Source organism: Oncorhynchus kisutch, linkage group LG10, assembly GCF_002021735.2.
Source record: "Oncorhynchus kisutch isolate 150728-3 linkage group LG10, Okis_V2, whole genome shotgun sequence".
NCBI classification, from domain to species: Eukaryota; Metazoa; Chordata; class Actinopteri; order Salmoniformes; family Salmonidae; genus Oncorhynchus; species Oncorhynchus kisutch.
This window is the reverse complement of record NC_034183.2, coordinates 13,467,427-13,599,510: the sequence shown is the minus strand read 5'-3', so window position 1 is coordinate 13,599,510 and position 132,084 is coordinate 13,467,427. Positions and strand designations below refer to the sequence as shown.

The 132,084-nt window shown below is 43.2% G+C and overlaps 2 protein-coding genes across 14 annotated transcripts; both read right to left on the bottom strand.

The window, feature by feature from the left end:
• Nucleotides 1–16,677: 16,677 nt before the first annotated feature.
• LOC109898570 (prosaposin receptor GPR37) lies at nucleotides 16,678–26,174 on the bottom strand. Of its 5 annotated transcripts, XM_031833155.1 has the most exons (3): nucleotides 26,024–26,174; nucleotides 25,809–25,863; nucleotides 16,678–18,753 (listed from the first exon to the last, which is right to left on the bottom strand). In XM_031833155.1, exon 3 carries the CDS (start codon nucleotides 18,673–18,675, stop codon nucleotides 17,920–17,922), a length of 756 nt encoding a protein of 251 aa, XP_031689015.1. In that variant the 5' UTR covers nucleotides 18,676–18,753; nucleotides 25,809–25,863; nucleotides 26,024–26,174; the 3' UTR covers nucleotides 16,678–17,919. The 5 variants fall into 5 exon arrangements, with proteins under 5 accessions (XP_031689015.1, XP_020349177.2, XP_031689013.1 ...); XM_020493588.2 differs by lacking the exon at nucleotides 25,809–25,863 and having other exon boundaries at nucleotides 26,024–26,168; XM_031833153.1 differs by lacking the exons at nucleotides 25,809–25,863; nucleotides 26,024–26,174 and adding an exon at nucleotides 23,671–25,112.
• A 13,617-nt stretch (nucleotides 26,175–39,791) lies between these two features.
• Nucleotides 39,792–89,853, bottom strand: pot1 (protection of telomeres 1 homolog). 9 transcript variants are annotated; one of them, XM_020492326.2, is made up of 21 exons: nucleotides 89,731–89,853; nucleotides 74,682–74,877; nucleotides 68,676–68,809; nucleotides 68,241–68,313; nucleotides 67,091–67,191; nucleotides 65,047–65,154; nucleotides 64,871–64,939; nucleotides 64,374–64,500; nucleotides 58,885–59,015; nucleotides 56,862–57,155; nucleotides 55,896–56,051; nucleotides 44,662–44,846; nucleotides 44,505–44,584; nucleotides 44,337–44,363; nucleotides 43,359–43,515; nucleotides 42,704–42,909; nucleotides 42,301–42,436; nucleotides 42,101–42,183; nucleotides 41,005–41,099; nucleotides 40,748–40,853; nucleotides 39,792–40,181 (listed from the first exon to the last, which is right to left on the bottom strand). In XM_020492326.2, exons 3-21 carry the CDS (start codon nucleotides 68,793–68,795, stop codon nucleotides 40,036–40,038), a joined length of 2,400 nt encoding a protein of 799 aa, XP_020347915.1. In that variant the 5' UTR covers nucleotides 68,796–68,809; nucleotides 74,682–74,877; nucleotides 89,731–89,853; the 3' UTR covers nucleotides 39,792–40,035. The 9 variants fall into 9 exon arrangements, with proteins under 9 accessions (XP_020347915.1, XP_020347919.1, XP_020347916.1 ...); XM_020492330.2 differs by having other exon boundaries at nucleotides 67,091–67,188; XM_020492327.2 differs by lacking the exon at nucleotides 89,731–89,853 and adding an exon at nucleotides 75,626–75,840.
• Between the last annotated feature and the right edge of the window lie 42,231 nt (nucleotides 89,854–132,084).

The following is a 132,084-nucleotide window of genomic DNA, read 5'->3' as shown; positions in this document are numbered from 1 at the left end:
CTGCTGCCGGAGTCTCCCGCCTGTCCGGCGCTGCTGCCGGAGTCTCCCGCCTGTCCGGCGCTGCTGCCGGAGTCTGAGGCGCCAGAGCCCCTCAGCCCAGAGGCGCCAGAGCCCCTCAGCCCAGAGGCGCCAGAGCCCCCGCCCCTCTGTCCCGAGCTTCCGCCCCTCTGTCCCGAGCTTCCGCCCCTCTGTCCCGAGCTTCCGCCCCTCTGTCCCGAGCTTCCGCCCCTCTGTCCCGAGCTGCCCCGAGCTGCCGCCCCTCTGTGTGGGGAGCCATTTGATTAGCTGTTCAGGAGTCTTACGGCTTGGGGGTAGAAGCTGTTCAAAAGTCTTTTGGACCTAGACTTGACGCTCCAGTACCGCTTGCCGTGCGGTAGCAGAGAGAACAGTCTATGACTAGGGTGGCTGGAGTCTTTGACAATTTTAAGGGCCTTCCTCTGACACCGTCTGGTATAGAGGTCCTGGATGGCAGGAAGCTTGGCTCCAGTGATGTACTGGGCTGTCGCACTACCCTCTGTAGTGCCTTGTGGTCGGATGCCGAGCAGTTGCCATACAAAGGCAATCATGCAACCAGATGCTCTCAACGGTGCAGCTGTAGAACTTTTTGAGTATCTGAGGACCCATGACAAATCTTTCCAGTCTCCTGAAGGGGAATAAGCTTTGTTGTGCCCTCTTCATGACTGTCTTGGTGTGTTTGGACCATGATAGTTTGTTGATGTGGACACCAAGGAACATCAAGCGCTGAACCTACTCCACTACAGCCCCGTCGATGAGAATGGAGACGTGCTCGGTCCTTCTTTTCCTGTAGTCCACAATCATCTCCTTTGTCTTGATCATGTTGAGGGAGAGGTTGTTGTCCTGGCAACAAACGGACATTTCTCTGACCTCCTCCCTATAGGCTGTCTCATCATTGTTGGTGATCAGTCTACCACTGTTGTGTCATCGGAAAACTTAATGATGGTGTTGGAGTCGTGCCTGGCCATGCAGTCATGAGTGAACAGGGAGTACAGGAGGTGACTGAGCATGCACCCCCATGTTGAGGATCAGCGTGACGGAAATGTTGTTCCCTACCCTTATCACCTGGGGGCGGCCCGTCAGGAAGTCCAGGATCTAGTTGCAGAGGCAGGTGTTTAGTCCCAGGGTCCTTAGCTTAGTGATGAGCGTTGAGGGCACTATGCTGTTGAACACTGAGCTGTAGTCAACGAATAGCATTCTCACATAGGTGTTCCTTTTGTCCAGGTGGGAAAGGGCAGTGTGGAGTACAATAGAGATTGCATCATCTGTGGATCTGTTGGGGTGGTATGTAAGTTGGAGTGAGTCTAGGGTTTCTGGGATAATGGTGTTGATGTGAGCCATGACCAGCCTTTTAAAGCACTTCATGGCTACAGACGTGAGTGCTACGGATCGGTAGTAATTTAGGCAGGTTACCTTAGTGTTCATCAGTGACTGATGAGGTGTACTCCTCAATGCCATCAGAAGAATACCAAAACATATTCCAGTCTGTGTTAGCAAAACAGTCCTGTTGCTTAGCATCTGTTTCATCTGACCACTTTTTTATTGACCGAGTCACTGGTGCTTCCTGCTTTAGTTTTTGCTTCCTGCTTTAGTTTTTGCTTCCTGCTTTAGTTTTTGCTTGTAAGCTGGAATCAGGAGGATAGAATTGTGGTCAGATTTGCCAAATGGAGGGCGAGGGAGAGCTTTGTACGTGTTTGTTTCCCTCTGGTTGCACATTTAACATGCTGGTAAAAATGAGGTAAAACGGATTTAAGTTTCCATGCATTAAAGTCCTCAGCCACTAGGAGCGCTGCCTCTGGATGATCGTTTTCCTTTTTGCTTATGGTTGTATACAGCTCATTGATTGTAGTCTTAGTGCCAGCATCGGTTTGTGGTGGTAAATAGACAGCTACGAAGAATATAGATGAAATCTCTCTCGATAAATAGTGTCGTCTACAGCTTATCATGAAATACTCTACCTCAGGTGAGCAAAACCTCGAAACGTCCTTAGATTTAGTGCACCATCTGTTGTTTTAATTTCACCATCTGTTGTACATGTCTTACTGTTGTTCTATCCTGCCGAAAAAGCGTAAAACCCACCAGCTGTATGTTATTAATGTCATCTTTCAGCCATGACTCTGTGAAACATAAGATAATACAGTTTTTAATATCCCGTTTGGTAGAATATACATTCTCATAGTTCGTATATTTTATTATCCAATGATTGTATGTTGGCTAATAGGACTGACGGTAAAGGCAGATTAACCACTCGCCGTCGGATCCTTACAAGTCACCCAGACCTACGTCCCCGATATCTCTGTCTCTTTCTCCTGCGAATGATGGGGATGAGGGCCTTGTCGGGTGTCTAGAGAAAATCCTTTGCGTCCGATTCGTTAAAGAAAGAATATTATTTCAGTACGGGTGAGTAATCGCTGTCCTGATATCTAGAAACTCTTTTCGGTCATAAGAGACGGTGGCAGAAACATTATGTACAAAATAAGTTACAAATAACGTGAAAAAACACACACAATAGCACAATTGATTAGGGGGCCGTAAAACGACAGCCATCTCCTCCGGTGCCATTATCATTACACCTGTCTATATAAGGTCCCACAGTTGACAGTACATGTCAGAGCAAAAACCAAGCCAAGAAGTCAAAGGAATTGTCCATAGACCTCAAGGAGGTGACCAAGAAGCGGATGTACATTCTGACAGAGCTCCAGACTACCTCTGTGGAGATGGGAGAACCTTCCAGAAGGACAACAATCTCTACAGCACTTCAAATTAATTGTCCATAGAGCACAGATCTGGGAAGGGTACCAAAACATTTCTGCAGCATTCAAGGTCCCCAAGAACACAGTGGCCTCCATCATTCTTAAATGGAAGATGTTTGGAATCACCGAGACTCTTCCTAGAGCTAGCCGCCCGGCCAAACTGAGCAATCGGGGGAGAAGGGCCTTGGTCAGGGAGGTGACCAAGAACCCGATGGTCACGCTGACAGAGTTCCAGAGTACCTCTGTAGAGATGGGAGAACCTTACAGAAGGACAACCATCTCTACAGCACTACAGCACTTTACGCTAGAGTGGCCAGACGGAAGCCACGCCTCAGTAAAAGGCACATGATAGCCCTCTTGGAGTTTGCCAAAAGCCACCTAAAGGACTCAGACCATGAGAAACAAGATTATCTGGTCTGATGAAACGAAGATTGAACTCTTTGACCTGAATGCTAAGCGTCCCATCAGGAGGAAACTTGGCGCCATCCATACGGTGAAGCATGGTGGTGGCAGCATCATGCTGTGGGGATGTTTTACAGTGGCAGGGACTGGGAGACTAGTCAGGATCGAGTGAAAGATGAATGGAGCAAAGTATAGAGAGATCCTTGATGAAAACTTGATCCAGACTGGGGCATAGCTTCACCTTCCAACAGGACAATGACCCTAAGCACACAGCCAAGACAACGCAGCAGTGGCTTCGGGACAAGTCTCTGAATGTCCTTGAGTGGCCCAGCCAGAGCCCGGATCGAACATATCTGGAGAGACCTGAAAACAGCCGTTCAGCAACGCTCCCCATCCAAACTGACAGAGCTTGAGAGGATCTGCAGAGAAAAAATGGTGTGCTAAGCTTGTAGCGTCATACCCAAAAAGACTTGAGGCTGTAATCGCTGCCAAAGGTACTTCAACAAAGTACTGAGTAAAGGGTCTGAATATTTATGTAAATGTGAATACAAATGTTGTCAATATGGGGTATTGTGTGTAGATTGATGAGGGAAAAAAACAATTTAATCCATTTTAGAATAAAACTGTAATGTATCAGAATGTGGAAAAAGTCAAGGGGTTTGAACACTTTTTACGAATGCACTGTATGTAAAGAGATCTCAGTGGATTAGTGCAAGCAGTTGGATTCCCAGTTTATACCCTGACATTACCAAATGTACAATGAGGACATATTGCTTTGAGGACTTTTATTGGTGAGTTGTGAGCCCTGTTCCTTAGAAACAAAGTTGACTGGTGATTGACTGGTAGATTGTGAGCATTGCACCTGTGGCATGGCATTGTGTTGAATTGATTGTGAGCCAGAATGTTCTATAGAACACCAGTAAATGATCACACACAGAGACGTGTGCTGTGTGCAGATACTTGTCTCCTTTAAAAATAGCTTCCTTGGCCTCTCTATTCTCCCAACAATAGAATGTGCATTTGAGTATAGCAATATTTCCTCTAGCCTCTTGGATCCTTCCTTAAGTTATGTTAGTCATCTTGTTACTTCTCATCTCCCCCCAGGAACAGTCTCAGTCTGGACACATGCAGCTTTAAAAAGAGGCGCTAGCCTCCATGAGACAAAGAGCCTCTGTGGCTCATACTGTCGTATTCCAGCATCAGTACACCATTTTGATGCACTAGAATGTAGAATAATGGTCTGTGCTATATAACTGTGTTATGTTGGCATATCTTTCCTTCTTCTCAGTATACTGTCATCCATCCTCAGAATAAAATAGATCCTTTACTGAATTCTATAGTATGTCTTTTGGGTGTGTTTTCCGACTTAAAGCCCCTGATTGAGGGTGCAAGTTCAGTCCATTTTGAGCCCATTTATCATTAATATTCCCTCTGTATCACAGATTACTGTGAAAGGACGTTATTTCCTGTTGACTTTGAGGCATATAAAGGGTGTATGTAATTCCACAGCCCACATTGGGTTCAACAGTGCAATGACTTTCAGCAGTCTTCACTTTACAGGCCTCTGTTGGTCTGTCAAGGCAATGGACAAGTTCCCTGGTGATATGAGGAGCTCAAGACCATCCATTCCTCACTGTCTTCCAAATACAATGTTGGGAGGGTGGAGGTGGAGGTGGAGGTGGAGGATGGGGCTTTTGCTGCACCTTGGGCCCAATGGAGCGTAGGCCTACAGAGTTGTTAACTTTGACGCGGACGAAGTGGGCTCACGAGTGGCACAGCGGTCTAAGGCAGTGCTAGAGGGATCACAACAGACCAAGGTTCGATTCCATGCTGTATTTCAAACAGCCGGGATTCGGAGTCCCATAGGGTGGCAGAAAACTGGTCCGGGTTAGGCCGTCATTGTAAAAAAAAAATCTTAACTGACTTGGTTATGATTTTAAACACCCAATACAGAGATGCATAGGGAACAGCTAAGGCTACTAACATCATCATTATTCTCCCAAAATACGCAAAACCTCAAGAGGCTTTGTACAGAAAGTACATAAAATAGCATCAGTGATGGAGAAGTCATATGAGGACAGATATGTCTTTCATTTTAGTCTGAATTTATCCTCAGAGAACTAATGTGACGTTACTATGGTAATGCTAAGACTGTGCACTGTGTTTGTTTTACACAAAATATGTTTGAACTTTTGAAGTCTCATTTTGTGGCAGCTACTGATTTAACTTGCCTGGGGATAAATGGGTAGGTTCCTAACATGAATATTTGACTAAATCACAAATTAGGAGTAAAGAAAATAACACTTGAATAAAGCCCTCGAAGATGACAATTTCTTTATAAATCATGCATACATTTAGTAACACTACATTTTAAGGGCTATACTGAAATCAAGTGCATGGGTCTGCCAGTGTGGAGTTACTCGAGAACTGAAACATCAAACACACTACCCTCAAGATTCTCCATTCTCTCATTTAGAGATGGTATAAATAGATGGGTGGGTTGTTAAACAACAATTTTGGGGCAAAACAACTGTCAAAGCATTATTTACTACATGTAAACTATATTTAGTCTTCAAGTGTTTATTGAAAACATAAATACATTTGCACAATAAGCACTTGTGTTCTATCAAATACATCGTTACAGTTGTTGGTTAGCTATTTATCAAATCTTGCCATATTAGCATAGACGTGACATAAGTCAAAACACCTCAAAACAAAACATATCAAGAACAAGACACAACTAGCTGAAACAAGCCACCTATGATTACCCACATGGCAGCTTCTTGTCATGGTTCTTAGCTATATGATTGTTCAGAATCATAACACTACACAGCCTTCTGCCTCAACGATGCGTGCACATACATTTTTGTGATGTTGATGTAAAACAGAATAATTAGGAGCTGTCATGCATGAGACAAACTTGGCTTGGAGCTTTGGGAATGCTAGCTCGTTAGCAAGGAGGAGGGAAGGGCACTTGCATGATCATGTCATTCATTATCTAACAAAATGTAGACCAGCCACAGGAGAATAAGTAATGTCTGCCTCTCAAAAGCTGTTTTCTATTTCTCCCTTTCTCTGATACCTGTCCCTCAGAGCTGAGTATTCTTCCTCCCTTTGCTAAGTGTATTTGGAATGTATTCTGACTTTTTCCACGTTGTTACATTACAGCCTTTGTCTAAAATGGATTAAATAGTTTTTCCCCTCATCAATCTACACACAATACGCCATAATGACAAAGCAAAAACAGTTAACATGTACATATGTGTGATCTCCCATCTCCACAGAGGTACTCTGGAACTATGTCAGAGTGACCATCGGGTTCTTGGTCACCTCCCTGACCAAGGCCCTTCTCCCCTGATTGCTTAGTTTGGCCAGGCTGCTAGCTCTAGGAAGAGTCTTGGTGGTTCCAAACTTCTTCCATTTAAGAATGATGGAGGCCACTGTGTTCTTGGGGACCTTGAATGCTGCAGAAATGTTTTGGTACCCTTCCCAGATCAGTGCCTCGACACAATCCTGTCTTGGTGCTCTACGGACAATTCATTCGACCTCATGGTGTAACGGTCATCGTTGCATGAAGAAGTGGACCAAAGCACAGCGTGGTAAGTGTTCATGATTTATTAATATAACTGAACACTGAATAACAAAACAACAAAGAGAACGAACGAAACCAAAACAGTTCTGTCTGGTGCAGACACAAAAACAGAAAACAACTACCCACAAAACAGAGTTGGGAAAAGGCTACCTAAGTATGGTCCTCAATCAGAGACAACGATAGACAGCTGCCTCTGATTGAGAACCACACCCGGACAAACACACAGAACTAGAAAACATAGAACACAAAACATAGAATGCCCACCCCAACTCATGCCCTGACCAAACATAAATAGAGACATAGAAAGGATCTCTAAAGTCAGGGCGTGACAGAACCTCCCCCCCCCCCCCCCCCCCCCCCCCAAAGGTGCAGACTCCGGCCGCAAAACCTAAACCTATAGGGGAGGGTCTGTGTGGGCATCTATCCGCGGTGGCGGCTCTGGTGCGGGCCCCGGACTGGGGACCCTCGCAGCGGGCCCTGGACAGGAGGGCGACTCTGGCAGCTCCGGAGAGGACGGCGACTCTGGTAGCTCCGGACAGGGGGGGCGACTCTGGCAGCTTCGGACAGGAGGGCGAATCTGGCAGCTCCGGACAGGAGGGCGACTCTGGCAGCTCCGGACAGGGGGGCGACTCTGGCAGCTCCGGACAGGGAGCAGGCACAGGACTCACCAGGCTGGGGAGACGTGCCTTTCCAAATCATGTCTAATCAATTTAATTTACCACAGGTGGACTCCAATCAAGTTGTAGAAACATCTCAAGGATGATCAATGGAAGCAGGATGCACCTGAGCTCAACTTTAAATCTCAGAGTAAAGGGTCTGAATACTTATGTAAGTAAGGTATTATTTTGTATTTATTTCTTGGAAACATTTATAAAAAACTGTTTTTTCGCCTTGTCATTATGTGGTATTGTCAGTAGATTGATGAGGAAAATGTATTTTTAGAATAAGGCTGCAATGTAACAATATGTGGACAAAATGTGAGTCTGAATACCTACGAACTGTATCTAGGCCTACCCTCCACATTTCTAGGATCAGCCTACCCTCCCACAGATCTAGAATCCGTCTACCCTCTCACAGATCTAGGTTCAGCCTACCCCTCTCACAGATCTATTATCAGCCTACCTTCCCACAGATGTAGGATCTGCCTACCCTCCCACTGATCTATAATCAGTCTAACCTCTAACATATCTATGATCAGCTTACCCTCCACAGATCTAGGATCAGTCTACACTCCCACAGATCTAGGATCAGCCTTCCCTTCCCACAGATCTAGGATCAGCCTAACCCTCCCACAATCCTAACCATAACCAGATATGGGGTGGGTCTAGGTGCAACATTAGCTTACTCCTGACAGGACAAGACATATATGGTCAATTGTCCTCCTTCTTCCAATTGTGTTGGCATGTTTGCTACTTGAAGGATCAGAGGGTGACCTAACAGCATGCCCACTCACTCAGGGTGTGTCTCCCATGGCTGCTCCTTAGTGAGTTACAGACCATCAGTGCCTGCCTTGGCCATTAACCCACACGCCATAAACAACCCCACACAAAGCACCGATTGTTCCCCCTCGATCCGAGTCACACAGTGACGCAAACCCTCTTCTTTGTCTTCCTGTAAAGTCAGCAAAACATATATTTTTGAATGAAAGAAAGTCAGTGTGGGTTTAGTTTTCAAAATGCTTACTTTATCAAATGTGAATGAAAACAATAGGAAGTGCTGGCTCTTGAAATAGATTCACACTTTTCAGTTTGTGTTCTGTCATACAGATGGTTATCCCAAAAACACTGTCACCAATGTACTGTAATACATTTATTTCAAATTTAAATGTTTCAGTTCTTTCACAGATATCAACTGCTATTACATGGCATATGTTACATGAAGAGCTTCCCTTGGTGATCATGTAGTGTTTGTGTCCTGTCAGAGCGTTGTGACAGTTGGTGCAGGGTGAAACCACCATTAAGAGATGGCCTCGATGCCATAGCTGTCCTCTCTCTATTTCTCTCTCTCACACACACACAAATGCTTATACAGAGTGACACAATGCAGAGTTTGTTATGGCCTCTGGTCAGTGCTGTGTTACCCTTCACCAGCCATTGGTAACTGTCCAGAGGGAGGAAAAGGGTGAGGGAAGGAGAGTAAGGGAGGAGAGGAGGAGAATGGAAGAGGAGAGGAGAAGGGAGGAGAAGGAGAGGAAGGGAGGGAGAACAGAGGAGAGGAGAAGGGAGGAGGAGAGGATGGGAGGAGAACAGAGGAGAGGAGAAGTAGAGGAAGGGAGTAGAATGGAAGGGATGAGAAGGGAGGATAGGGAGAGGAAGGGAGGAGGAGAGGAGAAGGAAGGAAAGGAGAAGGGTGGAGAAGGGAGGAGAGGAAGAGAGGAGAAGGAAGGAAAAGGAGAAGGGAGGAGAAGGGAGGGGAACAGATGGGAGGAGAAGGATAGGAGAAGGGAATGAGAAGGGAGAAGGAGGATAAGGAAGGAGAAGGGAGGAGAAGGAGAGGAGAAGGGAGAAGAAGAGAAGTAGAGGAGAAGGAGAGGAAGGGAGGAAAGGAGAAGGGAGGAGAATGGAGGAGAACAGATGGGAGGAGAAGGAGAGGAGAAGGAAAGGAGAAGGGAGAAGAAGGAGAGGAAGGGAAGAGAAGGGAGGAGAAGGAGAGGAGAAGGGAGAAGAAGAGAAGTGGAGGAGAAGGAGAGGAAGGGAGGAAAAGGGAGGAGAAGGAGAGGAAGGGAAGAGAAGGGAGGAGGAGAAGGAAGGAGAAGGGAGAAGAAGGAGAGGAAGGGAAGAGAAGGGAGGAGGAGAAGGAGAGGAGAAGGTAGAAGAAGAGAAGTAGAGGAGAAGGAGAGGAAGGGAGGAAAAGGGAGGAGTGGAGAATCTGAAGCATGATTTAATTACGTTGTAACTTTTCATCATGAAAACAAGGCCAAAGGCTGCAGAGGCCAAATAAGGTCGGTGTAGTTTAAGTTTTCCTTACATTGGCCTGTGCAAGACGTTGTTTTCACCTCTACTAGTGGAACTCATATTACTGTGTTCCATGGCCCCTTGGACCCCTGGGGACAAAGTTTTGAAAAGAGCCCCATTCATTGTCACACTGCTCCGGTGAACTGACATGTTAAGAAGGTGTCCTACTGCTATGCGTTGCACACTAGAGCTTTATTCCCTCCCAACCTTTTTACGTTGGATTCTCCACAGTAAACAGCTAACCGAACCACCCACTCCTGACTCCTGCCTCAGCCGAAGCTAGAAAAACATTCCCAAGGATTCTGTTTGCACTAGTGCTGTACCGTTTGGTTTACGTCAGTGCCCGAGTGATGTTGAGCCAGATTGTGTCTCATGTCACCAGAGTTCCGCTCCAAGCACATTCACTCTTTGTGACTCCAACATTAAATGGACGACTGCATTGCTTTATTTATAAGGCTATGTTGTTTCTTTACAGACGTTCGGTGCTAGGGATCACACCTGGGGCCAGTTGGGCATATGCCTGGTCGTAACTCGACGCCTGATAGAATTCATTTGAATGTTTTGCTTGATAGCCACAGTCAAAGCACTTCAATTGCTGCAGTAAATGGTGTGTAATTGCTGGAAAAAGTACAGTGTGCTATGCAGATTTATGGGCTTACTTGCTGGTTATATTCACTTCCTCTTCCTCGGTTTGGTACACCAAACAGGTTAACAGAGGAATACCATTGGCCAGCACTGGCGGAATTCACAAAACTTCCCTGGATCTCTTAAGAAGGGGCACCATCTCTTTGCACATATACTTGAAAGGTTCAAACCATTCTTGTCAGGATTTATGGTTTGTGTGCGAAAACCATCCTGTTCATGGCTTTTGTTTTACTGAATTCAAGATACGAGCCACTATTCTTTCTTGTTGATTAAAATCATCCTTCTTAAAACTAATATGGAGAAATCATAATATTTGAAGTAATTTTCCAGCAGGGCTATTAGAGGGTATGGGTGAAGCAGATCATTAGTGCTTTGATAATGACTTCTTAGTACTAATAAACTCAGCAAAAAAAGAAACGTCCTCTCATTGTCAACTGCATTTATTTTAAGCAAACTTAACATGTGTAAATATTTGTATGAATATAACAAGATTCAACAACTGAGACATAAACTGAACAAGTTCCACAAACATGTGACTAACAGAAATTGAATAATGTGTCCCTGAACAAAGGGGCGGGGGGGTCCAAAATCAAAAGTATCAGTCAGTATCTGGTGTGGCCACCAGCTGCATTAAATACTGCAGTGAATCTCCTCTTCATGGACTGCACCAGATTTTCCAGTTCTTGCTGTGAGATGTTACCCCACTCTTCCACCAAAGACATTTCTGGGGGGAATGGCCCCAGCCCTCACCCTCCGATCCAACAGGTCCCAGACGTGCTCAATGGGATTGAGATCCGGCTCTTTGCTGGCCATGGCAGAACACTGACATTCCTGTCTTGCAGGAAATCATGCACAGAACGAGCAGTATGGCTGGTGGCATTGTCATGCTGGAGGGTCATGTCAGGATGAGCCTGCAGGAAGGGTACCACATGAGGGAGGAGGATGTCTTCCCTGTAACGCACAGCGTTGAGATTGCCTGCAATGACAACAAGCTCAGTCCGAGACCCTCCACCTCCAAATCGATCCCGCTCCAAAGTACAGGCTTCGGTGTAACGATCATTGCTTCGACAATAAATGTGAATCCGAAAAAAACTTGACTCGTCAGTGAAGAGCCCTTTTTCTGTTCCAGCGACGGTGGGTTTGTGCCCATAGGCGTTGTTGCCGGTGATGTCTGGTGAGGACCTGACTTACAACAGGGCTACAAAGCCCTCAGTCCAGCCTCTCTCAGCCTATTGCGGTCAGTCTGAGCACTGATGGAGGGATTGTGCGTTTCTGGTGTAAATCTGGAAGTTGTTGTTGCCATCCTGTATCTGTCCTGCAGGGGTGATGTTTGGATGCACCGATCCTGTGCAGGTGTTGGTACACGTGGTCTGCCACTGCGAGGACGATCCGCTGTCCGTCCTGTCTCCCTGTAGCGCTGTCTTAGGCGTCGCACGGTACAGACACGGTACAGACACGGTACAGGCATTTTATTGCCTTGGCCACATCTGCAGTCCTCATTCCTCCTTGCAGCATGCCTAAGGCACATTCACGCACATTCACGCAGTAGAGTAGTAGAAAGGCCTCTTTAGTGTCCTAAGTTTTCATAACTGTGACCTTAATTGCCGTTAGTGTAAGCTGTTAGTGTCTTAACGACCGTTCCACAGGTGCATGTTTGTTAATTGTTTATGGTTCATTGAACAAGCATGGGAAACAGTGTTTAAACCCTTTACAATGAAGATCAGTGAAGTTATTTGAATTTTTACGTATTATCTTTGAAAGACAGGGTCTTGAAAAAGGGACGTTTTTTTTTTTGTTGCTGAGTTTATATGCTAAACCCTGCTATGATTACAAATCAGTCAGGAATAACGATGCTGATGAGAGTGAATGGGACATAATGAGAGCCTACAAAATGGTGGAGATCTGAAGAGATCTGAAGTTCCTACTGAACACCAGTTATTGCCATGAATAACCCTTTTGTCAAAAAAGCTTTTTGTCAAGAGAAAAAAATCATTTGGCAGCTCATAGCTATGTCATTGTAGCCTCTCATCCCAGTAGAGGAGGTGAAGGGGGGACCACTTATTGTACCCCTAATAGCAGGCAGGCAGTCCTTTCAGCGCATTCAGTATGGGAGGGAAGGGGTAATTCTCAGTGCGAAAAACACTAATTTATGCACTCAAGCGTTCAATCACAGGCAGTGACCTAGATATTAGGATACAATGCAACAGAGGGTTGAGACAATAAAGCCCTTATCCTCCCAGGATGGCTGTCCATCCGCTCCATCAGATGGATCCCATATACAACAAGGCTGAGCTGAGCCGACAGCCCTGTCTGCACCCCACTCACAGGGCATTGCCCACGGGAGGGAGTCACGACATGGCAGCCATACTGTGCGCTGTGGATTCCTCCAAAAGCCATTGGGATGTGCATGCAAATCAACCCGGTCTCTCATTGACTAGGTACTATATGTACAAGTGCATCAAAACATTGTGCCTATTTTTACATATAGTACATATGCCAATGTATAGCAGAGGAACTGCTTATCCCTTCTGAGACCAAGGAGTTCAGTGCCAGAATCTCTGCGGGGGTGAGTTTCCCAGAAGTTTTGCAGCACTAACGTCTTTACGAGTTTTACACTTGTAAAACTGTGGCGCTTTAATATTAAAGATCCATTGATACTGGGAAACTTGCCTGTGTGTTTATATAGCAATTTGGTGTTTCATAGAAACCAGGGAAATTATGTTTGGCATGTTTTGGCTGTCACGTAGCATTGTTTGGTCTGTATTTTAGATGGTGTTAGGCTCACCAGAGTTCATTTGAGGAAATCTGTCTTTTCCGAGGGGCCTTTCTTTCTTACAAACGGGCTCCCGAGTGGTGCAGTAGTCTAAAGGCACTGCATTTCAGTGCTAGAGGCGTCACTACAGGCTAAGTTTGATCCCGGGCTGTATCACAACCAGCCGTGATTGGGAGTCCCATAGGGCAGTACACAATTGGTCCAGCATCGTTCGGGTTAGGGTTTGGCAGGGATCGGCCGTCATTGTAAAATGAGAATTTGTTCTAAACTGACTTGCCTAGCTAAATAAATAAATAAATATAAATGAGAGACTGGGTTGTGCAAACACACGAATAGATTTTTGAGGAACATCCAACTGATCATGCGGACAGAGTGGTAGTGATATACTAACCCATAGTAAATGTTTTGTGTCCACGTATACCACATAGGGGAATTTGACAGAAACGTAGGGACAGACCTGGTTATTGTGGATTCATATTGTAGCATTAGTCTGGATGAGCGTGTTGACATGGCAACCATAAACTGTGATGGCTAACATTACGGACAACGTTGCCCTGTACCAGATATAGAACATTCTATGTACATATGAGAGTACCATCATTCATAACACAGACGAATGCAACATACACCTCACGTATCAAACCCAAACTATATCATGTGGATCCCCCCATGCTGCCCTGAAGTGCCAAGTCATTTCAGAAACAAGAGTTTACAAGCATTAAATATTCATAAGGCACACGCCTTACAACAGAATAGATGTTTGCTTGTACAGTATAATTATTAATCCACAGATGTGTGGGTTGGGACACATCTGAAAATAATTTGACTGGGCAGACTTCATGAAAATACATGACAGTTTCGAACAATACCAAAGGGGCTTTTCAACAATGAAATACCACATTGTTTCAGAGTGCAGTGAGTAGCGCACCCAAACATGATGTTATGTGAGAATGTGTTTTGAACCAATGGCAGACACTTTAATCGATGGATGCTGTATTTCTGCATGCTTACTGTATAGTTACCTGATAGATCCAGCCGTGAGACGGGAGACTTGCTTTAGACTCTGCTTTCGATATCCACACTCACTGTTTTCTAATTTCACACCTTAGTTTGCATGTGGCATAACTCCCAGAGGTGGCTTTGGTTACCATGGCACCCTGGCTCCTTGTCAATCATGAAGGATACTGGGCTTGTACAGAATGCCCTGCCCATCCCACGTAACCCTGAAAGGAGTTAGTCTAAGGTCACTGAGCAACTTGTTTAGCGGCAATACATCAATGTATTATCAAGCTATTGTTTCCAAAGGAATAGAGGTACCTTTAATTGCAACTAGGAAGCAGGGATGTCCAACCGACTCACAGGTTTTCATGGAAAGGAATTACTGTGATATACTGGACTTTTGGCATATTGTAAATCTTTCGTGGTTTTGATCATCATTATGAAAAGTGAAGCAGGATTTTTTTTTAGGGACGATGAGGTAACTGTCACTCTAGCGGCCGACCGACAGATGCCCATCAATCACATCCAGCTGCTTTGTTAAGTTATAATAAATGCCTGTGGATTTAAATGAATGATTCCATTACATGGGCACATAACATAAAGAATGGTTGTTTTCGTCTGTAGACTACACTGAAAAACCCTGTACATACTGTACATAACTGTTGAATACCATACAAACAGTGACTATGGTCAGTATGATTGTTAATGAATGAAATGAGGAGCATGCGGGTTCAGGAAAACGGACATCTTTGTTGTTCTGCGGAGGTCCTGACTGGCAGCTTCTGTGGCACAACAATTTTTTCATACAACAGAGAGCTTGAACCTCACAGTGAGTTGCAGATTGACCAAGACACTTTCAGGCATGTTATTTTGGATAGTTAATAGAGATGAGCGCTAATATTCTCAGTTCCCATTACAAAAATGCCATTGTCATTGAACAGGGTATACATACTGTAGATAGAATTGTGCATGTTTAATGTCACCACAAGCTCAGCTAAAGTAAGAACTTAAGAAACACATTCCTTAACAACATCAATGCACTGCCTCAACAAAAGGACCTCACTCTTATGACTGGATGAGCAAGGGAGGCTGAAATCATTTTTAGGGAACATTTTCTTCATCTCTTTAATCAGATTGAGCTTTTCTGATAGCTGGACTCTGGAGACATGCCATTCCATTAAGAACAGCAGTTCAATCGACAGGTCACCTGCCGTAGCCATTGGATTTGCATAGCGGTCGAGGTTCAAAAATACGAATTTTCCCGGTTTCCAAATAAATACACGATTCCAGTCTTTTTGTCAAAATAGGTTTAGCCAAACGTTGAACAACGATGTCTCATTTCTGGTAATATGTTGGCCTGTAAAATGTGTTGTTGTTCAATGGCCCTCAGCTACAGCATTATCCTAACAGTCAGAGTGAACTCTATGGAGCCTTTTACTTCCTGTGAAAAGAAAAAAAGTATAGTCACTATGCATAATCCCATCAGGAACAGAGGGAGTGATTGAAAATGAAAGACGGGCTCAGAAGCACTGTGGGAGGACAGTGTTGTGAGGAGAATAAGCCGTTGTGTTCCATAACAAGACCGGATCTGACAGCCAAATGATTTGGGGACATCATGGGTCTATATACGGCAGATGAAAGTCGTACACCATTTTGTTGCACTGTGTATGGACGTGATGGCAGCCATGTTGTTTTGCTACTGTAGTATTGCAGGCAGGCAATATCTTCACAATATATTACAAATCAGGACCAGGAAGCCATAAAACAGCATCACTCTGTTAAACAGAGACAATGCAATTTTGCCTAAAATATGATTGTGTCCATCTATGCCGTTCCTATCAGCGCAGATGTTACTTGATCGCAAACATGTTGTAAGCTTGACATTCAAGTCAAGCATGTTCCAGAAATGTTCTAAGGACACCATTTTCAATAGAAACGTTCTTAGACTGTCTAGAAAACTGGACGACTATACAGAACATTGAAGGAAGGCTGAACTGAACCAACCAGAAACATGGTTAGCAATTAGCAAGGCTCACGTCTGAAATGAACTCCTGAGAGCCAACAACCGACCATCTCCATGGAAATGCATGATTCGCACCATACCCTAGTTAAGTCCAATTCTATGAACCCTTCTTCTCTACCCACCCTACCATCTGATCTAACTCCCTGCCACTCGGCCGACCATGACGTCATGGAGACAGCTGAGAAGCAGATTCCTGAGGTTGCCGTGGCGACGGGTAGTGAAACAAGGGTTATTGTGTACTCTGGGGAGTGGGTAGTGATGTCACAATGGCCAGATGAGAAACTCTCCCTCTGAGAGCTAACTGGCCATTCTCAGGAAACCACACTCCTCTTCTCCATCTGGAGAATATTATCACATATGTTTAGTTCCCAAGACAAAATGATGAGGTAGATTTATTATCCATAGTTAACATTTTTGGAAGAAGGTATGTTAGTCCCTGAATAGTAAGTGGATTGTTTATTCCATATATGAAGATAGACATTGAGGGTCAAAGAGACATTGAGGGTCAAAGAAACATTCAATCAAATTCTGTGTTCTTTTTTTATTAAAGTGAGCAACAACAAAAAAGACCACTCCAGTAACTTTACTGACTGACTGAAGTGTATCGTACAGTTTTCTGCTATCAAATACAGAGTGCATAATATACTTACATAGCAAGGGAGCTAGGCATAACTTTGACCTGATTCACAAGAATCACCATTATAAGCTAAACACAATACAGTAGTACGATCAGCCATTTTCAATATATTACTTTCCATTTGACACAGACACTCTGTGGAAGCAGAAAAAGAACATTATGACCCACCCCCAAAAATAATATAATAATTAAAAAGAGAAAACACTGGTGAGTTTATAATGAATTTGCTATAAATTGAACTATACATATGTATTCCTTTCCGTATGGTTTCTGTAAACAAGTGGTCACCAACCTTTGAGTGAAGATCACTTTGAGTCAAAATGGAAGCTGAGATCTACTGCTCAGATTTTTTTTTGAAAACATAACCAATTACAGTTCTGTAACAATGAGGTTTGTGCAGTAGGCTATAGGCCCAATACATTATCAATGCTTGAATTTCCCTGCCAATGTTTTTCTTCTCAGACCATTTGGAAATTCTATTTAAAAAACGTTATTCAAAATGGGAAGACTTTGCCTTCCTGGCGCTAGGGCTTCTGAATCAAGTGCATCTACATCTTACAACCTAAAAGAAATCAGAAATAAAGTGCAACTACCGCCAACAGCGCAAAACAAATAACAAAATAGGAACGCAAGGCTTTATTGTTGTTTTTTTTACAGAAATGTTTGGTGATTGACTAGGAATGCCTTGGAGATCAACCACGGTTGGTGACCACTGCTGTAAACAAAGCGTAGACAGACAGTATAGTACGTATACAGAACTCTGCCCTCAAGTAGACCAAGACACTTATGTCCACCAGAGTTTACGTCAATTTAATTCAAAGTCAAGTGGACATGGATTTAAAATGGGATGTGCCCTTTATCCGCATTATCAATTCAATTCCTATATTGACAGGAATAAAAAATGAACTGATCATAACTCTTAAGGGCCGGTCTCCCAGACTCAGATTAAGCCTATTCTGATTTACAAGCACCCTCACTGGAGATTGTCCATTGAGCATGCCTTTTATTCCAGGAGTAACCTTAACCTGGGTGTGGGGAAACCGGTCCAATTGGTTTAAAGTCCGACCTCTTGAACTCTTCACATGGCAGTTGTAACTTTCTGAAGGAGGTCATGACCATTGACCTCTCAGCAGTGGGTCCCCACAGTGGTGTAGGAGGAGGATGCCTCCCTGTGGATGGTGCTGAATGGTGACAGCTCCAGGTCGGTGGTGGTGCACTCGTGCTCGTTCTCCTCGCTGGTGGTGGCGGTGGTGGAAGACCTGGGAGGGCCGCACTCGTTACAGCAGCAGCAGCAGCAGTCCAGGAAGGCCCGGCTGAAGGGCTGGTACAGGCAGAACAGCAGGACGGGTGTCACCGCTGACTTACAGAACAGCAGCAGCTGGCTGACCAGGTGGAGAATGTCCAGGGTCCGTCTGGGCACACCCGCTGCCATGTAGACAGTGACGATGTTGCAGATGTTCTCAGGGATGATGCAGAAGCCGTAGAGGATGGCCAACGCCACAACCGTGCAGTTCATCTGGTTCTCCAGCTGGAGCTGCTTCTTGTTTCCACGCACACAGGCCCGCTCGGCCTGCTGGATTTTACGGGCAGTCACCAGAGAGCTGCCGATGGTGAACAGCGTTGGCAGGCAGAAGTAGCAGCCAAAATACCACCAGAGGCGGGCTCCGTCGTAGGTCAGGCCCAGCACATAGAGCGTGTCGGGGAGGTCGGTGGAGATACGAACCACACAGCGCTGGCAGGGCGTCACGTCCGGAGGCTCACCATCTTCAGTGACCAGCTGGTGGATCAGGAGCTCTGGCAGGGCCAATAGGAGAGCCCCGATCCAGATAACGGCCAGCTTGGCGGCCGTGGAGGCGCAGTTTTCAATCATCTCGTAATACATCTGGGCGTTGGTGGCGGCGCGAAGGCGGTCAATGCACAAAGCACACAGGGTGAAGGTCGTGACCCCGAGGGAAGAGACCTGGAAGGACAAAGAAAAGAGAGGAGGAAGTCAGACACTACTGTATGCAGTTGATGTGTTATTACTGCACATTAACATTAAAAATGAAGCACTTTGACAGAACTTTGATGGAAACAAGTATAGACTGTATCCAGGCCCTAGGCTTAACACACAATAGAGGAGACTAATCCTAATTGCAATGCACCTTGGAAAGTCTGGATGATATACCAAGGCCCCAGAGTCATCTTGTTCTCTGAAAAGACCGAATGAATGTGTCCACTGTACACTATGCGTGTTCAAAACACAGTTTAGAACAATTTTCATGTGACAATGGTACATACAGCACAGTACACTGGATGTCAACAGGTTTAGAGCGGGACAGCTCTGTTACTTACTGCACACGAGTTCCCAATTTCCATACTGAGATGCTTGAAAGTAGCCATGAGTAATGATTTATGTGTGATACTTTAAAGAATGGGAAGACTACATTTGGGCGCCAAAAAGGGGAACTTTAGACTTTCTAATAATATCAAATTCTAATATTGATGACTGTATAACATAATAAGGTGCACAGTATACCGTGTGCAAGGGAGCCCATGACACAGAGAGAGCGAGAGAGATTGTGGAAAGAGTTTGATTTATATGCTAGGTCTTGTGACTCCCTCAGGGGGTTCTATTTATTGGGATTCGTTGATATGAACAGGTTTAAAATGAACTTGTCTGTGCCTGGAGGGGGGTATGAGGAAACATGTTTATCACAACAATGTGTGGACACCACCAAATATGCTTGCTATGTGTCATGACACACAAGGAATGCTTTGTCTCTAGTATCTTTCCCTCTATATGCTCGGTCAGCTTAAGTTGGAAATGTACTGCTGAGTAATAGTACATACATAGCCAGTAATTTCATCACAGCTTTGATCAAATCTGTTAAAACACACCACCACTCCAGAGGCCCCAGCTAAAATTGGCCACAAAACAGTTGCATTCATGAGTTTTACTGACAAATGTCAATTAAAAAAACAAGGTCAGCCAAAGCAAAAACCTGATATTTAAAAAAAAAAATGTATATGAATGTTGTACAGAAATGGTTTGTTTAGTGGGAAATTAATATCCAACTAGTCGGTGAAAACTGTGTGGAGTTTGTGACAGCAACTATGTGAGCTTATTACAGTATTATAGACACTATGTCCTGGGATTGCCTATGATTTTTGTAGAAGTCCCCTTACCTTGTAGCAGACCCCTTACATTCCTACGACTTATCTAGCTTGTGAGAAATCAAGAGAAGAGAGAGGGCGTGAGAGAGAGAAAAGAGGGAGGGAGCGATAGAATATATGAAGGGAGAGAGAGAGAAGAGCAAGGGATAGATGGAGAGAGAAGATAGGGAGAGATGGAGAGAAGATAGGGAGAGATGGAGAGAGAAGAGTGAGGGAGAGATGAAGAGAGAGGGAGAGATGAAGAGAGAGGGAGAGATGGATAGCGGAGAGATGGATAGCGAGAGAAAAGAGAGAGGGGGAGATAGAGAGGGAGAGAGAGAGAGTATTGTCAAGACAAAGCGCTCTCAGCAAATACCATCATCGTCAACGTGACAGCTATCCTCTAGAGCTGTGTCAACAGTGGCGGGCAGGCCTTGTCTAACTAACCTCTCACCTTGGTGTCCATAATGACAAAATGTCATGTGACAGAGCACTTAGTTGCCACAGGAGCCATTAGAATTAATTGCCCCACTGTTTGTGTAGTTATGCTCCATTAATTGCTTGATTAGCGAGTCGCTTAGCATAACGAGGATGCGTCTGCCGCTATCCATTTAATGTTCTTACCACAGAGGCTGGCTACTCAAAGAGACTCAAAGTGCTATGTTTGGGACTGTGGTTTTAAAATGGCCTACAGGTCATGTTGGCATAGAATGGGACTTACAAACACAATGACAATCACTGCCACTAAGCAGCTTACAGACTAGCGCTGGCAGTTTATACAGCATCACTCATACAGATTGTTTGGGTCGTTTTGAGGTTGTTTATTTGTCTTGGGGTCATTGTGCAGGCTTATACACTGAGTGTACAAACATTAAGAACAACCTCCTAATACCCCCCCCCCCCCCTTTTGCCCTCAGAACAGCCTCAATTCGTTGGGGCATGGACTCTACAAGGTGTCGAAAGCGTTCCGCAGGGATGCTGGCCAATGTTGACTCAAATGCTTCCAAACTTGTGTCAAGTTGGCTGGATGTCCTTCGGTGGTGGACCATTCTTGATAGACACAGGAAACCCAGCAACGTTGCAGTTCTTGACACAAACCAGCGCGCCTGGCACCTACTACCATACCTTGCCTATTCACCCTCTGATTGGCACACATACACAATCCATGCCTCAATTGTCTCAAGGCTTAGAAATCCTTCTTTAAACTGTCTCCTCCCCTTCATCTACACTGATTGAAGTGGATTTAACAAGTTACATTAATAAGGGTTCATAGCTTTCACCTGGTCAGTCTATGAAAGGGAAAGAGCAGGTGTTCATAATGTTTTGTACACTCAGTCTATGTGCCCGGACAGATGAACTGTGCCACCTGGAGAAGGCTTTTTATCTAGATCATTTCCTCTTCCAAAAGGAGTGTACTTCCTTCTTAATGAACAGAATTTTATTTCTTCCGGGTAAATACTTCACACATTTCCCATGAAAGGCACTCAGGACCAACAGTATGAAAGTGAACCACAGCAAAACTATGTCATCTATCTTACATTAAGTACTTTTCCACAACAGAGAGAACAGACAGACTGCTAAAAGCAGGAGCTGAACCAAAGAGGTCTGTAAAAGAGTGGAGGATTTGGACTCCATAAAGCACCGAGACAGGTACACCCAGCCCTAGGATGTTGGACTTGTGGAGATCTGAAAAGATGGGATAGGTGTAAGCAATAGTAAAAACTGCACATAGACTATCAGAGGACAAGGTGGGTCTGTCAACGTGTTGATTATACTTAATCCAATCAATTCAGATCTTTGTTCCTTTCCATTGACACTACTTTCACCAAGAAGGCTCAGTTGTTGAGCAGCATAGGTTTTACACTGTGACCTCAGACTGTATAAGGTGTTCCAAGTTCTTGGGCTGCATAACATCTAGGTTAGTGTTATCCGGATTCCTTGGGACGTCCCTACCCTTACCTGGTCCCTACCTTGACATTGGGACATCACAAGGATCTCGGTTAGACTTTTCCATATCATCTAGATTATTGGGTGTTGTCCCTAGCTGCACCTGGGTCTGCTGGGTTTCCTTTTAGACAGTATGTGATATAACCAGCTAATCTGTAGTTTTTTTTATGAGGCTCAGTTCTATGATGTGTGGTGTGTCAGATTACACCAACACACCAATCACCATTTACTGCATTCACACAGCAAGCGGAACAGAGCTCAGCCTTCTCCAACTCCGTTCAGGAGAGATAGTGGGTTTGCAGGCTTTTGTTCCAGTCCAGCGCTAATACACCTGATTCAGCTCATTTTGGTCTAGGTTAACGACCATGATTGGTTGATTATTTGAAACAGGTGCGTTAGTGGTTGGCTGAAACAAAAACTCAGTTTCTCTCTAGGACCTGTGTTGACGATGCCTGGAAACTGGGTACAAACTGATCACTGTCTGAATAGACCCCAGGGGCAATAATATATTTTCTTTACATAATTTGGTCGTGCAACATTCAAATCACATACAGTATATGACATTCAGTATGTAGTACAAGTGTGTTAATACAAACCCTTCAGTTGACAATACTATGGCTACAAAATAGACTTTACTGTAAGGTTAGCGTTCTGTAACTCTGGAAAACATGTTATTTTAAAGGACTATCTTTTACAATAGATGGCTGACAGAAGAGCTGCCTTACAGCTGAAACAGACAGGTAAGTTGATGCAATAACAGCTGTGGGTCTGATGTAATGATTGAGGCCTAGTGAGTTTCAGACTAATGCCTTATTAGGGAACTTAGGACTGTAACCGTATCCCTAACATAGCACAGATCGCCTATGGGCTTTTACCTCTGTAGCTAGAATAGTGACACCTCACCTAAAAGTTTGGAACAACAGGTTGAGGTGACATTCGGGAGAAAAAAAATCTTGACCTAGTATAGGATCCTCCAAATACTGCAAACACTTGAAGCACAGAACATTGTACGGTGTAAGGATGGACACAAAGTGAGCATCAAAAGTATTGGGACGGGACACATTTTTGTTGTTGTTGATGAGTGAGAAAGGTAGACACACAAATATCATACCCCCACAAAAATGCTAACCTCCCCTGTTATTGTAATAGTGAGAGGTTAGCATCGCTTGAGGGTATGATATTTGTGCGTCTAACTTTCTCATTCATCATTATTCATTCAGGACTATCCATAATCATGGTAGCATCCACATTCATGTAGAAGTGTTTAGAAACATATTATATTCGTATTTATAATAAATGTGACTCCATTCATATCGATTGGAAACAAACTAATCTGAAACACAACCAAAACAAACAGCCAATGCGTCCAATAAATGTGTAGTCACAAGCTTGATGTAGTCATTGTGTGGTAGGAATATGGGACCAAATGCATTTTCCTACTTTAAAATACATGATTTAATTTGTCACAATACTTTTGGTCCCCTAAAATTGGAGGACTAGGTACAAAAAGTGCTGTAATTTTTAAACGGTTCACCCGATATGGATGAAAATACCCTCAAATTAAAGCTGACAGTCTGAACTTCATAGTCATTGTATCATTTCAAATCCGAAGTGCTGGAGTACAGAGCAAAAACAACAACAAAAAATGGTCACTGCCCCAACAATTTTTTTAGCTCACAATATGTGACAGATTTCACAAGGAAGAGATGGTTATGACAGCAGACGTTGAACACCAACTTCATCACCCAATCATAACATTCAATCAAGTAACACAATAGCTAGTGGACATTATTACCTCAATATAGGGGATGATTTTACAGGAGAACTCCCCCAACAGCCAATTCTTGGTCAGTTCATGGAAGATCACCAGGGGCAGGCAAAAAAAGATGACAACAAAATCCCATAGGGCGAGATTGGCTAGAAGAGAATTTGAAATACTTCTCATGTAGTAGTTGTGGCACACAATGCACATGATTGCTATATTCCCAATTAATCCAACAGTGAAAATGATGACCGAAATGATCATGATGGCATATGCACCATATGATTCTGCTGTTACGGGGTAAAATGGGTTTTTCACATCTTTTCTCCTAGTTTGAGGATTGAGAGGAATGAGTGGGGTATAGTCCTGGAGGTCTGGCAAAGTGAACTGTTCATAATCAGTGGCATGAAATGGCATGTCTGTTGACTGGTTCTGGGCCATAGGTTTAGGCAGAGGTTCCCACGTGGCCAGCGGTGTGTCCAAAGACTCATCTGACAGCAAGGTTGGCTCGTTTATTAAGTTCCCTTTTTTACTGCCATCCTTCGCATTTCTTCTCCGACGGTTTACACTTGCTCTTTTGTGTATGCAGATCCGGTTGTGCTCGCCACGGTGGTGTCCTCCTCGCGTATGTCTCGTGGAGGGCTTTAAATGAATGTATACACCATCTCGTGTTTCCATGGCTGCATGTTTCTCCGTGTCCAACTTTTCTTCCATCAGCCTTTTTGACTCGCCTTCCTCGGGTAACCAAATGGGTTCTGTTCCATTTGACGAATTGCTTTTGCGCATTGTTATTTCATTCATACCCCTTTTCGTATTGAATGAAGTCACATTTATGTTATCCATCCATGTCCTAACCACATCCCAGGAGGATGAACTTGGAGTACGCACCCTTTTATTGTCAATTTCGTTGATAACTCTGCCATACGCCGAGTGCAATCTCTGACTATCACTATTGGTTTTGTGTAGATTCCCGATAGTGACGGCGGTTTCATAATGTCTAGGAATCATATTTGTCTTCTCCCCGTGTATTTGCGAGAACACATTCTCGCTCCAAAGTGAGAAACACAGTAATCTTAAGAGTAGTACCAGCATTGTTTATTCTAAAACAGGCAACAATAGTATATTGTATTCCAAATATATTTATCCATGGATGATTACCACATCGGAGAGACGACAGAAAAAGCCAAACCTTCATTCCATAGTTGTCAACACCACTTCGAATTAAATAAAGTGCACTTGGCAATTGACAGGTGCGTCTCCGAAATGCGACAAAGTAAAGTTCAACAACGGTTGTTTTCTCACCATGTGAAGTAGGGTATGTTTGAATTTCGTCTGTGCCTCTGAATATATAACAGATTGTAAAAAGGTTAAATGGACACAAGATCGCATTTCCTATTCAAAAGCATTTGCTTCTATGTCCGAAAAGCGCCCTGGACGGTTATTACTGGTACCCACGATCCGGGCGCCCAGAGTCTGAGAGCGTATTGTTGGGAATGTGCCAAGCTCGGTCTGGAGCTGCACACGTGAGCATCACGGAGAGAAGAGACGGGCTCCCCTGGCGGCTAAACCGGATCTGTTCAACTAAATCAGCCAGCACTCAACCACGTCAGACAATGTTTCTCCTTGAAATATTGAAGTAGCCTACAAAATGTCTCTTGTTTTGCTGGAGTTTTATCTCTGTTGAGAACCTAGAGGGCATTTTTTGTGCAACTTTCCAACAACATGATTCACTGCAACTAGACGTTTCTGTTCAGCGTGGTGGCATGTTGTATAAGGACTACTGTACACATCAATGGATATGGCCTGGACTGCAGGACCACAACGTGTGAGGCGCTCGGGTTCATGGACGCAAGCACTCATTGTCTTTTTGTGAAAAACTTTTGGGGCCCATGCTTTCAGCAATTCCAAACACACCAGCATACTAGTCTATAGGCTATTGATTAATTTACCATTTTACCGCCACATTCAGTGGACAGGAGTTAAAGTAACTGTCCAGGGTTTCCAGATTTCTATGAAATATTACCTAGAATGAATTACAATATGAGTGAAATAGTTTCCTTCTAAAAAAAAAACCCCAGTAATTAAGTATGTTCATCTTTTGTGTTGGAATGGTTTGGGGGTACCCCAATAACAGAATGGTGTGGCCATATGCAGTTGATAAAAATATTTACGCTAGTAATCCGCTGATTGGCCAGATCATCCTCCTCGGGAGTATGACATCATACCCTGTGAGAAAATAGCAAGCATTAGTTGTGGCTGCTTTGGATGATGTATTGAAGTCTATCTTCTTGCCCTTCGTGTAGTCTATGCCAAATAATGTTTGTACCATGTATCGTGCTGCGACCATGTTGTTTTGCTACCATGGTGTGTTGTCATGTGTTGCTACCTTGCTCAGTTGTTGTCTTAGGTCTCTCTTTATGTAGTGTTGTGTGGGTTGTAGACTCCGTCTCATGCTACCACTAGAGTGAAAGCACCGCCAGCATTCAAAAGTGACCAAAACATCAGCCAGGAAGCATAGGAACTGAGAAGTGGTCTGTGGTCCCCACCTGCAGAACCACTCCTTTATTGGGGGTGTCTTGCTAATTGCCTATAATTTCCACCTGTTGTCTATTCCATTTGCACAACAGCATGTGAAATGTATTGTCAATCAGTGTTGCTTCCTAAGTGGACAGTTTGATTTCACAGAAGTGTGATTGACTTGGAGTTACATTGTGTTGTTTAAGTGTTCTCTTTATTTTTTTGAGCAGTATATATATATATATATATACTTTGAAAAAATCCCAACCCTCTGTCCCCGCAGGAGGCATTTTGTATTTTGGGAGGCCCTCATTGTAAATAAGAATTCGTTCTTAACGTAAGTGGCCTAATTAAATAAAAGTTAAATAAAGTAAAACAAAAAAAGTCTGTTTGAGATACAAGTGAGGTGGGGTTTTTGATGTGTTTTTTTCCCTTTAATTTATGCTTTGGCCACAAACACAAGTATAGGATAAATCAACAAAATTATGTGGGAATGAGTTAACCTCTTGAAAATAGGGGACACTATTTTTATGTTTGGAAAAATAACGTTCCCAAAGTAAACGGCCTATTTCTCAGGACCAGATGCTAGAATATGCATATAATTGACAGCTTAGGATAGAAAACACTCTAAAGTTTCCAAAACTGTCAAAATATTGTCTGTGAGTATAACAGAACTGATAATGCAGGTGAAACCCTGAGGAATATCCAATCAGGAAGAGCCTCTTATTTTGAAACCGTTGTGTTCCTATGCATATTCCTTTTTCTACGTATTCCCTAAGGTGTCTACAGCATTTTGACATAGTTCCACACCTTTATGTTGAAGAATGAGCGTAAACGACTACATTGCATAAGTGGCCAGCTGAGGGCTCTGAGTGATTCTTGCGTAAAAGACAGAGGTAGTAATTTTTCCTCTCGCTCCTACTGAAAAGACAATTGTCCCGGTTGATATATTATCTAATAAATATTTGAAAAACACCTTGAGGATTGATTATAAAAAATGTTTGCCATGTTTCTGTCGATATTATGGACATAATTAGGAATCTTTTTTGCCGTTGTCGTGACCGCTATTTCCGGTGGATTTCTCAACATAATGTGACCAACAAAAGGAGGTATTTGGGGTATAAAAATAATCTTTATGGAACAAAAGGAACATTTGCTGTCTAACTGGGAGTCTCGTCAGTGAAAACATCCGAAGATCATCAGAGGTAAACGGTTAATTTGATTACTTTTCTGAATTTCGTGACCAAGCTTCCTGCTAGCTGGACATAATGCTATGCTAGGCTATCGATAAACTTACACAAACGCTTGTCTTTCTTTGGCTGTAAAGCATCATTTCAAAATCTGAGACGACATGGTGATTAACAATAGGCTATATTTCACTTGTGATTTTATGAATATGAATATTTTCTAGTAATTTTTTTTGACCGTTGCGCTATGTTAGTGTAGTTGATGACAATTCTCCCGGATCCGGGATGGGTAGTTCAGGATATTAACGTTTGTAAATGAGATTTCACCTCCCGAGTGGAGCAGTGGTCTAAGGCACTGCATCGCAGTGCCACTAGAGGTCCTGCTTTGAGTCCAGGCTCTGTCGCAGATAAACAATTGACTCCAATTTAGGTTTGAGCAGTCCTGGATAAATGCAATTGGAGTGTGTGGTAATAGCTACATAAAGTAAAGTAGCATAAAGTTTAATTTTACAGGGACAGTGCACATTCATCAACATTACTGTAAAAGTGCCAGTTTAAGCCAACTACAGAACGATTGCCTTGGGATAAGGGTTGTTAATAACCAATTGAAGCATGTTTGGTGAATTTTTATATCTCACTCGGATGTTAACCTGGACTAATGGGCGTTAGGCAACACTCATTGGTGTTATTTGCTCTAATGACATCATTGATAATTGACTAATTAGTTATTCCTCTACGGTATCAGTGTAGAGTTAACGATATGCAAATGTGATTAGCATGACGTTGTAAGTAACAAAAAAAAATCCCAGGACATAGACATGTCTTATATGGGCAGAAAGCTTAAATTCTTGTTAATCGAGCTGCACTGTCCAATTTACAGTAGCTATTACAGTGAAACAATACCATGCTATTGTTTGAGAGTGCACAACAACAAAAAATTCTCACGGCAACTGGTTTGATACTCTGAAGGTAAATAATGTACTTACATTCAGTAATCTTGCTCTGATTTGTCATCCTGAGGGTCCCAGAGATACAATGTAGCATAGTTGTGTTTGATAAAATATATTGTTATATTAAAATGTAGGAACTGGGTTCTACAGTTTGTTTGAACAGCTGCTGTGTCTGCTACTCACCTTTGTACAGAACGACCACTATGCCACCAGCACAAGATTCTTTCCACCGTAGCTGCTTCCTGACACCATGCAGCAGTGTATTCCACTATATAAATTTGCTTCAATGTGAATATCCATTTCAGGGACATTGAAAACCCCTTTTGAAGCTTTGGCTGTGAGAAAGGTATGCCGGGGGGGGGGGGGGGGGGGGTTCTGTTGCGCTCTGCTCACAAAAAGGGATGAAGTTAGAGAGCAGGTGTTGATGTGGGTGGATTTCCCCAAGCAAACACTGGTTCCTCACAGCATGGATGATGCATACGGTACAAAACCAGGATTCAGGAAATCAGACTAAAGCTGACATCAAAAAGTCCCTTGCCAACCACATTACAGCACACATCAACATCACTCCAGGTACGAGTCTTATTCATCTTGTTAATCATTTTGATCAGTGTGCCCTCGACTTAGGAGCCATTGCGCTATACACTGAGTACACAAAACATTAAGAACACCTGCTCTTTCCAATACATAGACGGGCCAGGTGAAAGCTATGATTCCTCTATTGACGTCCCTTGTTAAATCCACTTCAGTCAGCGTAGAAGAAACTGAGGAGACAGGTTAAAGAAGGAGTTTTAAGCCTTAAGACAATTGAGACATGGATTGTGTATGTATGCTATTCAGACAGTGAATGGGCAAGACAAAAAATGAAAGTTCCTTTGAATGGGGTATGGTAGTAGGTGCCAGGCACACCGGTTTGAGCTGCTGGGTTTTTCACGCTCAACAGTTTCCTGTGTGTTTCAAGAATGGTCCACCAACAAAATAACTTCCAGCCAACTTGACACAACTGTGGGAAGCATTTGAGTCAACATTGGCCAGAATCCCTGCGGAACGCTTTCGGCACCTTGTAGAGTCCATGCCCCAACGAAGTGAGACTGTTCTGAGGGCAAAAGGTGGGGTGGGAAACTCAATATCTCAATATTAGCAAGGTGTTCCTAATGTTTGATATATTCTGTGCATATTACCTGCTGTCGGCAGTGCCCGCCTGATTAAGTCCTGTATAGCAAATCAAACTCTCACAATTACATAAATCAAAAGAATGCATCCGGTAATTAGGTTTTTGGCTGTTTCAACCAATGTTTTATCTGTTTATTACAGATGCAGTGTTTCCCCTCTATTCATTTAGCAGCGGGCATTTTATTTTATTTTTAAATGGTAAAACGTTTTCAGTGTAAACTTAAAATCAGATATAAAGTACAGTATGTACACAAGATAATGGAGCTATATATGAATTTTAACCAGATCTTTGAGAATCTAAAATTCCCATTGATTTTGTTATGTTTGAGTCACTCAGAAAGCATTAGAACACAAAATAGCGATGGCATAATGTGTAGAACTGCAGGACACAAGGTTGAAAACAGTCAAATGTTCTCTCCACCCTGATAAAATGTGTAGAATTGCAGTGAAAAAGCTTGAAAAGGAACTGCCCAGTGAAAATCCAACTTGCAATAGTTCATGTTCTGTTAACTCATACGTAAATAATGTTGTTGACCCTGTGCTATATTTGTATTTGTGGCCAAAGCAGAAGTTGGAGAATTTTGTTACCAAAATTCCAAGAACAACAAGCCTGGCCACTAACATTAGCCTAATAATCAAACATGATCAAGTAATAGATTAGAAACCAAAACCTGCATGCACCCCACAGGGGCTCCATAGCGTTCATAACACATTCCACTGATACACCACCCGATGGAGCCCTAGAGCTACATGGACAATAGAACGTCACTACTAGTTCCCAGTGAACTATATCCATTTCAGCCACATTACCTCGGGCCATGAAGCCCATCATAAAACAATCGGTCACCCACAGATGAACTCCATTGAGAGTGATAGGAATGTGCTTTTAGAACCCATCAGGTGCCAGTGAAATTCAAAGATAATTAAGAACTATCAGTAGGCATTGAACACAGAAATAGTCATTCTATGGTTTTGACATGACATCATTCCACCCTGAGGCGGCCCCGGGTTGAAAGTGCCTACTGTAATGATATCCAATTAAAAACGTAATATATATTATTTTGTTGCAATTAAGCAGATGCAAACCTTCAAATCTGTCCCTATAAAGGCTACAGAAGAAATAGTGTGATATGATGTAGAGCAGTGGTTCCAAACTTTTTACAGTCCCGTACCCCTTCAAACATTCAACCTCCAGCTGTACCCCCTCTAGCACCAGGGTCAGCACACTATCAAATGTTTTTTTTTGGCGTCATTGTAATCATCCTGCCACACACACACTTTACGATACATTTATTAAACAGAAGAATGAGTGTGAGTTTGTCACAACCCGGCTCGTGGGAATTGACAAAGAGCTCTTATAGGAGGACCAAGGCACAAATAATAATCATTCATTGTGCTCTTTATTTAGCCATCTTACATATAAAACCTTATTTGTTCCTATAAAATTCGGGAATAACTCACCACAGCTTAATGAGAATGGTGTGCTAGAAACGATGCACATAACTCTGCAATGTTGGGTTGTATTGGAGTCTCAATCTAAAATCATTTTCCACACAGTCTGTGCCTGTATTTCTTTTTTCTTTGTGCTAGTGAGGGCCGAGAATCCACTCTCACATAGGTATGTGGTTGCAAAGGGAATCTGTGTCTTAACAGCTTGCCAAGGCAGAGATTAACGTACTATGGTGCGAAAAGTGCAAGTCAATCCCAGAACAACAGCAAAGGACCATGTGAAGATGCTGGAGGAAACAGGTACAAAAGTATCTATATCCACAGTAAAACGAGTCCTGTATTTATTTATTTTTCTTTCACCTTTATTTAACCAGGTAGGCTGGTTGAGAACAAGTTCTCATTTACAACTGCAACCTGGCCAAGATAAAGCAAAGCAATTTGACACATACAACAACACAGACATGGAATAAACAAAACATAGTCAATAATACAGTAGAACAAAAGAAAACAAAACGTTTTTATACAGTGAGTGCAAATGAGGTAAGATAAGGGAGTTAAGGCAATAAATAGGCCATGGTGGCGAAGTAATTACAATATAGCAATTAACACTGGAATGTTCATGATTCATGGAATTTCCATGATTCAAATTAATCCATGCTTTTGTTACTTCTAGGTTCGACTACTGCAATGCTTTACTTTCTGGCTACCCGGATAAAGCACTAAATAAACTTCAGTTAGAGCTAAATACGGCTGCTAGAATCCTGATTAGAACCAAAATATTTGATCATATTACTCCAGTGCTAGCCTCCCTACACTGGCTTCCTGTTAAGGCAAGGGCTGATTTCAAGGTTTTACTACTAACCTACAAAGCATTACATGGGCTTGCTCCTACCTATCTCTCTGATTTGGTCCTGCCGTACATACCTACACGTACGCTACGGTCACAAAACGCAGGCCTCCTAATTGTCCCTAGAATTTCTAAGCAAACAGTTGGCGGCAGGGCTTTCTCCTATAGAGCTCCATTTTTATGGAATGGTCTGCCTACCCATGTGAGAGACGCAGACTCGGTCTCAACCTTTAAGTCTTTACTGAAGACTCATATGATTGAGTGTAGTCTGGCCCAGGAGTGTGAAGGTGAACGGAAAGGCTCTGGAGCAACGAACCGCCCTTGCCGTCTCTGCCTGGCCGGTTCCCTTCTCTCCACTGGGATTCTCTGCCTCTAACCCTATTACAGGGGCTGAGTCACTGGCTTACTGGTGCACTTTCATCCTGTCAAATCAAAATCAAATCAAATCAAATTTTATTTGTCACATACACATGGTTAGCAGATGTTAATGCGAGTGTAGCGAAATGCTTGTGCTTCTAGTTCCGACAATGCAGTAATAACGAACAAGTAATCTAACTAACAATTCCAAAAAACTACTGTCTTATACACAGTGTAAGGGGATAAAGAATATGTACATAAGGATATATGAATGAGTAATGGTACAGAGCAGCATAGGCAAGATACAGTAGATGATATCGAGTACAGTATATACATATGAGATGAGTATGTAAACCAAGTGGCATAGTTAAAGTGGCTAGTGATACATGTATTACATAAGGATGCAGTCGATGATAGAGTACAGTATCTACGTATGCATATGAGATGAATAATGTAGGGTAAGTAACATTATATAAGGTAGCATTGTTTAAAGTGGCTAGTGATATATTTACATCATTTCCCATCAATTCCCATTATTAAAGTGGCTGGAGTAGAGTCAGTGTCATTGACAGTGTGTTGGCAGTAGCCACTCAATGTTAGTGGTGGCTGTTTAACAGTCTGATGGCCTTGAGATAGAAGCTGTTTTTCAGTCTCTCGGTCCCAGCTTTGATGCACCTGTACTGACCTCGCCTTCTGGATGACAGCGGGGTGAACAGGCAGTGGCTCGGGTGGTTGATGTCCTTGATGATCTTTATGGCCTTCCTGTAGCATCGGGTGGTGTAGGTGTCCTGGAGGGCAGGTAGTTTGCCCCCGGTGATGCGTTGTGCAGACCTCACTACCCTCTGGAGAGCCTTACGGTTGAGGGCGGTGCAGTTGCCATACCAGGCGATGATACAGCCCGCCAGGATGCTCTCGATTGTGCATCTGTAGAAGTTTGTGAGTGCTTTTGGTGACAAGCCGAATTTCTTCAGCCTCCTGAGGTTGAAGAGGCGCTGCTGCGCCTTCCTCACGATGCTGTCTGTGTGAGTGGACCAATTCAGTTTGTCTGTGATGTGTATGCCGAGGAACTTAAAACTTGCTACCCTCTCCACTACTGTTCCATCGATGTGGATGGGGGGGTGTTCCCTCTGCTGTTTCCTGAAGTCCACAATCATCTCCTTAGTTTTGTTGACGTTGAGTGTGAGGTTATTTTCCTGACACCACACTTCGAGGGCCCTCACCTCCTCCCTGTAGGCCGTCTCGTCGTTGTTGGTAATCAAGCCTACCACTGTTGTGTCGTCCGCAAACTTGATGATTGAGTTGGAGGCGTGCGTGGCCACGCAGTCGTGGGTGAACAGGGAGTACAGGAGAGGGCTCAGAACGCACCCTTGTGGGGCCCCAGTGTTGAGGATCAGCGGGGAGGAGATGTTGTTGCCTACCCTCACCACCTGGGGGCGGCCCGTCAGGAAGTCCAGTACCCAGTTGCACAGGGCGGGGTCGAGACCCAGGGTCTCGAGCTTGATGACGAGCTTGGAGGGTACTATGGTGTTGAATGCCGAGCTGTAGTCGATGAACAGCATTCTCACATAGGTATTCCTCTTGTCCAGATGGGTTAGGGCAGTGTGCAGTGTGGTTGAGATTGCATCGTCTGTGGACCTATTTGGGCGGTAAGCAATTTGGAGTGGGTCTAGGGTGTCAGGTAGGGTGGAGGTGATATGGTCCTTGACTAGTCTCTCAAAGCACTTCATGATGACGGATGTGAGTGCTACGGGGCGGTAGTCGTTTAGCTCAGTTACCTTGGCTTTCTTGGGAACAGGAACAATGGTGGCCCTCTTGAAGCATGTGGGAACAGCAGACTGGTATAGGGATTGATTGAATATGTCCGTAAACACACCGGCCAGCTGGTCTGCGCATGCTCTGAGGGCGCGGCTGGGGATGCCGTCTGGGCCTGCAGCCTTGCGAGGGTTAACACGTTTAAATGTCTTACTCACTTCGGCTGCAGTGAAGGAGAGTCCGCATGTTTTAGTTGCGGGCAGTGTCAGTGGCACTGTATTGTCCTCAAAGCGGGCAAAAAAGTTATTTAGTCTGCCTGGGAGCAAGACATCCTGGTCCGTGACTGGGCTGGGTTTCTTCCTGTAGTCCGTGATTGACTGTAGACCTTGGACAGACCTCAGCGTGGGAGTTTCTTGTTTTAGTTTCTGTCTGTAGGCAGGGATCAACAAAATGGAGTCGTGGTCCGCTTTTCCGAAAGGGGGGCGGGGCAGGGCCTTATATGCGTCGCGGAAGTTAGAGTAACAATGATCCAGGGTCTTTCCACCCCTGGTTGCGCAATCGATATGCTGATAAAATTTAGGGAGTCTTGTTTTCAGATTAGCCTTGTTAAAATCCCCAGCTACAATGAATGCAGCCTCCGGATAAATCGTTTCCAGTTTGCAGAGAGTTAAATAAAGTTCGTTCAGAGCCATCGATGTGTCTGCTTGGGGGGGGATATATACGGCTGTGATTATAATCGAAGAGAATTCTCTTGGTAGATAATGCGGTCTACATTTGATTGTGAGGAATTCTAAATCAGGTGAACAGAAGGATTTGAGTTCCTGTATGTTTCTTTCATCACACCATGTCACGTTAGTCATAAGGCATACGCCCCCGCCCCTCTTCTTACCAGAAAGATGTTTGTTTCTGTCGGCGCGATGCGTGGAGAAACCCGCTGGCTGCACCGCTTCAGATAGCGTCTCTCCAGTTAGCCATGTTTCCGTGAAGCAGAGAACGTTACAGTCTCTGATGTCCCTCTGGAATGCTACCCTTGCTCGGATTTCATCAACCTTGTTGTCAAGAGACTGGACATTGGCAAGAAGAATGCTAGGGAGTGGTGCACGGTGTGCCCGTCTCCGGAGTCTGACCAGAAGGCCGCTTCGTTTCCCTCTTTTTCTGAGTCGTTTTTTTGGGTCGCTGCATGTAATCCACTCCGTTGCACTGGTTGTAAGGCAGAACACAGGATCCGCATCGCGAAAAACATATTCTTGGTCGTACTGATGGTGAGTTGACGCTGATCTTATATTCAGTAGTTCTTCTCGGCTGTATGTAATGAAACCTAAGATGACCTGGGGTACTAGTGTAAGAAATAACACGTAAAAAAACAAAAAACTGCATAGTTTCCTAGGAACGCGACCATGCTGGTCATTTATGAACATTTGAACATCTTGGCCATGTTATGTTATAATCTATACCCGGCACAGCCAGAAGAGGACCGGCCACCCCTCATCATTTGAGAAACCAAGGCTGTTGAGTCTGCCGATAAGAATGTGGGGATTGACAGAGTCGAAAGCCTTGGCCAGGTCGATGAATACGGCTGCACAGTAATGTCTCTTATCGATGGCGGTTATGTCATTTAGGACCTTGAGTGTGGCTGAGGTGCACCCATGACCAGCTCTGAAACCAGATTGCATAGCGGAGAAGGTACGGTGGGATTCGAAATGGTCGGTAATCTGTTTGTTAACTTTCGAAGACCTTAGAAAGACAGGGTAGGATAGATATAGGTCTGTAGCAGTTTGGGTCTAGAGTGTCACCCCCTTTGAAGAGGGGTGTGACCGCAGCAGCTTTCCAATCTTTGGGAATCTCAGACGATATGAAAGAGGTTGAACAGGCTAGTAATAGGAGTTGCAACAATTTCGGCAGATAATTTTAGAAAGATAGGGTCCAGATTGTCTAGCCCAGCTGAATTGTAGGGGTCCAGATTTTGCAGCTCTTTCAGAACACCAGTTATCTGGATTTGGGTAAAGGAGAAATTGTGGGGGCTTTGGCGGGTTGCTGTGGAGGGTGCCGGGCAGTTGACCGGGGTAGGGGTTGCCAGGTGGAAAGCATGGCCAGCCGTAGAGAAATGCTTATTGAAATTCTCAATTATAGTGGATTTATCGGTGGTGACAATGTTTCCTAGCCTCAGAGCAGTGGGCAGCTGGGAGGAGGTGCTTTTATTCTCCATGGACTTTACAGTGTCCCAGAACCTTTTGAGTTAGTACTATAGGATGCAAATTTCTATTTGAAAAAGCTAGCCTTAACTTTCCAAACTGCCTGTGTATATTTGTTCCTAACTTCCCTGAAAAGTTGCATATCATGGGGGCTATTCGATGCTAATGCAGAACGCCACAGGATGTTTTTGTGCTGGTCAAGGGCAGACAGGTCTGGAGTGAACCAAGGACTATATCTATTCCTCATTTATTTTTATTTTTTATAGGGCATGCTTATTTAAGATGGTGAGGAAGGCATTTTTAAAGAATAGGCATCATCTAATGACGGGATGAGGTCAATGTCATTCCAGGATACCACGGCCAGGTCAATTAGAAAGGCCTGCTCACATAAGTGTTTTAAGGAGCGTTTGACAGTGATGAGTGGAGGCTGTTTGACCGCTGACCCATTACGGATGCAGGCAATGAGGCAGTGATCGCTGAAATCTTGATTGAAAACAGCAGAGGTGTATTTGGAGGGTGAGTTAGTTAGGATGACATCTATGAGGGTGCCCGTGTTTACGGATTTGGAGTTGTACCTGGTAGGTTAATTGATCATTTGTGTGAGATTAAGGGCATCAAGCTGGGATGGTAGGATGGCCGGGGTGTTAAGCATGTCCCAGTTTAGGTCACAGTGAGTAAACAAACTTAGGGAGTAGGCTTCTAATGTTAACATGTATGAAACCAAGGCTTTTACGGATACAGAAGTCAACAAATGAGAGCACCTGGGGAGTGGGAGTGGAGTTAGGCATTGCAGGACCTGGACTAACCTCCACATCACCAGAGGAACAGAGGAGAAGTAGGATAAGAGTACGGCTAAATGCTATATGAGCTGGCCGTCTAGCACGTTCGGAACAGAGAGTAAAAGGAGCAGGTTTCTGGGCACGATAGCATAGAGTACAGACAAGGGTAAGGTAGGATGTGAGTACATTGGAGGTAAACCTAGGTATTGAGTAATGATGGGGCGGCAGGGTAGCCTAGTGGTTAGAGCGTTGGACTAGTAACCGGAAGGTTGCAAGCTGACAAGGTACAAATCTGTCGTTCTGCCCCTGAACAGGCAGTTACCCCACTGTTCCTAGGCCGTCATTGAAAATAAGAATTTGTTCTTAACGGACTTGCCTAATTAAAGGTTACAAAAAATAATAATAATAAAAAATGATGAGAGAGATATAGTCTCTAGAGACGTTTAAACCAGGTCATCGCATATGTAGAAGGTGGAACAACATGGTTGGTTAAGGCATATTGAGCAGGGCTAGAGGCTCTACAGTGAAATAAGACAGTAATCACTAACCAGGACAGTAATGGACGAGGCATATTGATATTAGAGAGAGGCATGCATAGCCAAGTGAACATACGGGTCCAGTGAGTGGTTGTGCTGACTGGGAATACGGCGATTCAGACAGTTAGCAGGCCAATGCTAACACGCTAACAGTTAGTAGGCCAGGGCTAAACAAGCTAGCAGTTAGCAGACCGGGTTAGCAAGCAAAGCAGTTAGCAGACCGGGGCAGGCAAGCAAGCAGTTAGCAGGGGCTAGCAAGTTAACCTTTGGGGGACATCGCGATGGGGTTAAGTCTGTTTTTGCCTCTTCGTGCGGTGACGCCGATAGACCAGTCATGGAATTAGTAGGGTTCCAAGTAGCTCTAGGTAGCCGGCCTAGCAGGTTCGCAGAATGGGCCTTAAGCGGGCGTCGAGCCTTAGGGGCCTGTTGGAATCCTCGGGCTGATTATGTCGGTATTCCAGTCGTAGAGGATCGGCGGGGTTCCGTGCCCCGTACCGGCAGTAGAAGGGGTCTGGATATTGTAGCCCAGGAGTGAGCCGGGAGATGGTTCTAGCATGGGCTAGCCCCAGGCTAGTTGGTGTTAGCTCCGGGATGGAAACGTTAGCCAGGAGTAGTCAACCCTGGTTGAGGTATTCCAGTTCTGAGGTAAATAGAAATACTTTAGGGGAAAAAAAACATAAATCCACACCACATTGGGTGAGGCGTGTTGCAGGAGAGGATTTTGAAGTTGAGATTTAGGAAAAATATAAAAAAGAATGCGAAGAAAAAGATATATACACATGGGACGAGGCAAGACAAAGACGTCTGACTGCTACGCCATCTTGGATTCTGAAAGGCCGCTCAGCAAGGAAGAAGTCACTGCTCCAAAACTGCCATAAAAAAGCCAGACTACGGTTTGCAACTGCACATGGGGACAAAGGTCGTACTTTTTGGAGAAATGTCCTCTGGTCTGATGAAACAAAAATAGAACTGTTTGGCCATAATGACCATTGTTATGTTTGGAGGAAAAAGGGGGATGCTTGCAAGCCGAAAAACACCATCCCAACCGAGAATCACGGGGGTGGCAGCATGATGTTGTGGGGGTGCTTTACTGCAGGAGGGTCTGGTGCACTTATAAAATAGATGGACTCATGAGGAAGGAAAATAATGTGGATGTATTGAAGCAACAGCTCAATACATTAGTCAGGAAGTTAAAGCTTGGTCGCAAATGGGTCTTCCAAAAATGGACAATGGCCCCAAGCATACTTCCAAAGTTGTGGCAAAATGGCTTAAGAAAAACAAAGTCAAGATATTGGAGTGGCCACCACAAAGCCCTGTCCTCAATCCAAAATAAAATTTGTGGGCAGAACTGAAAAATCGTGTGCGTGCAAGGAGGCCTTACAAACCTGACTCAGTTACACCAGCTCTGTCAGGAGGAATGGGCCAAAATTCACCCAGCTTATTGTGGGAAGCTTGTGGAAGGCTACCCAAAACGTTTGACCCAAGTTAAACAATTTAAAGGCAATGCTAACAAATACTAATTGAGTGTATGTAAACTTCTGACCCAATGAGAATGTGATGAATGAAATAAAAGCTGAAATAAATCATTCTCTCTACTATTATTCTGACATTCTTAAAATATAGTGGTGATCTTAACTAACCTAAAACAGAATTTTTACTAGGATTAAATGTCAGGAATTGTGAAACTGAGATTAAATGTACTTAGCTAAGGTGTATGTAAACTTCCGACTTCAACTGTAAGTGAACCCCAAATCAATGTAATTCTCATCATATTTGCGCCTCTTCGATGGTCCAACGTCCCAGTCGGTTTTTCGGTGCTTTCCCGGGTAAGCGGGCAGTAGCTCTTCAGCTGTATCAGATTCACAACTGTCAGTGTCCATGCTAGCTGGGCTAGCAACAAATGTAGAATTACTGATGCTAGCATTGGATGTGCTCGTGGAAGCAGAACAACTTGTGCCATCGACAGGTGTAGGTGTAGTACTGCTGGTAGTAGCAGTACTACCAGTAGAGGTGGTATGTGTCTCTATGGACGCAGGCCTTACTTTTTTTTAACCATTTATCAATTTTCGAGCAAACGGAATGAGAAGCAGCTACGTTAGTCACCAAAATGTATAGCCCCGTTGGCAAATGTAAATGGACTGTTTGAAAATGTGAATCACATTTTTATTTGGCGCAGCCCCGACTGTATTGCGTGTACCCCCAGTTGGGGAATAGCTGATGTAGAGTATTCAACTCTTACCCTATGAGGCCCGGAGCCTGCTGGTTTTCTGTTCTACCAGATAATGAATTGCACACACACCTGGTCTCAGGTCTAAACCAGTCCCTGATTAGAGGGGAACTCTAATGCAGTGGAATTGAGTTTGAGGGATGTAGACAATGAAAATGCCATGGTTAAATTCAAATTGACAATACAAATAATTTTCACATAATTTATTTCTAAGAAGGGGAAAACAGAGTTTACACATACTCTCAATAAAGTATAAAACATAAAATGTTGGTACAAAGGAGGAAATATGACAAAGGAAATGGTCAGAGACACTCAAAGCCAGATACATTTCAGCCAATATAATTTGTTTTATTAATTTGGATATACACAACTGTATACCAATATTCACAAATAACTATTTGGCATATACATTATATTTTGGTTGGTTGAGTGCTATGTGTCTCTAGGCGAGGCGTGAGGGTGTGTATGTGGGTTAGTGCCTCTGGTACCAGTGTGGCAGATCTGGTAGCAGGCCCGTCTCTGGCCGTTCTCCTCCACTGTGTAGGCACTGAGACACAGGTCCATCCAGGGCCTCTCCGCTGGGCACAGGAAGGGAAAGGGCACAGACAGACATGAATACACCACACAAAACATAAATACACCACACAAACATGCACGCACACACACCAAATTGACATCCTTAAATACATATTTTTGCCTAGTCTGCTCAGGAGGACATGTGAAAACTAATTGCTGTCCAGTTACTTGCTCAATTGCTGCAGTGCATTCACGCTCTGAGGGGCCATCTGCCTGGAAGCTCATCCAGCCTCATTGCTCACTAATGGGAAACCTCTACGCGCTGTTTGTCAATGCTTCATTAGAGCCCACTGTTGATGTGGGGTTAAAATCTCTGCCCTTGAAATATTGACAAAAACATTCTGACTTCACAGGTCTATTTATGTGATAGTGATACATCCGTGGACAATGCTGGAAGTACTGCCCAATAAGTCACTGTAGCTCAGTTGGTAGAGCATGGCGCTTTCAATGCCAGGGTAGTGGGTTCAATTCCCAGACTACCCATATGTAAAAAGTATGCATGCATGACTAAGTCGGTTCGATAAAAGCATCTACTAAATGGTATATTATTATTATAATATATGATTACCCGTACTACTCCCTGGTGGGCAGAGTCTGTCCATGGTTTCCTGGACCCGGTCTTGTGCCTCCTGGTCAGCTGCTGCGTCCTCAGCTGACACGTGGAAGAAGGATTCCTGCCATAGGGTTAATGGCGTTACCAGTTAGACAACAAGAATACAACACACATAGAGCCCAAATACCCATGCAGACCTATGGGCACCAAGTTGAAAAATATTTCAATGTGTTGTTTCTGTCTTGTCTCTTCATATGGATGCCCTCACGTACTGCATCTCTCCAGAGCAGGGCCTCCAGGAAGCCGGTGCCATCCTGCAGCTCAAGCTTCATCAGTAGGCCATACTGCAGCAGCTGCACCCCGAGAGCTGGGCGAGGGAAGAGAGCCGAGAGGAGAGCCATAACATTAAAACCACATGATTTAAGAGAGACCTGAGCAGAGGCAGGAGCGGACGCTAGGCGTAACTTTACAACCTAAGGAGGGAAGCCATAACATAAAACTGAGGATTGGTGGAGTAAAGAAACACAGCAGATGTAACATTAAAAGTGCCGGTGGAGAGGAGACATAAGATCAAAACAACTGAGGGTTCAGGAAAGGGGGAGGGGCCGAGTAACAAGAGGGAGATAGAAGACAATACAGTCCAACTAGAAGAGGCTGGTGGGAGGAGCTATAGGAGAACTCACTGTAAAGACGAATGGAATAAATGGAATGGTATCAAACACAACAAACATACGGAAACCATGTTTGACTCCGTTCTATCCATTCCATTCCAGGAATTACAATGAGCCCTTCCTCCTAGAGCTCCTCCCACCAGCCTCCCCTAGCTGAGGGCATGGTGCAGAGAGAATATCAAGAATAGCCAGTACATTTAAAAGAAAAGAGTGGGATGAAGGTAGTCCTAACATGATCAAAACGAATGCTGTGACCATAGCATTAACAAACCGAGACGTCACAGACACAACAGAGCAGTGAAATGGAAAACCCAGCCGAGCCAGAATATCTACGAAAGCTGAAGAGGCAGTTACATAAAAAATCGTCAAGAACATAAACCCAGGTCACAAAGGTCACCGTGAGAGACCTGTCTCTGTGTATTGTAGCTCATGTTCCGCAAAGACCAGGTCACAGGTGTTCAAGTGACTCAAGTCCTTAAACTTTTACTTTTATTGCATGGAAAATAATGGTCTAACTGGTCTAATAAAATCTTCCTACCACTGCAAAATGTTTTGCTGAGGTTTTGCCTGTGAACACGACCCAGGTAAGAGGTTAATGTGATCAAGAGGTGAATAGGGAGAAATGACGATGGGGTCAGGTCCACACTAAATCGCCACCGCCTAAAAGGTGTACACAGTGAGAAAGAGATCACCATACCGTCTGCCACACTTTTCTCATCCCAAACCTCTACTCCTTCTCCCAATGATTCTCCCACTTTTAGTTGGGAGCACTGTTTGCATCTGAAAAAGAAAGGCATAAAAACCCACATCACATTTTAGTGTATTTAAGTACACTGATGGACAAAATGTGGCCTGTGTCAGATGTGGCTAATAGTCACTTTCAAGATAGGTACAGACCCATAGTATCTTTTCGTGCCCCGGAAGAGGAAGGGAGCCGAGAGATCCAGCGGGGTCATGGTTCCTTGTGGTGATGTCACTGGCACAATGTTACTGTACGCGGATGCTATCCGACACGTCTCCTCCAAGGTAGCCCCTACGGGAAAGCAGACAAAATAATGGTTAACAGTTTAGCCTTTGGCGTAAAACATAGAATCAAACTGTCATAGCGTAGCTTTTAGAAGGTAAACGTGAAATGCATCACTAAAACAGACACGCATCACTGTTTTTCAGTAGAAATAGATTGCATTTATATAGCGTTTCTTTACTAGGTTTCAAGTCTGTATGGTTGTGGCCATGAGAGGAAGGGAGATGCAGATAACACTGTGTCTCCATAGTAACAAGGCAGTTGTGTGGTTCGCACCCATAAGGAAGATCAGCTCCTTTGCCTTGCCCTTTCCCATTAGCTGACTGGACATCAGAAGGGTCAGGGTCCGGCTGGGGGATTCAGAAGGAGGCTCTCTGGGGAGAGGCAGAACCAGAGTCCAGTAACCATTATTACATGGTCCAACGTCCTTCTGGGCTTCTGAGAACAAGCCCCCCACTGTGACATCATCAGGGACGTCGCGTCTGAAAGGTACAGGGCAGTTTCTCAATCGTTTCTCAATCTATTCCTGACTGATTAGTGCTGTCTGGAATCCTTGGACGTTCCTACCCTAAACCCTAACCTTGTCCTTTACATTTGAAAATGTTTAAACGTTAACTTCAAATGGAGTAAGGATGTCACAAGGATCCCAGATAGCAAGGACAATAACTGATTGACATCCAGAGAGTGCACACACCTGTTTCAACTAATCAAAGGCTTGGTGATTAGTTGAATCAGGTGTGTTAGTGCTGGACTAGATAATTGTGCACACCCTGGGGTCCCCAATGGATTGAGAGAGACATGTGCGAGTATGTATATGAAGAAGCATGGATAACCTATGACCTCTCAATTGGAGCTATGTAGCTAATACAATCAAGTAAATGTTGTGTCTTGCGTGTTTGTGTTTGGTTGTCAGTGTATAGCAGTAACTCACATGGTTTTACACTTGTGACAGAAGAGTTTCAGGGACTGGTAGAGTCTCTGAGGCTGGTAAGACTTGAGCTGAACCTGAACGTGGAACACCTGAGGGGGGCTTCTGCTCTTCACTTCAGCCAGACTCACCTGTTCCACAGTGTGGTCACACGTCCTCTCTACACCAATACACATACAACAAGTGTCAGAGTAGCTAGCAAATTGTAACGGGCTAATGTGATTCTCCATTAGCCGTTACGGGATAGGTACTGTTTGGCGTAGCAAAGAATTTTCCACCAACCTTAACGATACTATCTTAGTTCTCGATTCACTCTAAAATGCCCATGTCCAGTCGCCGCTGGTTCGTTTGAATGTAGAAAATAAAACACATTAATGTTTTGCTCTATGAAGTAATCCAACAATGTGTAACGCCACCATCTTTATTTCAAATCTTCTCTCACTGTGTTGGATCACGTCATGGAGCAAAACAAATTATTTATTTTAATAACAGAGCATTTTCTAAATTCAAACGAACCACTTACAACTGGACACAGACATTTTCGGAGATATATATTTGGGCGAATCGAGAACGAAGATAATATCGTTAAGGTTGGCCAAAAATTCTCGGTGCTACGCCGTATCTATCCAGTAACGGCGAATGGAGCAGCACGTTAACACGCCACAATCTGCTAGCTAGTGTCACAACAGGACTGCAACAAATCAAAGACATAGACTTCTATCACAGATGTGGATGTACATTAGTAGTGGAGGAACCCAGTTTCCATTGTACTGGCTGAGGGTGTGGATTTACACCTAGACTGGGAAGTGATTTTGTACTGGCAGGGTGTGTGAATTATGTCTAAACTGGGAAGTGATTTTGTTTCTTGAGATGTGATTCAAACCTTTATTTTTCTGCTCACATCCTAATATTTTACAATTGTATAAGCTTATAATTTTCCCACAAGTGTAACAAAATAGCGCCATACTTCTCATTTCATACCTGTAGCAATTTCATCTGGAGCAGTACCTAAAATGATAGCAGAAACTTATGTGGTGCCATAAGTTTCCTCCAAACCACAGCCTTCCAAGCCATTATGGCTGTAAGGAATATTAACAGGAAAACAAGATATTGTTCATATAAGCATCAAAATGAAAAATGTCAACATACCAAAAGACTCTGGTGGTGTACTCCAGACTTCAAACATGGACGAGTCATTTATGTCAGACTCAGAGAATGTCTCCAAGATCCTGAAACAATGAGAAAATAACTTAAAAGATTGGCACTTCAAGGTGACAACACAAATTGGCAGACAGCCCCCTCTTACTTTTTGAGGTCCAGTATATCTGGGCTGTCTTCAGGCAGCACACGTAACCCCCTGCCGTAGGAGGTGCCCCCATGCAGGTGGAAACCCAGGTGTCCCGTCTGATCAGACTGGACAGAGTCATTGCTTGGCAACCGACTAGCCCCAGGAACTGCATGTAGGTTGTATATCCGAAGGTATGACCCGGGCTAGAAGGAGAAGGAGGGGTCAAAGACATGTTAGAAACGTATGTATCACTCCAACCCCTCTCAACTAAAATAGCACCTGCATATTGGAAATTGATGAGGTGAGTTACTGTTTCACGATCCTTGGATTTGAGTCATCCAATGTACCATTTTTGCAATGCAGGTTGTATTTTTTTAAATTTTTTATGTAGTTGCAGCCTTCGCATCAGATGGAAATCAGCACCAGACATCATACTGCTCCCCATAGTGGTCATTGAATCATTTCACTGTTGCTGAATAACAAGTAGCAGGATGCATCAGTTTAATTTGACACTTGCAGCCAGAAGAGGGCGGTATGGTACCAAATCTAAACCTTTCCCGTGATACGAGACAAATCAGGTTTAAGTATTTTTAACAAGTATATCTCATCAAGGGTACCCAAATCAGCTAAACTGAATGTTTTTTAACAGATGAGCTTTATGGTCACAACCAGCTTCAGGGTGACAGGAACCTGACTTCACCTCTCATGCTCTATCAGTGAGAGCACATGAGTACAGGGTAGTAGGGGAGCACCGTTTATCTCTACTGCTCATCAGGGGCTTTGTTCAGCTTCCGGCCACAACATGGGCTAGTACCGTGTACCTATCTAGTAACACTGGCCATGTTTAAAAGACGGCATACATTTCCTTAACATGTTCTTGTTTAGTTGTTTTGTAAAGCGACTGCACAAAGCAGGCATTCCAAAGAACATTTCTGGAATTTTGAGATACTATTCTTAGAAGTATCCTCCACAGGGTGAAAAAAGCTAACAGCAGAAGAAAATTGTCCAATTCATTCTTTATACTCAACTGCAACATCTACAGCCCAAAGACATTCCCTTATGTGCAGACAGAGGCAAGCAAGGTTTGCCTGATGGTCTCCCAAAACCTTCCTTTCTGGAGCAACACTCAGTTCTGAAGATTCTATCATTCAGGGCTGACTGGAGCACAGGGGGTTGATAATGGTGCTGGGGGGGGGGGGGCGCAACAAAATTGCAGCACATTGAAGACATTTCACAGAAACATTGTCACAATATCCTAAGTATTTAAAAAATGAAAAGATCAACAACATTGGGGTGTCCAATGTTTAGTATTTGAGAGTTCTGTGAGTTGGCCACAATTTTGTTTGTGTTTAAATGCCAAAGATAGAAACAGGTGTTAGAGCCGCAGAGTAAATGATTAATGCTCAGAGACTGGTGAGAACACAGGAGGACAGTGAGTCTTCAGCGAAACGGGGGTGATGCTGCATGCTTCTGGTTCAAAGCCAGCCAAGCCCAGTCCTGCTGCTAACCCCAAAGCTGTTCCTGCCTTGCTACAGCTATTACATCTACCATCCTCTACCCAAAGTAGCCAGGTGTGGTTATAATGAGAACACATACTGAGCCAAGCGATAGGGGCTCTCATTCTGCCAGTGACAGCTCTGGTTCCTGATATATTTCGTTGACACATTAAGGTGACGTTTTCTATCCGCTTTAACAGTCATCGCCCAAAAATACATGTTCAAGTGCGTCTGTGTGACCAAACGTCATGATCCCACCGACTAACAGTGTCTCATTCTCAGAGTGACGCAATGATTGCTCACTAAAGGATTCTCCAAATTCAGAAGATTGTTTTCGGCTTTACAGTTTCTTAACGAGTCAGGCTCAATAAACCAGACCAAACTTTAGTCGCCTAGCAGAGAAAAAAAACAACAACCCAATTTCACACCAGTCTTTTTATAATAGAGGGAAACTAGAACCAGAAGCTAGAAAGAAAGCCGACATTACTCAGTTACAGGATTCAGGGGTTGTGGGTGGGGAGTGGGGAAACTCACAGGAGAGGGGAAGGGGAGTAGCACAATAAGTGTGGCTCATTGAGATTAAGCACCTCGATTAAAAGTACAATGTTTGGGGCTCTTGGCAGCCATTTTGTTAACACTTTTCTGGAAGGTAAATAAAGTCAGACAAAGTGTTCCCTAAGATACAAGATTAAAACAAATGAGGAAACAGTGCATTGAAACAACTTTTTTTTTTTTAACAAGAGCTGCCATAGTAATGAAGGTGGTTTCAGACCACGCTCATCTGACAAGTAACCTTGTGTGAGACCTGAAGACTTGTGTAGACTCCCTGAACTAATGCCTAGGCTTTAGCTCAGCAGCCTAACACCATCTTGTTGTCTCGCTCTTGTATTTATCTCGCACTTCATGAATAACAGATGACAAGATGTGTGGCTAGCCAAGATGCCACAGTGGTACAGTATGGGGGATGGGCCTAACTATCCGCAGACAGAAAGTCATCTCTCTGGTCAATATGCACAGTCTATGAAGGCTAAAGTGGTGGGACATTTACATAGAGGCGGCAGTTTATTCCCACTGTAGAGCAGGCCACATATTAAAAGTTGTCCACGCACCCAGTCACGTAACTGACACGCTTTAATGCAATCTCAGAAACCCAGGGTGAGGTAAAACACCGGTGTGAGAATGGGACTGAAATCCTCAACTTGAGACAATCTGAGTCAAGAAAGGATACAACTACTAGGAGAGTTGCATTCTGGGAGCAGACCAATGGAACTAGGTCCAGTTTTGAGTTCTACTCTTCACATTGCAATTCTAATGATGTCAATAAGCCTCAAACCCCCTCATCCCCACAATGATTAATAAGGACCCTTATTCAAAACAGCAATGATAGGAATCTGGAATCCAGGTGCTTCAATGACACCGCGACCTCTCTTGGTCCAGACACCAGGGTTCACTTACAAATGGGGCTATTTATACGAACACAGACCTATGCAAAGCAGCGCTCCCAATTTGTCATTTTTTCCCCCTTAAAATAACTCTAAAAATGGCATTGGGTTAAAAATGCCTTCTCACAGAAGGCGAGCATGGCAGATCATGTTTTCGCAGGCAAAGGGAGCAAGCGGAGTAATGAAGCAGAAGTGTGAACGTTATTCTTTCTCAGAATGCTCACGCCATGCGCAATTGCTTTTTAAAGCATGAGGAGAAATGGCGTCTGACACTTCTGTACTTTACGAGGAGACTTTCAACCACAGCGTTAATCTCATTTTCACCATCATACACTGTGTTCAACAAACAGGAAGCAAGGGCAAGGGGGTGTGGGGGAGGGGGAACTGCATCCAGTAAGTGCAGGGTCAGCTGTAAATAATCACGATAGATTGTCCTCTATATGTGTAAGTGTCTATAAGTACACATGGAAGGTCACTAGCTATTAAGGGACTCTACTCTGCCTATTTTCTTACTAAAAGCAAATGGACATAACCAACACCTTTCCAGTTTATTTAGAATAAGTTGAATCCAAAAGTATCTATACATTTTGCGGTGGCAGCCTAGTGGTTAGAGTGTTGGACTAGTAGACGAAAGGTTGCAAGTTCAAATCCCCGAGCTGACAAAGTACAAATCTGTCGTTCTGCCCCTGAACAAAGCAGTTAACCCACTGTTCCTAGGCCGTCATTGAAAATAAGAATTTGTTCTTAACTGACTTGCCTAGTTAAATAAAGGTATAATAATAATACACACAAACAGTTGAAGTCGGGAGATTAGATGCACTTTTTTCCCCCTTAACACATTTAATCGTAGTAAATATTCCGTCTTTGGTCAGTTAGGATCACCACTTTATTTTAAGAATGTGAAATGTCAAAATAATAGTAGAGAATGATTTATTTCACTTTATTGTCATTCATCACATTCCCAGTGGGTCAGAAGTTTACATACAATTAATTAGTATTTGGTAGCCTTAACTTTCAATTGTTTAACTTGGGTCAAACGTTTCAGGTGGCCTTCCACAAGCTTCCCACAATAAGTTGGGTGAATTTTGGCCTATTCCTCCTGACAGAGCTGGTGTAACATTTGGTAATGAGTCAGGTTTGTAGGCCTCCTTGTTCGCACACACTTTTTCAGTTCTGCCCACAAATTTTCTATAGGATTGAGGTCGGGGCTTTGTGATGGCCACTCCAATACCTTGACTTCGTTGTCCTTAAGCCATTTTGCCACAACTTTGGAAGTATGCTTGGGGTCATTGTCCATTTAGAAGACCCATTTGCGACCAAGCTTTAACTTCCTGACTCATGTCTTGATATGTTGCTTTAATATATCCACGTAATTTTCCTTCCTCATGAGGCAATCTATTTTGCGAAGTGCACCAGTCCCTCCTGCAGCAAAGCACCCCCACAACATATTTTTTTATTTGATACATTTTTATTTCACCTTTATTTAACCAGTTAGGCTAGTTGAGAACAAGTTGTCATTTACAACTGCGACCTGGACAAGATAAAGCAAAGCAGTGCCACACAAACAACAACATAGAATAAACAAACATACAGTCAATAATACAGTAGAAAAAGTCTATATACAGTGTGTGCTAATGAGGTAACATAAGGGAGGTAGTAAGGCAATAAATAGGCCATGGCGGCGAAGTAATTACAATATAGCAACACTGGAGTGATAGATGTGCAAAAGATGAATGTGCAAGTAGAGATACTGGGGTGCAAAGGAGCAAGATAAATAAATAAATAAATAAATACAGTATGGGGATGAGGTAGTTGGATGGGCTATTTACAGATGGGCTATGTACAGGTGCAGTGATCTGTGAGCTGCTCTGACAGCTGGTGCTTAAAGTTAGTGAGGGAGATATGAGACTCCAGCTTCAATGATTTTTGAAGTTCGTTCCAGTCATTGGCAGCAGAGAAGTGGAAGGAAAGGCAGCCAAAGGGGAAATTGGGTTTGGGGATGACCAGTGAAATATACCTGCTGGAGTGCGTGCTATGGGTGGGTGCTGCAATGGTGACCAGTGAGCTGAGATAAGGTGGGGCTTTACCTAGTAAAGACTTGTAGATGACTTGGAGCCAGTGGGTTTGGCGACGAGTATGAAGCGAGGGCCAGCCAACGAGAGCGTACAGGTCACAGTGGTGGGCAATATGAGGCTTTGGTAACGAAACGGATGGCACTGTGATAGACTGCATCCAGTTTGTTGAGTAGAGTGTTGGAGGCTATTTTGTAAATGACATCGCCAAAGTCGAGGATTGGTAGGATGGTCAGTTTTACGAGGGTGTTTGGCAGCATGAGTGAAGGATGCTTTTTTGTGAAATAGGAAGCCGATTCCAGATTTCATTTTGGATTGGGGATGCTTAATGTGAGTCTGGAAGGAGAGTTTACAATCTAACCAGACACCTAGGTATTTGTAGTTGTCCACATATTCTAAGTCAGAACGATCCAGAGTAGTGATGCTGGACGGGCAGACAGGGGCGGGCAGCAATCGGTTGAAGAGCATGCATTTAGTTTTACTTGCATTTAAGAGCAAGTAGAACCCTGTGGCACCCCTATTGAGACTGCCAGAGGTCCAGACAACAGGCCCTCCGATTTGACACACTGAACTCGGTCTGAGAAGTAGTTGGTGAACCAGGCGAGGCAGTCATTTGAGAAACCAAGGCTGTTGAGTCTGCCGATAAGAATGTGGGGATTGACAGAGTCGAAAGCCTTGGCTAGGTCGATGAATACGGCTGCACAGTATTGTCTCTTATCGATGGCGGTTATGATATCGTTTAGGACCTTGAGCGTGGCTGAGGTGCACCCATGACCAGCCTGAAACCAGAATGCATAGCGGATAAGGTACGGTGGGATTCGAAATGGTCGGTAATCTTTTTGTTAACTTGGCTTTCGAAGACCTTAGAAAAGCAGGGTAGGATAGATATAGGTCTGTAGCAGTTTGGGTCTAGATTGTCACCCCCTTTGAAGAGAGGGATGACTGTGGCAGCTTTCCAATCTTTGGGAATCTCAGACGATATGAAAGAGGTTGAACAGGCTAGTAATAGGGGTTGCAAAAATTTTGGCAGATAATTTTAGAAAGAGAGGGTCCAGATTGTCTAGCCCGGCTGATTTCTAGGGGTCCAGATTTTGCAGCTCTTTCAGAACATCAGCTATCTGGATTTGGGTGAAGGAGAAATGGGGGAGGCTTGGGCGAGTTGCTGTGGGCGGTACAGGGCTGTTGACCGGGGTAGGGGTAGCCAGGTGGAAAGCATGGCCTTCCGTAGAAAAATGCTTATTGAAATTCTCAATTATAGTGGATTTATTAGTGGTGACAGTGTTTCCTAGCCCCAGTGCAGTGTGCAGCTGGAAGGAGGTGCTCTTATTCTCCATGTACTTTCGTGTCCCAGAACTGTTTTGAGTTTATGCTACAGGATGCAAATTTCTGTTTGAAAAAGCTAGCCTTAGCTTTCTTAACTGCCTGTGTACATTGGTTCCTAACTAACCTGAAACGTTGCATATCACAGGGGCTATTCGATGCTAATGTAGTACGCCACAGGATGATTTTGTGCTGGTCAAGGGCATTCAGGTCTGGAGTGAACCAAGGGCTATATCTGTTCCTGGTTCTAAATTTTTTGAATGGGTCATGCTTATTTAAGATGGTGAGGAAGGCACTTTTAAAGAATAACCAGGCATCCTCTACTGATGGGATGAGGTCAATATCCTTCCAGGATACCCGGGCCAGGTTGATTAGAAAGGCCTGCTCGCTGAACTCTTTTAGGGAGCGTTTGACACTGATAGGGGATGGTTGTTTGACCGCAGACCCATTACGGATGCACGCAATGAGGCAGTGATCGCTGAGATTTTGGTTGAAGACAGCAGAGGTGTATTTGGAGGGCAAGTTGGTTAGGATGATATCTATGAGGGTGCCTGTGTTTACAGATTTGGGGTTGTTTCTGGAAGGTTCATTGTGATGCTGCCACCCGTGCTTCACGGTTGGGATGGTGTTCTTGGGCTTAGAAGCCTCCCCCATTATGGCCAAACAGTTTTATTTTGGTTTCATCAGACCAGAGGACTTTTCTCCAAAAAGTACGATCTTTGTCCCCATGTGCAGTTGCAAACTGTAGTCTGGCATTTTTATGGCGGTTTTGGAGCAGTGGCTTCTTCCTTGCTGAGCGTCTTTTCAGGTTATGTCGATATAGGACTTGTTTTACTGTGGATAGATACTTTTTCTGTTGTTCTGGGATTGATTTGCACTTTTCGCACCAAAGTAACTTGATCTCTAGGAGACAGAACACGTTTCCTTGCTGAGCGGTATGACGGCTGCGTGGTCCCATGGTTTTTATACGTGCATACTATTTTTTGTACAGATGAATGTGGTACCTTCAGGCATTTAGAAATGACTCCAAATGATGAACCAGACTTGTGGAGGTCTACAATGTTTTTTCTGAGGTCTTGGTTGATTTCTTCTGATTTTCCCATGATGACAAGCAAAGAGGCACTGAGTTTGAAGGTAGGCCTTGAAATACATCCACAGGTACACCTCCAATTGACTCAAATGATGTCAATTAGCCTATCAGAAGCTTCTAAAGGCATGACATAATTTTCTGGAATATTCCAAGCTGTTTAAAGGCACAGTCAACTTAGTGCATGTAAACCTCTGACCCACTGGAATTGTGATACAGTGAATTATAAGTGAAATTATCTGTCTGTAAACAATTGTTGGAAAAATGACTTGTCATGCACAAAGTAGATGTCCTAACCGACTTGCCAAAACTATAGATTGTTAACAAGAAATGTGTGGAGTGGTTGAAAAATGAGTTTTAATGACTTCAACCTAAGTGTATTTAAACCTCCGACTTCAACTGTATATCTAGGTTTTGCATGTGGAGGAATTGTACCAAGACATTTGCGGTGTCAGCAGAAAGGGAAATTGGGAGATCCAGAGCTGAGCATTAGCATCTGTGTGAGAGTTTGTGCTGAGAAAGAGAGAAAGGGACATGAGATAACAAACAGATTTTTTTCTTTTGACATTTTTAAAAATTTAACAAATTCTTATTTACAATGACGACCTACATCGGCCAAACCCAGACGACGCTGGGCAAATTGTGCGCAGCCCTATGGGATTCCCAATGACGTCCGGTTGTGATAGAGCCTTGATAAAGATAAATGAAGGGAGATTCGGGAGAAAACTTAAGAAATGACAGAGGGATAGATGGAAAGGGACAAAGGGAATGTTAGAAAAGAGGAAACCAATGCAAAGGGATGGGACAAGTGCAGTAAGAGGGAGAGAAAAGGAGAGATGAGAGAGAGTGGAACAGACCATGCCGGATAATACCATGTCATTTTCGGGTCTGACACGGCATGTTCCCCTTCTGGTCTAAAGACGTAGAAAGATACAGCTGGATTTGCATGATCCCACAGTATCATGACTTTGTGGTCAATGTCATTGGACCCTTACCAGCGAATTAATGAAGCTGGGCATCCAATCTGTCCTGCACTTCAGACAAAGCACAAAAGATCTGCCAGTCCCCTGCATGCATAACTCAATGTACTGTACATGTTGAGAAGTGGGTGACACGTATATGAAACCAGATACCCCCGTGTATATGGTCTACAATGCATAAGAAGTAGAGTGATGGCGTATCAGTTGTGTGCTCTATGATGAATGCGTAGGGGTCAATAAGAGTGTGTGTTAACAGCGCCATTGAAAGCTACAGGCTCCATGATGTCTCACTGTGTAGTCATATATCTGTTTGAGTGTGTGGAGAACAGAATGTGGTATCCAGACCGCAACTGAAAGCACCCTGCTGTTTTAGCAGTGGCGAGTGTGTGTGTGTGTGTCTCAGAGACACCATGCTGTGAGGGTGACCACAGGGAAACCATGACGGAGGTGGATCGATTGGGCACTTCTCCTTCTCCTCCCCTCCCAATTCCCCCACTCTCTCATTTTCCGTTATCCTAATAACCTCCTTTCTTCTCTAACTAGCCGTCTTCTCAAAAGCCGGCTCTGCCAATTTCACACACTATTACTGACGATTCGCCAGAGGAGATTGATAAATGGGGAAACATTTCTATTTTCACTCATCTGCCCTGAAAACCCTTTATTTAGGAGGGTGAATTGATTGATAAGCATTAAATGACTCCTGTCAAATAAATCCTCTTTCGTTTAAGAGGCTATGATATTAAGTACTGTATTTCACCTAATCAGAGGAAGTCTGAAATAACTGGAGAATGTGTGAAGACAAAATCAATAGTCTTACAGTATAAAAAAAAAAGGAGGATAACATTTTGTTTTGACCTTTTTTTCTCCCAGTTACAAACAAAACACTGAAATTCTCAAAATTGTGGAACTTTTAGTCATGTATCCACATAGGATTTGTTTGTGCATGTGTGTATCAAATGAACGTTTATTGGTTGCATACAGAGTTTAGCAGGTGCAGCTAAATTCTTGTGTGTGTAGCATAGGTCATCTCTCTGCTGTCACACAGTAATGTTTATCCATGATGAAGGACAGTTAGGCCAGTGGACAGAAGTCATGAGTGGTCCAAAATCAAATGTATGTCAAACTCCATGATACAAATTCATGTTAGATGGGAGTTATCATTGACTTTTAAGCTTGTGATACTGTACATACATAATGTAGGTCGACCTGTATTCTACGGAGTTTGGCAAAATGGGTAGTTTGCACAGTTTGGTAAAAGCAGAGTTTTGTTTTCCTTTGTGACAGAAAGGTTTTGTCTTATCATCCTTAATAAAATACTGCTTCTTCTTAATCAAGAGAGGTTTGACTACACATAACACAACATATTACTCAATACATTGGTCTATGCTAGGGGTTGTTGATGGAGATGACCCCGATGAGTCCTACAGATGACCCCAAATGAGTCCTACAGATGAGATGTTGAGTGGGTGTGGACAGGCCACCCTGGTGACAAGAGGAATCTGGTCGGAGTGAATTAACAAATTATGCAATCACGCAACCATATGCTAATAGCACCTATCTCCACTGATAAGGATGATCGCTAAGGCAGAGGATCAAAGCTTTGCTTCTTCTGTCAAGCAGAAAGATGGAATTATACATTCAGGAAGGGTGGAGAAGGAGAGAGTAAGAAATGGAACGTGTGGGAAAGCAATGCATATTGTAGCATTTTAAATATTCATCGTTATTATTGTCAGCAGGGGAAATGAGGGGGAAGAAAGTAAAACAGATTTGCCTGAGGCGCTGCAAAAAGCAAAGAACTCAAGAGTTTGTGTTTTGAAGGAGAACACAGTGAACTATTAGAAGACGAGAGAGAGAGAGAGAGAGAGAGAGAGAGAGAGAGAGAGAGAGAGAGAGAGAGAGAGAGAGAGAGAGAGAGAGAGAGAGAGAGAGAGAGAGAGAGAGAGAGAGAGAGAATGAAAGAGAATGAGAGAGAGAGAGAGAGAGAGAATGAGAGAGAGAGAATGAGAGAGAGAGAGAGAGAGAGAGAGAGAGAGAGAGAGAGAGAGAGAATGAGAGAATGAAAGAGAATGAGAGAGAGAGAGAGAATGAAAGAGAATGAGAGAGAGAGAGAGAGAGAGAGAATGAAAGAGAGAGAGAGAGAGAGAGAGAGAGAGAGAGAGAGAGAGAGAATGAAAGAGAATGAGAGAGAGAGAGAGAATGAAAGAGAATGAGAGAGAGAGAGAGAGAGAGAGAGAGAGAGAGAGAGAGAGAGAGAGAGAGAATGAAAGAGAGAGAGAGAGAGAGAATGAAAGAGAGAGAGAGAATGAGAGAGAGAGAGAGAGAATGAGAGAGAGAGAGAGAGAATGAGAGAGAGAGAATGAGAGAGAGAGAATGAGAGAGAGAGAATGAGAGAGAGAGAGAGAGAGAATGAGAGAGAGAGAGAATGAAAGAGAGAGAGAGAGAGAGAATGAAAGAGAGAGAGAGAGAGAGAGAATGAGAGAGAGAGAGAATGAAAGAGAGAGAGAGAGAGAGAATGAAAGAGAGAGAGAGAGAGAGAGAGAGAGAGAGAGAGAGAGAGAGAGAGAATGAAAGAGAGAGAGAGAGAGAGAGAGAGAGAGAGAGAGAGAGAGAGAGAGAGAATGAAAGAGAGAGAGAGAATGAAAGAGAATGAATTAGGGCACGACGCAGCAGAAACAGCCCGTGGCAAAACCTTCAGGTGTTGATGTAGTGACAGGGCACTAATGCTTTATTATTATTTTTACCTTCCCTCCCGATCTCTGTGTTTCAAAGACAAACCATTGGCTTGACGATGAGCACAAAGTACCTGATGTGGTTTTCCGTCCCACATTGCTGAGCAACAGTCTGTGACCTCTCACCTTAAACTGCCGGGCGACCTCTACATGGTTGTCGTAGACCAAGACGTTGGCTGTGAGGTTTGCCATGTCCTTGGACAACGTGGGACTTCCTTCAAGAGTGTTGGGCTCCACAAATACATCCAGCAGGGGGTGAGGGCACTTTGATCCGTCCCAAACCTGGAGAAAGAAAAAGGTTGATCATTTTTAACTTACACAGAGGGAGAGAGAAAGAGTGAACAAGACGGAGAGCCAAAAACCGAAGAGGAAGACAACAGAACAAAACAAGTCAACGACTCAAGTTGTCTACTGCCATATAAAATGTCTACGTGTAAAAAATTCAAGAATGGAAAGAATGCGCTACAAAGTGAGAACAAATAAAAAGGAGGGAATGGCCCCCCAGGCACTAGTAATCTAATGTCATGTTGCCATCCCAACAGAGGAGGGTCATGAGCCTCCAGTTCTGTGGTTTATCACTGCGTCATTACCCACAATAAGGATCTTATGTAAACATACATGACTATTATTAAACTGAGTGGAGTGGCATCCCAATGAGGACAAATTCCCTGAGGGTTGACACGGTTCCTACCTCATAATGAGTATGTTCTTTGGTATAAAGTGTCAACACTCACAACTGCATCATTGCACTAAGCCCATGTCTTTTTACGTCCTCATATATATTTCAAACTGTATAAGCAGGGAGATGAAGTGCTCGCAGATATAAGTAGAAAAGAAAAAAAGAAAACGTCTTCCCCGCCTTTGCCACAAACTGATAAGAGGGATGCGCAAAGACATACACTAGCCTAAATCAGAAAACGTTTTTCTCATCATTATGCTTTTGCTAAATGTCAAACCTTTTATTCACTGTACACCAAGGTAGCAATCCGACAACCAAAATATCACATTTTCCACTGGATTTCCAGAGTTTCCTAGATACCGGATTCAATACAGTCGCTAAAGAAGTTGAAAAAGGTTCTTCATGGTTCTTACCTTCAACAGGGTGCAGCTGCTGTCCACAGGGGCTTTAGCCAGCAGTTGGCAGGTCAGGTCAAAGTAAGTCTTGGGCTGTACTGCCGACAGGGGTACACAGGGCTGGGCAGGAACCAGAGACTGGTTGGCTGCCCATGTGCGCAGGGCCTCCACGACCTGGCAGTCTTCCTCCCCAAATTTGAAGGACTCGCTGGAGGTACGAGGGACCACGGGACTGCCTACCATTCCATCAAAGGTGACCACAGAGAAACCATGGCTGGTCAAAAGGCTAATGGCTCCATTAAAAAGCTGGGTCTGAGAGAGAAAGAGATTTGAGCTTTGTGACTGGATAATCTCAAACATTTCAGCAAGGCTCACATTCTAAATATCAGTTCATTTCAAATTACAATAAGGTCAGAATCAATCTTGGGCAAGTCCACAGTAAGAGTGATGCTGAGACTAAGATTTCTCACTTTAAAATAATGTCAAACAAAAACCAATGATTGCAAAGTTAAACAAACCATCCAACTCTACGGACAAGGATGACCTTTCATAATTTCCACAGAAAATTTTACAGATGCAAAGTTTGGTAACAGAATGACGGCACCAACTGTTATTCTGTTACAAAACGTTGCATCTGCACTGCTCTTCAAGTAAATGTGTTTTTGTAAACTGTTCAGTTAAAGTTGTCCTTGTGGCCTCCCGAGTGGCGCAGGGGTCTAACATTCAGACCACACAATTTACACATACCCACACTGCTTGCTCGCGTGCACCAACAAGCGTCTGCGTTGCCATGCTCTAAAATAGAATAAAAGTCAGTTCTATTTGTGACACTGAACGCCTTGCAAGTCCTGCCTCTCCCATCTCCTCATTGGTTTATCAAAGCATGTACCCACGTGCCATCTCCTCATTGGTTATACCCACGTGGGTGATTGAAAGATGAACTGAGGTCGGTCGGTCAGTCAGTTGTGGTGATACACCTTATTAGAAAAAGTTAGATGCCAATCGCCATATAAAGTCCAAAAAAGGAGAAATGACTAGAAACGATTCGGTTGACCGTTTTATGTGTGGATTAATTGTTGGAGTAGAGGACCTTGTGCATCAGGTAAAATAACAACTCAACGTTTATATCCCAGGGCAAATTTGCTAGCAACACCAATCTAGCTAAATAGGACAAATTAGCAATCAACTGCAAGCTAGCTAGCTAAATTGCCATGAATGTTTAATGCTTTTCGACCTGTCCCCAAAATAATATAATTGGTTCAGAGTTTGTTTTGATATTTCAACCTGCATGTCGTGATCTCGTTTGGTGTGGGGGGACAAAATCAATCTACGCGCGTGGTGTAAGGCACTGCATCGCAGTGCTTGAGTCGTCACTACAGGTTCGATCCCAGGCTGTGTAACAGCTGGCCGTGACCGAGAGACCCATGAGGCGGCGCACAATTGGCCCAGCATCTTCTGGGTTAGGGGAGGGTTTGCCCGGCCGGGATTTCCTGGTCCCATCATGCTCTAGCAACTCCTTGTGGCGGGCCGGGCGCCTGCAAGCTGACTCTAGTCGCCAGATGGGCTGGTGTTTTCTCCCGACACATTGGTGTGGATATCTTCCGGATTAAGCAAGCAGTGCGGCTTGGCAGGGTCATGTTTCAGATGACGCATGGCTCTCAACCTTTGCCTCTCCCGAGTCTGTAGGGGAGTTGCAATGATGGGACAAGACTAACTGCCAATTGGATATCACAAAAAAGGGGTAAAAGTACAACAACAAAAAAGTTGTCCTTATGGTTTGTTTAACTTTGCAATCATTGGTTCTTGTTTGGCATTTTAAAAAGTGAAAAATCTGATTCTCAGCATCACTCATTTACATTTTAGTCATTTAGCAGACGGTCTTATCCAGAGCAACTTACAGGAGCAATTAGGGTTAAGTGCCTTGTTCAAGGGTACATTGACAAATTGTTCACCTAGTCAGCTCAGGGAGTCGATCCAGCGACCTTCCGGTTGCTGGCCCAAAGCTCCTAACTGATAGGCTACCTGCTGATCACACATTTACCTTGACTCTGTGTAGGCGTATGATGTCTCCCATTTTGAAGATTTTAGGGTGTTCCTCGAGCTTGTCACAAAAGATGGTACAGCCCACTTTTTTATTTGATTGGTCTGTAATCTTCAGTGTGGAGCAGTAATCTATGGGGGATAGAAATCGGGACCACTGTCAGATCAGATTCCAGATATGGCCTATGGTCTACTGAATACTGAGACGGGTCCTAGTATGCACATCTCATTGCAATGTGATTTGAGACAGCCCAAAATGATTGCTTGCTTTAAACATACTTTGACCGCAGCTTTCAAAAGGCAAGGTTCTCAACCTTCTTATGCTCCCAACAAAAGCCCTTCTAATGCAGTGTTTCTCAACTCTGGTCCTTGAATACCCTCAACGGCACACATGTATTTTAGAGCCCAGACAAGCACACCTGATTAAACTAGTCATCAAACCCTTGACTACTTGAATCATGTGTGTTTACTTGAGTCTACAACAATGTGTACTTTTGGGGGTACTCGAGGATTAGAACACTGAGACACACTGCTCAATTGGAAGTGATTTGGCTCATTTAAATTAGTCTGTGGGTACAAGGGCCATTGAATGCTGCAATAGAGGTCCACCCACAAAGACAATTTGATTGTAGAACTGGAATGCGGTTTACTGCAAAGCAGCACACAACAGTACACAATGTAAGAAATACACTCACCGGATGGTTTTATTAGGTACACTCCCCAGTTCACGAAAATGGATCGCTCCTACAGACAGTGAGTCACGTGGCCGTGACTTGATATATAAAGTAGGCAGACAGGAATCGAGGCATTCAGTTAGTTAGATTGAACGTTAGAATAGGTCAAACGAGTGACCTAAGCGACTTTGAGCGTGGTATGATCGTTGGTGCCAGGCGCGCCGGATCCAGTATCTCAGAAACGGCCACCCTTCTGGGCTTTTCACACACGACAGTGTCTAGGGTTTAACGAGAATGGTACGACAAACAAAAAACATCCAGTCAGCGGCAGTCCTGTGGGCTGAAACAGCTCGTTGATGAGAGGTCGAAGGAGAATGTTAAGAATCGTGCAAGCTAACAGGCGGGCCACAAACTGACAAATAACAGCAGTACAACAGTGGTGTTCGGAACGGCATCTCGGAAAGCACATCTCGTTGGTCCTTGTCATGGATGGGCTACTGTAGCAGACTACCAGAGGGTTCCAATCCTATCAGCAAAAAACAAGAAGCGGCTCCAGTGGGCACCCGATCACCAACACTGGACAATTGAGGAGTGTAAAAACATCACCTGTCTGACGAATCACGGTTCCTCTTGCGTCATACTGATGGCAGTCAGGATTTGGCGTAAGCAGTATGAGTCCATCATGCCTGGTGTCAACAGTACAGGCTGGTGGCGGTGGTGCATCGCTGTCCAATCTGCAGCAACTGCGTGATGCCATCGCGTCAGCATGGACCAATATCCATCTGGAACATGTCTGACTTGTAGAATCCATGCCCCAAAGAATTCAGGCTTTTCTGGCGGCAAAGGGGGGTCCGACCCGGTACTAGATGGGTGTACCTAATAAACGGTATATAATAACATTAGATTCCTAGGCTGAGGGGTGGTAAGGGGTCATCTGGCTAACACCTAACTCTGTGTTCTCTTCGCTGTGTAGTCAAGTGCGTGGCGTCAACCAGGCTAGGTAAGGGGCTCATCCATCTGCCACCCCACCAGTGTCTCAACTGATGGATTCTCTTAATATCTCCCTTCTGCTGCCACTAGGATTCAGTAGCATGACAATACATGGTCAGTTAATGCTGTACGACTAACACTGCTGTTTATAATTTATTTATTCATTCATTACTCAATCCAGTTTGGCTCAAGGGGGAACTCTTTGTATGAGGCTCCCACAAACAAAAAGGACCCCAAGGTACACTGTTTGCAGGCTTTGTGAGACGCACAAGAAAATGTGAATTGGAAAGGCATGGACATATTACTGTCATTCAATATTGAGCTCTTTCTTTCATTACGGTACTTCCCGAGACAAGAGGGGTTCAGAGATTACTACTAACCGACTGTCCCCTCAGGTCAAAAACAAGGCATAAATGGCTTGGCTCGTAAACGTTGTGCTCCTCGAAGCATATCAAGTCTGTTGTGCTTGCCATGTAAACGCCTTGTGAAAATAAGCAGAGCAAAGCCCTGACCACACAAGAATAATAATTTTGTAAGGTACTTCCACATTAAAATGGTAAATGTTACAAGTTGGATCACACACAGATTACAGCTTTTCAAAGCATTAACACATGCTTTGCTCAGGCCCCATTTTACCACCTTAAGATCAGTTAACTATACTTAAGCTATAAGGCCCGAGGGGGTGTGGTATATGGCCAATAAGGGCTGTTCTTATGGTAAGGGCTGTTCTTAAGCACGACGCAACACGGAGCCCTTAGCCATGGTATATTGACCATATACCACAAACCCCCAAGGTGCCTTATTGCTATTATAAACTGGTTACCAATTTAATTAGAGCAGTAAAAATACATGTTTGTCATACTTGTGGTACAGTGCCTTGCAAAAGTATTCACCCCTTGGCGTTTTTCCTATTTTGTTTCATTACAACCTGTCATTTAAATGGATTTTTATTTTTATTTCATGTAATGCACATACACAAAATAGTCCAAATTGGTGAAGTGAACTGAAAAAAAATGACTTGTTTCAAAAAATAAAAAATCAGAAGTGGTGTGTGAATATGTATCACCCCCTTTGCTATGAAGTCCCTAAATAAGATCTGGTGCAAGCAATTGCCTTCAGAAGTCACATAATTTGTTTTAAAAAAGGTCCACCTGTGTCTAATATAAGTGTCATATGATCTGTCACATGATCTCAGTATATATACACCTGTGCTGAAAGGCCCTGTTCTGAGAGTCTGCAACACCACTAAGCAAGGGGCACCACCAAGCAAGCTGCACTATGAAGACCAAGGAGCTCTCCAAACAGGTCAGGGACAAAGTTGTGGAGAAGTTCAGATCAGGGTTGGGTTATAAAAAAATATCAGAAACTTTGAACATCACACGGAGCACCAATAAATCCATTATTTAAAAATGGAAAGAATATGGCACCACAACAAACCTGCCAAGAGAGGGCCGCCCACCAAAACTCACGGACCAGGCAAGGAGGGCATTAATCAGAGAGGCAACAAAGAGAACAAAGATAACCCTGAAGGAGCTGAAAAGCTCCACAGCAGATATCGGAGTATCTGTCCATAGGACCACTTTACGCCGTACACTCCACAGAGCTGGGCTTTACGGAAGAGTGGCCAGAAAAAAAGCCATTGCTTAAAGGAAAAAATAAGCAAACCCATTTGGTGTTCGCCAAAAGGCATGTGGGAGACTCCCCAAACATATGGAAGAAGGTACTCTGGTCAGATTAGACTAAAATGTTGCTTTTTGGCCATCAAGGAAAATACTATGTCTGGCGCAAACCCAACACCTCTTATCACCCCCGGAGAACAGTGAAACATGGTGGTGGCAGCATCATGCTGTGGGGGTGTTTGTCCATTGGCAGGGACTGGGAAACTGGTCAGCATTGAAGGAATGATGGATTGCGCTAAATACAGGGGAAATTCTTGAGGGAAACCTGTTTGAGTCTTCAAGAGATTGAGACTGGGATGGAGGTTCACCTTCCAGCAGGACAATGACCCTAAGCATACTACTAAAGCAACACTCGAGTGGTTTAAGGGGAAACTTTTAAATGTCTTGGAATGGCCTAGTCAAAGCTCAGACCTCAATCCAACGGAGAATCTGTGGTATGACTTAAAGATTGCTGTACACCAGCGGAACTCATCCCACTTGAAGGAGTTGTAGCAGTTTTGCCTTGAAGAATGGGCAAAAATCCCAGTGGATAGATGTGCCAAGTTTATAGAGACATACCCCAAGAGACTTGCAGCTGTAATTGCTTCAAACGGTGGCTCTACAAAGTACTGTCTTTTGGGCGGGGGGGTGAATAGCTATGCATGCTCAAGTTCAGTTTTTTTGTCTTATTTCATGTTTGTTTCACAATAAAACATATTTTGCATCTTTAAAGTGGTAAGTCTGTTGTTTAAATCAAATGATACAATCCCCCCAAAAATCTATTTTAATTCCATGTTGTAAGGACACAAAATAGGAAAAATGCCAAATGGGGGGGGGGGGTGAATACTTTCGCAAGCCACTGTATACCACGGCTGTCAGCCAGTCAGCATTCAGGGCTCGAACCACCCTGTTTATAATTGTTTTTTTTGCCATTTGCATCACAGGCACTTGCATTCAAAATGGATCTTACATGCAGAGTTTTCCCTCCAGACACAATAAAGAACCACCTTCTCCATTCTGGGCCACTGATTCAATTGGACGAGATGGCCCAGCACATTGTACAGTACATCAAAATCAAGTCAGATATCTACAGGTTTGGTTGAGTGGGATGAGGATTGATTTTTCACCACTTTATGTCAGCTTGCATGACAAGATCTAATGCTCGATCAATGCTTAGGGTGTGTTAAGGCAGAGATTAACCGCACGAGGACTCAGTGACTGTGGTTTAATACAGGGTGCTGTAATTTACCTTGTAATTTTTACAATGCGTTTGTATTGTACAAAAAGTAATTGGTTTGGAATAGTAGCAATAAAGAGCAGACACTGTAAATGTTGAGTATCGGGTTGTTCTGTTCTGGAGATTATTGGACAACCATAATAAAACCATTGGTGATAAAAGAGTTGGAGAAGCTAGAGATGAAGAATATTAGGTGGATATGAGAGGGGGAGAGAAGGAGAAGAAAAGAGGAGAAGAGGAAGAGAGGAGAACAAGATAGGAGTCAGAGAATAGGTGCTGAGGACAGGATAGGACAGAGTATGTTCGTATAACAGCAAAAGAGCGAGGTTCCCTTACCTCGGACAACCACTCTGCGTGCCCTTCTGCGCTTTCTACAGCAAGGTTTTTTTCTTCCTCTGTGTGAACAAACCTCGCCACACTGCCTGACTCCCGGCAAGGGCAGACCAGTTAAAAAGGCAGTCGCATCACTTCCAAGTCAAAGGTCACGAGTCGAAGGGCTAAGCAACACCGCAAGGACTCATATGTACCCTGTGATGTTAGGTGCTTAGAGAGAGGGTGCGGGAAGAGGTCCTCTTTTTCCCATTGACAGCCTCCACCTCGAAAACCCTACGCCTCTACAAATGCTTGTTTAATGAGATCACAGTACAGTAACCACCACCCAACCTACCCTGGATGACACCACCTAAACACACCAACAAACCCCTTATTATCTCGCAGCAGCAAGTCAGGGGGTCCAGTAGTCATAGCAACCAGCCTGTTGGTTGAATATGGACTTCAAAGTGCTTTGCTGAGTAGGAAGTGTGTCCATTTCTGCCTGTAGAGTATCTTAGCACAGAGCCAACACCTTGAACTGAGCTCAACATGGGGCTGGTGGAATATCACCATATTTGTCTATACCATGTTAGTGCATTTGCAGGGCAGGTTGACCTACCTGTCCCCTTGGTCCGGAATGGCTGCTTGAAGAAGGTGACCACAGCGTAGACATTCACCACTACCCCAGGCTTCAGGTCGCTCAGTGGGACGTAGGTGTACTTAACCACCTTCACTGCCTTAGTGACCTGAAGACAAACACTACTGCATTACCATTCAGGATCAGACAACAATTTAATAAGTAAAGAGAGAATGTCTATTTGTAAATTACTTCAGAGAGAACAACAGTCAGTTGTAGAGACTGGATATAATCAGTGTCTAAATTGATCGATTGAACAGAGTAAAGTTGTTTTGGGATCAGTAAGAGTGATGTGGAAGGGCCAAAGGCCAGCTATTTTATATGTATTCAGTACCATAAAGATCCTGCAAAACATTACACACGCAGGTTCACATTGGGATGAACATCTGATGACATGAGATTTTTCAGACAGGCACAATACGGCATCTGACAGCCTCCATAAAACCAAGGTCTTTGAGCTAATGAGTTCACAGACTGACCTCAGTGCTGGCTGGAGAGGTTCTTTTGCGGGGTACAGATTCTCTCGGGCTTACAGTAGATGGCCACACCTAGGACACAGAGAAAAACATTTCAGAAAACTAAAGGGTCACATTTTATTAAACCCTCTCTATAATTAACAACCAACGTAGGAACCCCTCCCTAAACATGTACTCACATACATCCAGGCATCATCTCCAGCTAGCTGCAGGTTACAGGCATGGAGCTTGTCCTTTTGAGCTGTGGGAGAATTGCCCACAGAGAAGCCAGTCACCAGCAGCATGTCCTGGGTGAACAAACGCATGCAACAGAGAGAGTTATGTGGTGTGGTGAGAGGCGAGATAACACTGCCCCCCCACCCCCAAATATATATATATAAAAAAAAATAAACGATGTAAAATAGCATTGACCTTTATTAAACCTATCTGGGATACTTGGGATGTCCCTAACCTAACTCTTACCCTAACCAACCATTTAAAATTGAATGGGGTAGGGAAGTCCCAAGGATAGCACAGACCGTTTAATATAGCAGATGTTGTGGTAAGAAATACAGGCTTGTGAGTAATACGCTACACTCAAAATAGAGATTAGCCAGTTGTATTTTGCTTGGGGAGCAGTGTGCGACTGTCCTCCAAATGGTTTAACAGTGTTCTCTGACATAACTCATACAGCAGACAAAGGGAAGGGAGATATACAAAGTAATCATGTTACAGTGGATTAAACAAACCATTGACAAACTACTCTACAGCCACGATAGCCAATCCCTTTTCCCGCTATGTCTGCTCAGAATGTGATGATTCTTCTCCTCTCAGGGATGTTCTGAGACAATAGGTCAGCCATGTCTAACACTGGTTCAACGCTCAGCTTATTCAACTTTGTCTGTGCATTGGTCTTAAATGACATGGATGCCTGAATCCTATCATTGGGTTTGAGTGTCATATTATCAAGGTTAATAAAAAGATTTGCTGATCAGTCACCACCATTACAGAGCATGTCAACACTGCTACAGAGAGAGCATGTAGGACGTCAACACTATAACAGACTAGAGGACATAAACAACCAAGATGACTAACATCCCTATGTCTTCGCACTTAAGAGTCTGTCTGATCCTCAGACTCTGAATAGTATCCCTAAGATCAAACTGTTGACTTAATCTACTTCAATGTAGATGATAATTGCGTAAGAACTCGCTCCACAAGGAAGATGCTCTCTCTCATTGGGAGTGTTGCAATTTTGCTCAATGACTAGAGCTCTGATCAGCAGCTAACGCTCCAATCATCTCTTTTGAAGATTATACCACTCCTCAAAGCAATATGGAACTGAGGATAAGCACGCAGCTACAATATGGTACTGAGGATAAGCACGCAGCTACAATATGGAACTGAGGATAAGCACGCAGCTACAATATGGAACTGAGGATAAGCACGCAGCTACAATATGGAACTGAGGATAAGCACGCAGCTACAATATGGAACTGAGGATAAGCACGCAGCTACAATATGGAACTGAGGATAAGCACGCAGCTACAATATGGAACTGAGGATAAGCACGCAGCTACAATATGGAACTGAGGATAAGCACGCAGCTACAATATGGAACTGAGGATAAGCACGCAGCTACAATATGGAACTGAGGATAAGCACGCAGCTACAATATGGAACTGAGGATAAGCACGCAGCTACAATATGGAACTGAGGATAAGAACGCAGCTACAATATGGAACTGAGGATAAGCACGCAGCTACAATATGGAACTGAGGACAAGTATGCAGCTACAATATGGAACTGAGGACAAGTATGCAGCTACAATATGGAACTGAGGACAAGCATGCAGCTACAATATGGAACTGAGGACAAGTATGCAGCTACAATATGGAACTGAGGACAAGTATGCAGCTACAATATGGAACTGAGGATAAGCACGCAGCTACAATATGGAACTGAGGACAAGTATGCAGCTACAATATGGAACTGAGGACAAGTATGCAGCTACAATATGGAACTGAGGACAAGTATGCAGCTACAATATGGAACTGAGGATAAGCATGCAGTTACAATATTACAAAATTCAGCGTTATATTCTGTCAGATAACACAGCCACCTACACCATTAACGTCCATTACATTCCAATGAAGATTTTTGTGCCCACTTCCTCAGTAAGTACAAATCAGGGCCATTATTAAACTGTGTTTGAGATCCTATAGGGAATGGTCAGAGACCTACCCCTTGACTGACGGATTCGGAGTAGTCCTTCGCCAGCGCACCAAACAGGATGATATTGATGGATGAGTGTTCCGGGGACATGTTCTGTTGGGAGTCTACTTCTGACGGAGGCAGAGACAACTCTTAAGCAGAAGATAGTTTACACACGCAGCAAATTTGACAGATGCAAGACATATTCAGAAAATACCTGAGCCTGTACGGCTTTAAGGGTATTCTATTATTAGGGCTACAGTTCAATTAAATGTCACCCAACTCCGCTCAAGGTGCAAGTTCAAAATTGGATAGAGGGTAATCCGTTTTCCTGTCAGTCATTGCATATCTTAGAGAACTATAACTCAACTTGCCCATGTCAGCTAATGTTTTTCAGCCCATAGATTTTGTAGTAATGTTTGGGTTACTCAAACATCAAATGAACACACATTGGACATGGCAAAATGTATAGAATTGCAGGAAATAAGCTTTAAACCGGCAACATATTCTCTCCACCATCAAGAGGGGTGTGAACAGTTTGTGTCATGAACAGTGCCCATAGAAATAGACGTGGCATGCGAGGGGAGAGGGATGTTCCCCAGTGCTGGAAGGGGGGCCTGAGTGAAAAAGTTGCTCTAAAAGGGACAATGCAATCAGCATCTCTGAAATGCTCTGTACACTACTAAGACAATTAGCACTTCCCTATAATTCCAACCGCTCTGGGTTGTGTAAATGTCAGCAGAAGAACACAAAGTGAAAAACATTATCAAAAAATAGCACTGATCATTCTGTCACGACTGACATTTGCTGTGGTAATACAATTATTACACAAGACAAGGAAACAAGGCATATTTCAAATGGGTTTGAAGTACTGTATTAACAAGCGAGATAACCCTCTCTGAATAAGCAGTGCTGCTGTATGAATGCTAATCATAATGCAGAGGGATAAATGTAGCATGGACGACACAACAAAGAAGAAATGGCCTTTTTCAACAATCCTATTGAGATCCATTCCAGCTGAACGGCTTACAGTGGGAGTGAGACAATCGAGCCAGCTGAGATCTAACACAGCCAGCTACATGCCCTCCAAGGAAATTACACCAATGCATGATTGGGCAGTCACTCCTTCATTGTATAGGCCTACATCCTTCTGGGCCTAATGTTTTCTCATATACAATACCTTGAATCACAGTCTTCAGGACATAGTTGTCTTCTCCCATGGATACCAATGGCCCTTTGTGAACTACTCTCCCCTGGCAGAATAGCAGAAAAATACAACTTTAGATGAATGGTAAAACATGTAAAATCGATGCGTGTCAAATCGGTCAAGTCCACAAGCCAATTAGCACATAACTCCCTTAGACGGAAAATGGAGGATGGGGGGGAATTTGTTGTTAATTGCTTTGTCTGCTTTACAATCATCTGCCAATAATGTACTTGAAAGAAGGTAAATAAATAAACTGGAACATGGATAAATAGACAGAGAAAGGAGAGTGAAAAAGAAAAGCAGGCAGTGGAGGACAGGATCAAGAACGCAAGAAAGGGAGAAGAGGTGGATTTATCGAGATATAAGAAACGAAGCGTGGCGGAAGGGTTTGACCTGACCGAGACACACCTTCACAGTCTTGCCAGTGCAGTCTGAGGTAGGGCTGAGGAGTGGAATGGGGATCCTCTGGAGTTGAGGGGGAACCTGGGTGCCGGGACCGGGCCCGTCCTTGACCACAAGGACAGGCATTACTTCAAGAATACCTGATGAAAAACATACATTTACATTTTAGTCAATTAGCAGATGCTCTTATCCAGAGCTACTTACAGGAGCAATTAGGGTTAAGCGCCTTGCTCAAGCGCACATAGACAGATGGTTCGAATCCCTGAGCCGACTAGGTGAACAAACAACCTCTCGGTTACTGGCCCAACACTCTTAACCGCTGGGCTAGCTATACACTATGTAGCCTATTGTCACAGAAATAACAGACATCTGTAAAAAAAAAAAAAATTGGCCAACAATGAAATGACTAAACTTCAAAATACAACTGACTCATCAACAAGCAAAAAGGTGTATGTTTATTTCCCCCAGGCAGTTGACTGAGAACACATTCTCATTTACAGCAATGATATGGGGAACAGTTACAGGATAGATAAATGAGCCAATTGGAAGCTGGGGATAATTAGGCAGCCATTTTTATTTATTTATTTATTTTACCTTTATTTAACCAGGTAGGCAAGTTGAGAACAAGTTCTCATTTACAATTGCGACCTGGCCAAGATAAAGCAAAGCAGTTCGACAGATAAAACGACACAGAGTTACACATGGAGTAAAAACAAACATACAGTCAATAATGCAGTATAAACAAGTCTATATACAATGTGAGCAAATGAGGTGAGAAGGGAGGTAAAGGCAAAAAAAGGCCATGATGGCAAAGTAAATACAATATAGCAAGTAAAATACTGGAATGGTAGTTTTGCAATGGAAGAATGTGCAAAGTAGAAATAAAAAAATAATGGGGTGCAAAGGAGCAAAATAAATAAATAAATAAAAATTAAATACAGTTGGGAAAGAGGTAGTTGTTTGGGCTAAATTTTAGGTGGGCTATGTACAGGTGCAGTAATCTGTGAGCTGCTCTGACAGTTGGTGCTTAAAGCTAGTGAGGGAGATAAGTGTTTCCAGTTTCAGAGATTTTTGTAGTTCGTTCCAGTCATTGGCAGCAGAGAACTGGAAGGAGAGGCGGCCAAAGAAAGAATTGGTCTTGGGGGTGACTAGAGAGATATACCTGCTGGAGCGTGTGCTACAGGTGGGAGATGCTATGGTGACCAGCGAGCTGAGATAAGGGGGGACTTTACCTAGCAGGGTCTTGTAGATGACATGGAGCCAGTGGGTTTGGCGACGAGTATGAAGCGAGGGCCAGCCAACGAGAGCGTACAGGTCGCAATGGTGGGTAGTATATGGGGCTTTGGTGATAAAACGGATTGCACTGTGATAGACTGCATCCAATTTGTTGAGTAGGGTATTGGAGGCTATTTTGTAAATGACATCGCCAAAGTCGAGGATTGGTAGGATGGTCAGTTTTACAAGGGTATGTTTGGCCGCATGAGTGAAGGATGCTTTGTTGCGAAATAGGAAGCCAATTCTAGATTTAACTTTGGATTGGAGATGTTTGATATGGGTCTGGAAGGAGAGTTTACAGTCTAACCAGACACCTAAGTATTTGTAGTTGTCCACGTATTCTAAGTCAGAGCCGTCCAGAGTAGTGATGTTGGACAGGCGGGTAGGTGCAGGTAGCGATCGGTTGAAGAGCATGCATTTAGTTTTACTTGTATTTAAGAGCAATTGGAGGCCACGGAAGGAGAGTTGTATGGCATTAAAGCTTGCCTGGAGGGTTGTTAACACAGTGTCCAAAGAAGGGCCGGAAGTATACAGAATGGTGTCGTCTGCGTAGAGGTGGATCAGGGACTCACCAGCAGCAAGAGCGACCTCATTGATGTATACAGAGAAGAGAGTCGGTCCAAGAATTGAACCCTGTGGCACCCCCATAGAGACTGCCAGAGGTCCGGACAGCAGACCCTCCGACTTGACACACTGAACTCTATCAGAGAAGTAGTTGGTGAACCAGGCGAGGCAATCATTTGAGAAACCAAGGCTGTCGAGTCTGCCGATGAGGATATGGTGATTGACAGAGTCGAAAGCCTTGGCCAGATCAATGAATACGGCTGCACAGTAATGTTTCTTATCGATGGCGGTTAAGATATCGTTTAGGACCTTGAGCGTGGCTGAGGTGCACCCATGACCAGCTCTGAAACCAGATTGCATAGCAGAGAAGGTATGGTGAGATTCGAAATGGTCGGTAATCTGTTTGTTGACTTGGCTTTCGAAGACCTTAGAAAGGCACGGTAGGATAGATATAGGTCTGTAGCAGTTTGGGTCAAGAGTGTCCCCCCCTTTGAAGAGGGGGATGACCGCAGCTGCTTTCCAATCTTTGGGAATCTCAGACGACACGAAAGAGAGGTTGAACAGGCTAGTAATAGGGGTGGCAACAATTTCGGCAGATAATTTTAGAAAGAAAGGGTCCAGATTGTCTAGCCCGGCTGATTTGTAGGGGTCCAGATTTTGCAGCTCTTTCAGAACATCAGCTGAATGGATTTGGGAGAAGGAGAAATGGGGAAGGCTTGGGCGAGTTGCTGTTGGGGGTGCAGTGCTGTTGTCCGGGGTAGGAGTAGCCAGGTGGAAAGCATGGCCAGCCGTAGAAAAATGCTTATTGAAATTCTCAATTATGGTGGATTTATCAGTGGTGACAGTGTTTCCTATCTTCAGTGCAGTGGGCAGCTGGGAGGAGGTGTTCTTATTCTCCATGGACTTTACAGTGTCCCAGAACTTTTTTGAGTTAGTGTTGCAGGAAGCAAATTTCTGCTTGAAAAAGCTAGCCTTGGCTTTTCTAACTGCCTGTGTATAATGATTTCTAGCTTCCCTGAACAGCTGCATATCACGGGGGCTGTTCGATGCTAATGCAGAACGCCATAGGATGTTTTTGTGTTGGTTAAGGGCAGTCAGGTCTGGGGAGAACCAAGGGCTATATCTGTTCCTGGTTCTAAATTTCTTGAATGGGGCATGTTTATTTAAGATGGTTAGGAAGGCATTTTTAAAAAATATCCAGGCATCCTCTACTGACGGGATGAGATCAATATCCTTCCAGGATACCCCGGCCAGGTCGATTAGAAAGGCCTGCTCGCAGAAGTGTTTCAGGGAGCGTTTTACAGTGATGAGTGGAGGTCGTTTGACCGCTGACCCATTACGGATGCAGGCAATGAGGCAGTGATCGCTGAGATCTTGGTTGAAGACAGCAGAGGTGTATTTAGAGGGGAAGTTGGTTAGGATGATATCTATGAGGGTGCCCGTGTTTAAGGTTTTGGGGAGGTACCTGGTAGGTTCATTGATTATTTGTGTGAGATTGAGGGCATCAAGTTTAGATTGTAGGATGGCTGGGGTGTTAAGCATGTTCCAGTTTAGGTCGCCTAGCAGCACGAACTCTGAAGATAGATGGGGGGCAATCAGTTCACATATGGTGTCCAGAGCACAGCTGGGGGCAGAGGGTGGTCTATAGCAGGCGGCAACGGTGAGAGACTTGTTTTTAGAGAGGTGGATTTTTAAAAGTAGAAGTTCAAATTGTTTGGGTACAGACCTGGATAGTAGGACAGAACTCTGCAGGCTATCTTTGCAGTAGATTGCAACACCGCCCCCTTTGGCAGTTCTATCTTGTCTGAAAATGTTGTAGTTTGGAATTAAAACTTCAGAATTTTTGGTGGTCTTCCTAAGCCAGGATTCAGACACAGCTAGAACATCCGGGTTGGCAGAGTGTGCTAAAGCAGTGAATAGAACAAACTTAGGGAGGAGGCTTCTAATGTTAACATGCATGAAACCAAGGCTATTACGGTTACAGAAGTCGTCAAAAGAGAGCGCCTGGGGAATAGGAGTGGAGCTAGGCACTGCAGGGCCTGGATTCACCTCTACATCGCCAGAGGAACATAGGAGGAGTAGAATAAGGGTACGGCTAAAAGCTATGAGAATTGGTCGTCTAGAACGTCTGGAACATAGAGTAAAAGGAGGTTTCTGGGGGCGATAAAATAGCATCAAGGTATAATGTACAGACAAATGTATGGCAGGATGTGAATACAGTGGAGGTAAACCTAGGTATTGAGTGATGAAGAGAGAGATATTGTCTCTAGAAACATCGTTGAAACCAGGAGATGTCATTGCATGTGTGGGTGGTGGAACTAATAGGTTGGATAAGGTATAGTGAGCAGGACTAGAGGCTCTACAGTGAAATAAGCCAATAAACACTAACCAGAACAGAAATGGACAAGACATATTGACATTAAGGATAGGCATGCTTAGTCGAGTGATCAAAAGGGTCCGGTGAGTGGAGAGGTTGGTTGGTGATTTAGACAGCTAGCCAGGGCATCGGTAGCAAGCTAGCATAGGATGGAGGTCTGTTAGCCACCCCTTACGTTCCGTCAGTAGATTAGTGGGGTTCCGTGTGGTAGAGGGGATTAATCCAAATCACACAACAACAACAAAAATAAAAACAATAGATATAGTTATAGAGGCCCAAGAAGAAAATATAATAATAATAATTTAAAAAATAATTTAAAAAAAATAATAATAAAAAAATTGTCCGATTGTCTATTCAGATAGCAGCCGGTAAGACAGCTAACGGTTAGCAGGCCGCAGATGGGCGTTCAGGTAACGTCGCGACGGAGGAGCCGGCCGAATAACTCCTTCGGGTAGATAACGTCGGCAGTCCAGTTGTGAAGGCCCGGTGGGGCTCCGCGAAGGCAGTAAAACGGGTCCGGATAGGTGACTGCAGCCCAGGTGTGATTGATGGAACTCAGGAGTGATTGACGGAGCTTGCTAGCTCCGATGGTCACACGGATAGCAGCTAGCTAGCTGTGAGATCCGGGTATGAATGTCCAGGGACATGGAGAGAAAAATTGGTCCGGTATGTTCCGTTCCGAGCCGCGCTGCGCCGTACAGAACTGGCGATAGATTTTCGAGCTAAAGGATAGCTGATGACCACAAACCGTGGTTAGCTGAATATTAACGATTTGCCAGTAAAGGAGCTAACTAGCTTCTGAACTAGCTTCTGGATTAGCTTCTGGCTAGTTTCAGGCTAGCTTCTTGGAGTTTCTGGCTAGCTTCTTGGAGGATTACAGATCTGAGGTAAATAATACTTTTTTATAAATATACATTGGTGAGGCGGGTTGCAGGAGAGTGTTTTGAAGATGAGTTGATGGAAAATAAAAATAAAATGTATGTGAAAAAGTTGTAAATATATATATATACAGGACACGACAAGACGAGGACAAAAGACGTCTGAACTGCTATGCCACCTTGGAGGGCCTTCATACCATGATGGTATGAAGGCCAGATTGGGAATTTAGCCAGGGTTAACAAGTGCAATGTGATATTTAATGACTAAAGAGAGTCAGGACATCACTGCCCTGGGGCATTTGGATATTTTTTATTTTAGACCAGAGGAAAGAGTGCCTCCTACTGGCCCTCAACACCCCTTCAGGCAACATCTGGTCTCCCCTATCAAGGGACCAACCAGGACGAATCCTGCTTAGCTTCAGAGGCAAGCCAACAGTAGGAAGCAGGGTGGTATGCTGCTGGCATATCACAAAAGCCTTAGCGAGGGACACAGGAGAGGTGTTTTAGATGCATTCCCAGCAGGTGCTAGGTTGTTACCTGTCAGTGTGAGTACTTGTTTGCTTTGGGGGGATTTGACTGGTGCCTCCGACTCCCACAGTGCTACATTGTGTGGCCAGCCTTGGAGGCAGCCAGTCAGTTAACCATTTAGTCAGTCAGAATGAAAGATTTTCCTTCCAATTTCGACTAGGGGGGAGGAGCCACAGGCACAACGTGTGAGCCTGCTGGGAGGCTCATTGTACTTAGAACTGTCAATTGTTTACTTTTGAAAAAACGTTCCGACTTAACCAAGAACATCTCCATTTCATCTATAATCCCTCAGTCACAACTCTCTCTAGAACAGTCTGTCATTCTCTCCCAGCTCCATGTAAAACTAAAAGAGGATAGTCTGGCTCCTGGCTCTCTCCGTGTGCATCTTACCCTCAGAACAGCGGCAGCGACACAGTGGGGTTGAGGAGGGGTAGAGGCGCACCAGCTGTAAATACCACCCACAGCCCTGGAGCTTGGTGCCAGCCTGTACCCAGTGAGATGGCAGACGCTCTGGCCTAGGTCCTGCGGTGGAGAGACAGCTGCCTCACCCGTTCCTCAGTCGCCAACCCCCAGCCCTGCCTGGCTCCTTCAAACCACAAGGCACTCGTTAAGTAAAGAGGCTAATTCAAGTTCAGCCAAACAAATGATTAATGGAGAGGTTTAAATGGCTGAATAACGCTGGAGAATGAGGGAGAAATACTGGCTACTATGGGTTTGTAGGTTAGTACATTCCAGTGTTCTGTAGTGGATGACCAATTGAGTGATATTGAGGACCAAATTAGACATAAACTACATGAAATAATGCTCTCCTGAACTGAACACTCCCAAGCAAGACCTGAATATTGAGAGTGGATAAGCTCCCAGGTGTCAATTATCATTGGCCAATAGTTAGGCTACATTAGTAACGTGTAAACATGCTAACAGCCTCTGCCATTTATCAAGGGCCTCAAGAATATTTATATATATTTTTTTAGAGGGTGGATAATCTTTAATACTGCAAGTAGATTGTGGCTTCTATCAATGTAACTGTCTGGATCATTTTGAATCCCCCATACACACACACACACACACACACACACACACACACACACACACACAACCAGTAAAACGTTTGGACATACCTAATCATTCATACATTTTAAAAAGTATACATTGTAGAATAATAGTGAAGACATCAGAATTATGAAACAACAGATATGGAATCAAATAGTAACCAAACAATTGCTAAAACTAAATATATTTTATATTTGAGATTCTTCAAAGTAGCCACCCTTTGCCTTGACAGCTTTGCACACTCTTGGCATTCTCTCAACCATTCTCTCAACCAGCTTCACCTGGAATGCTTTTACAACAGTCTTCGAGTTCCCACATATACTGAGCACTTGTTGGCTGGTTTTCCTTCACGCTGTGGTCCAACTCATTCTAAACCATTTCAATTGGGTTGACGTTGGGTGATTGTGGAGGCCAGATCATCTGATGCCGCACTCAATCACTCTCCTTCTAGGTCAAATAGCCCTTACACAGCCTGGAGGTGTGTTGGGTGATTGTCCTGTTGAAAAACAAATGATAGTGCAAACCAGATATGATGGTGTATTGCTGCAGAATGCTGTGGTAGCCATACTGGTTAAGTGCGCCTTGAATTCTAAATAAAATCACTGACAGCGTCACCAGCAAAGCACCCCCAAAACCATCACACCACCTCCTCCTCCATGCTTCATGGTGGGAACTACACATGCAGAGGTCATCCGTTCACCTACTCTGCGTCTCACAAAGAAACAGCGGTTGGAACAAAAAATCTCAAATTTGGACTCATCAGACCAAAGGACAGATTTCCACCGGTCTAATGTCCATTGCTCGTGTCTAAGGCCCAAGCAAGTCTCTTCTTCTTATTGGTGTCTTTTAGTAGTGGTTTCTTTGCAGCAATTAGACCATGAAGGCCTGATTCACGCAGACTCCTGCGTGTTACTTGAACTGCTGAGTTCTGTCACACTATCCAGGTCTAAGCCCAAACAGGTCGAGCTTCTACTTTTAAAGATCCATCTCTCCAGAAATAAGTCCTGCACTGTTGCCGCTTGTTATAGACCCCCCCTCAACTCCCAGCTGTGCCCTGGACACCATATGTGAACTGATTGCCCCCCATCTATCAAAAGAGTTCATACTGCTAAATGACCTAAATTGGGATATGCTTAACACCCCGGCCGTCCTACAATCTAAACTAGATGCCCTCAATCTCACACAAGTTATCAAGGAACCTAACAGGTACAACCCCAAATCCGTAAACATGGGCACCCTCATAGATATCATCCTGACCAACCTGCCCTCTAAATATACCTCTGCTATTTTCAACAAGGATCTCAGTGATCATTGCCTCATGCCTGTGTCCGTTATGGGTCTGCAGTCAAACGACCACCCCTCATCACTGTCAAGAGCTCCCCGAATCACTTCTGCGAGCAGGCCTTTCTTATCGACCTGGGCCGGGTATCCTGGAAGGATATCGACCTCCTCCCATCAGTAGAGGATGCCTGGTTGTTCTTTAAAAGTGCTCTCCTCACTATCTTAAATAAGCATGCCCTATTCAAAAAAATGCAGAACTAAGATCAGATATAGCCCTTGGTTCACTCAAGACTTGACTGCTCTTGACCAGCACAACCACACCATGTGGCGCACTACACTAGCTTTGAATAGTCCCCGTGATATGCAACTTTTCAGGGAATCCATACCAGGAACAAATACACACAGTCACTTGCGAAAGCAAAGGCTAGCTTTTCAAACAGAAAGCACTAATTCCAAAAGGTTTTGGGAAACTAAAGTCTATGGAGAATAAGAGTACCTCCTCCCAGCTGACCACTGCACTGAGACTAGGAAGCACTGTCACCACTGATAAATCCACGATAATTTGAATAAGCATTTTTCTATGGCTGGCCATGCTCTCCACCTGGCTAACCCAATCCCGGCCAACAGCTCTGCACTAGAGGTCGACCGATTATGATTTTTCAACGCCGATAGCGATTATTGGAGGACCAAAAAAGCCGATACCGATTAGTCCCTCTCATCGCTCCACCCTGGGCTCGAACCAGCAACACAACGACAACAGCCACCATCGAACCAGCGTTACCCATGCAGAGCAAGGCGAACAACTACTAGAATGCTCAGAGCGAGTGACGTTTGGAACGCTATTAGCATGCGCTAACTAGCTAGCCATTTCACTTCGGTTACACCAGCCTCATCTCGGGAGTTGATAGGCTTGAAGTCATAAACAGCGCAATGCTTGACTCACAACGAAGAGCTGCTGGCAAAACGCACAAAAGTGCTGTTTGAATGAATGTTTACGCACCTGCTTCTGCCTACCACCGCTCAGTCAGATACTTAGATACTTATGCAACGCAGGACACGAGATGCAAGATTATATACAACGCAGGACACGCTAGATAATATCTAGTAATATTATCAACCATGTGTAGTTAACTAGTGATTATGATTGATTGTTTTTTATAAGATGAGTTTAATGCTAGCTAGCAACTTACCTTTGGCTTACTGCATTCGCGTAACAGGCAGTCTCCTTGTGGAGTTCAACGAGAGAGAGAGGCAGGTCGTTATTGCGTTGGGCTAGTTAACTGTAAGGTTGCAAGACTGGATCCCCCGAGCTGACAAGGTGAAAATCTGTCGTTCAGGCCCTGAACAAAGCAGTTAACCCACAGTTCCTAGGCCGTCATTGAAAATAAGAATGTGTTCTTAACTGACTTGCCTTGTTAAATAAAAGGTATAAAAATAAATGTAAAAATATATATATATTTTTAAACAAGTCTGAAATTGGCGCCCAAAAATACCGATCGGCCATTCCGATTAATCGGTCGACCTCTACTACAAATACCTAGGTGTCTGGCTAGACTGTAAACTCTCCTCCCAGACTAACATTAAGCATTTCCAATCCAAAATTAAATCTGGAATCGGCTTCCTATTTCGCAACAAATTCTCCTTCACTCATGCTGCCAAACATATCCTCGTAAAACTGACTATCCTACCGATCCTTGACTTCAGCATTTACAAAATAGCCTCCAACACTCTACTCAGCAAATTGGATGCAGTCTATCACAGTGCCATCCGTTTTGTCACCAAAGCCCCATATACAACCCACCACTGCGACCTGTATGCTCTCGTTGGCTGGTCCTCACTACATACTCATCGCCAAACCCACCCGCCAAGCCCTGCCTTATCTCAGCTCACTGATCACCATAGCAACACCCACCCATAGCACGCGCTCCAGCAGGTATATTTCACCTGTCATCCCCAAAGCCAACACATATTTGGCCGCCTTTCCTTACAGTTCTCTGCTGCCAATGATTGGAACGAATTGCAAAAATCACTGAAGTTGGAGACATCTTCCTCACTAACTTTACGCGTCAGCTGTCAGAGCAGCTTACCGATCGCTGCAGCTGTACAAATAGCCCATCTGTAAATAGCCCATCCAAACAACTACCTACCTCATCCCCATATTTGTTTTTCTGCTCTTTGAACACCAGTATCTTTACATGCACATCTATCACTCCAGTGTAAATTATTAAATTGTAATTACTTCGCCACTATTGGCCTATTTATTGCCTTACCTCCTTACTTAATTTGCACACACTGTATACAGATTTTTTTATTGTTATTGACTATACGTTTGTTTACCCCATGTGTAACTGTTGTTTTTGTCGCACTGCTTTGCTTTATCTTGGCCAGGTCGCAGTTGTAAATGAGAACTTGTTCTCAACTGGCCTACCTGGTTAAATAAAGGTGAAAAAATAAATAATTTAAAAAACAATCTGAAGCATTTATTTGGGCTGCAATTTCTGAGGCTGGTAACTCTAATGAACTCTGGGTCTTCCTTTCCTGTGGCGGTCCTCATGAGAGTCAGTATCATCATAGGGCTTGATGGTAGCTCTTGATAGCCCTATCCAAGCACCTATCTTCTGTATACCACCCCTACCTTTTAGTATAAGAAATAAAACACTACGTTTTTAATCCTGCGTCATTTGGTGTGTCACTTCATAAACCATGTTCCATGGAATCGGTACATTGAAAATCTCTTCCCAATTATTTTGCCATCTGTATGGCACAGCTGTCAATTTGTTGGTCCTTAACTGAAACTGGTATACTTTTTTTTTTAAATCACAATTTTATTTAAACAATAATGATTATCATTTGACTTTATGATACTCAAGTCTCCTCTTAATAATAGATCATAGCAATCTCCAAGCCTTACTGTTCAAACCCCAATTGCAATAACATTAGCCTGTAACAAAAAGGTTCATTTCCTGAATATAAAAATGCCAGATTAATCAGTTTTATGCTCTTGCAGGTGTATGAAAATGTATCCTTTGGCTGAGTAAAACCCCATAGAAGATAAATCGGTACAGCAGGTGTTTCCATTGCTCTTTTATCGGCTGGGGAACAGTTTGCCAGTGGGAGTGTGAGTGCATGCGAGAGCCTAGTTATGCGCCGGCGGAGCCAAGGCCACTCTCTCACAGACCCAATTTAAAACTCGGCATCACTCTGTTCCTGAGTCAGACTCTCTGCAGGTGAGTGGAGAGGGGGATGGCTAGCAGTCTGTCCAGCCAGATAGACACTGGCACAGACCCTTGTCCTTTGGTTCTCTCCTCACGCCCTTGAGGAAATCGGGCTGGGGACAGACTGAGGTGGCAATGATGAGTTCACTGCTAATTCTGCACGACAGCATAGGAAGGGTTTCTAACTAAAGTCAACATCCGTAGAGGGAGTGTCATAGTAGAAGATACTGTATGAGATGCCATGGCTTTAATTCAAAGGGCCCCCCTTTGTAGGCCTGCTAATACATTTCCAAAAACAAACAAAAAAGCTTACTGTAGAGAGTTAGAATACACATGGTGCAAGTTTGAAATCAGTCACAGTCACTTTTTTTTAGATTGGTAAATTAGCCAGCTATCCAATTTGAAAACAAGTGTTGACGGTCCATATTCTCCTTTCTATTTTCACTCCACAGGTGCCATTCTATTGGGTCCGCAAACACAGAAGGAGCTGAAATTTCAAGTGGCATGAGTCTCTATGCTGCCTGACTTAAATCCCCAGCTTGGTGAGTGTGGCATTTGAAGGTGACAGGCCTCACAGAGAAACTCCCATCAGGCTGTGTTTGAGAGAGGCACAACTCCCAGAAATGCCAAACAAAAAATAAAATAAAAACTTGACAAATTTCACAATAAATCGGTGTAAACTGTCAAATGTCAACAAAAAAATCTAGATCAAGGTACCCATTTCTATATCAAATTCTAAAAAAAGATACACCACAAAATTGTCGTCTTTGTTTAAAGGATTGGATTTGAGGTGTCGTTCTGACGCCTTTGAACTGGGATTTTACAGATTAGGCCAAGGCTACACACCTTTCAGTGTGACTTGTAATGTGATACCAGTATGAAAGCAGATAGTTTTGTTAATTCAACCGAACCATCCAAATATTTCAACATTTGTGCTGAATAGTCAGTTGATTTTGTTTGTTTCAATTCTTTCATCCACCAAGGCCTGTGCAAATCGGCTTGATTCCACAAATCTTGCCAGTGAGGGATTCACGACAAACATGTAAATAATATGCCGTACCAAATGTCTTGCTGCTGCAGAGAGTGTAAATGTGGGATTGAGGAAAAGCATAGAGAAAAAAAAACATGTTGAACAAAGAGCGACGTCTGTATTCAGTGATGCCTCCAGGGCAATGCTGACAAAGCGTCGCTACATGTCAAACAAACTGTTGCGGATGAAGGGAGGACCCTTCGCTTGCTCCACATTTCCATAATCTGGTTTTGATAAAGGCTTACAGAATGGGGCTACCGAAATAGGTCTTCAAAAGGGCTTGTCCAAATCTAACGATACCCACTGCCAAGGGAAGCTTTGTGTTCCTGTATCTCTACAGTGCATGGGGAATTATGGCTCCGACAGAGATGCTGCAGCTGTTATGCTGTTTATGTAAGAAGTGTGATGGGACAGGGTTCTTCCAGAATGTCGTCTTTGCCATCTTTCTCTCCTTATCTGCAGCCTTCTTTTGAGGTTTCACAGCAGACTGCAAAGGCATTTGTATCTCTGCTCTTCTTCCTTCAAATGGAGCTTATTCCTCTTCTGTGCACCTGTTGTGACTTAGGCGACCATCTTAGCACAAACACTTGCCGTTAAGGCCCGGGTATTTGCTTCTGGGTCAATCCCTTTCAATGGACACAAAGGAAGAAATGGTAGCAGACAGAAAACACAAGACAATCTGTTTATTTTCTTTCATGAATTACAGAGCAGTTTTGCATCCTCGTTATTATTGTCATCATCATCATCTTTATTCCATATTTAACAGTCTATGTAAAGTACGTATTTTCCTCCTATATATTTCTCTAATTTTAACAGTGCATTCGGAAAGAATTCAGACCCCTTGACTTTTTCACGTTACAGCCTTATTCTAAAATGGATTAAATATTTATTGTTTTCCGGGAATCGACACACAATACCTCATAAAGACATAGCAAAAACAGGTTTTTAGAAAAATCTGCTAATTTATCATAAGTAAAAAACAGAAATACCTTATTCATATACAGTGGGGCAAAAAAGTATTTAGTCAGCCACCAATTGTGCAAGTTCTCCCACTTAAAAAAATGAGGCCTGTAATTTTCATCATAGGTAACCTTCAACTATGACAAACAAAATTAGAAAAAGAATCCAGAAAATCACATTGTAGGATTTTTTTTAAGGCCTTTATGGTAAAGTGGCCAGACGGAAGCCACTCCTCAGTAAAAGGCACGACAGCCCGATTGGAGTTTGCCAAAAGGCACCTAAAGACTCTCAGACCATGAGAAAGAAGATTCTCTGGTCTGATGAAACCAACATTGAACTATTTGGCCTGAATGCCAAGCGTCCCGTCTGGAGGAAACCTGGCACCATCCCTACGATGAAGAATGGTGGTAGAAGCATCATGCTGTGGGGATGTTTTTCAGCGACAGGGACTGGGAGACTAGTCGGGATCGAGGCAAAGATGTCAGAGAGACCCTTGACGAAAGCCTGCTCCTGAGCGCTCAGGACCTCAGACTGGGGTGAAGGTTCATCTTCCAACAGGACAATGACCCTAAGCACACATCCAAGACAACACAGCTTTGGGACAAGTCTCAATGTCTTTGAGTGGCCCAGCTGAGCCCGGACTTGAACCCAATCAAACATCTTGACAGAGATTGAGAGGATCTGCAGAGAAGAATGGGAGAAACTCCCCAAATAGAGAATTGCCAAGCTTGTAACAGCATACCCAAGAAGGTTCACTGCTGTATTCGCTGCCAAAGGTACTAAAATAAGTACTAAGTAAAGGGTCTGAATACTTATGTAAATGTGATAGTTTTTATTTTTAATAAAATAGCAAACATTTCTTCAAACCTGCTTTTGCTTTGTCTTTATGTTGTATTATGTGTAAATTGATGAGGATTTGTCTTTTGTTATCAGTTTTAGAGTAAGGCTGTATCATAACAAAATGTGAAAAATGTCAAGGGATCTAAATACTTTCTGAAGACACTGTATAAAAGGAAATCATCAATACAGTACATTTACATTTCATAATACAAAAGAGAATATGAGAATGATTGCAAGAAATATCAACAATATACCATCATTCACCCCCTCCTCGTTCTTAACCAGTTACCATCTTACCTATAAAATAAAAAAACTACTGTACCTTATTTTTACAATTTTTTTTGTCACTCCTTTTTGGTTGTTGGCCGAGTGGTTTGCCTCTCGGGTTGCTCGCCTTCAGGCTTCTGCTGCTAGCATTTCTCTTCTGCTAGCTCTTCGCTAGAAGCTGCCCGTCTTCTTGGCTGGTCAAAGGAGGAGTGGCCATCTTCATCACATAGAGTGCATTACTGCAGTTCTTGCATTCTCTGGCCTTGTGTCCAAGGGATTCATAGCACTAGCACTGTATGTATGCGCATTCTTGATGGTCAGCAAGGCCGCAGATGAAGCGGCGCAGGACCTGTCTGGGGTAGAAAATCCTACCACTGTAGGGGCCCAAAGTGATTGCGTTCAGCACCTCTAACAGCTCTCCTGTCCTTCCCCTCTTCAACTTCACCCTGTACTTCCTCACTCTGTACCAGAAACCATACTTATCTACAGGCTTTAAAGCTGGCTGTAGAATGGTGCAGTATCTCTCAATGAAGCAGTCAACATCTTCATCAGTTAGATTTCCCGTCCAGAACTTAACCACAAGGTTCTTCTCGTCGATGTTCATTGCAGATTCCACCTGACAGGACTTCCACTTTTCTTCATGTGACTTACATAGACTTCGAGGAAGTAGAAAAAAATACCTCTGCTTTGAAAACAAGTTAATGTTCCTTCCTATTAGGTAAGGCTCTGAAACTATAGATGTCACTGGCATTAATCCAATTAGATTCAAATACATATTGTTTCCTACATAGTCTCTGTTAGGGGTTAAAGGTCGACCGATTAATCGGAATGGCCGATTAATTAGGGCCGATTTCGCGTGTTCATAACAATCGGAAATCAGTGTTTTTGGATGCTGATTTTGACAATATTTTTTCCGCACAACTTTATTTAACGATGCAAGTCAGTTAAGAACACATTCTTATTTTTAATGACGGCATAGGAAAGGTGGGTTAACTGCCTTGTTCAGGGGCAGAATGACACATTTTTACCTTGTCAGCTCAGGGATTCAATCTTGCAACCTTACGGTTAACTAGTGCAACGCCAAGGTAAGTTGCTAGCTAGCATTAAACTTATCTTATAAAAAACAATCAATCATAATCACTATTTATAACTACACATGGTTGATGATATTACTAGTTTATCTAGCGTTGCATATAATCGATGCGGTGCGCATTCGCGAAAAAGGACTGTCGTTGCTCCAATGTGTACCTAACCATAAACATGAATGCCTTTCTTAAAATCAATACACAGAAGTATATATTTTTAAACCTGCATATTTAGCTAAAAGAAAGGTTAGCAGGCAATATTAACCGGGTGAAATTGTGTAACTTCTCTTGCGTTCATTGCACGCAGAGTCGGTATATATGCAACAGTTTGGGCCGCCTGGCTCATTGCGAACTAATTTGCCAGAATTGTACATAATTATGACATAACATTGAAGGTTGTGCAATGTAACAGCAATATTTAGACTTAGGGATGCCATCCATTAGATAAAATACGAAACGGTTCCGTATTTCACTGAAAGAATAAACGTTTTGTTTTTGAAATGATAGTTTCCGGATTCGACCATATTAATGACCTACGGCTTGTATTTCTATGTGTTATTATGTATAATTAAGTCTATGATTTGTTAGACCAGTCTGACTGAGCGAATGTAGGCACCAGCAGGCTGGTAAGCATTCACTCAAACAGCATTTTCATGCGTTTTGCCAGCAGCTCATCGCAATGCTTCAAGCCGTTTATGACTTCAAGCCTATCAACTCCCGAGATTAGGCTGGTGTAACCGATGTGAAATGGCTAGCTAGTTAGCGGGGTGTGCGTTAATAGCTTTTCAAACGTCACTCGCTCTGAGACTTGGAGTAGTTGTTCCCCTTGCTCTGCATGGGTAACGCTGCTTCGAGGGTGGCTGTTGTCGATGTGTTCCTGGTTCGAGCCCAGGTAGAGGCGAGGGATGGAAGCTATACTGTTACACTGGCAATACTAAAGTGCCTATAATAACTACAACCTAAAACTTCTTACCTGGGAATATTGAAGACTCATGTTAAAAGGAACCACCAGCTTTCATATGTTCTCATGTTCTGAGCAAGGAACTTAAACGTTAGCTTTTTTACATGGCAAATATTTTACATGGCACACATTTTTACATGGCACATATTACTTTCTTCTCCAACACTTTGTTTTTGCATTATTTAAACCAAATTGAACATGTTCCATTATTTATTTGAGGCGAAATTGATTTTATTGATGTATTATATTAAGTTAAAATAAGTGTTCATTCAGTATTGTTGTAACTGTCATTATTACAAATAAATAAAAATCATCCGAATAATTGGTATCGGCTTTTTTTGGTCCTCCAATAATTGGTATCGTCATTGAAAAATCATAATCGTCCGACCTCTATTAGGGGCACTCGCTTTCACCCACATACAGTATCTCAGCTGGGCCCAATACTGGCCAAAGACCAGAACTGGGAGCCATGATGTAAAGGCTTGGATCAGCTGATCCCTGTGGGAGATAGGGAGGGTCACCCACGGCTTACTGCCCGTGTCCTGACACCGTGTGTTCACTATTTGAGTTCAAGTGAATGAATGCACACCTATGCTCTGGCAGATAATACCAGTGTCTTGCACAGCACTTTGTGATCCATAGCATGCAGTTTTTACCTCAAAAAGGGAGGAGCACTGGACAAACTTTCACAGGCTAACCTCACTGGCATTGAGGCTTATAAATATTCTCACACTATTACACTGGGCACTCCAGCACAAAATTACAGCCTCTGGTGCGCATCGTAGGGTAGAATACACGTGGTGAATGAATTGCCCAGTGTCTAAGGGAGATTTAAACAAAAGGAAGCATTTGTTTTTGTTTTTACAAAGAAAGAGACAGGAAAATACAAGAGGCTGAAAGGCGAGATCCTAAAATAATGGCAGCTGGCAATTTAGCAAAATAAATCTATTAGCCTAAATGATAGAGCAGATAAAAGTAAACAGGGATTTTTAAAGAAATTGGTTAAAATTACAGAGCCAATTTAAACATGTAATGCCCTACCTTTAACAAATATGGCACTACCTTAAAAGCCCTTGGTGATAGAAGTTATTCATGTGCTAATAAGCCTATGATCTAAAATGTAGCCTTGCAACAATTCAGCTAAAATTAACTTGTGCTACTTTGGCTATGCCTAATTTAAACACTGTTTATTAGTGAATGAACAAGCCCCACAGACACCTTCACCTCATAGTATAGGGAAGTGGTTTTCAAACCTCTCCTTGGGGACCCCCAGACTAGCTCACCAGATTCACCTGAAGAGCTTGATAATTAGTTGACAATTTAAATAAGGTGTGCTAAGCAGTTAGGGCTGGCACAATTACCAGGGGTCCCCTGATTAAAAGCATAAGAAATGTCTTTCTGCATTTTGTAAACGCAGACCTAAAATGCTTCTTGTTGTAATTTCTGCTCGGCATCAGACTTATTTTGTGCTTCATTTGCACTTCTCTACTTGGATGAAAATTCACAAACTAGGCATTCTATCAGCAAACAGCGCTCTGACTGATGTGTAGCTACTTTTCTCGGTGTAGCCTACTTTAATCAGGTAAAATGCAAGATTAACTTCAAGAAAAACATTAGAAATATGACCTGGCTTTGTAATTTACTTATGTGGCTACTAGCCAAATATCATTGCACCTCTGTTCTCATCTGATGAAAACAAAGCTATTTTCTGACAAATGTGTAGCACTAATGTATTTTCTGTGAAGGAAAACTGTAGTTGCAAGCCCCTGATCACTAGTGAAGAAAAAAATAAACTTTCAAAAGAAACACAGGAAAAATGGTTTGAAAAAAACACAGATTTATTTATGGTCTGAGTTTTGAAAATGCAGTTTTTTGAACATTAATGTGATTAATGAATTACTGTATAACCCTGTAGCCAACAGTTATTGATGAAGACATCATGAAAATAAAATAACCGTTTAAACAATTTGTTATTCTTTTTTTTTTGTGTGTGGAAAGAACAGCTGACTGAAAACGGGATGGCCGGGCATTCATGTGGTTTAGTCCGTTTCTACTTTACCATGGACTCTACAACATGATGAAACTTTGTTGCACATTGCTGAAACAAGCAAGATGTTGTAGCAAACGAGTCTTCGTTTGCCTATGCAAAACACCCTTCCCTGCAGCAGCAGCTCATGCGTTCAGGAGCGGAAGATAAAATGTGAGTCTTAAAAAATATATAGATATTATTTGTTGTGCTATTCGAATAGCTATTACGGTGACCGCGATCATTTGGCTGACCAATAACCGTCATCCAAAATTCAATGACCGTCACAGCCCTACTAGCAGTAAAATCGTTCAAATTAGAGGTCAGCCGATTATGATCTTTCAACGCCGATACCGATTATTGGAGGACCAAAAAAAGCTGGGTACCGATTAATCTGACGTTTAAAAAAAAAAAAGAAGCTTTTGTATAATGACAATTATAACAATACTGAATGAACACTTATTTTAACTTAATATAATACATCAATACAAATCAATCTAGTCTCAAATAAATAATGAAACATATTCAATTTGGTTTAAATAATGCAAAAACAAAGTGTTGGAGAAGGAAAAGTGCAATATCTGCCATGTAAAAAAGCTAACGTTTAAGTTCCTTGCAAAGAAAATGGGAACATATGAAAGCTGGTGGTTCCTTTTAACAGGAGTCTACAATATTCCAAGGTAAGAGGTTTTAGGTTGTAGTTAATATGGTATTTATAGGACTATTTCTCTCTATACCATTTGTATTTCATATACCTTTGACTATTGGATGTTCTTATAGGCACTATAGTATTGCCAATGTAACAGTATAGCTTCCGTCCCTCTCCTCGCCGCTACCTGGGCTCGAACCAGGAACACATCGACCACAGCCACACTCGAAGCAGCGTTACCCATCGCTCCACAAAAGCCGCAGCCCTTTGCTGAGCAAGGGGAATAACTACCTCCAAGTCTCAGAGCGAGTGACATTTGAAACGCTATTAGCGTGCACCACGCTAACTAGCTAGCCATTTCACATTGGTTACACCCTGTAGGTGTCCAGGAACAGGGCTGGTCACCACAGATCGACAGGGTTTGATCTCTTTTAAGCAATATATTTACAAAGAAAAACTAAAGGTGAATAAAGTAACTTATAATTCAGGATGGAAAACCACAGCTGTTAGGACCGTATAATTACAGTGATTTATGATTAATAGCTCAACATTTTTTTACTTTATTAAATTATTTTGTCTACGTGCCGTGTTGATCACTAGAACTAGTCTGCTATTTAATATTCTTAATCATTATTCGTTTGTCTCTGTACCACCATACAGCCACCCAATGGGGACCAATTACACAGTGGAATTACAGTTCCCTTAAATGGTAATTATGCCTGCATTGGGGCCCACAGTGTTGCGCTACATAGTAATTTAGCTGCTTTAGTGACTTAGTAAGTTCACTGGGAACTTATTCCATTACATTTAAACAGAAAGTCATCTTGGCCCATTAGATTTTTTGTATTTTTTTTTAACCTTTATTCAACTAGGCAAGTCAGTTAAACAAATTCTTATTTACAATGAGGACCTACCCCGGCCCAACCCTAACACGGACGACGCTGAGCCAATTGTGCGCCGCCCTATGTGACTCCCAATCATGGCCAGTTGTGATACACCTTGGAATCGAACCAGGGTCTGTAGAGACGCCTCTAGCACTGAGATGCAGTTATTTAGACCGCTGCGCCACTCGAGAGCAAATCCTTCACACACATCACTTATGCATTTTACTATTATTATTCATCCTGCTACCAGTCACTTTCTCCTAATCCCTCGCCTATATGTACATCTACCTCAAACTACACCAGTATCCCTGCTCATTGTAAATTTGGTATTGGCACTGACCCTGTTTGTAGCTTCCTCTATTTTCTTGTGTTTTCTTTATTAAAATATTAGATATACTATTCTGATATTGATTACTGCACTGATGGGTTGAGCGTTTCACTGTACTTGTGCATGTGACAATAACCATGAAGTTGACATGTTTTGGACTAGTTAGCTAACTTAAATTCGGTCTAGCTAACACGTTCATAAATGAACTGTCAAACAAGTTCGCTAGCTAAAGACAGTAGCAGGCTTGCTGGCTTCAGTTCGCCGCTCACTTGCTAGCTCTAACGCTCTGGTCCACGCGCATGCGTCGGATGCACACGCATGGAGAGATAAAAGAAAATAGAATTTTTTTAGAAACGACATCCTGCGCGCACACAACACTTTTTCAGGACTTTAACAAAAATTTTACTTTGTTGAGGTTATGAAAGCATACTGAAGATAGTCACTAAACAAAATCGGGGGGAAACAAAGACAACTTGCTGTTGTTGTGCGATGGACCAGAGCTACTTGGCTAAAATGGCTAGGTATGGTAACTTTCTAAAACAAGTGCTAGTAGATATGACGCTACGTTATGCCTCAATCTGATTAGCTACATTTCCTAATTTACATATTAAGTAACTAGAAAGGTATCCATATTCTGACCATACGAAAAGTTTGACTGTTCACTAGCTAACGTTGGTCGGTGAGATAGCCAGCTTCTTCACAGCTAACGTTAGCATGCACGATAGCTAACAGTAGACAACAAGATAAGTCTTGCAAGGATCCAAAGCAAGTCCATTTTTCCTCATACGTGACAGACGAGGACACCAATATAAATTATGTTGAGGCAATGACTAAATGAAAGTCAAAGTTTGTCAACTTACTTTGAGTTTACATGCAGCACGGACTGATTCCTTGAATTTCCCTCTTGTTTTTAACTATTGAGGAACCAACTACCAGTATGACAGATATCGACGTCATCTTTTTGCGCATGCGTACGGCATATGGAGGGCCGCGTTCATCTCAGTCAAAGAGGGAAAGGCAAAGTCAGTATAATATATATTTTGAACGGTTTGTGTAATGTTTACTGTTAATTTCTAATTGTTTATTTCACATTTGTTTATTATCTATTTCAATTACCTTGACAATGTTAACATATGTTTCCCATGCCAATAAAGCCAATTGAATTGAGGGGGGGGGGGGGTGCATCTCAGCGCTAGAGGCAACAGACCCTGGTTCGATTCCAGGCTGTATCACAACCGGACGTGGTTGGGAGTCCCATAGGGCGGCACACAATTGGCCCAGCGTCGTTAGGGTTTGGCCGGAGTAGGCTGTCATTGTAAATAAGACTTTGTTCTTAACTGATTTGCCTAGTTAAATAAAGGTTCAATAAAAAAATAACTGAATACAGATGCTCTTTGCTTGCGTGCAAACAGTCAGACATGCTTCCAGAGAATCTTATGCAGGGTTTCAAGTCATTTCTATCTCAAATACAATTGTATTTCTCACTTACACCGAATACAACAGGTAGACCTTACCATGAAATGCTTACTTACTTAAGCCCTTAACCAACAATGCAGTTCAAGAAATAGAGTTAAAAATATATATACAAAATAAACAAAAGTAAAAAAATAGAAAAATAAAATAAAATTACATGACAATAACGAGGCTATATTTTCTGCACATTAACACTAGAAGCTTATTACCTAAAATGGATCAATTGAAAGTGTGGGTTCACAGCTCCAATACAGATGTGTTGGTCATTACTGCGACGTGGTTAAGGAAGAGTGTTTTGAATACTGATGTTAACCTTTCTGGTTCTAACCTCTTTTGGCAAGACAGATCTTCTAAAGGTGGGGGAGTGACAATCTTTACCAAGGAACACCTTCAGTGCTCGGTTGTCTCCACCAAGTCTGTCTCCAAAGAATTTGATTTGCTGGTTTTAAGCATTAAACTTTCAAATAACTCTTTGTTGACTGTTGCTGGGTGCTATAGTCCTCCATCAGCACCGGCCTGGCCTGTACCCTACCTGCCCTAAGCTCTCTCCAGGCCCCTTACACTAAGCCTGAATGTGTCCAGCTAGGTGACATGCTTAAACCACATGACCAAGTCCTAAAGCAATGGGACTCCCTAAATCTTTCTCGGATTATTACCAATCCCACAAGGTATGACTCCAAACACCCAGAAAAGGCTACTCTCCTCAATGTTATCCTCACAAATGATCCTGATAGGTAACAGTCTGGTGTTTTCTGTAATGACTTTAGTGATCACTGCTTTACAGCCTGTGTTCGTAATGGCTGCTCAGTGAAACGACCTGTCCTGATTTGTCATAGACGCTTGCTAAAAAACTTCAATGAGCAAGCCTTCCTTCACGAACTGTCCTCTGTAAAATGGGATAGAATCAGCTTGATCCCCTCTGTCGAACAAACAAACACGCCCCCATAAAGAAAATGATAATTAAAAACAGGTTCAGCCCCTGGTTCGACCGTGATCTTACGGAGTTACTACACCTCAATAATTGCATTTGGCAAAAGGCTCAGCACATGCATACTCAGGCTGACTGGCTCTCATTCAGACAAATTATAAATACATGCACTCAGGCTATCTGGAAGGCCAGTTCTCTCTCTGTGGGTCTAACCCCAAGAAGTTCTGGAAAACGGTTAAAGCCCTGAAGAATAAACCCTCCTCCTCACAGCTTCCCATGTCCCTTAATGTTGATGATGTGGTTACTGACAAGAAGCACATGGCTGAGCTCTTTAATCACCACTTCATTAAGTCAGGATTCCTATTTGACTCAGCCATGTCTCCTTGCCTGTCCCTTTCTTCTTTAAGGTTGTTGCCCCTATCATCGCCAAGCTCCAAACTTTTTAACCTGTCTCTCCTTTCTTGGGAGATTCCCATTGCTTGGAAGGCATCCATGTTTCGTCCTTTATTTAAAGGGGGAGATCAAGCTGATTCTATCTGTTATAGGCCTATTTCTATTTTGCCCTGTTTATCAAAAGTGTTGGAAAACTTGTCAATAATCAACAGACTGGCTTTCTTGATGGGGCGGCAGGGTAGCCTTGTGACTAGAGCATTGGACTAGTAACCGAACGGTTGCAAGTTCAAATTCCCGAGCTGACAAGGTACAAATCTGTCGTTCTGCCCCTGAACAGGCAGTTAACCCACTGTTCCTAGGCCGTCATTAAAAATAAGAATTTGTTCTTAACTGACTTGCCTAGTTAAATAAAGGTAAAAAAAAATAAAAAATGTCTATAGTATTCCCTCAGGTAGGCAATCTGGTTTCTGCTCAGGTTATGGATGTGTCACTGCAACCTTAAAGGTCCTCAATGGATGTCACCATTGCCCTTGATTCTATGCAAAATTGTGCTGCTATTTTCATTTACTTGGCCAAAGCTTTTGATATGGGAGACCATTCCATTCTTGTGAGCTGGCTAAGGAGTATTGGTGTCTCTGAGGGGTCTTTGGCCTGGTTTGCTAACTACGTCTCTCAAAAGAGTGCAGTGTATAAAGTCAGAAAATCTGCTGTCTCAGCCACTGCCTGTCACCAATGAATACCCTAAGGCTCAAACCTAGGCCCCACACTCTTCTCAATGTACATCAACAGCATAGCTCAGGCAGTAGGATGCTCTCTCATCCATTTATATGCAGATGATACAGTCTTATACTCAACTGGCCCCTCGACGGATTTTGTGTAAAATGCTCTACAACAAAGCTTTCTTAGTGTCCAACAAGCTTACTCTGCCTGTAACCTTGTTCTGAACACCTCCAAAACAATGGTCATGTGGTTTAGTAAGAAGAATGCTCCTCTCCCCACAGGTGTGATTACTACCACTGAAGGTTTAGAGCTTGAGGTAGTCACCTCATACAAGTGCTTGGGAGTATGGCTAGACAGTACACCGTCCTTCTCTCAGCACATATCAAAGCTGCAGGCTAAGGTTAAGACTTGGTTTCCTCTATCGTAATCGCTCCTCTTTCACCCCAGCTGCCAAACTAACCCTGATTCAGATGACCATCCTACCCATGCTAGATTATGGAGACGTAATTTATAGATCAGCAGGTAAGGGTGCTCTCGAGCGGCTAGATGTTCTTTACCATTTGGCCATCAGATTTGCCACCAATGCTGCTTATAGGACTCATCACTGCACTGTATACTCCTCTGTAAACTGGTCAACTCGGTATATCCGTCGCAAGACCGACTGGTTGATGCTTATTTATAAAACCCTCTTACGCCTCACTCCCCCTATCTGAGATATCTACTGCAGCCCTCATCCTCCACATACAACACATACATATCCCTGGGTCGCTCCTCTATTCAGTTTGCTGCAGCTAGCGACTGGAACGAGCTGCAACAAACACTCAAACTGGATAGTTTTATCTCAGTCTCTTCATTCAAAGATTCAATCATGGACACTCTTACTGGCAGTTGTGGCTGCTTTGTGTGGTGTATTGTTGTCTCTACCTTCTTGCCCTTTGTGCTGTTGGTTGTGCCCAATGATGTTTGTACCATGTTTAGTGCTGCTACCATGTTGTGTTGCTACCATGTTGTTATGTTGTGTTGCTACCATGCTGTTATGTTGTGTTGCTACCATGCTGTGTTGTCATGTGTTGCTGCCTCGCTATGTTGTTGTCTTAAGTGTCTTTTTATGTAGTGTTGTGTTGTCTCTCTTGTTGTGATTTTTTATTTTTAACCCCAGCCCCCGTCCCACCGTTTTGCCTTTTGGTAGGCCGACATTGTAAATAAGAATTTGTTCTTAAACTGACATGCCTAGTTAAATAAAGGTTAAAAAATATGTATATATATTAGTGACACTAATATATATATAAATGTTTTTTTACAGGGGGTACCGGACCATGACAGTTCGTTGGTGATGTGGACACCAATGAACTTGAAACTCTCGACCCGCTCCACTTCAGCCCCATCAATGTTAATGGGGGCCTGTTCAGCCCTCCTTTTCCTATAGTCCACGATCAGCTCATTTGTCTTGCTCACATTGTGGAAGAGGTTGTTGGCTCTGAGCTTCTCCCTATAGGCTGTTTCATCATTGCCGGTGATCAGGCCTACCACGGTTGTGTCGTCAGCAAACTTAATGAGGGTGTTGTAGTCATGCTTGGCAATTTTCATTCCGTGTCTATGAGGATTATGTGCCCGATGTGGCAAAGCATCGCGCCGACTACAGAGATGTCATGACCAAACTCTACAAACTCCATCTTCGCCCAGCCTTACTCTTCCCTGCAAGACTAAGAATTACCCCGCCTTCCGGTGAGAAGATTTGGCTCTCCTCGGATTTGGCTCTCCTCGCAGAGAAGTTTATCCGGGGATATACACCAATCCCCCGTACAGGTTAGAGTGCCTTGTTATTGCGTGTTAGGGTCTGCTCATGGACTCGAATCCATACTATACCATACTGGGTGAAAACGTATTAAACGGGCTCAACAAGGGCTACTGAACATGTAAGACGCTGAGCAGACCAATGGAGGGCGGTCAGAGCTCTCATTTAACGTTAAATTCACTTTCATCCCGGCTGTGCTCAGCGATGCATATTTTTTACTTCCAGGTTTGATCACTGACACCTTCGGACGGATATACTTATACTCCCCCACTTTTGTTTTGTTTCGTTATTTATTTTACAATCCTTACATTATTCTTACTACCATACCATTTATTTATTGCTTGCAGGGGACTGGGGGTGATGGTTGGGAGGGGGCAGACACCTGGTTAGCAGGTTGATGTTTTGTGCGGTTCTGCCTTTGTCTGGCCGTGAGCCGCTCTCCCGACTAGAGTCCCACCAGCCCTCTGTAGTGCATATGTCTGTGTAGGTGTGCGTACATATAATTACTATTACTAGAGTCCCACCAGCCCTCTGTAGTGCATATGTCTGTGTAGGTGTGCGTACATATAATTACTATTACTAGAGTCCCACCAGCCCTCTGTAGTGCTTATGTCTGTGTAGGTGTGTGTACATATAATTACTATTACTAGAGTCCCACCAGCCCTCTGTAGTGCATATGTCTGTGTAGGTGTGCGTACATATAATTACTATTTGTACTTTATTACTATTTTCTCTTAGCATTTTAGTATTATGTATGTGTATATTTTAAATCAGTGTAGATTGTTATTCTGGGGTATGAATGTTTGTATGTGTAGGTGTGCATATGGATGTATATACATATTCTTTAAATATATATTTTTATATATGATTTTTTTTTGTGGGTATGTACACATATGTGTGTGTGTGTGTATGTATGAATGTATGTATATATAGGTATGTGTATGTATAGGTATGTATGTATGTGTGTATGTATGTATGTATGTATGTATGTATGTATGTATGTATGTATGTATGTATGTATGTATGTATGTATGTATGTATGTATGTATGTATGTATGTATGTATATGTATATATAGGTATGTGTATGTATATGTGTGTATGTGTATATATAGGTATGTATATGTGTGTATGTGTATATATAGGTATGTGTATGTATGTGTGTATGTATGTGTGTGTATGTATACATGTGTGTGTATATATGTATGTATGTATGTATGTATGTATGTATGTGTATATGTATGTGTGTATGTGTGTGCGTATGTGTGTATATGTATATATTTTATTTTTATTAAACATGTTTTTTTATGGGGGGAACGTTTAATTGAACAAATCCTTGTTCCGATCTCCTCACCCACAGTATGTAAAGGTACGGCTGACTATGTCGGTTGCGGATGGTTTATTTTTTGACCGGCAGTGCTTAGCAATATAATCTTGAGGCTATATCTTGCTTATCTCTGTGATTGACCCAGGATGACGCTTAAATGCGCAATATGTTTAAGTTGCAACTTATTCGGTTTAGGTTTATTAGATGCTAACTGAACACTTAACTCGCGGGAGCCTCCTCAGTTCATATGTTAGTAGAAGTTCCAGGATAGTGAGAGGTGAACGTATAGTTGGGATTTTATTTTTGTTTTACCTCTTGTTCGAGGTCGTGCCGTGCTTCTTTGGCATCGGCCAGACAATGTGTTTATTATTTTTATTTTTCCTTTTTTTTCTCTCCTGTTTGTACATGCCTGTTAAATGTGGGTTGATGGGGGGGGTAAGTGTTGGGGAAATTAGGGGAACAGGGTGGGAAGTAAAGGTGCTTGCAGGGGGGGAGGGGTGGGTTGGATACTGCTCGGGTGTGGGTGCTACATATGCTGATCGTGATGGTTTGGTGCGCTTTCTTACCTTTTTATCAAGTTACATGGTATGCAGGCCACCATAGGAACTACAAACGAGAGGAGGGCGGGGCTTACATTCACTTCCTGGAATGTCAAGGGTTTAAACGAACCAATTAAGAGGGGCAAGGTCCTAGCCCACTTGAAAGCACTCTCGTCTGATATTATATTTTTGCAAGAAACCCATCTGAAGAATAACTCTCATAGCAGACTTAAGTGTAGGTGGGTGGGGCAAGTGTATCACTCTAACTTCTCTGCCAAGACGAGAGGCACAGCGATTCTGGTACGGAAAGGAATTCCCTTTCTACATAAAACCACTATTGCGGATAAAGAGGGTCGGTATGTGATCGCAATAGGAGAAATCCACTCTACCTCAGTAACTCTACTAAATATCTATGGGCCAAACATTGACAACCCCTCTTTTTTCAAAAGAGTCCTTGCCCTGATTCCAGATATCTCTCATACTAACCTGGTCATTGGAGGGGACCTTAACTGTGTGCTAGACCAATATTTGGATAGATCCTCTACCCGGCGAACCCCTACCTCCTATTCAAGCGAATTCTTGAATACCTACATAAAAAATTCGAACTTATTTGATATATGGAGGATCGCTAACCCTACGGGTAGGGAATACTCCTTTTACTCTCATGTTCACAAGGTTTACACTCGAATTGACTACTTTTTGTTGGATGCTAGACTACTCCCCTATACCTGTAATGTGAGGTATCATGATATTATAATCTCGGACCACAGTCCACTCACCTTCTCCCTGAGATTGGGTGACATTGTACCAAACGAGAGGGTCTGGAGGTTGAATCCTCAGCTCCTCACAGAACCAACATTCTGTGAATATCTTAAAGACCAAATTACATTTTTCTTTGATACCAACGACAACACAGAGACCTCCCCAGCATTATTGTGGGAAACACTGAAGGCTTATCTGAGAGGCTGTATCATCTCCTTTCAGGTTGCCAGGAGTAGGCAAAACAGAGGAAAACTGGAAGAACTGGAGGGACAAATTCACTTACTGGATAGGGAGAATGCTAGCCACCCATCTATGGAGAAACATAAACAAATTACCTCTTTAAAATTTGAATATAATCAGATTCTCTCAGCTAAAATTGCTAAATCTTTTCTCTATGCCAAGCAAAAATATTTTGAGTTTGGTGACAAACCACACAAATTACTCGCCAGACAACTTCGAAAAAATGTGAGTGACCGAATGATTCACAGGGTTAAATCTGCATCTGGGGAATTACTCTCTTCCCCCAAAGACATCAATGACAGATTCTGGCAGTTTTATGAGACTCTATATACATCTAAAGCGGATCCTAACCCCTTAATTATGCAAACATTTTTGGAGGACTGTAATCTTCCTGCCCTGAACCAGGAAGATTCTAACTTCCTGAATAAGGAAATATCTCTTGATGAAATTCGAGAAACAATTAAATCGCTAAAGAGTGGCAAGACCCCGGGCCCAGATGGATACCCTGGTGAATTCTATAAAACATTCAGCAACATGCTCTCTCCCTACCTGCACAAAATGTTGGTTCAGGCCAATGAGGATGGAGCTCTCCCTTCTACTTTGGACGAAGCGTTCATTACAGTTATACATAAGAAGGGTAAAGATCCAGAAGAGGTAGGGTCATACAGACCAATATCTCTCCTTAATACAGACCAAAAGATTTTAGCAAAAACTCTGGCTAACAGGCTTAGCACTTTAATTGGCAAATTCGGATCAGACCGGCTTTATCCCTAACAGAAACTCATTCTTCAATCTCAGGCGCCTCTTCAATATTATGTATTCCCAGAGGTTACCCAACGTGGACCTTGCCGTCATATCTCTTGACGCCGAAAAGGCCTTTGACCAAGTTGAGTGGCCCTATCTATTCAAGGTCCTACAGAAATTTAATATTGGCGATAGGTTCATAAATTGGATCCAGCTTTTATATAGGAACCCCTGTGCCAGAATACTCACTAACCAATCATTGTCGCCCCGATTTAACCTCAACAGGGGGACGAGGCAGGGTTGTGCGCTGTCGCCTATGCTCTTCGCCCTAATTATCGAACCGCTCGCTCAGACGATCAGATCTCATGCAGCAATACATGGCTATAATACTAAAGACACTCTAAATAAGATCTCCCTATACGCTGATGACATCCTCCTCTATGTAACACAACCCCAGGCTAGTATCCCAGCTATTCTTGATGTGATCAATTTGTTTGGTACCTTCTCGGGATACAGAATAAATTGGAACAAGAGTGAATTAATGCCCATACGGTCGCAAAATACCTCCTGGCTAGAACATCTCCCATTTAAGTTATCTTCAGAAAAATTTACCTACCTAGGAATTGTAGTTACCAAACAATACTCCTTACTATTTAAAGAGAATTTCCCCTCTCTGATACAAAAACTCAAAGCAAACATACTATTTTGGAGAACTCTCCCAATTTCTTTGCTCGGAAGAATTAATGCCATTAAAATGGTCTTCCTCCCACAACTGCTCTACCTGTATCAGAACATCCCAGTATTCATACCTAAATTCTTTCATAAACAACTGGACTCAATTATCAATCCTTTCATCTGGGATTATAAAACACACAGGATAGGTAAAAAACACCTCTGTAAATCCAAGATGGAAGGAGGATTGTCTCTCCCAAATTTTATATTTTATTACTGGGCCGCTAACCTCCGCGTTGTTACGTTTCTGTTGGATGACGTACTTCCGGCATCCAGCTGGCTTAGTATGGAACGTGAGGAGTGTCACCCCTTCTCTATTGGCGCTGTGATTTTGTCGCCTGTCAATCTGGAGATGTCACTTTATTGTAACAATCCTATTATACATAGCACAGTCCGAATCTGGAAGCAAATTAAAGTCCACTTTGAGCTTAGACCAATGTCATTCATGCTCCCTGTCGCCAGGAATCCCTCCTTTGCCCCTTCTAACCTTGATAACACCTTTGAGCGATGGGGAGAGTTGGGGATAAGTACCATAAGGGATTTATACATAGAAGGGACCTTTGCTTCCTTTGAGTTGCTGAGGGAAACTTATAATCTTCCCAGAAGTATTTTTTTCAGATACCTACAAATTAGAGACTACGTTAGAAAACACCTCCCAACATTTGAGAATGCTAAACCTTCCATGTTTGACGGATGCATAAAAATATGCCCCACCTCAGATAAACTGATATCGCGTCTATATGATGCTTTTCAATCTGTTAGCACACCTTCTACTGATGCCATCAAGGCAAAATGGGAGGAAGAACTAGGGACTGACATCTCGGTGGCAGACTGGGAAGAGAGCTTGGAGTATATCCACACATGCTCCATTAATTCCAGACATCGTCTCATGCAATTCAAGATATTACACAGATTACACTATTCCAAAACTAAACTGCATAGGATATTTCCTGACACATCCCCTACATGTGATAAATGTCAGGCTACGCAGGGTACACTACTCCACTGCTTTGCCCTATGCTCTAGCTTGCATGGTTATTGGTGTGGAATTTTTGGGATCCTCTCTGAAGTTTTGGAGACTTCAATAGATCCAGATCCGCTTCTGATAATCCTGGGAGTATCTGAGTCCCTAAACGGATTAACCAACCCCCCAAAACAACTAATCTCGTACGGTCTCATCTCGGCAAAAAAACTAATCTTGTTGTTTTGGAAAAGGAGGGAAGCGCCCTCTACCAAATTATGGCTTAGTGAATTGGCAAACACTGTACACTTAGAAAGAATTAGATATATTCTGAACAATAAATTATCAACATTTGATCAAATCTGGCAGCCTTTCCTCTCCTACTTGGACGAGTCGGCGCTGAGAATTTGTACTTTTTAACGCACTCTCAATTGTAATATTTGAATCTACCTTTGGTCAGCATGTGCTGGCCCTGCCACCCGAGCAGTTGGGGGGGGGGGGGGGGGGGGGTTGGGGGAATAAGCGGGGGGGGGGGGGGGGGGGGATAGGGGATAGGGGGGACATCTTCCCTCTTTCTCTCTACGTGTCCTTGTTTTGTATGTCGTGTTTTGTATTATTTGTTCTGCACCCAGAACTCTGGACCTTGTTGTTCCTGTCTGTTCTTTTATGTTTAGATAAGAATTGTATACCTGTCTTGTATACCTATACACCATTCTTGTGTGTGTTCAATAAAAAAATATTTGAAACAAACAACCCAAATAGCACTGAAACAGTAATCAAAATACAATCAACAAGTAAAAGCATGCAATGTGGTATAAACATTCCTCAGGTGGTATGAAAACATCCTAGAAGGGATGCTCACTTCAAAATCATCCAGAAAGTGGAATTCAAAATGGCCACTAATGGAGATGGTAATGGATCCATAGTCATATTTAAAACAGTTATTAAGTGAAATAAAAACATGAAAACAAGTCATAATTAACGGTTGCAAACGGTTCAGGGAACAGAACAGAAAATGAGAAAATTATGAAATTATTTGAGGAACAGGACCCAAACCGGAAACTCAAGTGATCTATACTATTCCAGAATCATAACCGTTATTTTAAAAGCATGGGAACTAGTTAATAACATTATTTTATGTTCCAGGCAAAACAAAGCACCTATGCAAAGCATTTACTCTGTCACTCAAACTTATTCCAGTGTCTGTCTGCCTGCCAGCACATGTGTGTGTAGGCTGTAGGCTACCTGCTCCTCCACTCTAAAGCATAGGTTACTGTAGCCTACTGACAACGTTACAAGCATGATTCAGAAATCAGGGAGACATGTTTAAAAGAATGGCCCAACTTTTTCCATACTAGATAAGGATACTATAGTTATCACATTTCACGTTGGATTTATTAAATACAAAAAGGTAAGACCTGTTTTTAATTGTAGTGCTGCTTTGCACACACAAGCTTGTTAGCAAGCAAGCTAGCTAGCTGGCTAACTTTTGCTCTGGTCCAATGTTAAACCAACTCGGAAGTTCAAAGACATTCAAAGTTCCTCCATAGAAGCTGCTCCTCTGTAGATATAATTGTGGGCATAATTCATATAATGCAAGGCATAACAGTGCTTCAAGGCAAGCTTCCTCCATCCTCTCTTGCTCTCTCCTCACCTACAAAGTTTTAGTTGCGTCTCATGCCCTAAACTGTTACTTACAGCACAGTCTGTGTTTGTCTTTCATTTTGATTAAACCATTATGTCCTGGCAAAATACAATTAGCTCTTAATGACTTTCCTATACAGATTAAATCGTTTACCCGCTCCATAGCAAGCCGCTCTGTCCGCACTGATTGGTGAAGTTATTTAATGTCGAACTAAATGTAAAAACAGAAGTAGATTTCAGAGGTTTAAAAAGGAACCGAAAGGAATGATATAAACCAAAACTTTTATTTGGTTCTAACTGATTCAGAACTTTATTTTTCTGGTCAGTAGAACATAATAATGGTTCTGTTCAGAATTGGAAAATAATTATTATTGGAAAATAATTTCGGTTCCAACCCCTGGTAATAATACATCAAATGTATTCCTTAAATTGTGATTAGCGAAGAAAATAAAAACGTAGGGCCCTGGTACACATATGCCAGCATAATGCAGTGCATGATAATCTAGCATTCTGTCATCAACACTTCCAAGAACAGATGTGTCACGGCTTCTAGGAGTAGTGGGTGGAAGATCAGGCGCAGAGAGCAGGGTTAGTAATAACATGGGTCTTTATTCCAGGAACAGAGTAACGGTCACGCTAAACACAAGGGCGCATAAAATACCACGTCCAAACAAACAGGACGAAATGGTCCGGAAAAAGGAACCCACAATAACCCACACACATGAACAGAAAAACAAGCCAGCACAAAAGCAGGTGGGCCTACCGGGTTTAAATAGCCCCAAAACAAAACCCAAACAAGAAACAGGTGAAACTAATCAGACAAAACTAACTGAAACAGAAAAGGGGATCGGTGGAAGCTAGTAGGCCGGCGACGACGACCGCCGAGCTCCGCCCGAACAGGAAGAGGAACCATCTTCGGCGGGATTCGTGATAAGATAGGCTCACTTTTGCAGCCACACCTCAAGAGTTCTCTACAAACTTTGTCAGCCCTTAGTAAGAGTGTCCACAAAGTTGTCCAGGAATCAACTGTTTTTTTATAGCCCGTCCAAATCTTTCTGGTGAAGGTGTCAATTGGTTTTCAGACTTGTTGACCAAATGCTTGTTCGGTACACTGCTCAGTTTGAATATTGCAGCAGCGCAGCCTCTGTTGGGGAGATGTTCTCCATCGAGAATGGAGAAGATATATTTTCTCAGATCATTGACAAAATCTAGGCTGGTTAACTTGTTATGGGCAAAACAGGTGTATCGCTCAACCAATGTGAAAGTGGATTAATCCAGATTAAGTGTTTGAAATAGTTCAGCTGCCATGGAAATGAAGGCATCAGTCACCTCTGGAAATGACTTCCATGCAACCCAAGCTGTCTTTTTGCTCTTTCCATGTAACTGTGAGGTTGTACCACAACCTGTGAATGCGTGGAAGCGGTTGTGCATTCCAAGCTTCTCATAGATGGTGTTGATACAAATCTCCTGGTAGTGTTTACCCATACCAAAAGTAACCCACAGCTTTAGGGTTGGATAATCCTTGTTAAAATGGAAGAACAGCACAGAAAGGAGTACAATGATGTCTGTATCCACTGGTCCAATGAGAATGGTTAGTGCACCCTTTCAAATCAAATCAAATCGAATATAACAGGTGTAGATCTTACTTTGAAATGCTTACTTACGAGCCCTTAACCATCAATGAGTTATTTTTAAAAGTTAGTTAGAAAAATTAGCTAAATAAACTACAGGAAAAATAGTAACACAATAAAATAGCAATAACGAGACTGCATTCAGGGGTTACCGGTACCGAGTCAATGTGCAGGGGTATGGGGTAGTCGAGGTAATATATGTAATATGTACATGTTGGTAGGGGTAAACTAACTATGCATAGATAATAAACAGAGAGTAGCAGCAGCGTATATGAAGTGTACAGAAATGTGAATGTTTGTGTATGTATGTTTGTGTGTTTTGTCAATATGCATGTGTGTGTGTTTTGTGTGTGTGTCCGGGTGTGTGTTGAAGTGCCAGTGAAGTATGTGTGAGTGTGTGGTTAGAATCCAGTGAGTGTATATTGAGCCTGTGCAAAAGTGTCGCACCCTGATCTGTTTCACCTGTCTTTGTGATTGTCTCCACCCCACTCCAGGTTTCGCCCATCTTCCCCATTATCCCCTGTGTATTTATACCTGTGTTCTTTGTTTGTCTGTTAACAGTTCGTTTTGTCATGTCAAGCCTACCAGCGTTTTCCCTCTGTTCCTGTCTCTTTATTGTTCCTGTTTTTCCCGGTTTTTACCTTTTCTGCCCGCCCTGAGCCTGCCTGCCGTCCTGTACCGTTGCCCCACTACTCTGGATTATCGACCTCTGCCTGCCTTGACCTGTCGCTTGCCTGCCCGTGTTGCTGTAATAAACATTGTTACTTTGACACAGTCTACATTTGGGTCTTACCTGAAATGTGATAGTACAAACTGGCCCATGACTGACCCAGCAGACTTGGACCAGCTACGCAACGCCATCTCCTCCCAAGGAACCACCATTGGTAGGCACGAGGAGTTGCTTCGCGGTCTGACGGAAGGGTTCCAGGCCGTGGCCGAACGGACACATTGCGGGAGCAATTCTGTGTGTTGTCTACCATGCAGCTTACCACGATGGTAACCTTCCAGCCCCTCAGTAACCCGGCTGGTAACAGTGCTTACCTCCTCTGGAGCGCTTTCATGGAGACTCTGGCACCTGTCGGGCATTTCTCGCTCAGTGTTCTCTTGTCATGGAGCTGCAGCCTTCCTCCTTCCCCTCGGACCTAAGATAGTGCACCACATCACGCTGACGTCTGGGAGGGCCCTTGCCTGGGCTAAGGCCATTTGGGAACAACAGTCGGCCGTATGCTTCAGTCTGGTGGGATTCGTGGTGGAGGTGAAAAGGTTTTCGAGGCTCCGGTGTCCGGGAGAGGGGCTGCTCAGAAGTTACTCCAGCTTCGGGAGGAGTACCTCAGTGTGGCAGACTATGCGCTGGAGTTCCACACGCTGGCAGCGGAGGGTGCCTGGAACCCAGAAGCGCTGTTTGACACATTCCTGCACGGATTATAGGAGGAAGTAAAGGATGAGCTTGCAGCCCGGGAACTACCGTCAGATCTCTACTCACTCATCGCCTTAACCATCCGGATCGATGGACGGCTACGGGAAAGTAGGAAGGAGAAGAGGTCAGATTGTGGTCCCAAATCACTCACTCAAGGATCCCACCTTGCATCTGATGAGCTCCGGAAGTCCCCGGCGTCTACTTCCCCGAGAGGATACGAGCTTACCCAAGTTCATCCAAGAGCCTCCGAAGACTGCTGTTTTACCTCTTCCCAAGCCGATGCAGTTCGGCAGGGCTAAGCTGTCTCCAGCCGAACACGTACGCAGACTTAACACCCAGAGTTGTCTGTATTGTGGTACTGCCAGTCATTATGTCTACCTGTCCCTTCAAGAGACCTAGCTCATTTGTAGGAATGAGTACTCTGGTGGGTCTTAAGGATCATTTTGCTTTTCCCCTTACTCGCACCCTTCTCCATGCCACCCTGCTGTGGGGTGACCAGTCCAAGTCTTTCCAGATACTCATCGACTCGGGGGCCGATATAAGTCTTATATACGTTACCCTGGCGTCCGAGATGGGCATCCCCAATCAACCCCTCTCCATTTCCATGTATGTTAGAGCGCTGGATGGGCACTGTATAGGCCGGGTCACCCAGAATACCACCCCCATCAACCTAAGAGTATCAAGAAACCACAGTGAGATGATCCAATTCCTGCAAATTGAGTCTCCACAGGTTCCCGTGGTACTGGGATTCGCAATAACACAATAGAAAATATGTATACAGAGCGTGCAAATTTAGTAAGGAGGTAAGGCAATAAATAGGCCATAGTGGCGAAGTAATTACAATTTAGCAATTAACAGTGGAGTGATAGATGTGCAGATGAGGATGTGCAAGTAGAAATACTGGTGTGCAAAAGAGCAGAAAAAAAAAATAATAATATGGGGATGAGGTAGGTAGTAGGTTGGATGGCCTATTTTCAGACAGGCTGTGTACTGCTTCAGCGATCGGTAAGCTGCTCTGGAAGCCGATGCTTGACGTTAATGAGGGATATATACAGTTGAAGTCGGAAGTTTACATACACCTTAGCCAAATACATTTCAACTCAGTTTTTCACAATTCCTGACATTTAATCCTAGTAAAAATACCCTGTCTTAGGTCAGTTAGGATCACCACTTTATTTTAAGAATGTGAAATGTCAGAATAATAGTAGAGAGTTATTTATTTCAGCTTTTATTTCTTTCATCATTCCCAGTGGGTCAGATGTTTACATACACTCAATTAGTACTTGGTAGCATTGCCTTTAAATTGTTTAACTTGGGTCAAATGTTTCGGGTAGCCTTCCACAAACTTCCCACAATAAGTTGGGTGAATTTTGGCCCATTCCACCTGACAGAGCTACTGTAACTGAGTCAGGTTTGTAGACCTCCTTGCTCCCACATGCTTTTTCAGTTCTGCCCACAAATTGTCTATAGGATTGAGGTCAGGGCTTTGTGATGGCCACTCCAGTACCTTGACTTTGTTGTCCTTAATTTTGCCATAATTTTGGAAGTATGCTTGGCGTCATTGTCCATTTGGAAGACCCATTTGCGATCAAGCCTTAACCTGACTGATGTCTTGAGATGTTGCTTCAACATAGCCACATAATTTTCCTTCCTCGTGAGGCCATTATTTTGTGAAGTGCACCAGTCCCTCTTGCAGCAAAGCACCCCCACAACATGATGCTGCCACCCACGTGCTTCACGGTTGGGATGGTGTTCTTCGGCTTGCAAGCCTCCCCTTTTCTCCAAACATAACGATGGCCAATTATGGTCTTTTTTCTGAGAGGTAGGACGGCTGCGTGGTCCCATGGCGTTTATACTTGCGTACTATTGTTTGTACAGATGAACATCATACCGTCAGGCATTTGGAAATTGCTCCCATGGATGAACCAGACTTGTGGAGGTCTACAATGTTTTTTCAGAGGTCTTGGTTGATTTCTTCTGATTTTCCCATGATGACAAGCAAAGAGGCACTGAGTTTGAAGGTAGGCCTTGAAATACATCCACAGGTACACCTCCAATTGACTCAAATGATGTCAATTAGCCTATCAGAAGCTTCTAAAACCATGACATAATTTTCTGGAATTTTCCAAGCTGTTTAAGGGCACAGTCAACTTACTGTATGTAAACTTCTGACCCACTGGAATTGTGATACAGTGAATTATAAGTGAAATAGTCTGTTTGTAAACAATTGTTGGAAAAATGACTTGTGTCATGCACAAAGTAGATGTCGTAACCGACCAAAACTACAGTTTTTAACATGACATTTGTGAAGTGGTTGAAAAACGAGTTTTAATGACTCCAACCTAAGTGTATGTAAACTTCCAACTTCATCTATAAGTCTACAACTTCAGTGATGTTTGCAATTCGTTCCAGTCATTGAGTCTCCACAGGTTCCCATGGTATTGGGTATATATCCTACCTTTCATGTGTCCAGAGTTAAACCCATGTCTCACAGCCCTTTGTCTCCTGTTTCCAGGTCCACCCCTCTTCCCCGTCTCATCGATTGCCAACCGGCTTACGTGGTGAGGCGTCTCCTGAAGGTTCGACCTCGGGGCAGGGGGTTCCAGTTTCTGTTCCTGTTTTAACCTTTTGTGCCCGCTCTGACACTGAGCCTGCCTGCCGTCCTGTACCTTTGCCCCACTACTCTGGATTACTGACCTCTGCCTGTCCTGACCTTGAGCCTGCCTGCCGTCCTGTACCTTTGCCCCACTACTCTGGATTGTCGACCCCTGCCTGCCTTTACGTTGATGTAATAAACATTGTTACTTCGACACAGTGCGTTTGGGTCTTACCTGAAATGTGATAAAACGTGTCAGTGCAAAAAAAATTGAATAAAATATGGGGTCAATGTAAATAGTCCTGGTTGCCATTTGATTAACTGTTCAGCAGTCTTATGGCTTGGGGATAGAAGCTGTTAAGGAGCCTTTTGGCCCCAGACTTGGTGCTCCGATACCGCTTGCCGTGCGTTAGCAGAGAACATTATATGACTTGGGTATACCTGGTATAGAAGTCCTGGATTGGAGGAATCTCAGCCCCAGTGGTGTACTGGGACGTATGCACTATTCAAGAACAATGTTCCAGAACTGGAAGGTTGGACACCTATGAATAATGTCTGCTTTCCATGGAATAACAGAAGTGCATGTGGACTCCAACAGCCAATCATCTTTCAGGAGTTTTGACAATGAAAGTCAATTAACTTGATTAATGTGCCTTGTGACGACCCTCCCACTCTGTCTGCCGTATTATGTCTTTGTTCTTGTTTCCTTATTAGGATGCCGGTGGGCGGAGTTGGGAGGGTCGTCAGCTTCATGGGAAACACCTGGGCCAGGTGTGACCCAGGATAAATAGACCTCTTCCTGATTCATGGAGGAGACTCTCTCCATGCAGACACCTTTGTAGATTGTGTTGTGGTTCTTGGTGGCCTTTTGTTTGTTTGCTTTGGCACCTTTCAACACCCTGCATTATCACATTCATGCATGCAAAACACTCACTTACACTACTGATTACACACACCATTGTATATTTTCCTTAGTTGCTTTAGTTAATAAATATATATTTTGTTACTCCTTATCTCCATGTTGTCTCCCTTTGTTACGGGCTTTGAGCCGGTTCGTGACAGCCTGGTTTTAGTCAAGTATGCTGCCTTTAAGAATGAGCCTGGTGTCCCTGAAGTTGCCACGCCAGCATCACACAAGGCAGCTGTCCAACCTGCGCCATCCAAAAGTTATCCTATTGTGTGCCAGAGGGCCATCTCTATGTGCAGTCCACCAAACTGAACCACAGACATTTGCTTTCCATAAGCCTTAGAAAAGCTCTACTAAACAAACTTTGCAATAGCAAACAGTGGTTGGTCAAAAGCCATCACAGGTATTTGGTCAGCATTGAGATGTTCTGTAATCTATGCAAATTATCTATTAGATTGCCAGCTTGCCTAACTGATTGATCTACTTTGTATTAAAAGCTTATTTCCCTCATATTACAACCACAGTTTGGAACTAGCAACATTTTCCATTGGATTAAGTTTCGGTTAGGTGCTAACTGTAATGTAGGCTAGTATTGGTATTTACAAAAAGTTTGAATTGCCCAGCTACCTACCCAGCTAATAGGGAACATCCTATGGTATGTTCACACCGATCCCTGTTGGTCCTTTACCATTTTCCACCAGGACATCCTTTAGTTAGCTGGGTAGCTAAACGTCCCTTTTTCAGGACCCTGTCTTTAAAAGATTATTCATAAAAATACAAATAACTTAACAGATCTTCATTGGAAAGGGTTTAAACATGGTTTAAACAAACATTCCCATGCTTGTTCAATGACCCCAAAAAATTACTGAACATGCACCTGTGGAACGGTCGTTAAGACACTAACATCTTACAGACGGTAGGCAATTAAGGTCACAGTTATGAAAACATGGGACACTAAAGAGGCCTTTCTACTAACTCTAGAAAACACCAAAAGAAAGATGCCCAGGGTCCCTGCTCATCTGCGTGAATGAACATTAGGCATGCTGCAAGGAGGCATGAGGACTTCAGATGTGGCCAGGGCAATAAATTGCATTGTCCATACTGTGAGATGCCTAAGACAGTGCTACAGGGAGACAGAGCGGACAGCTGATCATCCTCGCAGTGGTAGAGGATGGCAACAACAGGTACAGGATGGCAACAACTGCCCAAGATAAATCAGGAATGCACAATCCCCCCATCAATGCTCAGACTGTCTGCAATAGGCTGAGAGAGGCTGGACTGAGGACTTGTAGGCCTGTTGTAAGGCAGGTCCTCACCAGACATCACCTGCAACAACATCGCCTATGTGCACAAACCCACCGTCGCTGGACCAGACAGGACTGGCAAAAACTGCTCTTCACTGACGAGTCGCGTTACAGGGAGGACATCCTCCTCCCTTCCTGCAGGCTCATCCTGACATGACCCTCCAGCATGACAATGCCACCAGCCATACTGCTCTTTCTGTGCGTGATTTCCTGCAAGACAGGAATGTCAGTGTTCTGCCATGGCCAGCGAAGAGCCCGGATCTCAATCCCATTGAGCACGTCTAGGACCTGTTGGATAAGAGGGTGAGGGCTGGGGCCATTCCCCCCAGAAATGTCCGGGAACTTGCAAGTACCTTGGTGGAAGAGTGGGGTAACATCTCACAGAAAGAACTGGCAAATCTGGTGCAGTCCATGAGGAGGAGATGCACTGCAGTACTTAATGCAGCTGGTGGCCACACCAGATACTGACTGATACTTTTGATTTTGAACCCCCCCCCCCTTTGTTCAGGGACACATTATTCAATTTCTGTTAGTCACATGTCTGTGGAACTTGTTCAGTTTATGTCTCAGTTGTTGAATCTTGTTATGTTCATACAAATATTTACACATGTTAAGTTTGCTGAAAATAAATGCAGTTGATGTGAGAGGACGTTTAGAATTAATATTATATGTTGACTGTTGTTACCCATGGTCTCAATAAATGAGCTATATAATGTATCTCCTATGGTGTGTTGGCAATGTTTGAGCTTGATAACATATTTTTAAGGTGATCCCTGGTTAAAAATTAAAGTGGTTTACAGGTAGATTTCTGGTGTTTCTAGGCCATTTCTGCCCCTTTGTGGTGGTGACGAATATGTAGCAAGGGCCAGCCGATTAGAGCATACAGGTCGCAGTGGTGGGTGGTATAAGGTGCTTTAGTAACAAAGCAGATGGCACTGTGATAAACTGCATCCAGTTTGCTGAGTAGAGTATTGAAAGCCATTTTGTAGATGACATTGCCGAAGTCGAGGATCGGTAGGATAGTCAGTTTTACTAGGGTAAGTTTGGCGGTGTGAGTGAAGGAGGCTTTGTTGCGAAATAGAAAGCCGATTCTAGATTTGATTTTGGATTGGAGATGTTTGATATGAGTCTGGAAGGAGAGTTTACAGTCTAGCCAGACACCTAGGTACTTATAGATGTCCACATATTCTAGGTCGGAACCATCCAGGGTGGTGATGCTAGTCGGGCATGCGGGTGCAGGCAGCGAACGGTTGAAAAGCATGCATTTGGTTTTACTAGCGTTTAAGAGCAGTTGGAGGCCACGGAAGGAGTGTTGTATAGCAAGTAAAACACTGGATTGGTAGATTTGCAGTGGAAGAATGTGCAAAGTAGAAATCGAAATAATGGGGTGCAAAGGAGCTAAATAAATAAATACAGTAGGGGATGAGGTAGTTTGGGCTAAATTATAGATGGGCTATGTACAGGTGCAGTAATCTGTGAGCTGCTCTGACAGCTGGTGCTTAAAGCTAGTGAGGGAGATGTGTTTCCAGTTTCAGAGATTTTTATAGTTCGTTCCAATCATTGGCAGCATAGAACTGGAAGGTGGCCAAAAGAAGAATTGGTTTTGGGGTTGACCAGAGAGATATACCTGCTGGAGCGCGTGCTACAGGTGGGTGCTGCTATAGTGACCAGCGAGCTGAGATAAGGGGGGACTTGTAGATGACCTGGAGCCAGTGGGTTTGGCGACGAGTATGAAGCGAGGGCCAGCCAACAAGAGCGTACAGGTCACAGTGGTGGGTAGTATATGGGGCCTTGGTGACAAAACGGATGGCACTGTGATAGACTGCATCCAATTTATTGAGTAGGGTATTGGAGGCTATTTTGTAAATGACTTCCCCGAAGTCAAGGATCGGTAGGATAGTCAGTTTTACGAGGGTATGTTTGGCAGCATGAGTGAAGGATGCTTTGTTGCGAAATAGGAAGCCAATTCTAGATTTAACTTTGGATTGGAGATGCTTGAAGTGAGTCTGGAAGGAGAGTTTACAGTCTAACCAGACACCTTGTATTTGTAGTTGTCCACATATTGTAACGGTTTTCTTTAGGTGAAGTAGAGGCGGATCAAAATGCAGCGTGGTTGTTATTCATTGTACTTTAATAAAGAAACTGTACACGAATAAACTAACAAAACAACAAATGTGCGAAAACCTAAAACAGCCCTATCTGGTGCAAAACACAGAGACAGAAACAATCACCCACAAACACACAGTGAAACCCAGGCTACCTAAATATGGTTCCCAATCAGAGACAATGACTAACACCTGCCTCTGATTGAGAACCATATCAGGCCAGACATAGAAATAGACAAACAAGACATCCAACATAGAATGCCCACTCAGATCACACCCTGACCAACCAAAACATAGAAACATACAAAGCAAACTATGGTCAGGGTGTGACACATATTCTAAGTCAGAACCGTCCAGAGGAGTGATGCTGGACGGGCGGACAGGTGCAGGCAGCGATCGGTTGAAAAGCATGCATTTAGTTTTACTTGTATTTAAGAGCAGTTGGAGGCCACGGAAGGAGAGTTGTAATGGCATTGAAGCTCGTCTGGAGGGTTGTTAATACAGTGTCCAAAGAAGGGCCAGATGTATACAGATCAAGGTGATATTGCATAAATTGTAGTCTAATGTAAAAGCCTATGTTCGAATGACCATATCCTGTTTAAGGCCATATTCAGAGTAAATTACCCATGTTCTCAATAAATTAGCTACATAATATAACTCCTAGGATGTGTTGGGAATTTTTAACCTGATAACATGGCATTTTTTTTAACCTATTAAAGACATTTGTTGAGGTGATTCATGTAGTAGTTCAACACAATTTGAGGTGTTTACAGGTAGACTTCTGGTGTTTCCATTTCTACCACTTTAGGCAGGTTGCTTATGAAATATAATGGCATATTGTTGAAGACTGGTCCAGGACTCACAAATACACTAGATTTCTTATTATATATGGCAACAAAAAGTCAACAGTAATATCACCTTTCCAAAATCTGATTCAGTATTGGTGGTTTAATAATAAAAATAATAATAGGAGTGCCATAACCCAATTTTTGGGCACCCCTTCTAATATCAATTACTATGTCCCAAAGAGCATTTCTACCACATTCCAAGCTTGTATCCAACGTGTATCGGTTTTCATCCATTTTTGATGCTAAGGCCCTGGACAAGAGTAGGCTAGTCTGTGTGGGACTAACAGGCACTGAGAGAGCTCAGCTGCTGAAGTGTAACCTGCCAGCCTGAGGAGTCTGTGGCCATTGGAAGTGACATACTGTAAGAGAAGTAGTAACTTTGCAGTCGATACCTCCACTTGGATAGTGTGTAGGCATTTCTCCACCACTCCATGTGAAGATTCAAAATGATGTCACTCTTTGAACTCTATCTGCCCTGCAGCACCAATAAAAGAGGGGAAAACATCTGATTGCAAATGAATTCATCACCCCTGACCAAGACAGACTTTCTGAATACTGCCTGTCATTGCATCTTCTAAATCCTCCAAAAACAGGTGCGACAATGTAATGCACTTCTATCTTATTAAACAAATCTAACATTTATGCTTACCAACAGTATGCCAGCCCTCAGCATCCATTTCCCCCAGATATCATCCATATGTGACCGACTGATTCGGTCTTTTGTCATATTTGAAATGGTGCCTTTTACATTGGATTTAAACAGAGACACAGAGCTACACAATGATATATCATACACTGCATTTGAGGAACAATTATTATTATATTATGGATGTAAAGCTTCTGAGCTTTACAACCAGATTTGTGACTGTTTAATTAAATTGAAAAATGCCTAACAATCACAAAGTGTGTGATAGAAAGCGTAATTCTTTAGTCAGTGCTTTATCTCCCTCCCACTCTGTATTAGTAGGATGCTCATTACTCAGCTCTAATGAGTTTTCCAGTTGTCATGGGGCCATGGCAATTTGCAGTAAATAGTGTCAAGAGAGACATCACAAGGAAGTGTATTGTGTTTCTGCCTTTGTTTATGTCTGTCATTGACCATGATGGTCAGTGAGGGGCATAATAGATACAAAACATACAAGTACCTCTCAAATCAAATGGCAAGTGAAAGGTTTCAATTTCACCCAATTGAAAAAGGAGGACTTGAGTGCGTTAAAGGTCCCGAACAGTCATTCTGGGTCCCATGTAAAATAGCCATTTGAGTGGCAAAAATATATACCCTCACAATATTTTTGGGGAGATAGAAATGCTAAATATTTGAGAAAAATTACTTTTCCTCTTATGGCTAACTACCAGGAAGTTTGAAAAGACAGACTGACAGCTCTTTGAAACGCATATGTCAAGAAACTTGGATGCAGTGATTGGTGTTGCATTAAAATAATCTCAAACAAATTTGGTGATACACAAATAACTAAAAAAAACATTGAAATTGCATCAATGATTGTCATGTCTCTTGTGATGGGGTTCACAGCAGCACTAACGTATGTGTTGACATGACAACTGCATCAGAGATTGAACGACCCTTCCCCCCCTTTTATTCCATGCTGGCTGGAGACCTCGCCTGCCACTAACTAGCTAACTAGACACAGATGAAGGGGGAAACATATAAGTATCTTTGCCATAGATGAATAGTTTAAACTTTAAATTATATTTATTGACACTATTTAAACAACACCCCTCCGCAAACTCACTTTCTCAGATTGTTGTTTACAAGGCGGTACTTATTTAAATTAGGTAAGAGAAAATCATGTTACCATTGGTGTATTAAAATGAGAGTTAAGGTGATGTGACCTTGTCCTCTTAACAATGAATCCAAGTGTTTAACATGGTGGAGGGGACCAGTAACTTAATGGTCAAACTTTATGTAGAAGCAACAGTCATTTGTCATACTATGGTCATCATACGTTCATCTGGTTTCATCCAAATAATATCCAATTTCATGGAAAACATGATTTTGACTGTTCATGATCTTTAAGTATTACATTCAGACAATGGTGTCAGTCTTGAGAAAGAATTGGCTACTGGTGCACTTAGATTATCACACCAAACAATGTGTAGCATGAACACAACATTATGAAACATTATTGTCTGAAATCATTTACAAAGACCTACCAAGGAGCAGTACAATGACATTGCTTTTGTTATTGAACATGGCAGTGAACCTCATTTTCACACCATCCTCTGTGGACAATGTTCAATTATTCAGTATGGTTGAGGGGATGTGGCTGGATATTTTATTGCCCAGTTCAGGTCAGCAGTTTGATTTCCTTTTGCAGCAGATATGGCATTCCCTTTGCACTTTTCAAGACCGTGAAAAATGGTTAAGTCACTGCATCCTTTATTATATATGACAGGGTGTTTATGTAGACATAAAACCACACTAGACAATGGTCAAATCCGAGGCAGCAGAGAGATATCAGGCCGATGGCACACAGGAGTACAGTACCTGGGAACCTCCCTCCATTAATAATAACCACAATAACAAGAGGAGGGTGACAGAGTGCGAGTCGCCTCCCTACAAAAATGAAACAAAGATGGTCATAAATCCTGCGGCCGATGCCAGCACCTGCAGGGGTACGGAAGGGGAGGCACAGTGATTTACTCCTCCTGCCCAGCCTCCGGACGTCTTCCATCATCGCCTTGAGAAACGACTTCCCGCCAGGAGGAGAGTGGAGCCTAGGACAGGGCTGTCCCCTGCAGTACCTGACTGATGTTGTATTATCCCACAGAGCACTGGGGCCGCCTATGAATAAGACCGGGGCACACCCAACATTACCGCCCTGTGCCATGTGTTATTCTGACAGGGCCTGTTTTGCCTACCATGTACAAACTATAGCAGGGTTCTCCAACTGAAATCTGTGTCTGTATTTATTGGACAACATTTAATTTACTGAACACGACCCAGGGTGACCGACCCTCCTCTTGGAGACCAACCCTCTTCCTGGTGCCCTCTTCCTGGTGACCAACCCTCCTCCTGGTGCCCTCTTCCTGGAGACCAACCCTCCTCCTGGTGCCCTCTTCTTGGAGACCAACCCTCCTCCTGGTGCCCTCTTCCTGATGACCAACCCTCCTCCTGGTGCCCTCTCCCTGGTGACCAACCCTCCTCCCGGTGCCCTCTTCCTGGAGACCAACCTTCCTCCTGGTGCCCTCTTCCTGGAGACCAACCCTCCTCCTGGTGCCCTCTTCCTGGAGACAAACACTCCTCCTGGTGCCCAACATTCCTCCTGGTGCCCTCATCCTGGAGAGTACTCCTCTTTAGGATTTAGTTCAAGCCTTAATCTCACACATCTGATTGCTAATCAAATCAGCATTAGTTGAATCAGGTGTAAAAACAATTTTGGGTGGGTGCTTATATTTGTCCTGTTACCCAATGGAAATGTGTTTATTGCATATCCCAACTCCTTCTGAGACACCCACAGGGAGTGGGGTCACTGCCAGGGTCACCATTGTCCAGCGCCCCTGGAGCAATTGGGGTTAAGTGCATTGCTCAAGAGCACAGTGACAGATGTTTCACCTTATCAGCTTTGGGATTCAAAACAGCAACCTTTCGGTTACTGGCCCAATGCTCTAACCTTGAGGCTACCTGCCACAGGCTGAAGCAAAGGTCTGCATACTGTACTCAAGTGCCCTCCAGGAGGAGGATTGGTCACACATGGTGTACACTTCTACAGTCATTCAAATTCAGACACATTTTCAATTCAGTATATAGGTGCCACTTTACTGATGTCTAAATGAGCTGGAAACCATTTTCCCCTGAACAATGTTTAATGTCTTAACTGTTGACGCTACCAGTTAATTGGAATTGATAGTGTGAGAAATATCAATGACAGAATCATTTTCATGATCAATGACAATATGAACAATCATATAACGAAAATAATAATGTGATTTACAAGTCTGATGTAAAATTATGATGCGGTTAATTAAAAGCAATTTCAATGCTGTCACTAAAGAACAAAAACCCATTCAAAATGACAGAGAATACAAACACTCATATTGATTCTGAAAGATTTGCTCAAAATAAAATTAATTGGTGCCAACAACTTCAAAAACGACACAATCAATAACCTCTGGGTACTATGAGAGGATTCTAATGATTTATTAATGCAGGATGTTGCTATTAATTCCATATAGTGTGTATGACTTGTAGAATGAATTCAACTAAATGTAGATTCAAGTTTGTGATTGCTTTTTTGTAAAGATATCTTTTGATCTTTAAGCCGTGCCAGTGTGGCTGTCTGAAGGGTGGAATTGATGAGTGTTGGAATAATTATATACACAAATGTACAGCATAAATGTCAGAGGTCCTCTAATCAGAGGTGAGGGTGGGATTATTGTATGTTTTGTGGTTTGGTTTCATGCTGTGAGCGGTGTGGTCCTGGTAGTTATGGGTACGCTTGCTTCCATGCGGGGCTTGGTTTTTCCCACCCTTGGAAAATTTGTCTGGGCCTTGCCTTGCCAGCGTCTCGGGCGGGTGGGGGCAAGCGTAGCCACTATCTGTGTATTGTATTGTTGTTGTTTTCAAGAAATCTAAAAATGATATACACGTATAAAAATAATAGAAAAATAAAAAATTGTAATTAGCTAGCTGCTCTTTTACATTAACAGAAAACTGGGGATATAAAACTAATCTCTATCCAGCTCATTCAGTTGCCTTGCTCTGGGTTTGAGTCTAGGTAGTTAGCAATGTCATCATAGTCACTCTCTGAGGAGGACTGTTTGGGGTTGGAAGAGTACAGGTGGCCATCCTCCTCCTCCTCATCATCATCACTGTTCTCATCAGCCACTCCTGGTGACAAACCATGATAAATAGAATACAGTGTGTCAGAAAAATTAGTAACATTATTTCCAAAATAGAGTAGATAGAGGAGAGATTAGAAGATTACAAATATACATATAAAAAGGGACCAGTGTGGTCAATACGCATTTTTACAAGTTACTGAAAACTTCAAATATAACCCATTTGTGGCAAACTATAATCCAGAAACATGGCTTCCCATTTCATGAACATATGTTTTTGATTGCAATACATTCAGAGCCATGTATCTTAACACAGTATAGACAGAGATGTGATCAGCATTATGACAATCAGGAAGAAGAGGATATTGGTGGTTGGTCAAGTTACATTTTTTATGAATAGAGGACAATGAAAATCTTCCTGATTGATAAGGAAAAATCGCTTCTCTGATGGGTAAAGGAACGGTGATTCACATTAACCGACCAGGTCCAGGACCAGACGGCTGGAGAAATATGAGGAAGAGGATGCTGGCCGTAAACTACTAAGAAGAGGCAACAGTGCTGTATGTCTTCCCTGGGTCCCAAACCCATTCATCACTTCGCCCTTTACCCCAATCCTCACCCCCGCCACTGACTTTCCCCTGCCTCCCCTTCAGAATTCCACCCGTTCACTCCACGAGTGATGGTGCAACTGTTAAACAGTTAAGTGCAACTGTTAGACAGCCATCTGTGCAGTGTGACAGTAAGTAGTTTGTGACAGTGAAAAGAGGTGTCAAGAAATAAGTCCCCTGACCCCATCCTTTTGGGGAGACACAGGCGCATGCAAGGGGTGAAGGCCAGGGGATTGCACTCCACCCCCCTGTTCAAGTGAGTAATCCATGTATTAGCTACTAAGAAGTAGTATTAGCTACTACTCTTCCATGTATTAGGCAAAATAAATAGTTATTTTCCCCTTGGGAAAAAGGGTTTTGTAATGTAAATGTTCTGTAGCTCTGTGTGTGTGTGTGTGTGTGTGTGTGTGTGTGTGTGTGTGTGTGTGTGTGTGTGTGTGTGTGTGTGTGTGTGTGTGTGTGTGTGTGTGTGTGTGTGTGTGTGTGTGTGTGTGTGTGATATTATTGGCCAACCTGTGCACTGTGTGCAGTTACCAGAGGACTTTACCTCTCATAAAAATGTGACATCTCTCAAATCATTATGATTCTGTTTGACACTAGATAATACTTGTATATCTATAGCACTGTCTGTGGAGGCTACAGCTGTGCATCTCAGGCTGCTCTACTGTCCTCTCAGGGTTGATGCTACATTCAGTTTCCTCTCCACCAGCTTTATGTTTAAAATATACAACAAACTGTGGGGAAAAAATACAATCAGCAGTGGAATGTGTGTGTATGTCGTCAGTCCCTGTCCACCAGCTTATCCAGAGTTTATAATCATGTGTGCCCGGGTGTTAGGAAGAAGCCTCTAGAATACTGAGCGTACATATACTCTGATATGCAATTTGAACAATAATCTATCCCTTGGTGCTGACGTTTGACTGCTGATTCTTGAGAAATACCAGGAAAGGGATCTAAAGAATGGGGACTTTCCCTTTATTTTGGCAGTTTGCGATAATAAGGTTGAAAAACTTAGAGAAACTACAAACAGAATGTATTGTTTACGTATTCACATGATTCTCCTAGACAGGCGTGAAACAGATAGGATTTTTTCTCAAAACAAAAATGTGTATTTTCAACGACAGTAACCAAGCTTGCATGTCTAGGGGACTGGTCAGAAAAGGCTGATATGAATTGTGGAATAATGGCCTCTCAAACTCTGCTTCTGCTGGATGTTACTACTATTATTACCAACGTTTTATTTCCGTATGTACATTAGAACATTTTGTTCAAAGGGAAGTTCTTACATACATTGTCTTTTTACCCTTCTTGACCACTTTCCGCACATCTTATTAAACTAAAAACGTTTAGACACTCAGCAGTGATGTTAGTCTTGAAAGCAGCTTACTCTAAAGGTCCCTGCTGTCAGCGGCCATGACTGTCAGCACACTGCCTGGTCACTGGGCCCCTCATCGTGTCAACATGAGGGCTGTGGAGGGTCATTAGCTCTGAGCAGACTCAGCCAAAACCTCCAGGCAGCTGCCTCCAGATGAAATGCTCTCCACATTACCAGATGTAATTCAACCGAGGATACAGATAGAACGGGATCAATAATAAGAAGGCAACGGTCGTTTTAAGGGACTGTTTGACTATCCAGACTGGTTAGATCTGTCTGCATCCCACGAGTGTCCCAGCTTGAGGCTGGAGCAAAGGTTCTAGCCTCTGACTGAGGTTTATAGGTCCTAATTGTGCCCCTGTGGACAGTACTTTCTGTGTGCAGTAGCCTGAATGCTCACCACAGTTTTGTATTGGACATCTGCTGAAATTATATTGCGATCTAAAACTATGTGAAGTACCTTATTGAATTGTGCACAGGGTGCAGGGCGTTATTGTGGCTAACTTCCAGTTATGCAATATCTTAAAAAATATAGCTGGACATTGAACTTTAAAACAAACATTTTATTCACAAAATAGGGATTCCCAAATTGCTGTTAATTTGCAAGCAACATCCAACTTGCCTTGCTTGTCTGCCCCAAGTAATTGCATATTCTAGGCAACAGACGGGACTTGTTTTAGCATCTCCATCACTGCCATCATTGGCCCATTTACAGCAGCAGCAGCAGTGATATTTGTTTAGCCTTTAATTAAAATCCACTGTCTGACAGGACTGCTCTTCTCCGTCTCATAGACCTTTGACGAGATGCATTTGTTAAGTTTGAGGAAACGGCTCATGGAAAGATGAGACATATTCGCCTGAAACAACTCTCTTTATTAAAAAGTATGAAAATATTTGTCAGACTGGTATTCTTTCAACTGAGTATAATTAAGAAAGTCAGTTCTGAATTAAAAACCATGATCTTGTAATAATCCATTATCCCAGGACACTGTACCTGTGTAAAAGCATCAATGATAGGATGTTTTATTGTGATAAAAGCATGAAGACAACTGAATATTTCATCACATACACTATACAGATTCAGTATGTTGTGCAATATATCAAACTCTCCCATTTTGCTTAGTTTCCAAATGACTAGCATTTAAACTGAGACAGCGCTAAAATATGAATCTACATTTTATGACATTCATTCAAAATGGGAGCAGCATTTTGCTGAAACCATGGGGATTTCCCAGAAACATCATATGTTAAACATTCAAAGATAGCATAGTTAATATTTTACAGTGAATACAATAGTTGAATGGAAGTGATATATACACATTTTCTACTCAGAGTTTGAATAATTCATGCTGTTCAATTCTGAAGCTCTGTAACTCAACACGCATGGTTGCCACCATGTTTATATGGTGAAAATTATCCAGAGCTTGCCCAATTACCAAAATTCCCCACCTGAATGAAATTCTCTCAACCAGCATTCAATTCGGAAGAACATTAGACTAGATTAAGGATATCATTTTTTGGGTCATTCATTAACAGCAGTTCATTTGGCATGCTTTGTTCCTGTGTACCTCACCGTCAATAATTGATTTGATGTTTTTCTGTCTCTTTTGCTCCCTGCTTTCTTTCCTATTTTTTCACTCCCAACTGTTCCAGGCTTCTTGTGTGACTCGAGGGGCAGCCAGACAGGAAGTAGTTACAGTAGGCTACTCACACAGGTTCAGAAAACATGTTTCCACAGCAACAGTAGGCTATTAAGCACCCATTTATGTTTGTGAATCATAGCAAGTTTAGCTATTTCTGACTACTTTGTACTTACCTATCAGTAAACCAGCTGTCCCAGCATTATTGTAAGAAATTATTTAGCCAGGAACATTTAATTGTATAAAATTGTACTGAAATACTGTATGTATGATGGTCTCTTCTCATTATTATCTGTTCTCTATAGTGTTTGGTTAACAACAAGGGTAACATTTGAAGAAGAGCTTGACTGTAGGACAATATGAAGTCTGAAGTACACAGCCAGTCAACGTTGATTCAATCTTAATTTGAAAATAAATACAATTTTGTAATGACCAACATTTTTATTGGTCATAATCTAGTTTTGATTCTATATACATCTGATGTCTGGGTATATTCAACAACAATTTTTTTAACAGACATTTCTGTTGAATACAATTACCTCAGCAGCATGCCTTCATTGGGAATTCAAAATAAGACTTCATCTAATTAAGGGAATGTTCACCGCTTGATGCTCAATGTATGCATGCATTCACATTCCTTAGCTTTGCGTGTATGGAGATTCTCTCACTCATCTTGCTTCCCAGCATCCCCGTATCATGTAAAATAACAGACTCAAAGCCTTTACAGTAAATCATGCATAACCATGACTACAGATTAAATGTAGCCGCTGCTGGGATAGTGTATTACTCATTTGATATCATTACTGATGCTATTCATGCATTATTGTTTCTAGGGAGGTGCAGGGATTGTTCTTTGCGATCCTGGGGAATTGCCAATGGTCTCATGGGAATCCTGTGTTTGTTTACTTCATAACTGCCATTATAGCCTATGGTTATGTGGTAGAGGACTAACGTAATGTAAATTAAACATTTTCAGTATTTGGTCCTGTGGCCGGAAACTTTAAAAAGAGCCCCACCAAAATGACCTCATAATCAGTTCTCCACTGTAGCAGCGGCATAGTAAAGTCATTGCCATGGTACATTTGACTCAGCACTTTTGACTTTTCACTCCAGGTTACCACGACAACATCAGAATTAAGTGCGTTATACAGAAAAAGTAATGTTCTATTGATATAATAATGTTCTGTTAGTTTAATTCTGTGTCGGAGAAGAGGCCCATGACTATTGCATTCATCCTGTATCTGTCAATTCCCTTTCATGACTGTACCATTTATTGCTATTGACATTCAAGTGCCACTTTCATAAATAATATGAGCCTGAGTGATTGGGCTGCCTTGGGCTATTATTCTAGTGAGTTAATCAGCAGCTGGCAATTATTCCAGTAGGGTTGCAACAATATGCAAGCATTTAACCCCCGAGACACAATTCCGGGGCTCTCAATAGCTGCCATTAGCAGCCCATTGGGGTGTGATCATAGAGCAGTCCCGTCATCCGTGACTCTGCGTAAGGTACAGTACAAGTCAAAAGTTTGGACACACCTACTCATTCAAGGGTTTTTCTTTATTTGTACTATTTTCTACATGGTAGAATACTATTTAATACATTAAAACTATGAAATAACACACATGGAATCATGTAATATCCCCCCCAAAAAGTGTTAAACTAATTAAAATATATCATTGAGTACCTTTCCCTCTCTCATGGGCGCACACACACACACACACACACACACACACACACACACACACACACACACACACACACACACACACACACACACACACACACACACACACACACACACACACACACACACACACACACACACACACACACACACACACACACACACTTTACTATCCTTGTGGGGACCAAACAATAGATTCCCATCCAAAATCCTAGCAGTTTTCCTTGTGGGGACTAGCGAAATGTCCCCACTTATCCGGATTTTCCATGTTTTACTGTCCTTGTGAGGTCTTCTGGTCCCCCCCAAGGATAGTACAATTGTTTTTTAAATCTCGTTGGTACTATTTTCACAAGTATGTGGTACATTTGAACAACTCTCAGTTCAAAACTTCAAACTGGTGACACTTGTGATGCAGCTAGTCTTTTACTCAAAACCTGTCATTGTGCATTCATTTGAATTGTAGTCAAATCTCACCACACAACCATTAATTTAAAATATAATTTTATTGTGAAATCTAATGAGAACATTGGTTTAATAAAAAAAAATCACTACATAATGATATATTTTCAATTTAGTTGTTTTAACCAACAGTTAATCCAATAGCAAACAATGCAAGATGAGTGTTTCAAATCACCCCTAGAAGAGCTGAAAGTGATATGCTACAGTACTGTAAATGACAGTAGATTACACAGCTTTCACATTAGGCAATATGCTTACATTACCCAACAAAATGTAAAGAAAATCTATAATTCCATAATATCTATCCAATGTGTAATCAATGGTGTGATCAATGAAGGCATCCTCTACAATAATTTATGCTAAAATATTGCATCTTAGGTGTACTGTTACATCAAATGTAATGAAACTAAATGAAATGAATGAAAATTAAACATAACGTTTAGCATGCATTCATTTGCATCAAGCCTCGAACATTTGGCCATAAATTCTCACCACATCAGTGGATGTCCTCATTGTTCATGCACCACTGGAAAAACCTTTAGGAATGGCGAATCCAAGCTTGACATTGGTCTGCATTGATGTCGTCACATGCCTCATCCATGGCCAGGAGGGTGGCACGTTCATTGGGATGACGATGGTACACCTTCCACCTCCATCCTGAAAAAAAATACATAATAGAGTTGAGTAAAGAGTCTGGGGGCAGGTATAGGGTCACGAATCGGTGATGGGTCCGTAACCATGCCTGAATCAACACTGCATAGTGGAACATAACATTATCCAACACAATGACATACACTACATGACCAAAAGTATGTGGACACCTGCTCATCGAACATCTCATTCCAAAATCATAGGCATTAATATAAAGTTAGTCCCCCCTTTGCTTCTATAACAGCCTCCACTCTTCTGGGAAGGCTTTCCACTACATGATGGAACATTGCTGAGGGGACTTTCTTCCATTCAGCCACAAGAGCATTAGTGAGGTTGGGCACTGATGTTGGGCGATTAGGCCTGGCTCGCAGTTGACGTTCCAATTCATGCCAAAGGTGTTCGATAGGATTGAGGTCAGGGCTCTGTGCAGGCCAGTCAAGTTCTTCCACACCGATCTTGACAATCTCTTTCTGTATCGACGTCACTTTGTGCATGGGGGCATTGTCATGCTGAAACAGGAAAGGGCCTTCCCCAAACTGTTGCCACAAAGTTGAAAGCACAGAATCATCTAGAATGTCAGTGTATGCTGTAGCGTTAAGATTTCCCGTCAATGGAACTAAGGGGTCTAGCCCGAACCATGAAAAACAGCCTCGACCAAACTTTACAGCTGGCACTACGCATTCGATTAGGTAGCGTTCTCCTGGCATCCGCCAAACCCAGATTAGTCCGTCGGACTTCCAGATGGTGAAGCGGGATTCATCACTCCATTGAACGTGTTTCTACTTCTCCAGATTCCAATATCGGCGAACTTAGGCTTGTGTGCGGCTGCTCGGCCTTGGAAACCCATTTCATGAAGCTCTGAACAGTTATTGTGCTGATGTTGATTCCAGAGGCAGTTTTGCGCACTTCATAATTCAGCAGTCCCGTTCTGTGAGCTTATGTGGCCCACCACTTCGGGGCTGAGTAGTTGTTGCGCCTAGATGTTTCCACTTCACAATAACAGAACTTACAGTTGACCGGGGCAGATCTAGCAGGGCGAACTGACCTGTTGAAAAGGTGGCATCCTATGACGGTGCTATGTTGAAAGTCACTGAGCTCTTCAGTATGGGCCATTCTACTGCCAATGTTTGTCTATAGAGATTGCATTGCTGTGTGCTCGATTTTATGCACCTGTCAGCAATGGTTGTGGCTGAAATATTTGGAGGGGTGTTCACATACTGTATATATTGTTTAGGTAACCCCTTCACCTTGACTAGCCTGCTCAATTTCATTGAGCAATGAGGTGTGCAGCATTGCAGCATCCAAGTAATGGCCTACGTCCTACCACACCATCTTCAGAGAAGCTGCGAACATGGAGATGTTTCCCCCACGATATCCTGGAACTTGTTTCCGCCTACGGCACTGAGTTTTATCAAGGTTGAAGCCCGCTTCATTAACAAAGATACACTCGTGATGGTTCACAGCAGCGTCACGCACCATCACCCTCTTAAAATATATTTGGTTAGTTATTTTTACTGTATAGTTCCAATATGATATTGTAAAGTAGCATGTGCATTAATAGTAAAGGTAATGCAGTAAATAGGGCTGTACCTGAACATACTCGGCCCGTCGTTGTTTCTCTCAAAAGGCACTAGGTATTTTATAGATACCTTTTGCTTCTTCAAAAGGAGAGTTGTGCTGACAAGTGTTATTGTTCTCCTGCTTTATTTCGGACAGCCGTATGTCATTCCTGGCACTCATCATGTGCACCACTCAGCACATGGCCACCACCATGGGGTCTTCTGTCAGTTACAGTTTTGGAAAAAGTACCCAATTGTCATACTTTTTATTTTATTTTATTTTTTAAAATTTGACCCCCTTTTTTATGGTATCCAATTGTTGTAGTAGCTACTATCTTGTCTCATCGCTACAACTCCCATACTGGCTCGGGAGAGACGAAGGTTGAAAGTCATGTGTCCTGCACCGTGCACCTGGCAACCTGGCAACCTACACCGTGCACCTGGCAACCTGGCAACCTACACCATGCACCTGGCAACCTTGGTTAGCGCGCACTGCGCCCGGCCGCCACAGGAGTCGCTGGTGCGCGATGAGACAAGGACCGACCAAGCCCTCCCTAACCCGGACGACGCTAGGCCAATTGTGCACGGACCTCCCGGTCGCGGCCGGTTACGACAGAGCCTGGGCGTGAACCCAGGGACTCTGATGGCACAGCTGGCGCTGCAGTACAGCGCCCTTAACCACTGCACCCCCCGGGAGGCCTCCAATTGTCATACTTGAGTAAAAGTAAAAGTCATCAAGTAAAATACTACTTGAGTAAAAGTATAAAAGTATTTGGTCTTAAATATACTTAAGTCAGGGGTGTAAAGTAACGAATTACAACTACTCAAGTTCCTGTAATTGAGTTGCTTTTCTGTGTACTTGTACTTTCTTTTTGTATTTTTCAAGGCTGTACTTTTACTTAAGTACTTTTTGAATGAAGTAAAGTACTTAAGTACATTTTCAAAACCATACATTACAGAGTACAATCTAGATTCTAGAAAAATGATAAACATGGCAAGCACATAAAAATTGTGCACTTGTTTGTCAGTGACAAGTTACAGGAACAGATGGACCAATACAAATAAATGTCACGCATCGCGCCAAAACGCCCAATCACAGCTGTGTATGTAAACAAATGATGATCGGTAGCAGGATTTTGTAACAGTAAAAAAATGTATCTACATGCCATGAAAAAAAAGTTTCCTAATCAACTTGAAAAATAAATGGAGCCTAACGAGATTGAGCAGGTTCAGGAGACAATACAGACACATACAGACAGTAGTCGTATCTTCTGAAGACCATGAGGAAGGAAGTCCCTGGCCACATCTAAAAGAATACTTCAGCTTCAAGCAGAGAAGAGGAGACAGTGTAATTATGAAATTTAAACTCTGCTTACCAAAGATGGTGGAGGTGGCTGCCTACAAAAACTCTGTCAGACTTGAGAAAACATGTAAGTTAATGGTACGAAAAGTAAAGTTAGAAATATATTTTGTCGCCAGGAATGGTGTTTGTTGTGTAGGCTATGTAATGTAGCTAACAAATTGTTGCTACTAGCCAGGTGCATTCAATCTGTTGCATAATGCTAACGTTAGCTAGCTAATTCTGTTGCTAGCTAGTTAGAAGCTAACCCTGGTCAACATCTTTACACAGCTGAAGGAACTACAAGCTGTAGTGCGGGATACTACCGCATTGACATTATGGTGGCTAGTAGCTAGCCATCCCCATAATGTTTTTATTTTATTTCTCCTTTATTTAACTTGGTAGGCCAGTTGAGAACAAGTTCTCATTTACAACTGTGACCTGGCCAAGATAAAGCAAAGCAGTGTGACACAAACAACAACATAGAGTTACACATGGAATAAACTAACTTACAGTTGTACAGTCTACACAATATTTAAAAAATCTATATACAGTGTGTGCAATTGAGGTAAGATTAGGGAGGTAAGGCAATAAATAGGCCGTAGTGGCGAAGTAATTACAATTTAGCAATTAACCACTGGAGTGATAGATGTGCAGAAGATGAATGTGCAAGTAGAGATACTGAGATGCAAAGGAGCAAAAAAACTACAAAAAAACAATATGGGGATGAGGTAGTTGGATGGGCTATTTACAGATGGGCTTTTGTCACGTTCTGACCTTTATTTCCTTTATTTTGTCTTTATTTAGTATGGTCAGGGTGTGAGTTGGGGTGGGCCTTCTATGTTTGTTTTTCTATGTTTGGTTTCTGTTTCGGCCTAGTATGGTTCTCAATCAGAGGCAGGTGTCGTTAGTTGTCTCTGATTGAGAATCATACTTAGGTAGCCTGGGTTTCACTTTTGAGTTGTGGGTGTTTGTTTCCGTGTGAGTGTTTGTCGCCACACGGTACTGTTTCGGTTTTCATTTTCCTCACATCATTTATTGTTTTGTATTTCAGTGTTCAGTTCGTTTTTAATAAATCATCATGAACACTTACCATGCTGCATCTTGGTCCGATCCTTACTCCTCTTCAGAAGAAGAGGAGATCTGCCATTACAGCTATGTACAGGTGCAATGAACTGTGAGCTGCTCTGACAGCTGATGCTTAAAGTTAGTGAGGGAGATATGAGTTTCCAGCTTCAGTGATTTTTGACATTTGTTCCAGTCATTGGCAGCAGAGAACTGGAAGGAAAGGTGGCCAAAGGAGGAATTGGCTTTGGTGGTGACCAGTGAGATATACCTGCTGGGGGCGTGCTATGGGTGGGTGATGCTATGGTGACCAGTGAGCTGAGATAAGGTGGGGCTTCACCTAGCAAAGACTTACAGATGACCTGGAGCCAGTGGGTTTGGCGACGAATATGAAGCGAGGGCCAGCCAACAAGAGCATATAGGTCGCAGTGGTGGGTAGTATATGGGGCTTTGGTGACAAAATGGATGGCAATGTGATAGACTGCATCCAATTTGCTGAGTAGACTGTGGGAAACTATTTTATAAATTACATCACCGAAGTCAAGGATCGGTAGGATGGTCAGTTTTACGAGGGTATGTTTGGCAGCATGAGTGAAGGATGCTTTGTTGCGAAATAGGAAGCCAATTCTAGATTTAATTGTGGATTGGAGATTCTTAATGTGAGTCTGGAAGGATAGTTTACAGTCTAAACAGACACCTGGGTATTTGTAGTTGTCCACATATTCTAAGTCAGAACCGTCGAAAGTATTGATGCTGGACGGGTGGGCAGGTGCAGGCAGCAATCGGTTGAAGAGCATGCATTTAGTTTTACTAGCATTTAAGAGCAGTTGGAGGCCACGGAAGGAGAGTTGTATGGCATTGAAGCTCGTCTGGAGGTTAGTTAACACAGTGTCCAAAGAAGGGCCAGAAGCATACAGAATGGTGTCGTCTGCGTAGAGGCGGATCAGAGAGTCACCAGCAGCAAGAGCGACATCATTGATGTATACAGAGAAAAGAGTCGGTTCGAGAATTGAACCCTGTGGCACCCCCATAGAGACTGCCAGGGGTCCGGACAACAGGCCCTCCGATTTGACACACTGAACTCTGTCTGAGAAGTAGTTGGTGAACCAAGCGAGGCAGTCATTTGAGAAACCAAGGCTGCTGAGTCTGCTGATAAGAATGTGGTGATTGACAGAGTTGGAAGCCTTGGCCATGTCGATGAAGACGGCTGCACAGTATTGTCTTTTATCGATGGCGGTTATGATATCATTTACGACCTTGAGCGTGGCTAAGGTGCACCCATGACCAGCTCGGAAACCAGATTGCATAGCGTAGACGGTACGGTGGGATTTTAAATGGTCGGTGATCTGTTTGTTAACTTGGCTTTCGGAAGACCTAAGAAAGGCAGGGTAGGATAGATATTGGTCTGTCACAGTTTGAATCTAGAATGTCTCCCCCTTTGAAGAGGGGGATGACCGCAACAGCTTTCCAATCTTTGGGGATCTCAGACGATAAGAAAGAGAGGTTGAACAGGCTAGTAATAAGGTTTGCAACAATTGCAGCAGAACATTTTAGAAAGATAGGGTCCAGATTGTCTAGCCCGGCTGATTTGTAGGGGTCCAGATTTTGCAACTCTTTCAGAACATCAGCTATCTGTATTTGGGTAAAGGAGAAATGGGGGAGGTTTGGAGGGCTTGCAGGGCTGTTGACCGGGGTAGGGGTAGCCAGATGGACAGCATGGCCTGCTGTAGAAAAATGCTTGTTGAAATTCTCAATTGTCGTGCATTTATTGGTATGACAGTGTTTCCTAGCCTCAGTGCAGTGGTCAGCTGGGAGAAAGTGCTCTTATTCTCCATGGACTTTACAGTGTCCCAGAACATTTTTGGGTTTGTGCTACAGGATGCAAATTACTGTTTGAAAAAGCAAGCCTTTGCTTTCCTAACTGCCTGTGTATGTTTGTTCCTAACTTCCCTGAAAAGTTGCATATCGCGGGGGCTATTCGATGCTAATGCAGTACGCCACAGGATGTTTTTGTGCTGGTCAAGGGCAGTCAGGTCTGGAGTGAACCAAGGGCTATATCTGTTCCTGGTTCTAAATGTTTTGAATGGGGCATGCTTATTTAAGATGGTGAGGAAGACACTTTTAAAGAATAACCAGCCATCCTCTACTGTCGGAATGAGGTCGATATCCTTCCAGAATACCCGGGCCAGGTCGATTAGAATGGCTTGCTTGCTGAAGTGTTTTATAGAGCATTTGACAGTGATGAGGTGTGGTCGTTTGACCACAGACCCATTACTGACGCAGGCAATGAGGCAGTGATCGCTGAGATCCTGGTTGAAGACAGCAGAGGTGTATTTAGAGGGCAGGTTGGTCAGGATGACCGTGTTTATAGATTTGGGGTTGTACCTGGTTGGTTCATTAATAATTTTTGTGAGATTGAGGGCATCTAGCTTAGATTGTTGGACGGCCGGTGTGTTAAGCATGTCCCAGTTTAGGTCACCTAACAGTATGAGCTCTAAAGACAGATGGGGGAAAATCAATTAATGTATGATGTTGAGGGCACAGCTTGGGGCAGAAGGTGGTCTATAACAAGTGGCAACGGTGAGAGACTTGTTTCTGGAAAGGTGGATTTTTTGAAGTAAAAGCTTGAATTGTTTGGGCACAGACCTGGATAGTATGACATAACTCTGCAGGCTATCACTGCAGTAGATTGCAACTCCACCCCCTTTGGCAGTTTTATGTTGTCGGAAAATGTTATAGTTAGGGATGGAAATTTCAGGATTTTTGGTGGCCTTCCTAAACCAGGATTCAGACACGGCTAGGACATCCTTGTTGGCAGAGTGTGCTAAAGCAGTGAGTAAAACAAACTTAGGGAGGAGGCTTCTAATGTTAACATGCATGAAACCACGGCTTTTACGGTTACTGAAGTCAACAAATGTGAGCGCCTGGGGAATGGGAGGGGAGCTAGGCACTGCAGGGCCTGGATTAACCTCTACATCACCAGAGGAACAGAGGAGGAGTAGGATAAGGGTGCGGCTAAAGGCAATGAGAACTGGTCGAATAGTGCGTTTGGAACAGAGAGTAAAAGGAAGAGGTTTCTGGGCGTGGAAGAATATATTCAAGGCATAATGTACAGACAAGGGTATGGTAGGATGTGAATACAGTGGAGGTAAACCTAGGCATTGAGTAACGATGAGAGAGGTTTTGTCTCTAGAGACATCATTTAGACCAGGTGAGGTCACCACATGTGTGGGAGGTGAAACAAAAGGGTTAGCTAAGGCATATTGAGCAGGGCTGGAGTCTCTACAGTGAAATAAGACAATAATCACTAACCAATGGCAATGGACAAGACATATTGACATTAGGGAGAGGCATGCATAGTCGAGTGATCATAGGGACCAGTGGGAGGCTAGGCGAACTGGAGACACGGCGATTCAGACAGTTAGCGGGCTGGGGCTAGCAGGCTAGCAGAAGGGCCTTAGGGGGGACGTCACAACGGAATGTCTGTTGTAGCCCTCTTGGAGGGTTACGTAAGGCAGACCAGTCGTGTTGGATTAGAAGGGCTCTGTGTCGGCAGTAAAAGGGTCCAGGCCAATTGGAAAAATAGGTATTGTAGCCCAAGAAATTGGCTGATTGTCCTCTTTAGCTAACAGTCCGATATTCTCTAGACAGCTAGCAGGCCGCGGATAGCAGGCTAGCGAATGGGCCTTCAGGGCACGTCGTGATGGAGGAGCTTGTTGAAACCACTCGGGCGGATTACATCGGTAGACCAGTCATGGTGGAATTGGCGGGGCTCCATGCCGGCAGTAAAAGGGGTCCAGGCCAATTGTCAAAATATGTATTGTAGCTGAAGGAGTGGCTGATGGACCTCTTCAGCTAGCCGGGAGATGGGCCTAGCACGAGGCTAGTTCCAGGCTCACTGGTGCTTGCTTCGGGACAGAGACGTTAGCCTGGGGGTACCACTCTGATAGTAGCTAGCTAGCTGCGATAATCCAGGTGAAAATGTTCAGAGCTTGCGGTAGGAAACCAGAGATGTGAAGAAAAGGCAATCTGGTATGCTCTGGGTTGAATCGCCCTGTGTAGACTGGCAGGAGTTGACCAGGCTAAGGTTAGCTGATGACCGCTAGCAGTGGCTAACTGGCTAATAGCTAGTTAGATGACTAGCTTCTTTTGGGGGTTCCGGTTCTAAGGTATAGAAAATAGAAGATCCATACCACATTGGGTGAGGCGGGATACAGGAGAGTATGTTGAAACTGAGGTTAAAAATCTAAGATATATACACGGGACAAGACAAAGACATCTGAACTGCTACGCCATCTTGGAAACAATGTAAGTTGTTGTGGATAGCTAAAAGTGAAATGAATTAACTTAACTAAGATAAAATAAATACATCATTTTGAGACCTGGGATTTTTAGGTATGTGCATTATCTTTTTTTGCATGCCTATTACCTAGCTATATCTGGTTGGATCACTGAGTTTCGAATAATAGCCAAAAATCATGTTTGGTTAAACTGGGGAAAAGAAAGAACAATATTCCAACATCCGTATGTATCTGGACAGTGGCATTATTCAAAACATGCTGTAATCTCTAAATGGTTCACTTGATATGATTAAAAACACCTTATAGCTGATAGTCTGCACTTTAACCCCGTTGGTATTGTATATTTTAAAATCCAATGTGCTGATCCACAGAGCCAAAACAAAAATGTTGTCATTGCCCAAATACTTACAGATTGCACTTTATGTGCTGATTTAAGTTATTTTGTATAAAAGCAAACTGGTCAGGCTATATACATTTTGCACAGATTGATGCAATCATTTTGTCCACAGAGGAAACATCCATTAAAGACGACAAACTACAATATCCTCACCTCTGCAACCACAAACAAATGAACCAAGGAACTATCAAACACCTCTTCAACTTGCAAGCGAGCAAAGATGTCTGAAATGATGGCAATGGGAGGAGCCAGGTGCGTCTCACAGGTAA

Excerpts from the sequence above, each read along its gene's own strand:
- LOC109898570 (XM_031833153.1), bottom strand. The coding sequence starts at position 24,729 with ATGCTGGTACTACTCTTAAGATTACTGTGTTTCTCACTTTGGAGCGAG. Across the intron at positions 18,754-23,670 it reads AAATCATCCCCTATATTGAG|GTCTCTTCCCTCGGGGTCAC; the intron begins GTAATAATGTCC and ends TTGTCCTTCCAG.
- pot1 (XM_020492326.2), bottom strand. The coding sequence starts at position 68,795 with ATGCCTGTCCTTGTGGTCAAGGACGGGCCCGGTCCCGGCACCCAGGTT. Across the intron at positions 44,585-44,661 it reads GATATACTGGACCTCAAAAA|GATCTTGGAGACATTCTCTG; the intron begins GTAAGAGGGGGC and ends TCATTGTTTCAG. Across the intron at positions 43,516-44,336 it reads TCCAGATGAAATTGCTACAG|AGAGGACGTGTGACCACACT; the intron begins GTATGAAATGAG and ends GTATTGGTGTAG.